Genomic DNA, 144,179 nt, shown 5'->3' with positions numbered 1-144,179 from the left:
CATGTCCGCCGGGACCCAAGCGAAAACATCCACATTCTTTTGTAAAAAATTAATGAGCTGTGTCCGTACCTCTTCTCCTAGGTTAGAGCCGATCTTCACCACATGCTCCTCATTCCCATCGTTCAAAGGAATTGAGACAAGGTCTTCAATTGGCTCACCCTGTTCTTCAGCAAGGTCGTTGCGAGTGTCCAATCCATCAATCGAATAGGGGTCGGACTGTCCCTTTCTCTGAAGGGCTATGTTGTAGCAGTGCCTTGCCAGGGCTTGATCTCCTCTAACCTCTCTGACTCCTTGGCTAGTAGAAAATTTTAGCTTCAAGTGGTAGGTCGACACCACAGCTCGGAGGGCGTTGAGGCCAGGTCGGTCGAGTATTGCGTTGTAGGCAGACGGCATCCTTACCACCAGAAAATCCACTTGCACTTTCGATTGCTTTAGGTACCGACCAGCAATCATGGTTAAAGTTATTACCCCTTCCACTGGCACAGCATTACCAGTGAACCCTAGCAACGGGGAGTTTACCGACCCCAATCGACCATCCGGAATGGACATTTTCGAGAACGCATCGTAAAATAGAATGTCGGCTGAGCTCCACTATCAATAAGAATGCAGCGTACATCATAGTCAGCAATATTTAAAAAAACTACAACTGCATCATTATGTGGGAACTGAATCTCCCAGGCATCTTCTTCAGTGAAGGTTATAGACTCTTCCATCCTCTGTCGCTTGGGTGGTACGACCGGTCCACTGGCTGCTCCCCGTCAGGGTCCTCCAGAGATGGTGCTGACGATCTCGATTGGAGGCCGATCTTTAGGCTATTCCTCCCTCCTTGGTGGCTCTGGCCGTGGTAGGGCCCTCAGCCAATCCTCCCTACCTTCAGGTCGGCATTGGATGAATCTATCGAGCCGACCTCGTCTGATGAGCTCCTCGATCTGCCGGTTCATTTCTTGGGATCTTCGATCTAGGAGGCCCTCTCGACTGCGAGTCTCGAGGGTCTTCTGGAAGAACGAAGGTAGAGACCCTCCGGGGGTGGAATAATGATCGGACGGAGGGCTCTCCACCATCTGCTTCCCCTTTTCGAGGAAGATGGGGTGACTTGCCTAAGTGGCCTGCCCGATCGTCGGATTCTGAAACTCCGACGATGCTCTTCCTAGCCGCACTGATGCCTGCATCTGCTGCGGCTGCTGCTGCATGGCTGCACCGCTTTAGTGAGGCCCCTGACTTGCTAAACCAGCAAGTCAAACTGCTCCATCCCAACTGCCGTTGCCGGAGGAGGAGCTTGAAAAATTGAAGACGAGGCCGGAGCTTGCGGAGCCCACTGAGATCTGGCTGCGGAGGTCGTGGATCGCCTGGTGGATGCCTTTCGGGAGGCATCAGGTGGAGATCTGGCAGGAGAAAGAGAAGTAGATGTCAGAGAAGGTGACCAGAGACAGTCCCGTTGAGCACTCCTTTAAGAATAAGGGTACTGCAAAGACACAAACCCTTCCTCTAGTGCTAATTCTGTTGGTGCAGAATTCTACTGACACCGGAGAAGTTGGAGTTGAGATGACCGCGTCCGCCGCTGGGACCTACAAGGGAAGTCTAAATCGGAGTTGGGGGTGCTCCGGCAAGACCCTCCGACGCTCAAGTCAGTACTCTGCTTCAACATAAATGAAGTGCTCGAGTGAGAATTTTAGTAGAGTTTTGAGATAGAGTTTTTAGCTTAGAGAAGAACGTATCTGGGATCCCTTTTTATAGACGGAGGGCATAACTGATTGGTAGCAATGTCTGTAACCGCCTGGTAGTGGGCCGTTCAGGGCCATGTGGAGTTTGTTACGGAGAGTGGAGTGGTGTCCGTTGTCGCGACTTGCCAGAGAGTGGTGGAGCCACATGGAATCCATTACTGAGAGTGGAGTAGGGTAGTGGCCATTGTTGTGACTTGCCAGAGAGTTTGGATCTGTCGACTGAAGCTCAACTGGGATATCTGATGGAGCGGAATGACTCTCTGTCTCATCAATCCTAAGAGAAGCTCGGATGTTTTCGAGGTTGCTGATGGGTCTACTGTTGTTGGGTGCCTAGAGCATTGATGTTGCAGGCGGGAGTCATCTGTTGTAGAAGCTCGGATGGGGACTTTCTATTGGGGAAGTTCGATTTCATGAAGAATCTAGCAGAGGGTTGGCCGGTGGTGGACTTCGAGGGGCGTTGGGGAGGTTCGTCCGCTGGAGGAGTCTGGAGGATCCTGTGGAAGTCCGAGGGTGTTGTTGAAGTCTGACTGACGCTATTGAAGGTTGATGGCTGGAGAGGTTCGACAGACATCAGAGGTGGTCGGCTGTTGTGGAAATCCAGCTGCTGGAGCCTGTCTATTATAGAAGTTCGTTTGAGATCCATCCACTATGGAAGTTCAGACGGAGTTCAGTTCTTGTAGAAGGCCGAAAGGAGGCCGCTTATTGTAGAAGCTCGATTGAAGATCGGTTGTTGTGGAAGCTTGGAGTAGTGTTCTGGCTGGTGGAGCCTGTCCCATTGTAGAAGCTCGTCTGAGATCTGGCTACGAAGAAGCTCGACTGAAGTCTACCTGTAATAGAAGTTTGGAAGAAATTTATTTACAGTAGAGGCTCGAATGGAATTCACTTACAGTAGATATTCGGAGTAGACCGCCTGCAGTAGGAGTTCGGCTCTCGCAGGAGCTCGGGTGGAATCCGAAAGGCGATCGACCATCATAGAAACTTGGATGGAGTCTGGTTACCGTAGAAATCTCATTGTCGGAGAAGTTCGGATGTTGACGAAGTTTGGAAGAAGTTCGGAGTAGAGTCGTCCGTGGTCGGAAGAAGTCTGGAAGGGATTCGGAGAATAGTTGATCACTGTAGAAAATCGACTGATAGTAAAACCTAGAGAGCATTTGGAGTGGCCTGGTAGATGAATGGAGAAGCTCATTGTCGGAGAAGTTCGGATGGTATTATGGAAGTTCGGACGGTCGAGGAAGTTCAGAAAGACGTCACACAAGATCGAAAGCTGAAAAAGCCCTAGAAGGGTCGGCCTTTTGCAAACTTTGGCTGGGGATATTTTATACCCAACATATATATAAATTTTTCATGTCATAGATCTTTAATGATAGTTTAGATCTAATCTAAGGCATGTTAAAAAAATTAAAATATTTAATCTTTTATTATTTCATTATAAAATTTTAAAAATACATGCTTTGAACTACCCATTTTTCTTTCATGTCCTACAAAGAGTAATTTGGCTATTTTTTTTTTGAAGATAAAATTCACAAGCTAGATATGACTCTGATTAAGAGAGCCAAGGATCCTTTTTTTTTAATTTATTTATCCTATCCTCTCCAATATGGCCTAGTCTTTGGTGCCACAAGTACTTTTGGTTAATTTCATCTCTGGATCTCTTTTGGCCTATGACACTCACTATTTGCTCATTTAGATTCACATTCACATCAACATGTAAGTGATAAAAATTATCAATTAAAAGACCTCGTACAATCAATTTATTTTGTAAATAAATGGAACCAAAATCTTTATTGAAACTAATTTCAAAACCTTTCTGTGCTAGCACAGACACGAAAATCAAATTCTGACTAGCTATGGGAACATAATAACAGTCCTTTAAATCTAATCTAACACCAGATGGTAATCGAAGAGGGTAAGCACCAACAACCTTTGCAGTAACCTTTGCTCCATTGTCGATCCGAAGGATCATGTCAACTTCTCTCAATCTCCTACTTTCTATCAGACCCTGTATTGAGGTACATATATAACACTAGAGCCAGAGTCTAATACCCAACTAGAAGTAAAAAAAATCATAAGGTTAGATTCAATTATGAGCATACCTTTGGAAGATTTATCACTCTTTTTGATTTTTAGGCTCTTCAGATATTTTAGATAGTTTCTCCTCTAGTGGCCTTCAGCATGATAGTCGAAATACTTTCCCCTTGCCTCAGTTGTCTTTGGACTATCCTTCTTCGGCTTGCTCTCTTTCTTCTACTTCTTCACAGATTTAACCTTCTTCTTTTCAGTAAACTTTCTTTTGGAAGAAGCAGTCCGCTCCACAGCGAGAACAGTGCCCCTTGAACTCTTCAAGGTACCCTCCGAGGTGACCAATATGTTGACAAGTTCGAGAATAGTGCAATCAAGTTTGTTCATATAAAAATTCATAATGAATTGACTATATGAACTAGTAAGGGATTGAAGGATCAGATCCATCTGCAATTTCTTTTGCATATCTAGCCCGAGCTTTACAAGCTCCTTAATATCTTTGATCACTGTCATATAGTGCTCATGGACAGACTGCCCTTTGCGCATCTTCAAATTGAAGAGTCTTTTACACACTTTGAAGTGTATAGTATGGCTTTGCTCACCATATAACTCTTGTAGATGAGTGATCATGGCCCGGATAGTAGGCATATGCTCGTGCTGGCTTTGTAACTCATTTGACATGGACGCCAGCACATAGCACTTGACCCGACTATCTTCATTCGTCCACTTCTCAAAAGCAGCTCTTTGTTTAGCAGTAGGATGGTTTGGTAGCACTACGGGATCCTGGTCGAGAACATGGCTTAATTTTTCTGAGATCAGGATAATCCTGAGATTTTTGAGCCAGTCTTTGTAATTGATACTGGTCAAATGATTGGTTTCAAGGATGCGGGCTAGAGGGTTTGAGGCTGACATTGTGGTTTAACTATGAGAGTAGAGATTCAAGTTAGACTTTTATACTTAATATTTAATTTGCTTCTAGAGACTTTAAGATGCAAATAATGACTCCCACTAATTTTTTGAATCCCTCCACTCCTCGAGAAGAAAATGAAAACCCTAATGCTATAAAGGATTCCTAGTAGATGCTGCGGTCCCACCGATGTCATGCACCTCACCTAACAGCTATTGGTAACATGCACACTGATGCGTAGGCAACTCTTTGCCCAGATACTTCTCTAAGCATGTTGCAGCGACTGGTCTCTAAGTTATGTGGACTCACCTAACAGTTATTGTCCACACTTCTTAGTTAAGCCCGACCCACCATTCACAAACAGGTGCAAGATCGTCATTGAGTCCCTCACCTAATAGTTATTAGGCTCAACCCCATCCTTACCCTGGAGCAACTCTTTGCTAATAGAATGGTTACGTATTTTTGATGCAACTGAACCAGTGTAACCTACCAAGAACAATCAACGTCAATAGCACGCCCACACATCTACAATGGTGGAAGACCTATGGACTTAATATTTATGAAAAAATTTTAGATTTAGGTCTCATCTAATTAGTCATCACATGATTGATCTAACTGGCATGGGTTAAACCAAGCCGCTAAGCAACCTAATTCAAGATCCAATCTTCCAAATTGGTCAGGTAAGTGGAGATTTGTGGGGATCCCCCTGTTGCCTTCCTAAGATATCAATAAATTGGTCAGATCGGCTAACAAAATTAATTAAATAACCACATCTTATTAACTTACCTTAGATACCAATAGATCGATTGATCAGAATTGGTTAGCTCAAGTGAATCGGGCTCAAACTAACAAGCCAAATTAGATCCTTAGGTTAATCGATTTTATATATAGGATTCAATCGATTTGATCAACAATAATTGTATGATTATTAACTTAATTGATCTGATCCTAATCAGTACTTGGTTTGATCAATTACTTAATCGAATTAGATCCATATGACTCAAATTAAAAATCTTAAATGTAAACTTATTATATGACCTAATTAATGATTTTTTCATGACCAAAACTCTCATGCACAAATATAAATTTTAGATTCTAAAATCATATTTCAGATCAAAATTCATTGCATAAAAATAAATTTTAAAATATAAAAATAATTTTCAGATTTTAACACACAAATATATATCATATATATGCATGTAAAATCAAATCTAAATAAAATTTCAGATCTCAGCATGATATCATATATCTCATATACTAATCATGGATCAGATTAAAAATAAATTTATAATCTAAATATATAATCATATATTATATATAAATCAAAAATTAGATCATGTAAAAATTTTAGATTTTATGCATGCATGTATGTATCACATGAACATGAACATGAACATGAACTAGAACTCTTTCTAGATGAAAATTCAGATCTATGCATGCAATTACATAGCAACTATATATTCTAAAATTAAATTTAAAATCAAATTTTAAATTAGAAGATCTATTTATACATCTCATGTATTAAAGAAAAATCTAATTTTGAAACTTTTTCAAAAATATGTACATCAAAATTCAGCATATAAAAATCCATGGCTCTGGTACCACTGTTGAAATTTAAAATTTGATGCATGCATATGTTGCTCCTAGATTGATTTTGATGATTACAAAGCAGATTGAAGGGATACAAATAATTTTAAAATAAAAAAGTCCTTATGCTCTTCAAGGGCAAAATCATAATTTCACTAAAATCCTGATTTGATAGTATCATTTGGTAGAACAAATGATTTGTAAACTATTGATGAAAATTTCATTGTATTTGGACTTATATTTTTGAAGTTATGAAGGTTTGAAGTGCATGAGTCGACTCATGAGTCAACTCATGGCACTATGAGCTGAATGGCACGCAAAAAAAATTCCCATGGCACGCTGGATTTTTGACTTGGCACGACCTGTGAGTCGACTCATGAGTCGACCCACAAGGCATGAGTCGACTCATGAGTCGACCTCTGCTGATTTGAGCCGAAAAATCCAGAAATCAGACCTTCTGATTTGTGCAACAGAAGTCGACTCATGAGTCGACTCCTGATGCATGAGTCGACTCATGAGTCGACCCCTGCGATGGAAAATGTCAGCAACGACTATTTTTTTGCCCATTTTAATTGCCATTTATGCTACCTAAAATTGCTCTAACGGCTCTTTATCTACCTAAATTGTTTTCTCTTGCTTCTAATGCTACAAAATGCTTAAAATGGTGAAAGAAATTGCAGATTAAATAGCGGATCAAACATGAAATCAAAAAGAGAGAAGAACAGAAGAGAGGATCCAAAATCTGCATGAAAAAGCCTGAGATCAACGAAAAATCCAAAAAGAAAAAGAGAGAGGATCCACAATATACCAGAGAGATTGTGAAAGAGAAAAGCAAGATCTTTCAAGGAGAGAATCTTTCAAGCTTATTGTTTCAACCTTGATCTAGAGATCGTTCAAAGCTTTCAAGAGATCTTCAATCAACAATCAACCTCTTCTCAAGCATTCAAGCATTCATCCACTTTGAGAAAATCCGAAAAAGGGGTTCTTCATTTGAGTAAAGCTTTTATTGTTATATTCGCTCATTTAAGGAGCTGTTACTGTATTAATTTGTGCTCTAAATTTTCTTACTCTTTGTGAGTTTTTGTTCTTATTTTTGGAGGATTTCCAAAACAAGGAAAGGTTGATCCGAACCTGAAATCGGAGTATTTTGGGTTTACTTGTACCCAAAAAATAAGTGATCTAGCTTGGGATAGCTAGTGTCGGAGTTTCCGACGTTTTGTATTCGGGTTGAATACAAAGGATAGTGGATTGAAATTTCCAAGTAGGATCTTGGGGAGTGGATGTAGGTGCAAGGTTAGCACCGAACCACTATAAATCCTTGTGTTTGTGGTGTGCTTTATCTCTTCACTTTATTTCTTTATTATATTCTTGCATTCCTGCCTTAGGGAATTAATATTGAATTAAAGTCTTTGTTTTGTTCTTCATAAGTAATCTGTTGGGCTTAAAATTTTTTAGAAACCCAATTCACCCCCCCTCTTGGGTTGCATAGCTGGGCAACAAGTGGTATCAGAGCCGGTGCTCTAGCCCTTCTTTGATCTAATAATCAAAGAGCCAAAGATCTATGGCAACCCATGTTGGTACTTCTCTAGCCGAGGGGCAATCAACAAACCGACCTCCACTTTTCAATGGGTCTAATTACACCTATTGGAAAGCTCGGATGAAGATTTTCATACAAGCACTCGACTATGATATGTGGAGTATCATAGTGAATGGTCCTCACACACCCACCAAGATTATAAATGGTGTGGAGTCAACCAAACCCGAGAAAGAATGGGATGAGGTTGACAAGAAATTGGCACAATTAAATGCCAAAGCCATGAATGTTCTTTATTGTGCACTAGATGCTAGTGAATTCAATCGCATTTCTACTTGTGCATCTGCTAAAGAAATATGGGATAGGTTAGAAGTCACCCATGAGGGAACAAATCAAGTAAAAGAGTCTAAAATAAACATGCTTGTACATAAATATGAATTGTTCAAAATAGAGCATGATGAGTCCATAACTGCTATGTTTACTCATTTTACTGATATAATCAATGGTTTAAAGAGTCTTGGCAAATCTTATACTAACAGTAAACTTGTAAGGAAGATTCTCAGGTCACTGCCAAGAACTTGGGAAGCCAAGGTGACTGCCATCCAAGAAGCAAAGGACTTGAACACTCTACCTCTAGAAGAGCTTCTTGGATCCTTGATGACTCATGAACTTAGCATGAAGCAACATCAAGAGGATGAAGTCAAAAAGAAAAGAACCATTGCCCTCAAATCCACAACTTCGCCTGATTATGAAATGGATGAATCTGAAGATGAAGAATAGGATGAAGAGATGGCTCTCATCACCCGAAAATTTAAGAAGTTTTTAAGAAAAAGAAAACAGGAGATGAGAAAGAAATTCACAAAAGAGGATCAAAGCAAAGAAAAGGAGAAAGATCAACCCCCTATATGCTACGAGTGCAAGAAGCCAGGATATTTCAGATCCGAATGTCTACATTTGAAGAAAGGTCCAAAGAAGTTCAAAAAGAAGGCAATGATGGCGACCTGGAGTGCGAGTGATAACTCAAGCTCCGACGAGGAAACCTCAACAGAACAAGCCAACCTGTGCCTGATGGCACACGAAAATGAGGTAACTTCTGAATCCACTAATGAATTTACTTTTGAAGAATTGCATGAAGCATTCTATGATTCAATTGATGAATTAAAGAAACTAGGGAAGAAAAACAAAGAGCTGAAATTGAAAAATCAGTCCTTAGTGAAACAAGCTAAAAATCTTTCAATTGAAAAATTCACCTTGATTCAAGAAAATCAAAACTTAAAGGATGAAATGAACAAGCTAAAATCTATAGTAGATAAGTTCACCTTAAGTTCAAACAAACTAAATATGATCCTTGAAAATCAGAAAGCTATATATGATAAGGCTGGACTTGGTTATAAACCCCTGAAGAAACAAAAATTTCTGAAGGATATTTATGTAAATTATTCAAGTAACAAGTCTACAAATATTACTTATTTTAAATGTGGAAGAATAGGACATAAATCATACACATGTCTTATTAACAAATATGCAAACACAAAGAAAATATGGGTTCCAAAAGGAACCATTCTGACTAACCTGAAAGGACCCAAGAAAGCTTGGGTACCTAAGACAGAAAAGTGACCTTTGCTTGCAGGTGTGTCTAGCATCCCAAGAAGGAAACAGAAAATGGTATCTTGACAGCGGATGCTCGAGACACATGACTGGTGATGAATCACAATTCATCACGCTTGATGCTAAGGATGGAGGGATGGTCACCTTTGGAGATAATGACAAAGGAAAGATCATCGGGATAGGTAACATTGGTATCACTCCCTCCAAATACATTGAGAATGTTTTATTAGTTAAAGGTTTAAAGCATAACTTACTTAGCATTAGTCAATTCTGTGATAAAGGGTATAAAGTAAGTTTTGAATCATCTGTTTGCATTGCGACGAGTCCTATTAACGATGGCATTAAATTTATAGGACATAGGCATGGCAATGTTTATATGGTAGACTTGAATGATTTAACTAAATTAGACATGCAATGCCTAGTTTCCTTAAATGCTAAAATAAATGAGACTAGTTGGCTGTGGCATCGTAGACTTGCACACATTAGCATGCATTCTCTCTCAAAATTAATTAAAAAGGATTTAGTTCTCGGTTTGCCAAAACTGAATTTTGAAAAGGATAGAATTTGTGATGCATGCCAATTAGGTAAACAAACTAGAGTATCATTTAAACCCAAAAATACTGTTTCAACTTCTAGACCTTTAGAGCTCTTACATATGGATTTATTTGGACCAACTAGAACCACAAGTCTAGGAGGAAAACGATATGGATTTGTAATAATAGATGATTTCTCTCGTTTTACTTGGGTTTTCTTTTTGGCACACAAAAATGTAACTCTACATACTTTCACTAAATTTCATCGAAAAGTCTCTAATGAAAAAGGGTTTTCAATTCAAAATATTAGAAGTGATCATGGAACTGAATTTGAAAATCAAGATTTTAAAAATTTTTGTGATGAAAATGGAATTGGCCATAACTTCTCTGCTCCTAGGACACCCCAACAAAATGGGGTAGTTGAAAAGAAAAACAGAACCTTAGAAAAAATGGCCCGTACCATGCTTTGTGAAAGCAACCTTCCAAGATATTTTTGGGCGGAAGCTATTAACACAGCATGTTAAATCGTGCTTTAATTAGACAATTTTTAAAGAAAACCCCCTATGAACTTTGGAAAGGAAGAAAATCAAATATTGAATATTTTCATATTTTTGGTTGCCGATGTTTTGTATTAAATAATGACAAAGAAAAACTTGGTAAATTTGATGCAAAATCAGATGAAGCAATCTTTCTAGGCTACTCCTCCACTAGTAAAGCATTTAGAGTTTTCAACAAAAGAACTTTAGTAGTTGAGGAGTCCATACATGTTATTTTTGATGAATCTAACGATCTTCCTTCAAGAAAGAATGAGGGTGTTGATGATGCAGATCCACTAATAGAAGGTATGAAGGAGATCACTCTGAAAGACTCAGCAACTCCAGAAGACAAGGATCAAAAAGACAAACAAAATGAGAAAGGTGAAGAAATTCAAGAACAACCTCAAGGTATAAATGACTTACCCAAGGAATGGAGGTATGTTCACAACCACCCTAAGGAGTTAATTATCGGTGATCCTATGCATGGGGTAAAAACCTGTTCTTCACTTAGAGATGTACTTAATCATTGTGCTTTTGTATCTCAACTTGAACCTAAAACTTTTGAAGAGGCTGAAAATGATCATAACTGGATTAATGCTATGCAAGAGGAACTTAATCAATTTGAAAGAAATAATGTTTGGATCTTAGTATCAAGACCTAAAGATTATTCAATAATTGGAACAAAATGGGTCTTTAGAAACAAATTAGATGAGCATGGAAATGTAATTAGAAATAAAGCAAGACTGGTTGCTAAGGGATATAATCAAGAAGAAGGAATTGATTTTGATGAAACCTTTGCACCTGTTGCTAGATTAGAAGCCATTAGACTTCTACTTGCTTATGCTTGCTTTATGAATTTCAAGTTATTTCAAATGGATGTTAAAAGTGCATTTTTAAATGGATATATCTCTGAAGAAGTATATGTAGAACAACCCCCTGGATTTGAAAATCATGCATTTCTTAATCATGTCTTTAGATTAAATAAAGCATTATATGGATTAAAACAAGCACCTAGAGCATGGTATGAAAGGCTAAGCAAATTTCTAATGAATAATGGTTTTTCAAGAGGTAATGTAGATACAACCCTATTTATTAAAAGAAATCAAAATGATATGCTAATTATACAAATTTATGTTGATGACATAATTTTTGGGTCTACTAATGAATCCCTTTGTCAAGACTTCGCTAAGCTTATGCAGGGAGAGTTCGAGATGAGCATGATGGGAGAACTCACCTTCTTCCTCGGACTCCAAATTAAACAATCAAAAGAGGGAATCTCCATCACCCAAAGCAAGTACACCAAGGAACTACTCAAAAGATTTGGAATGGAGAACTGCAAACCAATTGGCACACCAATGAGTCCCTCAAGTAAGCTTGACAAGGATGATGAAGGTAAAAGCGTAGACTTAAAATACTACAGAGGTATAATTGGCTCATTATTATATTTAACTGCAAGTAGGCCTGATATCATGTTTAGTGTTTGCTTATGTGCAAGATATCAATCTAATCCTAAGGAATCTCATTTGAATGCTGTTAAAAGAATCCTTAGATACTTAAATGGTACTCAAACTATAGGGTTATGGTACTCTAAGGACTCACAAATTAATTTATTAGGATATTCAGATGCTGATTTTGCTAGATGTAAATTAGATAGAAAAAGCACAAGTGAAACTTGCCAATTTCTTGGAGTAAACCTAATCTCATGGTTTAGCAAGAAACAAAATTCGGTGGCACTGTCTACGGCTGAGGCCGAATACATTGCAGCCGGAAGTTGTTGTGCTCAAATCTTGTGGATTAAGCAACAACTCGAAGATTTTGAAATCAAACTTAATGAAACACCAATAAGATGTGACAACACAAGTACCATAAATCTATCTAAAAATCCAATTCAACACTCAAGATCTAAACATATTGAAATAAGACATCATTTTATAAGAGAACATGTTCAAAACAAAAATATAATTCTTGAATATATTTGCACTAAAAATCAATTAGCTGATATCTTTACAAAGGCCCTTAGTGAGGATAGATTCTGTGAAATTAGGAGAAATCTAGGAATTCTAGATCCATTTGCCTAAAATTTCTCAATTTCCAAAGAATTGATTAGAGCTCAAGTTTCAACATCTATCCTGGTCCCAAAAGCTCAAGTTTATCATTCTAAAAAGTTATCATTGAGCAAAATTCCTTCACTCAAAATTTCAATTTTTTTTGGAATTTATTCATATTTTTCCTGATTTTCTGAACTTCATGAGTCGACCCCCATGAGTCGACTCAATGGCAAACTTGTAAATCCCACCAACTTTCAACGGGTTCATTGTTTTTATAAGGGTTACTGTTTGTGAGACGACTCATCTTCCCATCATTCTTCTTCCAAAAGCCGTCTTCTCCAACTCTTCTTGCTCCAAATCCAAGGATTAATTTTGAAGCAATTCTCCCTCCTCCTCTCCACCAAAAATCGCCTCCTTCAAAAGGATTTTCTGTGCTTTCTCGCTTTGCTTGGCGCGGTTGGAACGTGCCCTAGCACTTCACCGAACTTCCAAAATCCACTTCTTTTCTCCACTAAAATTTCTCTTTACTCTCTTGTGATTCCTCCTCCTCTCAATTCAAGTCTTCTTGTCTGCTACTTTATTGGATATGGCTCCAAAGATAAAACTTCCCCAAAAAAGGAAATCAATCCGTGAGCCTGAGGAATTTGTTCGAAAGAAATGGCATGCTCAGTCTTCCAGTGTTCCCACTCCAGTTTTAGTACCTGCTCAAGGTCCCTCTCAATCCTCCATAAGCCCCAGTGTGAATCCTCTTTCTGATAGAAAAGTAGAAACTGGGAAAAACATAGATTTTCGGTTCTTTGAGAAAGAAGGCTTTACTTTTGCTACCAAGATCAAAAATCAAGGATGGGAACTCTACTGCTCCCTTAAGGAAGTCATCTATGTTGATCTAGTTAGAGAGTTCTACCAGAACCTAAATTATGGAAATGGGTCAGTGACTTCAACTGTAAAGGGGATTGACATATGCTTGGATTCTAGGATATTGGGAGAAATACTTCAGTTGCCTAGTGAAGGATACTCATATATGGAACTCCCAATTAAAGAAGAAGGGATCAGAATTATCTTAGGAGAAGCTTTTTCAGGAAATTTAAACAAATTGGAAGCAAAGCTATTATCCTTTGAGATGAGGGTCCTGCATCAGATTGTAACAAAACTCTTCTTTCCTAGGAGTGGTAGGCATGATCTACTATCTGGCAGAGATGTATGTGTCATGTTTCATATCATCACTCAGACCCCCCTTAAACCTCCCTGCACTTATGATAGAGGCCATGAGAGAAACTTTGAACAGATCCAAGGCACACTTGCCTTATGGTATGGCCCTTACTAGAGTATTTAGGAGGTTTGGAGTTAGCTGTGAGGGGGAGGCACCTACCAAGCTCTCACATGTGGACACTTTCAACCAACACAGCCTGCACCGAATGGGAATTACAAAGACTGTTGGTGGTTGGATCAAGGGCTCTGAAGAAAGAACTGAGGATAGAGCTGAAACAAGAGCTGAAGACAGAACTGAAGGCAGAGTAGAAGAAGAAGGTCCATCTTCTCCTGTACATGACTTCAGGGCAGCTTCACCAGATACCCAGTTCATTCCTGATACTGACGCTGGCCCTTCTGAGTTTACTAGGATGCCCACACCAGTGTATCAGCCAGAGAGCAGAGCACCTCATTTAGAGTTCAGACTGGCTGATGATCAGATCGAGCATATTTCTCAGCGTGTGGCTTCTTTGCTGTCTAGCCAGTGGGGTAGTACTTCTTTTGCACCTGGAGCTACCTCTTCTGATCAGACCATTACTCCCCACATCTCCACTGTGTTTCAGATGATATCAGATCAGTCGGTCAGGATACAGCAGCTTGAGGACACAGTCTGGAGACTGACTGGCAGAGTTCTTGACTTGCAGGGGCAAGTCCTTGCATTGGCCCATCCCCAGCCACATGAGTCTACTATTGAGGTCACAGACCTCACTGCAGAGGCTGGCAGGCTCAGAGGAGCACTAGAAGGTGGATATGAATTACTGAGGAAAGAGATCCGAGGATCGAGTGAGCATGCTACCACCCAGTTCACTGCTCTACTTCAATCTGTTTCCAGAGCACTGAACGTGCTTGATTCTATTAGACTCACCCTTTCTGTTCAGTCCCTAGCATCTCAGCGTTCTCAGCCTCCCAGTTCATCTCGTTCTCCTGCTCGTGCCAGAGGCAGACGGGATAGAGGACGCACTTCTGATCCATCATCTCCTCACCCTATATCTGATGACTCCGATCATTGACTTATCTTGATCTTTACTAGATCCTAGGTACTAGTGTCTTGTTCTAGGATCTATACCTTGGGGCCATGTATTGACAATTAGCTGATTGAATTTTATTTTTAAGAACTATGTATTGAAACAATTATGATATTAATGGAATCATCTTTTACCTATATTTCTACCTCTTTGTAATGATCATATTTTGGTTATATATTTTCTTCTTGTTGAAATATTGTCTTCTCCTTGTTGTTGTTTGCTGTTGATAATTGCTATATTAAGGGGGAGCAAACATCTGTGAAAAACTCTAAAGAGGAAGAAATTAAAGAATATTTCAGAAAAAGAAAAGGAAGAGTTAACTATGTTTGATGATGTCAAAAAGGGGGAGAAATTAAACAAAAACAAAAATTGAAATTAGACAAAAAGTAAAACCCTAAATTATGAGAAAAAGGGGGAGAAATTAAACAAAAATAAAGATTGGAAGATTAAAACAAATATTGGAGAAATTAAACAAAAACAAGGATTAAAAGATTAAACAAAACTTTGAGAAATTTGGTATCGAAATTTGGTATCAGACAGAACTTAAACAAAAAGTCATCCATCAAAAGCAAAATCATAAGTACAATGCAAATAAGTATTTTTTTTTATATGCTCTGATATATTTCAAAATTCAAACTTGCTCTGATACATCTTTTGAAATTTTATTCACCTTGATACATCTTAAGAAATTTGTTTTACTCTGATACACCCTACAATTTCTTTTAACTTGCTCTGATACATGATAAAATTTAATCCGATACAGTGTGAAGGTTTCTCTGATAAATTATAACATTTGCTCTGATACAGTGTGAAATTTTCTCTGACATTTGCTCTAATACAGTGTGAAATTTTCTCTGATATATTATAAAATTTTCTTGCTCTGATACATGATAAAATTTAATCCGATATAGTGTGAAGGTTTCTCTGATAAATTATAACATTTGCTCTGATACAGTGTGAAATTTTCTCTGACATTTGCTCAAATACAGTGTGAAATTTTTTTGATATATTATAAAATTTTCTTGCTCTGATACATTGTAAAATCTTTTCTGATAACATTGTAAAAAAAAAAAAAAATTATTTTTCTTGCTCTGATACATTGCAAAATTTATTTCTCTTCTCTTGCTCTGATATATCTTGAACTCAAAATGATCTAATACCCTTTTCAAATCTTTAAGAAAATAGACAAACTATTTTTGCATTTATATTACATGCCAAAAGAATCATACTCTTTTCAAGCATATACACCTATAATGGATTCTTTTGAAATTAATGCATTAACATAAATATTTTTGTTCAAATATTTTGTCATCATCAAAAAGGGGGAGATTGTTGCTCCTAGATTGATTTTGATGATTACAAAGCAGATTGAAGGGATACAAATAATTTTAAAATGAAAAAGTCCTTATGCTCTTCAAGGGCAAAATTGTAATTTCACTAAAATCCTGATTTGATAGTACCATTTGGTAGAACAAATGATTTGTAAACTATTGGTGAAAATTTCATTGTATTTGGACTTATATTTTTGAAGTTATGAAGGTTTGAAGTGCATGAGTCGACTTATGAGTCAACTCATGGCACTATGAGCTGAATGGCACGCAAAAAAAATTCCCATGGCATGCTGGATTTTTGACTTGGCACGACCTGTGAGTCGACTCATGAGTCAACCCACAAGGCATGAGTCGACTCATGAGTCGACCTCTGCTGATTTGAGCCGAAAAATCCAGAAATCAGACCTTCTGGTCTGTGCAACAGAAGTCGACTCATGAGTCGACTCCTGATGCATGAGTCGACTCATGAGTCGACCCCTGCGATGGAAAATGTCAGCAACGGCTATTTTTTTGCCCATTTTAATTACCTAAAATTGCTCTAACGGCTCTTTATCTACCTAAATTGTTTTCTCTTGCTTCTAATGCTACAAAATGCTTAAAATGGTGAAAGAAATTGCAGATTAAATAGCGGATCAAACATGAAATCAAAAAGAGAGAAGAACAGAAGAGAGGATCCAAAATCTGCACGAAAAAGTCTGAGATCAACGAAAAATCCAGAAAGAAAAAGAGAGAGGATCCACAATATACCAGAGAGATTGTGAAAGAGAAAAGCAAGATCTTTCAAGGAGAGAATCTTTCAAGCTTATTGTTTCAACCTTGATCTAGAGATCGTTCAAAGCTTTCAAGAGATCTTCAATCAACAATCAACCTCTTCTCAAGCATTCAAGCGTTCATCCACTTTGAGAAAATCCAAAAAAGGGGTTCTTCATTTGAGTAAAGCTTTTATTGTTATATTCGCTCATTTAAGGAGCTGTTACTGTATTAATTTGTGCTCTAAATTTTCTTACTCTTTGTGAGTTTTTGTTCTTATTTTTGGAGGATTTCCAAAACAAGGAAAGGTTGATCCGAACCTGAAATTGGAGTATTTTGGGTTTACTTGTACCCGGAAAATAAGTGATCTAGCTTGGGATAGCTAGTGTCGGAGTTTCCGACATTTTGTATTCGGGTTGAATACAAAGATAGTGGATTGAAATTCCCAAGTAAGATCTTGGGGAGTGGATGTAGGTGCAAGGTTAGCACCGAACCACTATAAATCCTTATGTTTGTGGTGTGCTTTATCTCTTCACTTTATTTCTTTATTATATTCTTGCATTCCTGCCTTAGGGAATTAATATTGAATTAAAGTCTTTGTTTTGTTCTTCATAAGTAATCTGTTGGGCTTAAAATTTTTTAGAAACCCAATTCACCCCCCCCTCTTGGGTTGCATAGCTGGGCAACAGCATATATAATTCAAAATATTATTTTTTAAACATCACAGTGGAAAATAAGATTAAAATACTTTTAATCTGAATTATGCATGCATGAAAATATAAAACCACATGGATCTATCTCATATGTTGAAATTGATATATGTTGAAATTTAGATTGTGATAAAATCACATACCTGTTTCACAATCTTTTTCTTCAAATCTGAATCTGAAAGAGAAAAAATTTTTTCTTAACCGCACAAGTATCCAATCTCTATGAGTATCCACTCAGGATCAGCTTGGAACATCCCTTTTTAATCTGAATTTTTGTTCTCCAAAATTTAGCTTGCTGAATCTGAACGAAGCCTGGATCGCAATCAACACTTGATTTCTTTTCTTGATCTTCTTCTTCTCTTCTTCTCTAAAATTTCTCTCCTTACTATGTACTACTACTAGATGTTAGAAACTAGCAAGAAAGAGGCTCCCAATAGCCTTTGGGTGTGGGACTCCTTGGGATGCACGTCCCAAGAGAAAGGGGGTGTGGGACGCCCAAGGGAAGATAAAGGAAGAGGAAGAGAGGGCGTGGGACTTCTCTTTTGGCATGTAGGGTTGCTAGTTTGGATACTCTAAGGACCTTAGGGGAGGTCCCTTTAAATAGGCACAAGGATTGAATCCTATTCAATTACATAATACAAGTCCTACTTGCATTGAGTTTCCTATTAACTTATGTTATCCAACTTACTTTAGGCGATCCTTTAGGTGCCAACAATTAGAGCCCTTATGTCCAGAATTAGATACCCCAAAATATACCCAAGAGATGCCCCATAAGAGAACTAAAAGCCCTCTAATCAATGGATACACCCAACTTGATCAAATCAAGGTGGCACCCAAGAATAATTATCAAGAATTAATTAGGAACTTGCACCCTTAATTTATATGATCGATAACTTTAGATACCCAACAATTGGAGTCTCATGAATCTTATTCATATACGTTATTAGTAGGTAATTAAGTTAGAATTATCTTATCAAATACATAATCTTAACAGAAAGAGGAATTAGATCCAACAATGTGCTAGTAAGGTTATCATGAACCCAATGGGTTTCTCTAAATCCAATTGATACTTCATAAGCTCAATTGCTTATTTCAGACCTAATCCCTTTGTTGTGTAATCTCATAGATTCAATTCTATCTGATAGTGAGACATACAATAATCTCTATCAAAGTATCATTGAAACTCTTTTCAATGGGTTGGAATAATTTCACTCTAACTCAGCAAGGATTATCGATCCAGAACAATCTTAGTGAGCTCTCACAATCCACTAGTGACACCTAACAGTATGTAGTGGCAATTCAGTAGAACTGAAATAAATCTCTAGATGTAGTTAACGTGTGATTCAGTCCCTCTATCATGAGTCCCAACTAGATGGTAGGTCATGGATAAATCATCAAACCTTATCATCAGTCTTATGATAGATTCGATTAACTCAAGTTCAGTTGTGACTTCTATGAAAACTTTTTTTCATCAATTATACTGCTGTGGTCACAGACTCTTGGACTTAATCTCTCAAATCTTATAAGACTACTCTTCTCTATCAAGATCGATAGATCGTATCTTGATGCACATCCTACCCCTGTAGTGGATCAACTGTCGCCAACATTCACTACAAAAGCTTATTGAAACTCATATTTAAGTATCAGTCAAATTCCAGCAGCCTCACTGCAAGTGGCAGTACCATCTCAAGTCAAAGGACTAGTCACACAACTACAGCATCGAGACAATCATTGACGATCAAATAGAAATCTAAGTGATCTCTTGTATGATTATGCTCAGTACTAGTTGTTCTCTAACAACTACCCGCATCCGTCGCTCTGTATCTCTACACAGTAGATCAGAGATTCATTTATCCCAAAGAAAGTGATTTATGCGTCAGTCTATCCAGATCGATCACCATCCTCATGATGATCTTATGATCGAGAGTATTTAGGAATTAAATACATGTCTCTAATTCTCAATACCTTGAGAATATGTATTGAAACTAATTTGGTGGATGATTCGAGGACACATCACACTTGAATGAAAAAAAAATTATCTTTTTGTTGATCATATCAATATATTAAGTACAAAATTATATCCTAGAATTATTACAATATATCAGCCATATTGACTTCTAGGACATACATCTAATAGTGTATGCATGTGTTTCAAAACTTTATTTTCTAAACACCATAGTGGAGAACAAGATTAAAATACTTTTAATCTGAACTATGCATGCATGAAAATATAAAACCACATGAATTTATTTCATATGCTGAAATTGATGTATGCTGAAATTCAGATTGTGATCAAATCACATACCTGTTTTGTAATTCTTTTCTTCAAATCTGGATCTGAAAGAGAAGAGGTTCTCTCTTAGACACACAAGTGTTCAACCTTTATGAGTATCCACTCGGAATTAGCCTGGAATAGCCCTCTTTAATCTAAATTTTCTTCTCAAAAAATTCAGCTTGCTGAATCTGAACAAAGCCTGGATCGCGATCAATACTTGATCTCTTTCCTTGATCTTCTTCTTTTTCTCTTCTTTAGAGTTTCTCCTTGCTATGTATTGCTACCAGATGCTAAAAATCAGCAAAGAAGAGGCACCCAACAGTCCTTGGGCATGGAACACCTTGGGACGTGCATCCCAAGAGAAGGGGCATGTAGAACGCCCAAGAGAGAAGAGAAAAGGGGAGGAAAAGAGGGTGTGGAGACCTTCTATGGGTGTGGGGGCTGCTGGTTTGGATGCTTTAAGGACCTTAGAGGAGGTCCCTTTAAATAGGCATGAGGATTAAACCTTATTCAAGCTTATAATACAAGTCCTACTTGCATTGGATTTCCTAATAACTTAAGTTATCCCACTTACTTTAGGAGACCCTTTAGGTGCCAACAATTGGGGCCTTGCACCTATAATTAGATACCCCCAAAACACACACAAGAGATGCCCCATAGGAGAACTAAAGGCCCTTAAATCAATGGACACATTCAACTTGATCAAATCAAGGTGGTACCCAAGAATAACTATCAAGAAAATTAATTAGGGACTTGCACTCTTATTTTATGTGATCCATAATCTTAGACACCCAATAATTGGAGTCTCATGAATCTTATTCATATAAATTATTAGCAGGTAATTAAGTTAAAATTATCTTATCAAATAAATAATCTCAATGGAAAAAAAAATTGGGTCCAACCATGTGCTAGCAAGATTATCATGAACCCAATAGGTTTCTCTAAATCCAATTGACACTTCATAAGCTCAATTACTTATTCCAGACCTAATCCTGTTATTGTGTGACCTCATAGATTTAATTCTATCTAGTAGTGAGACACAATGATCTCTATCAAAATATCATTAAAATACTTTTCAATGGGTCGGAATAATTTTACTCTAACTCAGCAAGGATTGTTGATCCAGAATATTTCTAGTGAGTTCTCACAATCCATCAGTGATACCTAGCAGTATGTAGTAACAACCCAGTAAAACTAAATAAACCTTTAGGTGTAGTTAATGTATGATTTAGTCTCTCTATCATGAGTTTCGACTAGATGGCAGGTCATAGATAAATTGTGAAACCTCAGCATCAGTCATATGATAGATTCGATTAGCTCAAGCCCAGTTGTGACTTCTATGAAAAATTTTTTCCATCAATCATACTGTTGTGGCTACAGACTCTTGGACTTAGCCTCTCAAATTCTATAGGACTACTCTCTATCAAGATCGATAGATCCTATCTTGATTCACACCCCACTCTTATGGTGGATCAACTGTCGCCAACATCCACTATAAGGGCTCATTAAGATCCATATTTATGTGTCAGTCAAACTCCAATAGCTTCACTGTGAGTAGCAGTACCATCTCAAGTCAAAGGACCAGTCATGCAACTACAGCATCGAGACAATCACTGACGATTGAATAGAAATCCAAATGATCTCTCATATGGTCATGCTTAGTACTAGTTGTTCTCTAACAACTACCCACACTCGTCGTCCTGTGTCTCTACATAGTAGATCAGAGACTCATCTATCTCGAAGAAAGTAATTTGTGCATCAATCTATCTGAATTTATCACCATCCTCATGATGAACCTATGATCGGGAGTATTTAGAAATTAAATACATATCTCTAATTCTTAACCTTTTGAGAATATGTATCAAAATTAATTTTATGGATGATTCAAGGATACATTACACTTGAATGAAAAAGAACTTATCATTTTATTGATCATATCAATATATTAAGTACAAAATTATACCTTAGATTTATTACAATGTGTCAGCCATATTGGCTTCTAGGACATACATCTAACAATCTCCCACTTAGATTAAAGTCAATTGGCCATAAATCTAAGTCTCATATTCTCTAGGTGGACTTTCATTTTTGGTTGGCACAACTGCTTAGTCAGCAGGTCTGCCACATTATCCGTGGATTCTACTCTTCGCACCTTGTTATATTTTTTTTCGAGATAGTTGCATATGATATGAAACCACCGCTCAATGTGCTTAGATTTTTGATGAGACCTCGACTCCTTAGCAAGTGCTATAGCTCCATTGTTGTCGCAGTACAGTGGTATGGCATTCGATGTCATAACCCTAAATTTCGTAATGAACTTCTTGAACAAGAAGCTTTCCTTTGCAGCATTCGAAGCAGCGACATAGTTAGCCTCTATGGTTGAATCCACTATGATGGATTGCTTGAAACTCTTCCAGCTAACTATGCCACCATTACAAACGAATACGTATCCTGTCGTAGACTTTCTATCATCAAGATCAGACATGAAGTCTGAGTCAGTATAGCCCTCGACTACAACTCAGAATCTCCTCCAAAAATCAAGAACAAATCCTCAATCCTTCTCAAGTACTTAAAGATATTCTTCACAGCTATCTAGTGTTCCTTATTTGGATTCGACTGATACCTGCTCGTGACACTCATAGCAAGGGCAGTATCAAGTCGACTACATAGCATGGCATACATGAGGCTCTCTATGATCGAGACATAAGGAATCCTACTTATGCAATGAATCTTCTCAGATGTGGTCGGATACATCATCTTAAAAAGATTAATACCATGCCTAAGAGGTAAAAGATCTCTCTTGAAGTTTTCCATGCTGAACCTCTTCAGCACTTTCTCTATGTACAGCTTTTGTGATAGGCCTAGCATCCATTTAGGTCTATTCTTATAAATCTTTATTCTAAGAATATAGGACACTTCTCCTAGGTCTTTGATAAAGAATTCTTTGGACAACCATCTTTTGACCGTAATCAGTATGAGAATATCATTCTCAATGAAGAGAATATCATCCACGTACAATATGAGGAAGGTGATCACACTCTCACCGACTCTCTTGTATACACAATGTTCCTCTTCATTTTTGATGAAATCAAACGATTTGATTGTCTCATCAAAATGATGGTTCCAACTCCAAGAAACTTGCTTTAATCCTTATTTAGACCTTTGCAGCTTGCAGACTCTATGATCACCATCACTGGATGTGAAACCCATAGACTGCTCCATATAGATATCTTCCTTAAGATATCCATTCAGAAAAGTAGTTTTCACATCCATCTGTCAGAATTCATAATCATAATAGGCTGCAATAGCAAGCAAAGTGCAGATGGATTTCAGCATGGCTACAGGCGAGAAGGTTTCTTGATAGTTAATGCCCTTGCACCTACTGTAGCCTTCAGTCATAAGTCTAGTTTTATAGGTCTCTACCTTACCATCGGCACCTATCTTTCTTTTGTAGATTCATTTACACCCAATGGGTACAATACCCTTAGGTGGATCCACTAAGATTCAAACTTGGTTCGGATACATAGAGTCAATTTCTGACTTCATCGCATCTAATCATTTCTCAAAATCGATGTCAAACATCACCTCGTCAAAGGTGGTAGGATCATCACTATGACCCTATCTCCCATAAGGAATATTTTTTTTACTTCTTCTGTAAGCATACCCATGTACCTTTCAGGAGGTCGGGAGATCCTGCTAGATCTACGAAATGGTAGAGAAATATCAACTACTGGCTCATGGACTATGGGTTCCTGAGGATCTATAGCTCTTGGCTCTTTAGAGACTTTCTCTTCGAGCTTCACTAACCTCCCACTGCCGCCATCCTGGATAAATTATTTTTTTAGGAATACGATATTTTGATTCACAATCACATTATGGTCTTATGAAAAGTAGAAGTAATATCCTATGGATTCCTTTGGATATCCTTTAAAGTGAGCTATAATAGATCTATCCTCTAACTTATCCACTATCTGTCTCTTGATATAGGTCGAGCATCTTCAAGTCTTGAGATAACCCAGACTCGACTTCTTACCGAATCATATTTCATACGGTGTGGTAGGAACAGACTTTGATGGAACCCTATTCAACAGATGAATTGTGGTTAACAAGGCATGTCTCCAAAGAAATAAGGATAGATCAGTGAAGCTCATCATGGACCTAACCATATCCAATAGGATCTTGTTCCTCCTTTCGGATATCCCATTGAGCTAAGGTGTTCCAGGAGGCATCTATTGAGAGACTATACCATTATCCTTAAGATAATCTAAAAATTTTTGATTAAGATATTTACCTCCTCAATCAGATCGAAAAAACTTAACGAATTTACCTGTTTGCTTTTCTACTTCATGTCTGAATTTCTTGAACTTTTTAAAGGCCTCAGATTTGTGTTTCATTAGATACATATATCTGTACCTAGACAAGTCATTGGTAAAGGTAATAAAGTAGGTATAACCATCTCTAACCTGCACATCAAATAGCCCACACACATCGGTATGTATCAGGACAAGTAACTCAGTGGCCCTCTCCCCATGTCCTACAAAGGATAACTTGATCATTTTTTTTCGAAGGTAGGATTTGCAAGCTGGATACGACTCTGGGTTAAGAGAACCAAGGATCCCATCCTTCTTCAGTTTGTTTATCCTGTCCTCTCCAATATGGCCTAGTCTATTGTGCCACAAGTACTTCTGATTAATTTTATCTCTAGGTCTCTTTTGGCTTACAATACTTACTATTTGGTCATTTAGGTTCACATTTGCATCAATATGTAAGTGATAAAAACTATCAATTAAAAGATCTCATGCAATCAATTTATTTCATAAATAAATGAAATAAATATTTTTATTGAAACAAATTTCAAAACCTTTCTATGCTAGCACAAACACGAAAATCAAATTTTGACTAGCTACAAGAACATAATAACAGTCCTTTAAAACTAATTTAATACCAGACGGTAATCGAAAAAGGTAAGTGCTAATAGCCTCTACAGTAACCTTTGCTCCATTGCTGACCCGAAGGATCATATCACCTTCCTTCAATCTCTTACTTTCTATCAGATCCTGCATTGAGGTATATATATATGAGCACTCGAGCCAGAGTCTAATACCCACCTAGAAGTATAAAAAATCATATGGTTAGATTCTATTATGAGCATACCTTCGAAAGGTTTATCACTCTTTTTGATCTTTAGGCTCTCCAGGTATTTAGAACAGTTCCTCCTCTAGTGGCCTTCAGCATGACAGTACTTTCCCATTGCCTCAGCTGCCTTTGGTCCATCCTTCTTCAGCTTGCTCTCTTTCTTCTACTTTTTCATGGATTTAACCTTTTTCTTTCCAGTAGACTTTCTCTTAAAAAAAAAAGTCCACTCCACAGCAAGAACAGTGCTTTTTGAACTCTTCAAGGTACCCTCCATGGTGACCAACATGTTGATGAGTTCGAAAATAGTGCAGTCAAATTTATTCAAATGAAAATTCATAATGAATTGACTATATAAACTGGTAAGGGATTGAAGGATCAGATCCATCTATAATTCTTTTTACATATCTAGCCCGAGCTTTCCAAGCTCTTCAATATCCTTGATCACTGTCATAAAGTGCTCATGGATAGACTGCCCCTCATGCATCTTCAGATTGAAGAGTCTCTTGGATACTTCGAAGCGCGCAATATAGCTCTGTTCACCATACAACTCTTGTAGGTGAGTGATCATGGCCCGGGCAGTGGGCATATGCTCGTGCTAGCTTTGCAACTCCTGTGACATGGATGCTAGCTCATAGCACTTGACCCGACTGTCTTCATCCGTCTACTTCTCAAAAGCAGCTCTTTGCTCAGTAGTAGGATGGTTTGGTAGCACTACGGGATCCTAATCGAGAATATGGCTTAACTTTTTTGAGGTTAGGATAATCTTGAGATTTCTGAGCCAGTCTTTAAAATTATTACCAGTCAAATGATTGATTTCAAGGATGCGGGCTAGAGGGTTTGGGGCTAACATGATGGTTTAACTGCGAGAGTAGAGATTCAAGTTAGACTTTTGTACTTAGTATTTATATTTGCTTATAGGAACTTTAAGATATAAATAATGACTCCCACTAATTTATCAGATCCCTCCACTCTCTGAGAAGAAAATGAAAATCCTAACGCGATAAAGGATTCCTAGTCGGTGCTGCGGTCCCACCGATGACATGCACCTCACCTCACAGTTATTGGTAACATGCACACCAATGCATAGGCAACTCTTTGCCCAGATACTTCTCTAAGCATGTTGCAGTGACTTGGTCTCTAAGTCATGTGGACTCACCTAATAGTTATTGTCCACACTTCTTAGTTAAGTCCGACCCACCATTCACAAGCAGGTGCAAGGCCGTCAATAAATTTCTCATCTAACAGTTATTGGGCCCTACTCCATCCTTATCCTGAAGTAACTCTTTGTTAATAGAGTGGTTGCATGTTCCTGATGTAACTGAATCAGTGTAATCAGCCGAGAACAATCAATGCTGGTAGCACGCCCGCACATCTACAATGGTGGAAGACCTATGGACTTAATATTTATGGAGAATTTTAAGTTTAGGTCTCATCTAATCAGTCATCATATGACCGATCTAACTGGCATGGGCTAAATCAAATCGCTAAGCAACCTAATTCAAGACTCAATCTTTCAAGTTGGCTAGGTAAGTGGAGATCGATGGGGGTCCCCCCATTACCTTCCTTAGACATCAATAAATTGGCCAGATCGGCTAACAAAACTAATTAAATAATCATATTTTATTAACTGATCTTAGACACTAATAGATCGATTGATCAGAATTGGTTAGCTCAAGCGAATCGAGCTCAAACCAACGAGCCAAATTAGGTCGTTAGGTTAATCGATTCTATATGAGATTCAATCGATTTGGTCAATAATAATTGTCTGATCATTAACTTGATTGATCTGATCCTAATCAATACTTGATTTGGTTTGATCAATTACTTAATCATATTAGACCTATATAACTCAAATCAAAAACCTTAAATGCAATTCTATTACATGACCTAATTAATGGTTTTCCCATGACCAAAATTCTCATGCACAAACATAAATTTTAGATTCTAAAATCATATTTTAGATCTAAATTCTTTGCATGAAAGTAAATTTTAAAATATAAAAATAATTTTTAGATTTTAATACACAAATATATATCACATATATGCATGTAAAATCAGATCTAAACAAAATTTCAGATCTAAGTATGATATCATATATCTCATATACTAATCATGGATCAGATTAAAAGTAAATTTATGATCTAAATATGTAAACATATATCATATGTATGAATCAAAATTTAGGTCATATAAAAATTTTAGATTTTATGCATGCATCTATGTATCAGATGAATATGAACTAAAACTCTTTCTAGATCAAAATTCAGATCTATGCATGCAATAACATATCAACTATATGTTTTGAAATTAAATCTAAAATTAAACTTCAAATTTAAAGATCCATCTATGCATCTCATGTATTGAAAAAAATTTTAATTTTAAAATATTTTCAAAATATGTATATCAAAATTCAGCATATGAAAATCTGTAGCTCTGATACCACTTTTGGAATTCAGAGTTTGGTGCGTGCATATGTATTTTAAAATTTTATTTTTGAAACATCACAATAGAGAACAATATTAAAATACTTTTAATCTAAATTATACAGGCATAAAAATATAAAATCACTTGGATCTATTTCATATGTTGAACTTGGTGTACGCTGAAATTCAGATTGTGATCAAATCACATACCTGTTTCGCAATCTTTTTCTTCAAATTTAGATCTGAAAGAGAAGAGATTCTCTCTTAGCCACATAAATATCCAATCTCTATGAGTATTCACTTAGGATCAGTTTGAAATAGCCCTCTTTAATCTAAATTTTTTTTTCCAAAAATTCAGCCTGTTGAATCTGAACGAAGCCTGGATCGCGATCAACACTTGATCTCTTTCCTTGATCTTCTTCTTCTCCTCTTCTTTAGAGTTTCTTCTTGCTATGTGCTACTACCAGATGCTAGAAACCAGCAAGAAAGAGGCACCCAACAGTCCTTGGGCGTGGAACACCTTGGGATGCGCATCCCAAGAGAAGGGGCGTGTAGAGCGACCAAGAGAGAAGAGAAAAGGAGAGGAAGAGAGGGTGTGGAGATCTTCTATGGATGTGGGGGCTAGTGGTTTGGATGCTCTAGGGACCTTAGGGGAGAATCCTTTAAATAGGCATGAGGATTGAATCCTATTCAATCTCATAATACAAGTTCTACTTGCATTGAGTTTCCTAATAACTTAAGTTATCCAACTTATTTAGGAGACCTTTTAGGTGCCAACAATTGAGGCCTTTGAACCCATAATAAGATACCCCAAAACACACCCAAGAGATGCCCCATAGGAGAACTAAAGGCCTTCTAATCAATGGACATGCCCAACTTGATCAAATCAAGGTGGCACCCAAGAATAACTATCAAAAAAATTAATTAGGGACTTGCACCCTTAATTTATATGATCCATAACCTTAGACATCCAACAATTGAAATCTCATGAATTTTATTCATATAGGTTATTAGCAGATAATTAAGTTAGAGTTATCTTATCAAATAAGTAATCCCAATGAAAATAGGAATTGGGTCTAACCATGTGCTATCAAGGTTATCATGAACTCAATAGATTTCTCTAAACCCAATTGACACTTCATAAGCTCAATTGCTTATTTCAGACCTAATCCCTTTATTGTGTGACCCCATAGATTCAATTCTATCTAGTAGTGAGACATACAATGATCTTTATCAAAGTATCATTGAAACTCTTTTCAATGGGTCGGAACAATTCTATTCTAACTCAGCAAGGATTATCGATCCAAAACAATCCTAGTGAGTTATCACAATCCACCAATGACACCTAATAGTATATAGTGATAATCCAGTAGAACTGAAATAAACTTTTAGGTGTAGTTAACGTGTGATTCAGTCCCTCTATCGTGAGTCCCGACTAGATGGCAGGTCATGGATAAATCATCAAACCTTAGCATTAGTCATATGATAGATTCAATTAGCTCAAGCCCAGTTGTGACTTCTATGAAAACTTTTTTTCATCAATCACACTATTGTTGCCACTGACTCTTGGACTTAGCCTCTCAAATCTCATAGGACTACTCTTCTCTATCAAGGTCGATAGATCCTATCTTAATGCGCACCCCACTCCTACAGTGGACCAACTATTATCAACATCCATTACAAAGACTCATTGAGACCCATATTTATATGTTAATCATACTCTAGCAGCCTTACTGTGAGTAGCAGTACCATCTCAAGTCAAAGAATCTGTCACACAACTACAGCATCGAGATAATCACTGACGATCGAATAGAAATTCAAGTGATCTCTTGTATGGTCACACTCAGTATTAGTTGTTCTTTAACAACTATCTACACTTGTCACCCTGTATCTCTACACAGTAGATCAGAGACTCATCTATCCCAAAAGAAGTAATTTGTGTGTCAGTCTATCCGGATCTATCACCATCTTCATGATGATCCTATGATCGGGAGTATTTAGGAATTAAATACATGTCTCTAATTCTCAACCCTTTGAGAATATGTATTGAAACTAATTTTATGGATGATTCAAAGACACATTACACTTGAATGAAAAAGAACTTACTCTTTTATTGATCATATTAATATATTAAGTATAAAATTATATCTTAGATTTATTACAATGTGTCAGCCATATTGACTTCTAGGATATACATCTAACAGAAGGAAGGCCCCTAGTAGTGTTTTCAACATTAAGGTTTTTTAATTTCAAGATCGTTTAACCAAATTGGTCAGATAAGTAGGTGGAGATCCCTCTGTTGCTTTACTTAGACACCAATAAATTGGCCAGATCAGTCAACAAAACCAATTAAAGAACCATCTTTAGCACTTTTCTAAATACCAATTGATCTATTGATCAAGAATTGGTTAACTCATAGTTGCTAATCACTACCACTTAATATAATTTTTATGAGGGCTTCTTTGATCTCATGCATGTTTTAATTTTATAATACTAATGCACACTAATATATATCATCATTAAATATTTTATATATGCTAGTGTAACGTATGAATATTCATCATCCTAGGATAATCTTGCAGCATAACCCCATTATGCTAGGACAATCTTATTTCAGAATGATGAAGTGATGGATCAGATATGCATCAATTCATATCATTATATGAAACCATAATTCATAGCATAATTAATTTTGTAGCATGAATCATAATATGCATCACATGAAGAACATTGTCTATATATATGATTGAACCAAACAAGACCGGCTCTGATACCACTGTAGGATTTCAAGGAGAACATGCACAGCGGACGCATAATGGATTTTAAAAATTTAAACTAAAAAATTTTAAATATTAAACTCTTAAACCAGTACCTCCTTGATGATTAACAATCATATAAAATATTTTCATAATAAAATTCAAGGTATAGAATAATACCTGCAATGCTTATTTCAAAACTCTGACGGAACTTTCACCAGGTGCTCAAGTGTTTGTTTTCCAACGGTGATCCATACCGGGCTAAGATCAGGATACCAACTCCTTAGGATGATTTCTCCTTCAAAATTCTCACTCTGAGAATTTTCTTGGGTAGCAAAATGTCAAGGCCTTCTTCCTCTCTTCTTAGCCTTCTTATCTCTACATTTCTTGACTCTTTATCTTCCTTATATCTCTTCCTAGGCCCTTATCCTAAAATCAGACTTGTCCTTACTATTTTAAGACTTGTCTTAACAAGAAAAGAAATAGACTAATTGGACAATAGGGAAAAGGATGTAAGAAAGAAGAGATAGGATTAGAAATTTGAATGAATAAATCTCCAACGTAGGATCTCTTTTATAGTTAGCGACGGGATGTGTTCAGCTTCAACTCGCACCCTCTCCATGTGACATCTCATGCCCATCCAGATATTCTCATACCCCAAGCCAATTTTCTACACCCATTTGGAAGCAAATGACACATGGCAAACATCAGAGAAGGAATCTGAGAGTTGCTTCATGCAGAAAGACTCTTCGGAGAAATTTTTTTGATGTTTCTCTAATGCGTCGCTAGGCTTCATTGGGCGGCATTTCTCTCCACCATTGATCAGTGCATTTTGGCCATCCAAGAGATCACAAATGAGGCACTAATCAAAAGATGGTGTGGAGAAAAATTCAAGATTAAAGGTGGCGTGAAACATTTTTAAGAGTCCTAAAGAGATTGGACTCTAGGTGGTGCATAGATTGATTTGGCTAGGTTTTCAAACTTTATCAAATTTTCACAATTAAAACATAAAGTGATTTAGCCATAGAAGGACTCCTTTGCACCTAAAATCAGATCATAATTCTTTGAGAATTATTTTCAATGTGGAACAAAGAGATAAGGATGAGAAAGGGGTGTCCTATCTCATGGGATGCCAACTTGTCTTTTGCACACAAAACAAATCCCACACGCAAGAAAAAAATTTTTGGTGCATGGAGAGCTAATTTCATGGTATCTAATCCCTAGTTCATCTAGCCAAGAGTTGACCCAACTTAAATCCAAAATTGATTTGAATTAACTTGGATTTAATTAGCCCAATCTGGAATCAAATTCGAACCCGATTCGAAATAAAGAGCTAGGATTTGCAACATGTGCTAGCATGTCTATCTTGCAAACATGATCTAATCTAATTAGACTCCTGATCAATTCTCTTTGTGTGTGACCCATTGGGTTTCACATCTAGCTAGCAGTGGGTCTGAGTATAAGTTGATATGATTTGATTAGAATTTAATCTAACCGATCTAGGTCCAATCGAGCTAATCCGATCTCAGCAATTAGAACCCTTTTTAATTGGCGATCGAATTAAACTTTTTAATTAAATCAAATCCATAAGATAAGATTGATGTCTAGTAATGTATCATGTCTACCTAGAAGATATAAAATTTTGATAAAAATATCAAAAATATCCTTTAGTGGAAAGTTACCGTGCAATTCAATCCTGCGATCAACTTGCATCTTGAATATGACTCTGGATATAGAATAATGTCAAATCCAATATCATATTCATATTTTTCTTAATATTTAATGATGATTCGATTAATAAAATATTAGAAATTCTTTCTAATTTTTATCTTACTTTGATCAAAGACTTTCTAAACCATCAATCGATCAAAGTAAGTAAAATACGATCTTCTCTTATCAAGAGTGATCGTTTTCATGTTGACCTACTCACAATCTCCATATGTATTTTACCATATTCAGATCACCCCGTACATGACTAAGTCATGAATGAGTATGAACTAAAATACGGATTCATATATGCAAAGTTTTATGGTAGTCTTAGGTCAAAGGATTACATGCACAGCTCCCATTATAAGAAAATATCTTTTGATGGATAAGTAGATTCCATAAGATGTTTCTTAATTGGATCAATTTAGTGAACTCATTCTCTAATGAGCACCCACATTCTTGTATTAGTATTTCACATAAGTGGCTTATGGGATCAGCCACCCTCTCCTTCGAGCATACATAGGAAGTGCCAGTCTATCTAGAACATTGATTTCCTAATCAATGCTCCTATGGCTAGAAATATTCTAAATTAAAATTTTTAAAATTTTAGATCTCAATAGATATGATCTCATAATAACCCTAAAGCCATTGTCCTAATTTATGGAGTTCATCATAATCATTACAAAAGTAAGATGCAGCCTATGATGAAATATAAATACCTTATATTTATAAAGTATCAATTACACGAGTCTAGAAGATTACAAAGAAAATTCATCAAAATACAAATTTCGATTGGCTTGTAGGGCATATTCCTTTCAGCTTGAAATTCAAATCTGATTTGGATAATTGAACTCAATTAGTATTAAATTAAATTAAGCTTGATTAAATTAAATCTAATTTAAATTAATTAAGACTTGATCCATAATTTAATCAGTCTCAAAATAAATTACAATACTTACAATGAAGTCCCTATGCCAATAATTAGCAGCCGCCAAAACTGTAACACTTATAAATTAGTGATTTTTAAAATTCAAACTATCAATCCGATTGATAATTCAAATATGATCCAATTAATTGATCAGGTCATGCTCTTTTTGTATGTGACCTCTCAAATTCTATTCTGTCTGATAGTGAGATGTACCATGATCTCCATTACTGTATCATCGAAACTCTTTTTGATGGACTGAAATGATTCTGACTTGCCTCAATAAGGATCATTGATCTGAAAATGATCCTAGTAAGTTTTCATGATCCACCAGTGACGTCTAGCAGTATATAGTAGCAATCCAGCAGAACAAAAAAGATGAACCCTTAGGTGCAGTTATCGTGTGATACAATCTCTCTATCATGAGTTCTGACTAGATGGAGGTCATGGAGAACTCACCAAACCCCATCGTTAGTCATATATTAGATTGGCTCGACTTAAGTTCATCTGTGAATCCTGTGGAAACTCTTTTTCAGTATTCACTCTTGCTCTAGTCAAAAATTTTCTAAACTCAGTCTTGCAAATCACATAGGACTACTTTTTTTCTACCAAGGTCGATAGATTCCACTAGGTATATCCTGCTCCAAACAGCAAACCTAAACCTACAATAGCCAATATACATAGCAAGGATTCAAATGGCTAGGGACTAAAAAAATATACAGTCAAACTAAGTAGCCTCACTATGAATAGCTAATACACCATAGGTCAAAGAACCAGTCATACTACTGCAGCATCGAGAAAATCACTGACGAGTGAGTAGACATCGAAGTGATTTTTTATGTTGGTCACGCTCAGTACAAGTTGTTCTCTAGCAACCACCTATACTCTCACCCTAATATCTCCACACCGCAAACTTGAGACTCATCTATCTAAAAGGGAGGTGATCTGTGCATCGATCTTGAATGGATCGATCACTATTTTTCTGTGATGATCCTTCGATTGGGAGCATTTAGAAATTAACCACTAATGATGTATGTCTCAAATTCTCAATACCTTGAGAATATATAAAATCATCTTTGTTAATTTCTAAGACAAATCATAGACATATATGACATGATTGGTTATCAAGACTATCCGTCAAGTATAAAGTATCTCCTAGATAAAGGTATGTGTCAGCCAAGATTGGCTTCCAAGGCACACATCTAACAAACTCTCACTTGCACTAAAGCCAATCTGTCATATAACTGAGCCCCATCTTCTGAAGATAGGCTTTGGTATTTAGCTGGCTAAGTGATTCGGGCCCACCACATCCTATGTGGAGTCTACTCTCTGCACTTTCATGTATTTCTACTCGAGGTAATCACGTATATCCCTGCTCTATGTGCATGGACTTTTGCTGAAATCTTGGCTCCTTAGCGAGGGCTATGGACTATTATCTTTGCAGTATAATGTCATAGCATCTAATGATATGACATCTAGTTCCACAACTATCATAATAACTAGAACGCATCCTGCACATCTATAGTATATTTAGCTTATATTGGTTGATTGTCTAGAACCCTTCTAACATACCGAACCAATATAACTCAAGAATACATGCTGATGTAGATATTCTACTATCAGCATCAGTGTATCCTCTCACTCTTAGCTCTAATCTTTCTTCAAAGATAAGGAATAATCTCTTAGTGCTTCTCAAGTACTTAGAGATATTTTTCACAACAATCCAATACTCCTAGTCTGGATTCGACTAATATCTGCTCATGACTCTGACAGTAAAATATACCAAGTCGAGTATATAGCATGACATACACCTATATTCAAGACGATAATGGATCCCTCTTGGAGGTTTCAATACTGAATCCTTTCAACACCTCTTTTATGTTCTTGTTTGTGAAAACCAAACATCCTTTTAGGATCATCTCTATAGACTTTTATTTTTAGAATACAAGGTGTTTAATCTAGATTTTTGATACAAAAATTCTATATGCAACCATATCATAACCGATGTCAGCATGAGACCCATCTACTGATCTTCATGTAACTACATGATTCCTTCTTATTTTTGATGAAATCAAATAATTTAATCACATCATTAAAATAACTATTCCAACTCTGAGATTTTAGCTTAAATCCATAAATGGATTTTCACAGTGTGATCTTTATCACTGAAAGTGAAATCCATAGGCCACTGTAAATAGATACCTTTCAAAGATATCCATTTAGTAGGGCTATCTACACATCTATTTCTCGGGATCGATGTACAACATTGCCTCATTGTAAGTTTTGAGATCATCCTTATGTTCCCAATCTCCCTCGAAAAATACTTTCTCTGAATCCTTTATCAGAATATCAAGTACCTTTTTAAATGATGAGAGATCCTACCAGATCTACGAGATGGAGAAGCTACTACATATACTGGCTCATCTTAAATAGGTTGTACAGATCCTGTGACTCATTATTCTTTAGAGACTCTCTCTTTGAGTTCATCCTTTCATTGTTTTTAAGAAAATAGTATGATTGCTCACAATCACATTGTGAACCACTGAGAAGACAAAGTGACATCTCAAATCCTTTTGGGATACCCCATAAATGAGCTCTCACAAACCTATCCTCTAACCTGTCCATCATATCATATCTCATATGGTGTGATGAAATCAACTTCAGAGGGAACCTAATTTAAATTTCAAAAATTAAACCTTGTTCTTAAAGAAATAATAATTAAATTAGTGATGTTCATGATGGATCAGACCATATCTCAAGCAGTGCCATTGCTCCTCACAGATATCTCGTTGAGCTGAGGTGTACAAGAAGAATTTCATCATGAAATTATGCCATTCTTTTTAGATAATCGATAAATTCTCTATTTGGTATTGCATCCTCGATCTGATCGAAGTACCTTTAGGATTTTTTCGATTTACTTTTCTACTTCACATCTGAATTCTTTAAATCTTTCAATTTTTAGATTTATATCTCATACACATACCTATACTATGACTGATCATCAGTAAAGATGATGAAGTAGAGATAACCTTTCAGTCTAGCTCATTAAATGGGCCATGCACATCGTATGTGTACTAAGGTAAGTATTTTATGAAAGTACCAGATCTAGGGTTTCAGGGTTAGATCTTGAAACTTTTTCAAGATCAGGCAGCGGAAGACTAAAATAAATCAAAATTTATCTTATAAAATTAGAGAATCCCTAGATCTAAGATCTTATTATATGATTATTAAATGGTATTAAATCAGAAATTAAAATATAAAGAGCAAGAACTACATGTTGATCATATCAATATATTTCAATACTACATCTAATGTATGTAAAATATAATAGATCAGATCTATTATCTTGCAAGTTAGACATTTTAACTTTGTTGATCCAGGCTTGAGGATGATGTTGTGAGCCGCACACATGTCCGGCCTCTAGGAGTCGTCCACACGAGCCCATGAATCACAATCAGAAGTCCTGGTCCAGAAAATCAGCACAGTATGCTAGTACTGTGCTGATCCTTCTTCGATGGTCGATCAGATGCCTCTTTCTTCTTGATTTAGACTCTTCCAAAGATGAGAAGTAGGAGAAGGAGTTTTAGATATGAGACACTCTCAGAAAACTCACAGATGGAGGAAGGGAAGAGGTGAACTCAGCAATCCTAGAAGAAGACCCTCTTCTTCTTCTCTTTGCTCTAACCCAGATACTTAGTTTTGTGTCTATTATATATCTCCACACCCCAACACTCTTTCTCCTTTATTTTTATTAGATGTGTGCCCTAGATGCCAGATTGCCTGACACATTCGTGTACAAATGTAAGGGCAAATTTATAATTTTGACTATAAATGAATAAAAGGGTTATTCTACTATCACATTGTGTACATTATGTCTGTGATACATCTTTTGAGTTAGTAGGAATGTTAATTCATATTTTTAAGAGTTGAAAATTGAAGGTATGAATTTATATAACTAACTCATAAACAGCTCCTGACCATAGGATCATCATGAGGATGGTGATCGATTCGGAAGGTTGGTGTACGATCGCTTTCTCAAGGTAGATATGTCTTGAGTTTACGATGTGAAAACACCAGAGTGAGAGTATAGGTATTCATTGAGAATGAGAGTACTGAGCATGACCACCTCGAGCAGTCATAAGGAAGTCTACCTTCTCATCGATGACTAGCTCGATGCTACAGCTGTGTGTCTAGTTCTTTGACCTGAGGTATTCGATAGTTCACCTTGAGTGTGTTATAGTTTGACTATACCATAACTTGATCTCCTAGCCATTCAAAACTCTGAGGTGTATGTTGGCTGTAGCATATTCATTGTAGGAATCAGATCGCACCAAGATAGGATCTATCAACCTCGATAGATGAGAGGAGTAGTCCTATGGTGATCGAAAGATCGAGTCCTTAAACCCATGGCCATGGCAGAGTGAAATAATGAAAAAATTTTTCATTAAGGTTTCATATTGGACTCGGATCAATCGATTGATTCATATGACTGATGTTGGGTTTGACGAGTTCACCTTAACCCTAATTCAATCGAGACTCATGATAGAGGAACTCAATCACACAGGTAGCTACACCAAGAGGTTTATCTTCATTTTTGATGGGTTGCCACCATATACTACTAGGTGTCACTGGTGAATTTTGGAAGCAATTAGAATGATCTTGATGATCGATCATTCTAATTATCTGAATCAGAAGAGTTCTGGTCCATCGAAAGGAGTTTCGATGATGTCGATGATGAGATCATGACATGTCTCATTACCATATAAAAATAAACCTAACTGGATCACATAAATAAGAGTTAGAGTCTGGATGTCATCAATTGAGCTAGTCCAGTTCGATTGATTTGGATTAGATACAATTAGATTCAAGAAAATCGTGCTAGCACACGATTGAGCCTAACTTTTTTCTCGTGTAATCTTTTCTATCTCGACTGAGCCAAATGTGATTTGACTCATCCAGAGAATCTTGAGAAAGTTTTTCATAGTTTGACTTGAGCCAATCCAACTCAAAAAAGATTTATCTTAATTCATGAGATGAATTTAAGACAACACCTGCTAATTCCTGTCACCTGCCATTTTCGTTTTAGGATATTGGTCAAACGTTGACCCATGGACCTTGGACTGAAGGCCACTTGGCAAGAGGTCATTGGAGATTTTTTGTGGAGTGTCCACCTGCTAAATTAGGCCTCAAAGTGGGTGCCATATTCAGATTGGGCATGCGCCCCAAGTGGATAAGGATAGAGTCCCATGAGACGAGGACTCTGATCCCTTGATCAACTTGGAATATGGGGCGTAAATCTCACTGTGCTTATCCAGTGTTGGCACCAACAGTAGGAGGAATTATGGGAATTCTTATCTGATATGTTTAGATGATATTACTCCACCAATCAAAATTTTTTTAGAATTAATTAAAATTTTTTGATTGGTCGAATGATGTGGCACTGCATGGCACAGCAGGGTCTATTTAATCCCTGTCTGTGCCTAGGGTTTAGAGACTCTGCTCAATACCCAGCAAAAGCCTGAATCCTCTCCACTTCTCCATGCCCCCTTTGCTTCTTTCCCTCCCCTCTTCATATCCAAGAGGTTGGGCATCCATCTGGTGCTTGTCCAAGGCGTGGTGGCTTCCTGATTAGAAGGCTGCAGAGATTTATCGAGAAGCTACTGCTCCAGCTTCAGAAGATCTTTTGAAGATCTTCTAGATTAGATCCAGATCTGATTTTTAGAGTAAAGATTCATGAGGAGAAGATGATCCAGATCCTACTCAAGTGGATATCGGTAGAGGCCAGACGACTGCATGGCTATTTTAGAACCTTGGGCATTGCTGCGATCATCTACAGGGTAATCTAGTTACCCTAGAGGTATTTCTTTATTTCTCATATTTTTAGATTTAATTTTAGATTTAATATCAGATAATAGGAATTAGATCTAATAGATCTTAGATCTGAAATATCATAGGATATTTTTTTTTTAAATATTCTGCCCTAGATCTCATTAGATCTGGTAGATCCTATAAGAAAAAAGCCAATTTTTTCCTTCAATTTTTACATGCCCCAAAGGTCACTCAATGCTCTATGATCCATAAAAATTTCAAGAATAAATTCATCTTAAATCCAGAGATATAAAGAATCTTTTTCTAGGTCAAATACCTAGTCAAGAAAAATCTAAACAGGGCAAGACAAGGGGTTCCCAACTCTTGGGTGCCCCCTCCTTTTTCTACCATGGACTACCAGCAAAGGGTGCACAATATGTGTCATAAAACTTATAAAAATTTTAAAAAAAATTTGGATAAAATCAGTGCCATAAGGAAAGAGTTTTGGTTTCCTAAAATTCTATTTCATAGAATTTGAAATCTAAACTAATTCCTACTTTGACTTGGTCCACAATCACATTCCATGTAAGAGAGAAAGAGTGAAAAGCTTTGGGCATGCATGAAGGCCTGGGAGAGAAGATTTTGTTGCACAAAATAAGAGAGAGTGGACGTGGGGGGCTAAGGTGGCGCAAGGTGGAATCCTAGTTTTACTAGGGTTCAATCTATGACTTGTTCAAATTTGATTTCTCAAACCAAATCAAACCAAAATCAAATCAATCCAATTAAAATAGGTCTTAATCAAATTAAAAACTTAATTTAATTAGATTAAATTAAATTTAAATTAGATTTAATTTTTTAATTAAATTAAAAATTAGATTGACCCAAGTCCTAATTGAACTAGGACTAGTTTTTTCTTGTACTTGGTTTATCCAATAAATCAATTGAACTTGATCCAATCAAGCCCAAACCAAATCTAATTAAATCATATTCAATTAAACTTAATCTTAGCTCATTGGCTTAATCAAATTAAGTCAATTAATAATCAAATTGCTAATCGATCCTCCTGCAACACTTGCACTAGGTTAAATGTCAATCGTATTGATCATTTAACCCTAGAATGATTCTTAATCATTGATCAACCATCCGATCGGATCATGAACTCTAATATGTGTTACCTCATAGGTCCGAACCTAAGTCAGTAGTATGAAAATAAATTTTTGTACCAATCAAAGTGACCATCTAGCAATGGTACCTAACGGTCGGATAGGTCGAATGTATAGAACAACATCCTTAGAACCCATGTGGATATAGTTTCCATATAATTTATCCCCTTGACCAAAATGCTCATAGGACACCTCAGAGTTCAATTATCAACTCTGATCAGGTTGTCCATATTGTATTTTAAAATATCAAATCCATCTAATGGATTATCCTAGCCAAGGTTTTGCTAAATTGAAATACAGCGACTCATTCTTCTCCAACTCTTGAAGTGATCAATCCCATCTTGATCACACTTTGACTTTGCAAGTACTTGACTGTGCCCAGAAGCATTCCATCACTGAATTAGAAATTCAAGACCTATCCAGACCAGGTGGAAGCGGTGCAAAATGTGCTTCGTCCGCTGGTGTGCTTTGGGTTCCTTTGCCTGAGTAATGGCACCAGTGCTGTTGCAGTAGAGCAGGACTGGACCATCGAGGGAGGGTGCTACTTTGAGTTCGGTGATGAATTTTCTCAGCCACACAGCTTCCTTCGCGGCATCTGATGCTGTGATGTACTCCACCTCACAAACAGAGTTTGCCACAGTATGCTGCTTGAAACTCTTCCAGCAGATGGCTCCATCATTCAGAGTAAAGATATAACCCGACACGCTTCTACTATCATCATGGTCAGATTGAAAGCTGGAGTCTATGAACCCCACAAGTTTCAGATCTAACTCGCCATAAACCAACCATTGGCCTTAATATTTCTTAAATACTTAAGGATGGTTTAACCACTTTCCAGTTGTTTTCTCTAGGATCAGATTGGTATCTATTCACTACTCCTAGTGAGTATGCCACATCTAGCCTTGTACATGTCATGACGTACATGATAGATCCCACGGTCGAAGCATATGGGATTCTACTCATACGCTCTCTCTCTTCAGGAGTTGTCGGGCAATCCTTCATAGAGAGAGAAATTTCATGGCCTATTGGTAGATAGTCCTTCTTAAAATTCTTCATGCTGAACCTCTTCAGCACAATGTCTATGTACGTGGACTGGGATAACCCCAGCATCTTTTTAGATCTATCTCTATAGATCTTTATCCCTAGGATGTAGGATGCTTCACCCAAGTCCTTCATGGAGAACTGTGATGACAACCAGACTTTTATTCCCTGTAGTGCGGGGATGTCATTCTCAATTAAGAGAATGTCATCCATGTACAAGATAAGGAATACCACAACTGAACCATTTGCCCATTTATAGATGCAGGACTCTTCTCCATTCTTAACGAAGCCTTACATTTTGATCACCTTATCAAAATGCATGTTCTAACTCCGAGAAGCTTGCTTCAATCTATAAATGGATCTCTGAAGCTTGCACACCTTAGACTCATCTGTGGATGTAAACCCCTCAGGTTGTATCATATACATCTCTTCGGTCAGCTCTCCATTCAGGAAAGCTATCTTTACATCCATCTGCCAGATCTCAGAATTCAGATGGGCAGCTATTGCAAGCATTATCCGAATGGATTTGACCATTGCCACAGGGGAGAATATCTCGTTATAGTCAATATCATAATGTTGATGATACCCCTTGGCAACCAAATGGGCTTTATAGATCTCCACCTTTCCATTTGTGCCCCTCTTCCTTTTGAAGACCCATTTACACCCAATGGGTTTAACCCCTTCAGGTGGGTCAACCAATGTCCATACATTATTGACCTTCATGGACTCCATTTCGAATTTTATGGCTTCAAGCCATTTCTCAAAATTAGGTCTCTGCATTGCATCCATATAAGTTATCGGATCCTCATCATTCTCATCAAGTTCGATGGGATCACCATCCTGGATCAAAAAATAATAGTATCTATCCGACTGATGTGGTACTCTACCAGATCGCCTTAATGGTGCAGGTATATTGGGCTTTGGATCTGATCTAATCAAATCTGACTCAGGTTCAGCTATTGGTGTCGGTCCTTCTACCTGTTGAACTTCATCAAGTTCAACTTTAGAGGCAATGGTTCCTTCACCAAGGAATTTCTTTTCTAAAAAAATTGCCTTAAGGCTGACGAACACCTTTTGTTCATCAGCATGGTAGAAAAAAATATCCTTTGGTCTCTTTAGGGTACCCTATGAATGTGCATTTGTCAGACCTAAATCCAAGTTTATCTGTAACTAATCGTTTGACATAGGTCGGGCACCCCCAAACCCTAAGGTGTGAAAGTGCTGGCTTACGTCCTGTCCATATCTCATATGGAGTCTTAATTACAGACTTACTTGAAACCCGATTTAATAGATAATAGGCCGATTCGAGTGCATATCCCCAGAAGGATATTAGCAAGCTGGCAAAATCCATCATGGATCGGACCATGTCTAACAGAGTCCAATTTCTCCTTTCAGACACACCATTATGCTGTGGTGTTCCTAGAGGAGTCCATTAGGAGAGAATCCCATTCTCTCCTAGATATGTAAGAAACTCACCAGAAAGATATTCCCCTCCTTGGTTAGACCGAAGAGTTTTAATACTCTTCTCAGTTTATTTTTCTACTTCACTTCAGAATCGTTTGAACATTTCAAATGAATCCGACTTATGTTTCATCAGATAGACATATCCATATCTGGATAGATCATCCGTGAAAGTGATGAAGTAGAAATATCTACATTTAGAACTTGTGCTCATGGGCCGCATACATCAGTATGTACTAGGCCCAAGAGCTCAGTAGCTCTCTCACCTTTTTTCAGTAAAAGGTGACTTGGTCATTTTGCTAAGAAGACAGGACTCACAGGTTGGAAGTGATTCACAATCACTGACTTCAAAGATTTCCTCTTGAGTCAATCTGTTTATCCTGTTCTTGTTTATATGATCTAGCCTATAGTGCCATAAGTAGATATCTGATACACTATCTAATCTAGGGTGCTTGCCAGTAGAATAGACTACGTTAACTGATTGTGATAACATATACACACCATTATTCAAATGTCCATAAAAAATAGTAACACCATTCATAATGATATTACAAACTTATTTCTTTATTGAAATTTTATAATCATTTTTGGCCAGAAGGCCTACAAAAATAATATTTAATAAGAAACTGGGACAGAAATGACAATCATTAAGAACAACAGTATGGAACTCAAATACAAGTTTCAAGATTTCTAATGCTAGAACTGAAACTGATCTTCCATCTCCAACGTTCAGGAACCTCTTGCCTTGCTTGAATCTCCTACCGACCTGCAACCCCTGCAATGAATTGCAAATATAGTAAAGGCTATCGGTATCCAATATCCAGTCAGTTATATCATAAATAGAGAAATTGCAAGGAGTTATCATATAAATACTTTGTCCAGCAACAGCTTGCTTCTTTCTCTGTCTGTTCGGATCCAAGGAGGCAATGTACTGAGGACAGTTCCTCTTCCAGTGCCCCCACTTCTTGCAAAAGAAGCATTCAGTTTGACTCTTATCAGGCTTGATCTTTCTGGTCTGGCCCTGCACTGATGTCTCAGCCTAAACTTGCACCTTCTTCACTTTCTTCTTCTTGTTCTTTTTTTTTTCTTAAAGGGTCGAGAATCAGAAGACGAACCTCCCACTAAGTTCATCGACTCCTTGTGGAGTTGGTGATCCTTCTCAAAGTTCTGAAGCAACCGCAGTAACCCGTGGTAGTTTACTTCAGGCTTTGTCATTCTATAATGAGTGAGGAATGGGAGATAAGACTTGGGCAGCAAGTTCAATGTTGCATCTATCCCAAGCTGTTCATACAAGAAAAAGCCGAGCTTGCTTAAATGCTCCATCAGCTCGATCATGTACAATACATAATCAGTGACAGAGGCACCATCCCGCATTTTGGCATTGAAGATGGCACAACTAGTCTTGTGCCTCCATGTCATCGGATGTTGTAAAGGCATCCTCCAACACTTGAAGTATGTCCTTTGGCTGAGCCATCTCAAATCTACGATTGAACTCGTTGCTCATGACAGTCAGCATGATGCAGCGCACCGTGATCCGATCACTGAGCCACTTCTGATAAATGTCTCTGACCGTTCACATGCATTGGCAGCTGGCTTCTCAAGTGCAGGATCTGTTATCACATATAGGATCCGTTCATGCTCCAGGACTATCTTCAACTTTCGATACCAATTACCGAAGTTGGGTCCCACCAACTTATCATTGTCCAATAATGATCGGAGCGATAGGAAAGTGGTCATATTTGCACAAAAAAAAATCTTAACCTAATTAGTAATTGATTCATTAAATCTAAAGATTTGGACTTTAATCAAAAGGTTTCTCTCACTATTTTATTCGAATTGGTAGCCTCTACCTCCAATTCGAGAAATTATCCTAATTTCTTAGTGGGTACTAGAATCCACATAGACTGCACATAAGCCCAACTTTGGTTGGCCAATCTTTGTACATCTAAGGGTAGGTTCATAACCAATTGTTTCTCTAAATAATTTTTAGTAATTTTAATTTTTCCCCAATCCCTAATCAATAGGCTTTGACCTTCACTGAAAAGGTCTGGTTAGGTCCAACCAACCATTAATATGACCATAGTTGGCCCATTTAGCCAATGAATGATTAGGCCCAACTTTGGTTGGCTAACCTAACCACCATTTAGAAAGATGCAGTCAAGAAATCATATTATGAATGACAATTCCATCAGCCGATAAGCATCAGGCCTTTGGGCCTCCAATGATTATCCAACTGATGGACCCATTATCATCCACTTAATGGAAGGCTATGATCTAGTTATCACCATAACTATTTCATTTTAAGGACCTAATAATTTTAGAAGATTTAATTGATTTAGAAGAGGAGGTCAGATGAATTAGCTTATCATGATCCTTCCACTAGCTTCACCAAGTCAGCTTAAGGGAGACCATTAAAAGGGCTGGTCTAGGAGCACCTAAATCAGTCACACTGATTTACCTAGCTGACATGGGTCAGCTCGAATAGTCAAGTGATCCGATCAAAATATAATTTCACCAAGAGGCTAGGTAAGTTCGATCGTTGGGAGGGTCTGCCAAAGCTTGCCTTAGACACCATTAGAAATGGCCAGATAAGCGGGCTGCCAATTAAAAACCATCTATCTGGTTTATCTTAGACACCAACTGGTTTAATTAATTTCGATTAGATCAACTTAACAGTTCGTGCTAGACCGCTTAGCCAAGAATCAAGTCCATTTGGTTCTCGTTAAAGATGCGGACTTGACCAACTACAACTATTGTAATTGATCTAGAGAATCCTTGATCTAATCTAAGATAATAATTGATTAGATTTAGTCAATTCTTTAATTAAATCCATCTTTAATCTAACCTTAAGTCTAACCCAATTAATGGACCTAATTCTCACTAACCCATTAACCCAATGTGTTATGGTTTGTGTCTTAGGTTCTTCAATTCACAATCCTAGAACCTAATCAAACAACTTCTTAATTCTCAATTAAGTTTTGGGTTGAGGATTGGGGTTTGGCTTTTTGAAAATAATTTTTATGTTTGTAAAATATTTTTACAACATGGTTCTGAAGTGAATTTTAGTGCAGGGGTAAAACGATAATTTTAAAACTTTTTCAAAATTACTATTTTATAGTAAAAATTATTAATTAATCTAATTAATTAATATGTATAAACCCTACACAAGGATCTAAATATGATATATACATAGCATGCATTTAAATTTGAAATTCAAACTTCTACGGTAAACATTTTACTGTTGTGTTCAGAACACATTACCTTTGTGTGGATAGTCTATCGCCGTAATCTGATCACCATCGAGAGGATTTAATCATCACAACGTAGCCACATAGTGTGTCTGGCCTCTGTGGATCATCCACATGAAGCTCTCGATCTGATCGGCTCCTCACGAATGCTAGTTCGTGGTTGAACCCTTTTGATGGATGATGTTGATCAAACTCCTTCGATCTTGATTTGCTGACTCCTTGGATACTCTGGATCATCAACAAATATACTTGAGAGGTTGATGATGCTCTCTCTGAAGTTTGGTGGGCTCACGACACTCGTAGCTCACGTTCTCACTTTTCGAACCCTAAGCCAAAACCCTAGGGTACACTCCGAAGAAACTTGCACCCACTTGTTTCTTTCTTTTCTCTCCTTTTCTTTTCTTTTTTTCATGCAGGAAAGCTCTTTCAGATGTTATGTGTGCACGCCCTATCTTATCTCCTTTTTAAAATGATGCAAGATCGCATCTTTGCAGCATTTTTATCGTGTGAGAGGATAAAGATAAGTGGTTGCTCATTTGAATTCAAATCGAATTTGAATTCAAATGCCAACCAACTCATTCCTATCCACTCTATGTGTGAGAAGAGAGGGGCTTGAGCTCTCTTGTGCATGAAGAGTTTACATGAGAAACTCTTTCTCATGTAAAGCAAATGGCGCACAAAAGAGGATAAGGCAAGTTGGCACATCGAGTTGGTTTCCCCATTCAAATTCAAACTTCATTTGAATTTGAATGGCGAACCAACCATTAAAATTCATGAGAAGTTGTTTCTCGTGAATTCAAATGGGTGCATGAGAAGTGAGGTGGCACAGGGAGATTAGTTAAGGTGGTTTGAACCTAATTGAGCCAACCTAATCAAAATAGGTTAGGCACAATTAGACTAAGTTAAACCCAACACAATTAGGTTTAATTAGGCTTAATAAAATTCTAATCAAATCAGGAATTGACTAAGCCCAACCCCTGATCAAATCAGTGACCAAAACACCATAGCGATTAGGTCAACACTTAACCTAATCGGGTCAAACCCAACTGAATCCAATTCAATTGGACTTGATCCAAAAATAATTACTCAATCAAATTGAGTTAATTAGTGATCAAATCACTAATTAAATCTCTCATAAATACTGAGTCCAAATTTGATGGGCAATTGGGCATCAGAGTCCATCGATATGAAACCCTGATCAAAAAAGTTCCAAACCAGTGGGACTCTTGAGCCCGGTACCCAAAATGTGTGGTACTCATGATCAGAGAATCTTGATTCTCAATCACAGAGTCCCAGACATGTAGGACTCTTAATTAGCCATCAGATCAGATAGGAACCCCTAATGTGTGTGACCCCGCAGGTTCGAACCTAAGCCGATAGCGCAGGAACCAATTTTTGTACTAATCGAAGTGACCATCTAGCAATGGTACCCGACATCCGGATAGATCGAATAGTTACAATCGCAACATTCAGAACCTACGTGAATATGGTTACTGTATAATTCATCCCTTTTGACTCCTATGTTTAGGACGACTCAGGGTTACATTGTCAACCCTGATTAGATCATCCGAATCGTGCTCAACTCAAACAGTCCGGTGACTCCTCACTAGGACTACCCTGGCCAAGATTTTGCTAAATTGAAATACGACTGTACATAGCTCCTGAACTGGAGTGGTCAATCCCATCGTGACACACGCACCGACAAGTCAAGTACTTGACTACACCCAGCATCCTTCCATCACTGAATTAGAAATTCAGGTAGTCCAGTGCCTAAGTGCAGTGAGTTGCTTGCAAGTCACCGTGGTGGTCTCAGGTCGGAGAGACAGTTATACCCATATCCCATCGGAGCAAATCTTGACAGCAGAAATAGCTCCAGAGTCGGTCACGTTCAATGCAGATGTACCCTTACATCTCATTTGTATGCCATACCGGTGTCTCCACACTCCTTGGTTAAGAGGACAACCAACCCATATGGCACACAACGACTTATGCTTGATAATTGTTGTTGTCCTTGGTTACAACGTATCATTTGGTCGCGAACAGGTTTAAGGACTAAATGACAAATCCTCCTTTGTCGAGTCTAAATAGTCCTAAGGACTTCACCACAACACAGGAGTTCATTAGAAGATGAAATAATTTATGATGAAAAATACCAAAATAATTTTTTTATTTATTTATAATTGATATACTAATACAAGAATGAGCACAACCATCAACAGGCTGACGATTGGCTTTGGGACACTATTCCCAACAATCTCCCACTTGGCCTAAAGCCAATCAGTGCAGTATCTAATACCCATCTTTGACTTGAAGTCGTCGAACTCCTTCACCGCAATGGCTTTAGTGAATGGGTCAGCTAGGTTCTCCTTTCCGTCGATCTTCTGAAGGTCGACGTCACCTCGATCCATGATTTCTCGAATGAGATGGTAGCGGTGCAGAATATGCTTCATCTGCTGGTATGCCTTCAGTTCCTTCGCCTGAGCAATGGCTCCAGAGTTGTCACAGTAGAGCAGAATTGGACCAACAAGGGAGGGTGCTACTCCGAGCTCGATGATGAATTTCTTTAGCCACACTGCTTCTTTGGCAGCATCTGATGCAGCGACATACTCTGCCTCACAAACTGAATCAGTCACAGTGTGCTGCTTGGAACTGTTCCAGCAGACAGCCCCTCTATGAAGGGTAAAAATAAATCCCGACACACTCTTGCTGTCATCATGATCAGACTGAAAACTAGAGTCTGTAAATCCTATAAGTCTCAAGTCTGATTCACCATAAACAAGCCACTGGTCCTTAGTATTTCTTAAATACTTCAGGATGGTTTTAACAACCTTCCAGTGATTCTCTCCTGGATCAGATTGGTATCTACTCACTATCCCTATTGAGTATGCCACATCTGGTCGTGTACATATCATGGCGTACATGATAGATCCCACTGTCGAAGCATATAAAATTTTACTCATACACTCTCTCTCTTGAGGTGTTGTCGGACAATTCCTCTTCGAGAGAGAAATTCCATGGCCTATCGGTAGATAGCCTTTTTTGAAATTCTCCATGCTGAACCTCTTCAGCATAGTATCAATGTACGTGGACTGGGATAAGCCAAGCAACCTTTTAGATCTATCCCTATAGATCCTCATCCCTAGGATGTAGGAAGCTTCTCCTAGATCCTTCATGGAGAACTGTGATGACAGCCAAATCTTTATTCTCTATAATGCAGGGACATCATTCTCGATTAAGAGAATGTCATCCACATACAATACAAGAAATACCACTACTGGACCATTAGCCCACTTATAAATGTAAGGCTCTTCTCCATTCTTAACGAAGCCATACGTCTTGATTGTCCTATCAAAATGTATGTTCCAACTCCGGGATGCCTACTTAAGTCCATAAATGGACTTCTGTAGCCTGCACACCTTAGACTCATCTGTGGATGTGAACCCTTCAGGTTGTATCATATACACCTCTTCGTCCAGCTCTCCGTTTAGGAAAACTATCTTCACATCCATTTGCCAAATTTCATAGTCCAGATGGACAGCTATCTCAAGCATAATCCGAATGGATTTGAGCATTGCCACAGGAGAAAATATCTCGTCATAGTCTATACCATAATGTTGACGATATCCCTTAACAACCAGATGGACTTTATAGGTTTTCACCTTTCCGTCTGCGCCCCTCTTCCTCTTGAAGACCCACTTACACTCTATGGGTTTTAATCCTTCGGGTGGGTCAACCAATGTCCACACATCATTGACCTTCATGGACTCTATTTCGGATTTCATGGCCTCTAGCCATTTCTCAGAGTCAGGTCTCTGCATTGCATCCATGTACGTGATCGGATCCTCATCATTTTCATCAAGTTCAACAGGATCGCCGTTCTAGACCAAGAAACCATAGTATCTGTTCGGTTGATGTGGTACTCTACCAGATCGCCTTAAGGGTGCAGGAACAATGGGCTCCGAATTTGATCTAACCAAATCTGGTTCAGGTTCAGCTTCTTGTATTGATTTTTTCACCTGTCGAACTTCTTCAAGTTTGACCTTAGAGGCAACAGTCCCTTCACCAAGGAACTCCTTTTTCAAAAAGATTGCCTTAAGGCTGACAAACACCTTTTGCTCATCAGCTAGGTATAAATAATACCCTTTGGTCTCTTTTGGATACCCTATGAAATAACACTTATTAGACCTAGGTCGAAGCTTGTCCGTAATTAAACGTTTAACATAAGTCGGACACCCCCAAACCCTAAGGTGTGAGAGTACTGGCTTACATCCTATCCATATCTCATATGGCATTTTGGTTACAGACTTACTCAAAACCCTATTTAGAAGGTAACAAGTCGATTCGAGTGCATATCCCCAGAGGAAGATTGGCAGACAAGCAAACTCCATCATGGATCGAACCATGTCCAACAAGGTCCGATTCCTCCTTTCAGACACACCATTATGCTGTGGTGTTCCAGGAGGAGTCCATTGAGAGAGAATCTCATTCTCCCCAAGATATATCAAAAACTCATTGAAAAGGTATTCACCTCCTCGATCAGATTGAAGAGTTTTAATACACTTCTTAGTTTATTTTTCTACCTCATTTCAGAATAGTTTGAATATTTCAAAAGACTCCGACTTATGCTTCATTAAGTAGACATACCCATACCTCGATAGGTCATCTGTGAAGGTTATGAAGTAGAAATATCCACCTCTTGCACTTGAGCTCATGGGTCCACATACATAAGAATGTACCAGACCCAAGAGTTCACTGGCTCGCTCACCTTTTTCAGTAAAAGGTGACTTGGTCATCTTCCTAAGAAGACAGGACTCACAAGTTGGTAGTGATTCACAATCATTGATTTCAAGAATTTCTTCTTGAGCCAACCTGTTTATCCTGTTCTTATTGATATGACCTAGCCTACAGTGCCAAAGGTAGACTTCTGACACATTATCTATTCTAGGGCGGTTACCGGAGGTTTGAACCACATAAACAGGCTGTGATAGTAAGTATATTCCATTATTTAGTTGTCCAACAAATATTATAACACCATTCAAAATGATATTGCAAACGTTTTCTTTTATTAAAAATTCATAACCATACATGGCCAAAAGGCCTACAAAAATAATATTTAATAAAAAGCTTGGATAATAGTGACATTCACTAAGAATTACATTACGAGAGTTGATTACAAGGTTTATGATTTCTAAAGCTAGAACTAGAACTTTGCTTCCATCTCCAACGTTCAGGAACCTCTCGCCTTCATCAAATCTCCTACTGACCTACAGACCCTGCATCAAATTACAAATATGATAAGGACTTCCGGTATCCAATACCCAGGTAGTAGTCTCACAAATAGAAAAGTTGCAAGGTGTTATCATATAATTACCTTGCTTCTTCTTCGGCCTGTTCGGATCCAGGGAGGCAATGTATAGAGGACAGTTTCTCTTCCAGTGCCCCTGCTTCTTACAAAAGAAGCACTCCGCCTGGCTCTGGTCGGGCTTGTGCTTCTTGGTCTGACTCTGTGCAGACGTCCCAGCATGCGGCTGCACCTTCTTATTCTTCTTCTTCTTGTTCTTCTTCCCTTTCTTAAAGGGTCGATGACCAGAAGAAGACCCTCCTACAACATTCACCGACTCCTTTTCTAGCTGGTGGTCCTCAAAGTTCTGCAGCAACCCCAACAAGTCGTGGTAGTTCACTGCAGGCTTTGTCATTCGAAAATGATTAAGGAAGGGGAGGAAGGATTTGGGCAAAGAATTAAGGATCACATCCTTACCGAGCTGCTTGTGCAAGGGAAAGCCCAGTTTACTTAGGCGCTCAATCATTTCAATCATGTACAGTACATGATCAGTGACTGAGGCCCCATCCCTCATCCAAGTATTGAAAATGGCACAACTAGTTTTGTGCCTTTCAACGTCATCAGGCATGCCAAAAGAGTCGTTCAACATGTGAAGCATCTCCTTTGGCTGGGCATTCTCGAACCTGTGACTGAACTCATCATTCATTGCCGCCAGCATTATGCACTGAACGGTGGTGCGATCGTTGAGCCACTTCTGGTAAGTATTTCGGACCACCCCTCTAGCGTTCGGGGCTGGCTCCTCAGGTGCCGGATCTGTTACTGCATAAAGGATCGCTCATGCTCAAGGATGATTTTTAATTTTCAATACTAGCTATCAAAATTAGGTCCCATGAGCTTGTCATTATCTAATAATGACCAGAGCGACAGGGTAGTGGCCATAGCTGCATAAAGAAAAATCAGACCTCTATTAGTATATAAATTATTAATACTAAAGACTTGGACTTAAGTCTAAAGTTTCTCTCAGTATTTTTACGAACCGGTAGCCTCAACCTCCAATTCGAGGAATTACTCTAATTCTTTAGTGGGTACTAGAATCCACACAGACTACACATGAGCCAAACTTTAGTTGGTCAACTCATGTGCATCTATAGGTAGGTTTATAACCAGTTGTTTCTCTAAACAACTTCTAGTAATTAATTTTGCCCCAGAACCTAATCAGTAGGCTTTGGCCTCCACTGAAAAGATCTGGTTAAGTCCAACCATTAACATGATTTGATTTGGTGAATCGAACCAATAAATGATCAGGTCCGACTTTGGCCGGTCAACCTGACCACCATCAGAAAGACTCAACCAAATTATCATACTATGAATGATAATTCTATTAGTCAATAAGCACCAAGCCTTTGGACCTCCAATGATTATTAAACTAATGGACTCATTATCACTCACTTAATGGGAGACAATGACTTAGTTATCACTATAACTTAATCATTTTTAGGGACCTAATAATTTTTGAAGATTTTATTAAAGGATAGAAGAGAAGAAATTAACCAGTCAATTTCAATCCTCCCATTGACTTCACCAAGTCAGATTAAAAAGGATTTAATTAAAGGCGGCATTAGGAGCACCTAAATCAGTCACACTGATTTATCTAATGACATGGGTGAGCCCTAATCACCAAGTGATCTAATCAAAATCTAACTCACCAGGTTGGCCAGATAAGTGAGATCAGTGGTGGGGATATGCATTAACTCGTCAGAGATCGAATCAATGCGAGTAGCTCCCACTTAAGAACCACTGATCAAACTGCCGAACTTACCTGAGACACCAACCGGTTCATTAGTTTTAATTTGATCAACTTAGTAAATAGGGTTCCATCGTGTAGCCATGAATTAAGTCCATCTTGGTCTAGTTAAAGACATGGACCCATTCAACTACAACTATTGGAGTTGAGTCTAGAGTGTCCTTGACCTAATCTAATTCAACTTTTGATAAGATTTGACCAATTACTCTAATTTAGTCCATTTCTTTAATCTAACCTTAGGTCTAACCCAATTGTGGACCTAATCCATCTAACCCATTGACCCACAAGTTTATTAAATTATCTTAGGTTTTAATTCACAATTCTAGACCAACTAGACAACACTTAATTCTTTTAATTAAGTATTTAGGCTGATGGGTCAGGGTTTGGCATTTCAAAAATAATTTTCAAATTTGAAAGATTTTATTTTCTATTCACCAAATATGTTGACTCATTTCACAAACAGATCAGCACATTTCAAAAATAGCAATCCTATTGCTAATTAAATAACAGAAAATAACTCAATCAAAATAAATCATGAATATTCCTTTAGATCTAATCTAACACATTCATGATAAATTTTACAATTGAACCTTTACAATTAAGTCTTTTCGCTGCTTCATCTGCATGGGATATAATTACAGCGGCACCCCTACCGCCATAGGAGAACCCCATCGAATGGAAGGAGAGAACCTTTAAACCCTACTTTTCTCCTATGACCGGACGATCATGGCAACCAACCCAATTAGATTACTTGCTACTTGGATCAAGTATATCTAAATATACCAGTTTCAAAATTTAAATTTCAAATTTCAAATTTTAAATTTTGAATTTTAAATTTTAAATAAATTTCAAAATTTTGAATTTCAAATTTTGAATTTTAAATTTTGAATTTTAAATTTGAAATTTCAAATAAATTTTAAATTTCAAATTTCAAATTTTGAATTTCAAATTTTTAAATTTTAAATTTCAAATTTCAAATTTCAAAATTCAAAATTCAAATTTTGAATTTTAAAATTTTGAATTTTGAATTTTGAATAACTTTCAAAATTCAAATTTTAAATTTTGAATTTTAAATTTTAAATTTAAACTTTTAGATTACAACTTAATCTATGCATGCAAATATATATCATATTTTAGAACCCGCTCTGATACCATTTGAAGTGAATTTTAGTACAAGGGTAAAATGATAATTTTAATTTTTTTTTAAAATTATTATTTTACAATAAAAATTATTAATTAATCTAATTAATTAATATATATAAATCCTACATAAGGATCTAAATATGATATATACATAGCATGCATTTAAATTTGAAATTCAAACTTCTACAGTAAATATTTTACTGTTATGTGTTCAGAACACATTACCTTTATGTGGGTAGTCGATCGCCACAATTTGATCACCATCGAAAGGGTCTGATCATCACAATATAGCCACACAGTGTGTCTAGCCTCTGCGGATCATCCACACGAAGCTCTCGATCTGATCGGCTCCTCACGAATGCTAGTTCGTGGTTGAACTCTTTTGATGGTCGATGTTGATTGAACTCCTTTGATCTTGATCTGCTGACTCCTTGGATGCTCTGGTTTATCAGCAGATGCACTTGAGAGGTTGATGATGCTCTCCCTGAAGTTTGGTGGGCTCACAACACTCATAGCTCACGTTCTCACTTCCCGAACCCTAAGCCAAAACCCTAGGATACACTCCGAAGAAACTTGCGCCCACTTGTTTCTTTCTTTTCTCTCCTTTTCTTTTCTTTTTTTCATGCAGAAAAGCTCTCTCAGATGTTATGTGCACATGCCCTATCTTATCTCCTTTTTAAAATGATGCAAGACCGCATCTTTGCAGCATTTTTACCGTGTGAGAGGATAAAGATAAGTGGTTGCTCATTTGAATTCAAATCGAATTTGAATTCAAATGCCAACCAACTCATTCCTATCTACTCTATGCATGAGAAGAGAGGGGCATGAGCTCTCTTGTGTGTGGAGAGTTTACATGAGAAACTCTTTCTTGTGTAAAGCAAATGGCGCACAAAAGAGGATAAGGCAAGTTGGCGCATCGAGTTGGTTGCCCCATTCAAATTCAAACTTCATTTGAATTTGAATGGCCAACCAACCATTTTTATCTAGATAAATGGCACACAAATGGAGAGGCATGGGATGGCTTCTACATGGGAGAAAATTCATGAGAAGTTGTTTCTCATGAATTCAAATGGGTGCATGAGAAGTGAGGTGGCGTAGGGAGATTAGTTAAGGTGGTTTGAACCTAATTGAGCCAACCTAATCAAAATTGGTTAGGCACAATTAGACTAAGTTAGACCCAACATAATTAGGCTTAATTAGACTCAATAAAATCTTAATCAAATTAGGAATTGACTAAGCCCAACCCCTGTCAAATTAGTGACCAAAATACCTTAGCGATTAGGTCAACACTTAACCTAATCGGGTCAAACCCAACTGAATCCAATTCAATTGGACTTGATCCAAAATTAATTACTCAATAAAATTGAGTTAATTAGTGATCAAATTATTAATTAAATCTCTCATAAATACTGAGTCCAAATCTGATGGGCAATCAGGCATCAGAGTTCATCGATATGAAACCCTGATCAAAAAAATTCCAAACCAGTGGGACTCTTGACCCCGATACCCAAAATGTGTGGTACTCATGATCAGAGAATCTTGATTCTAGATCACAGGGTCCCAGACATGTAGGACTCTTCATCAGCCAATAGATCAGATAGGAATCTCTAATGTGTGTGACCCCGCAGGTTCGAACCTAAGCCGGTAGCACAGGAACCAATTTCTGTACTAATCGAAGTGACCATCTAGCAATGGTACCCGACATCCAGATAGATCGAATAGTCACAATCACAATATTCAGAACCTACATGAATATGGTTACTGTATAATTCATCCCTTTTGACCCCTGTGTTTAGGATGACTCAGGGTTAAACTGTCAACCCTGATTAGATCATTCGAATCATGCTCAACTCAAACAGTCTTATGACTCCTCACTAGGACTATCCTGGCCAAAGTTTTGTTAAATTGAAACACGACTGTATACAGCTCCTGAACTGGAGTGGTCAATCCCATCTTGACACATGCACCGACAAGTCAAGTACTTGACTACACCCAGCATCCTTCCGTCACTGAATTAGAAATTCAGATAGTCCAGTGCCTAAGTGCAGTGAGTTATTTGCAAGTCACCGTGATAGTCTCAGGTCAGAGGGACAGTTATACCCATATCCTATCGGAGCAAATCTTGACAGCAGAAATAGCTCCGGAGTCGGTCACGTTCAGTGCAGATGTACCCTTACATCTCATTTGTATGCCATACCAGTGTCTCCACACTCCTTGGTTAAGAGGACAATCAACCCATATGGCACACAACGACCTATGCTTGATAAACGTTGTTGTCTTTGGTTACAACGTATCATTTGATCACGAACAGATTTAAGGACTAAACGACAAATCCTCCTTTGTTGAGTCTAAATAGTCCTAAGAACTTCACCACAACACAGGAGTTCATTAGAAGATGAAACAATTTATGATGAAAAATACCAAAATAACTTTTTTATTTATTTATAATTTATATACTAATACAAGAATGAGCACAACCGTCAACAGGCTGACGATTGGCTTTGGGACACTATTCCCAACAAGTTCTACCAACCAAGTTGCATGTTTGATTCATAATCAAAATGTAAGTGAAATAAGTATGAAACTACTTTAGATCTAATCTAAACCGGTTTATGTAATTGAAACAATTTCAACTTTAAACTGCGCAAATTTTCAAGATAAATATATAATGGTTGAGCTGGCTCTTCATTGAAGTCGAGCTGGCTCGACGACATTTCGCCCGAGTATCAGTTCTATCTGTCTGAGAGAGTCGGCTTGAATCAGCACCGAGTCGGCTTGATTAATCCCCGAGCCGGCTCAGCTGTGTGCCCGAGCCGGCCTAGCTGGTTTCAGCAGAACTGCCAATGGTTCTTTGCATGGGAATTATTAACAAAAAGATTTTATTTTAGATTTAAACATCTTTTAAATCTAATAAATCATAAATTTAATTCAGATTACATCTAATAAATTTATGATTAAAGATAGATCTACATGAACTAGGACAACCTTTGCACTGTGAGGGGTAAACCTTACAGCAGGACAACCTACAGTTCGTGATTGATCTAAAACTTTTAATTTTAGATTTAACAATCAGATTATAAATTAGATCTAATTTAAGAAATAATCTAAGCATGTATAAATAATCATGTAATAAACAACCTAGGCTTTGATACCAATTGAAGGTACCAGATCTAGGGTTTCAGAATTAGATCTTGAAACTTTTTCAAGATCAGGCACTGGAAGACTAAAATAAATCAAAATTTATGTTATAAAATTAGAAAATCTCTAGATCTAAGATCCTATTACATGATTATTACATGGTATTAAATCAAAAATTAAAATATAAAGAGCAAGAACTACATGTTGATCATATCAACATGTTTCAATACTATATCTAATGTATGTAAAATATAATAGATCAGATCTATTACCTTGCAAGTTAGATGTTCTAACTTTGCTGATCTGAGCTTGAGGATGATGTTGCGAGCCGCACATGCATCCGACCTCTAGGAGTTATCCACACGAGCCCACGAATCATGATTAGAAGTTCTGGTCTAGAAAATTAGCACAGTATGCTAATATTGTGCTGATCCTTCTTCGATGGTCGATCAGATGCCTCCTTCTTGATTTGGACTCTTCCAAAGATGAGAAGTAGAAGAAGGAGTTTTAGATATGAGATACTCTCAGAAAACTCACAGATGGAGGAAGGAAAGAGGTGAACTCAGCAACCCTAGAAGAAGACCCTCTTCTTCTTCTCTTTGCTCTAACCCAGACACTTAGTTTTGTGTCTATTATATCTCCACACCCCAATACTCTTTCTCCCTTATTTTCATATGACCCAAAGGTTTCTCAATTATCTATGATCCACAAAAATTTTAAGAATAAATTCATCTTAAATCCAGAGATATAAAGAATCCTTATCTAGGTCAAATACCTAGTCAAGGAAAATCCAAACAGGGTAAGACAAGGGGTGCCCAACTCTTGGGTGCCCCCTCTTCATTTTTTTGTCATGGACCACCAGCAAAAGGTGCACAATATGTGCCATAAAACTAATAAAAATTCTAAAAATAATCTAGATAAAATCAATGCCATAAGGAAAGAGTTTTGGTTTCCTAAAATTCTATCTCATAGAATTTGAAATCCAAACTAATTCCTACTTTGACTTGATCCACGACCACATTCCATGTAAGAGAGAAAGAGTGGAAAGCTTTGGGCATGCATGAAGGCCTGGGAGAGAATGTTTTGTTGCACAAAATAAGAGAAAGTGGATGTGGGGGGCTAAGGTGGCACAAGGTGGAATCCTAGTCTTATTAGGGTTCAATCTATGACTTGTTCAAATTTGATTTCTCAAACCAAATCAAATCAAAATTAAATTAACCCAATTAAAATAGATTTTAATCTAATTAAAAATTTAATTTAATCAAATTAAATTAGATTTAAATCTGATTTAATTTTTTAATCAAATTAGAAATTAGGTTGACCCAAGTCCTAATTGAACTAGGACTAATTTTTTCTTGCACTTGGCTTATCCAATAAACCAATTGAACTTGATCCAATCAAGCCCAAACCAAATCTAATTAAATTATATTTAACTAAACTTAATCTCAGCTCATTGGCTTAATCAAATTAAGCTAATTAGCAATTGAATTACTAATCAATCCTCTTGCGACACTTGCACTAGGTTAAATGTTAATCGTATTGATCGTTTAATCCTAGAACGATTCTTAATTGTTGATCAATCATCCGATCGGATCATGAACTCTAATGTGTGTGACCTCATAGGTCTAAATCTAAGTTAGTAGCATAAAAATAAATTTTTATACCAATCGAAGTGACCATCTAGCAATGGTACCCGACGGTCGGATAGGTCGAATGTGTAGAACAACATCCTTAGAACCCATACGGATATAGTTTTCATATAATTCATCCCCTTGACCAAAATGCTCATAGGATACCTTAGAGTTCAACTGTTAACTCTGATCAGGTTGTCTACATTGTATTTCAAAATATCAAATCCATCTGATGGATTACCTTGGCTAAGGTTTTGCTAAATTGAAATACAGTGACTCATTCTTCTCCAAGTCTTGGAGTGGTCAATCCCATCTTGATCACACTCTGACTTTGCAAGTACTTGACTATACCTAGAAGCCTTCCATCACTAAATTAAAAATTCAGTTAGTCCAGTACCAAAGCACAGTGAGTTGCTTGCAAGTCACTGAGGTGATCTCAGGTCTCAGGGACACTTATACCTATATCCCATCAGAGACATTCTCGATAGCAGAATACTTTGGAGTTGGTCATGTTCAATGATAATGTATTCTTACATCTTACCTGTATATCATACTAGTATCTTCACACTTTTTGTTTAAGAGGACAACCAATCCATATGGCCTACAATGATCTATGCTCGATAGAAGCTGTCGTCCTTATTAACAGCCTATCATTTGATCGTGAACAGTTTTAAGGACTAATCAATAAATTTTTCTTTATCGAACCTAAATAGTCCTAAGAATTTCATCACAACAATGGAGTTCATTAGAAGATGAAAACTTATGATGAAAATATCAAAAATATATTTTATTTATTAACAAATCAATTACAATACAAGGTTGCTCAACTGTCAACAGGCTGACGATTGACTTTTGGGATATATTTTCTAATATTTCAGCAGTTCTATCCCTTTATCCCATAAAAGATAGCTTGATTATTAATCCTCAAAGAGATGATTCATAAACTAGATATGACTTAATAGTTAATAAGCCTAAAGGTTCATTGTTCTTCAGTTGGCGTATTATTTCTTCTCATACATGACCTAGGCAAAACAACCATCTATATACTTTAGGTTATTTGGTTCTGGATCTCTCAAACCCAATGGCATTCACTATTTACTTAAATAAGTTCACAAATGCATCACCATGTAAATGATAAAGAACTAAATCCAAACGGTAATCACCGAGGTGAGGTGCCCATGGCCACAGTGTAACTTTTACGCCATTATCGACTCAAAGAGTCACTTCACCTTGCCTCAGCCCTCTTTTTTTTTAGATCCTATATTAAAGTGCGTAATATGCACTAAAGTCTAGTAAAAAAAAAAAAACTATAAGATCAGATTTGAGCAATTCGACCAAAAGTGTGTTAATATTTTTTTAGGTTCTTCAAGTATGTACCTCTAAACTTTTCAAAGTCCTTTAGTTATCAGCATATTGAGCAATTCAGTTAAGGTGCTATAATATTTATTCATATAATTATTTCATAAGCTATCCATATGAATCAGAGATTACAGGATCAAATTTATTAGTAATTTCTTATGCATAGTCACGTCGAGCTTCTCAAGCTCTTCAATATCCTTGATCATTGTCAAACAACGATCATGAACAAACTGCTCATCATGCATCTCATACACTGTGCGACTCTGATTATCTCACAATTGTTACAAATGAATCAGTATATTGTTGGCAGTCTATATATCCCTATGCATACATTAGAGTTCATCAACCATGGACTCCAATTTATAGCACTTAACCTAATTGTCAATGTCCAATCATTTGTCAAGTATAGCTCGTTGACTATGGATTGGATAAGCTAATGTCATTGGGTTAACCTGATCAAGAATATGGCTTAAATTCTAATGACCAAAAACTATTCTTAGGTGTCTGAGCTAGAATATGTAATTGATTTCAGTTAAGTGGTTGATATCTAGGATTTAAACTAGAAGGTTGGAAGCTGATAGAATGAACTGCAGAGCGTAACAATTTAATTAGATGATTGTATTTGTAATAATTTATTCTAGAGACTTTAAAAACAAACAAGGACTTCCACTAATTTTTTCAAGTCTCTCACACTCCTTGGGTGGAGAAACGAAAACTTATATGCGATAATTGGGCTTCTAGTGGGTGCTGCGGTCCTATTAATGTACAGCACCTCACCTAACAGTTATTGGTTATATGTACACCAATACTTGAATAACTCTTTATCCAGATGCTTCTCGAAGCATGTTGTAGCAACTTGATCTCTAAGTCTTGTGGCCTCATTTAACAGTTATTGGCATATTTTTTAGTTAAGTCCGACTCACTATTCACTAGCGAGTGCAAAGCCGTCATTGGATCCTTCACCTAATAGTTATTGGGCCCAACCCCATCTTTACCCTAAAGCATCTAATGCCAATAGAGTGGTTGTGCCTTCCCGATGTAACTGAATCACTGTAATCAGCTGAGAATAATCAACGTCGAAAAAGGCACCTACATTTCTACAATGGTGGAAGATCGGTAGACTTAATATTTAGTGAGAAAATTTTGGTTCAAGTCTCTAATAGTCACATACATCTGATATAGATGACTGTTCTGGTTCAGGTCAGCATATCTCATGTCTGACCAATCTAATCGATATGGGTGAACTTGAGTCAACAGGTAACTTAATACAAAATATAATCTCCCAAAATGACTAGATAAGTAAAGATGAGTGGGGGTCCCCCATTGCTTTCCTTAGACACCAACAAATTGGTCAAATTAGACTGTGGAACCAATTAAAGAACCACCATCTAAGACTTGTCATAGATACCAAATTGGTTGATTAAAATCAATCAGGTTAACCTATAGATCCGGGCTCGAACCACTGAGCTAAATTCGATCTTGATTTAATCAATTCATATCATATGTGAATCAATTTGATCAACTACAACTAAATTCAATTTTGAGTCCCTTTGACCTAATCCCAATCAACTTTTGATTAGGTTTGATCAACTGCTCAAAATCGAAAAGGATTTTAACCTGATCTAATTAATGATCCTAGTTGTAGTTTAGTCTCTAAACCTAATTTGTTTAACCCATATCTAAAGCCCATATTTTATGCATTGAAATTTAGATCTTAAATTCATAATTTTAGATTTTATAATTTCAAATCTTAATTCTTAATTAAGTACATTATGTTCATGGGTTTAAGTTTAGATCTCAAAATAATTTTTGATCTAAACTATTTATATTGTATCTCATACAATTTTGTTATTTGTAGAATCGAGTCAACTCACCCTAGTATACAAATCAACTTGTCACAGTGAGTCAACACAACACTGGGATAAACAAAAAACTATAGACCTAGCCTGTGTTATTGAGTCGGCTTATCAGCAAATAAGTCGACTTGTCAGGGTCTCAAGTTGACTCCAACAAAAATAAGTTGACTCACCAAGCACTCGAGTCGACCCAATCGAGAATTGAGTCGACTCCATAGGCATGCCAGTCATAGTTTCATGATTTCATGCAAATAGAACCTAGGGTTTTGGATCTAGAATTTTGTAGAAATTAAGTTTTACATTATGTGTCAAAATAATATATCACATATAATACTTAGTGATTTAAAACACATAAAAATTCATGCATAATCTGATTTAAATCTAAAATATGTATCACATATAATTTTTTATTCACTATTTATTTTCATAGAAAATATCACAATCAGTACCCCTATACGTCATAAGAGAAATCCATTGAATGGGCAAGAGAGAGACTTTAATCCCTTCTTCTTCTTATGACCAGATGGCCATGGTGATTATCCCAATTTAATTACAAGCTACTAAGAGATTAATTTAACATAACATATATATAATCAATTAAAAATTAGATCTAATTATCTTTCACATGTCAGACATATGAACAATAATTTTGAATCTATACGTGTATGAAATAATTTTAGCAATCATTCTAGATCCAAATTAAACTTTAATTATTGTATTCAGATCTAAAAACTAATTTTAGATCTGAATTACTTATGATTTATTTCAAATTTAAAATAATTTTAGATTTGAAACAATCCTGTAATCACATTACAGTATGTAGAAAATTCAAATTTATCATTAATTAATGTTCTACATCGTTCTAGAATAATTTTTCTGCATAACAGGGTTATGCTAGGGCAACATTATTTCAGAACGATGTCTATCATGTAACTAATCTTCAGATCTAATTTTTATAAATCAAATTTTAGATTTGAGAGATTTTCATGCTCGTATCAGAATTCAAGCTCTGATACCACTATTAGAAAGTGTTGTGATTTCGTACGTGTAATTTAAAATTTTATAAATACTTTGTACAGTGAAAGTAAATAAATTAAAATTTTTTAATTTAATATATGTACCAGATCAAATCTAAAAATTACACTTAAGATCTTGACATAAACATGTGATCTTGATCTAAAATCTGAAAAAAAAAATGAAAGGCATCAGAAGAAAAATGGAGATCTGATCTCTATACCTTCGGATCTGGCTGATGTCTGAAGTTTCAATCGTAGTCGCCTATGCATCCGACCTCTACTGATATCTACATAGAGATATTTGATCAGAGCATCTAGATCATTGGTGTGCTAGCACCTTGCAGATCTCGCTCCTCAACCTTAGATCTGAACTCTCTTCCTGCACTCGAAGAAGATGAAGGCTGCGTGAACTCTTTCGTGCAGATTTGATAGGATCTGAATTAGATCATCAAGAAGAAAAAAGAACCTTTCTTCCTCTCTCTCTTTTTGTCTCCTTAGATCTGATCACATCAGATTTTGGGTGTTGGGGTGAAGGGAGAAGGAAGAGTGGGTGTTAAGGACCACACCCACAGCAAGAAAGGAATGCTTGATTTCTCTTACACGCACAGCCTCTCCCTCATGTTTTAATTTGTCACACAAAACAATAATCCCATGCCCAACCACTCCCTAACACCCTAATAGATCTAATCTCATTTGATCTTAGGCGTTCATATAAAAAAGATGGGATAAGATGCATTGAGATAGGAGAAGAAAGAAGTTATCTCATGCACAACACCAAGCGCATACCCCCTTTTCTCAAAATTTTTGTCGCACAAAAATGATATCCCACACCCAAAAATTGATCCTCATCAAATTTATTTCCTCTTTTAAATCATATTCAAAAGGAAGGATGAGTCAAAGGAGAGAGAGAATCCTAGATAAGGTGGGGCACCAACTATTGGCGCCCCCTTATCTTTCACGCGTGCAAGAAGAAAAAGGGGGGTGCATCTCCACATGCGCCCTCTCTCTTTCTATATAAGATTTGAAAAGAGAGTCTTAGAGAACCTAGACTCTATGATTCATAGTTTATTTAGTTCAAATTGAATCTCAATTGGGTTCAAATCGAGTCTGAATCAAATCGAATTTGAAAGGCTATCAAACCTGATCCTATCAAGCTTGAATCCAAATCTAATTTAGATAATTGAACCTAATTAGTATTAAATTAAATCAAATTTGATTAAATTAAATTTAATTTAAATTAATTAAGACTTTATTTATAATTTAATCAGCTCCAAAATAAATTACAATACTTACAATTAAGTCCCTGCGCTAACAATTAGTAGCTGTCAAAACTATAACACTTACAAACTAGTAGTTTCTAAAATTCAAACTATCAATTCGATTGATAATTCAAATATGATCTAATCAATTGATTAGCTTATGCTCTTTTTGTGTGTGACCCCTTAGGTTCTATTATGTTTGGTAGTGAGACATACCATGATCTCCATCATAGTATCATCGAAACTCCTTTCGATGGGCTGGAATGATTCTGACTTATCTCAACAAGGATTGTTGATCCAAAAATAATTCTAGTGAGTTCTCATGATTCACCAGTGATACCTAACAGCATGTAGTGGCAACCCAGTAGAACGAAAAAGATGAACTCCTAGGTGCAGTTGTTGTGTGATACAATCTCTCTATCATGAGTTCTTATGGAGAACTTGTCAAACTCAATCATCAGTCATATACCAGATTGACTCGACTCAAGTTCATCTGTGAATCTTGTAAAAACTTTTTTTTAGTATTCACTCTTGCTCTGGCCAGAGACTTCCTGAACTCAGTCTTGCAAATCACATAGGACTACTCTTTTTCTACCAAAATCGATAGATTCCATCTAGATGTATCCTACTCCAAATAGCGAACCTGAACCTACAATAGCTAACATACACAGCAAGGATCCGAAGATTAGGGACTAAGAGAATATGCAGTCAAACTAAGTAGTCTCATTGTAAATAGCCGACACACCACAGGTGTTGAAAATTATGTCCTAAAGCCAATCATTTGACGATTGTGCTAATTATAAATGTATATGAATTGATAAATAATAAAAGTATTTTATATTTTTCATCACAATGATACATCTTTTAACAAACTCCTATGTTGTGATGAAGTCTTTAGGACTATTTTGATCTATAAAGAAGGATTTATCGCATAGTCCTTAAATTAGTTCGCGACCAAATGATATGCTATTACTAGGACGATAGTGATATCAAGTGTAGATCATTGTGTGCCATATGTGTTGGTTGTCCTCATAACCAAATGGTATAGAGATACTGATATGGCATGTAGATGAGATGTAGGAGTACATCGTCACAGAACATGATCAACTGTGGAGCACTCTGCTGTCAAGGGTGGCTTGCGAAGGGTATGGGTATAAGTGTCCCTCTAATCTGAGATCACCACGATGACTTACAAACAACTCACTGTACTTTGATGTCAGACTAACTAAGTTTTTAATTCAGTGATGAAAGATTTTTGGATATAGTCAAGTACTTGCCAAGTCGGTGCATGAGTCAAGATGGGATTGACCCCTCTGAATTAGTAAGAGATATGCATAAGTGTATTTCAATTTAGCAAAATCTGGACCAGGATAATTCATGTTATGGATTTAAAAAAGATTGAAATATAATGTGGATGACTTATCTAGGATTGATAGTTAAATTCTAGATTATCCTCGAGCATTAGAGTCAAAGAGATGAATAACACGGTAACCATACGCCAATAGGTTCTTGAATGTTGCTTTGCCTTCATTTAACCTATCCGGATGTTGGGTCACCATTGCTAGATGGTTACATCGATTAGTTCAAGAAGATATTTCTATGCTACCAACTTAGGTTCGAACCTATGGAGTCACACTCACAAGAAGTTTCTGATTGATCATGTGGCTGATCAACGATTGAGAATCATTTAAGAGCTTAATCGTCAATTTGATTGATGGTTAACCTTATGCAAAAGTTACAATAAATTAATTCACCAAGTATTAATAAATTAATAAAAAATTAATTAGTAATTAAATTATTAATTAGCTCAATTTGATTGAGTAAAGAGGATTAAATAAAATCTAATTGAATTAGATTCAATTAGGTTTGACTTGATTAGATTATGAGATGACCTAATCGCTATGGGGGAGTTATCCCTGATTTGATCAGGACTTTGGTTCAATCAATTTTTAATTTGATTAAAATTTGATTAAAAATTTATGAACCTAATTATATTAGATTTTATATATTTAATTTGGACTAAATCAGATGTGATTTAGTTTGGATTCAAATAAGAAAATCAAGAGTCTTTATTGGAATAGGACTCTTTTCCCTGCGTCAACCCAGATTGTATGTCATATATCTCCACACAAAAAATTGTTTTGTGTGAAATTTTTTCACACCAAAGAGTCCTCTTCCTTATCTATCTCACTTCTAAATCTAATTTAGTTTTGATAAAAGTAAGATTCTAAAATTAAATTTTAAAATATTCCTTATCAGGAGAATCTATTCTCATCTAGATCAATCTCTCCATGCCAATAAATTTTTTTTCCTTATATGTATGATATTTTAAGGAGATATTTTATGAGATATTAGTTAAAGAATTGATTTATTATAAAAAAATATGGTAAGGGGTGTCTCATATTTTTTTGACATATTTTCGGACATAAAATTATGAAAAGAGGCAGAATCCTATAAGAGTCTAGGATCACTAGGACTCTTCACGCCACCTCTTTACATGCCTATAAAAGGGGATTTTATAGTTTCTTTTATATGTAAAAGATACCAAAAGAGAGCTCTTCATGTGGTAGAAGTTTGGGCATGGTTCATGGTGTGAAAGATAGAGAGGAGGGTCCTCTTTCTTGGGGTGTGCGCAAAAATCTGAATTTCAGATTTTTGGTTCTAAGGGTTTGGAAGGAGGAAATAAATTAGAAAAAAATTATTTTTTTTTATCTTTCTTTTACCTCTTCATCTCCTCTAGAAGTTCATCTTTAACCTCTAAAAATATTTTAAAGATTTGAGAAAAGGATCCAGATTAGCCAAGAAGAATGTCTTCGTGCAAGCTAACTCTTCCGAGAAGACCGATCAGATCGGGGCTTCGAGTGGATTTTCTGTAGAGGCCGGACGTATGTATGGCTGCGAGCAACCAGCAAAGATCCTCTCCACCATGTCTATTAGAAGCAAAGATCATCTACCCATGATCAAGTGTGGAGTTCTAAACTCAGATTAGAAGTAGATGTGATCTACTGCTCATATGCATGTATGCTGATTTTATCTTCGGATTATTTTAGATTTTATATTAAACATAACATATCATAGATCTTAGAGTAAGTTGATTTGATGATTAGATTATATGCATGTTAGATTAATTTGATTAATCTAGTTATCTTTCGCTGTAATTTTTTAAAAAATTTCGAAGTACATGCATAAAATCACCTATGCATCCCAACAGTGGTATCAGAGCCTAGGTTCATTATGATATGATCTATGTGCGTATTAAATATAAATTTTAATTTTATTTAGATCTGATATATGATATTTTGATCTAAATTTAATTAATGATTGATCACACAAACTGACATAAAGTTATCTTGCTGTAGGGTTTACCCCTTACAGTGAAAAAATTATCCTAGTTTGTGCTGATCCTTGATAAAATCTGATTTTATATCATACATGTGATATTTATGATCTGATTTAGATATGATCTAAAATTATAATCAAATCTAATATAATTTAGATTAGATCTAAATTCATGCATATATGATACATGATTAGATTAGATGATCCGATTAGTAAGTACTTAGATTGGATTGATTACTAGGCCATCCGGTCATAGGAGCAAGAAAGGTTTAAAGGCCCTCTCTTCTCATTTCATGAGGTGCTCTTATGGTGTATAGAGGTTTCATGTGATTAGATCCCATGAAGAAGAAAGCAAAAGAAGAAAACTTACTTTCTTACAAAATCCTAGATCTTGAAACCCTAGGTGTTGTTGTATGTGGTGCAAGTTGTGAAGAAGTTAGTTATATCTAATTTGTTTAATCAAAATTATTTTGATTTAAAATTATAAAAGATTTAGATTTTATTTAAAAGATTTTATGATTTACATGTGAAAATGATTGTCAAAACCTTAACCATGTTGATGTGAAACTTAATTGAGAATTAAGTATAGAATCGATTAGATCTAGAATTATGATTTAAGATCTAAAGACATTCGCATAAAACATGGAGGCATGGGTTGGCTTAGATCAGGTCCTCTTAATTGGGTTAGACCTAAGGTTAGAATCAAAGAGTGAGTGGACTAACTAGAGAAATTGATTAAATCTAGCCAAATGTTAAATTAAATTAAAATCAAGATTTCTCTAGAACCTGTACAATAGTTGTAGATGGTCAAGTTCATATCTTTGATTAGACCCAATAGATCTTGATTATGGCTTAGTGGTTGAATCTGAATCATTAGGTTGGTCAAATCAAAACTAATTAACCAATTGGTGTCTAAGGTAAGTTCGGCATTCTGACCGGTGGTTTTTAATTAGGGGCGACTTATCTGGCCATTTTGATGGTGTCTAAGGCAAGCTTAGCAGACCCTCCCATCGATCTCACTTATCTGGCCAATTTGATGGATTATATCTTGATTAGACTGCTAAATTTTTGAGTTGACCCATGTCATCAAGGTTGATCCATGTGACTGATCTAGGTGCTTGTTCGACCAGCATGACCCTAATCCAATTCAATGACTTGGTGAAGTCAGTGGGAGGATTGTAGTTTACTGGTTAAACTCTTCTCATCTCTTCTCTAAATTGATTAAAATCTTCTAAATTATTAGGTTCTTAAAATGAGCTAGTTATGGGGATAATTAAATCATAGCCTCCTATTAAGGTGAATGATAATAGGTCCATTATTTCTGATTATAGGCACCATCTGTCTGGTGTTCTCTTTGAATGATGGAATTATCATTCATCATATGATGACTCTATTATACTATCTGATGATAGTTGGGTTGATCGAGCCATCCTTGGGTCTGATCATTCATTAGTTAGAAACACTAAATAGGTTCATGTTAATGGTTTGACCTAATCAAAACTTTCAGTGGAGGCCCATTGCCTACTGAAATAAAATCTGAGATAAAATTAATTATTAAAAATTATTTAAAAAAATAATTGATTGAAAATCTACCCATAGATACATATGGGTTGATGGAGCCATCCTTGAGCTTGTATGCAGTCTGTGTGGATTCCAATACCCGCTAAAAAATTAAGATAATTCCTCAAATTAGAAGTAGAGGCTACTAATTCGTATAAAACAGTGGAAGAATCTTTAGACTAAAGTCTAAGTCTTTAGGCTTAATCAATTCATAAACATAGAGGTCATATTTTTCTTTCAATTATGACTAGATGTACGTTGCTCCATTCACTGTTTGATAGTGACTGACTTATAGGATCCAACTTCGATAATTGGTATCAAAAGTTGCAAATAATTTTAGAGTACGAATGGATCTTAAATATGATTATGGATCTAGCACCTGATGTTTTCACGTCCAACACATATGATGCGATCAAAGATACTTATTAGAAGTGGCCAAATGATCATATCACCGTGTGGTGTTATTGAGAGTAGAAAAGAATATAATTTAGTTGTAAATTCGATAATGCTCAGTGAGAGAAAATTCTTCAAATTTTGAAGGAGTTCTTTCGCACCTCTGAAGATGTTTCTTTAGTGTGGCAATAATTCTTTGAAAAAGAAAAAGAAAAATAAGGTTCAAAGAGTTGTGCTTGGGCTAATGAGTCCGAACTAACAAAAGAGTCTAAGGTTAATCTAGTTTGGCAGAGTTTCTTGACCCGAATAGGCAAAGAAAGAAAAATCAGCAAAAAGAGTTGCTGGATAAGGTACTTATATGATAACATCTTGTGATTTCTCTATCTGTAATACTACTATCTAGATAATGGATATCGAAAGTCTATGCAAATTATTGTAATGATTTCAGGTTAGTAGAAAGATTGAAAATCATAAGAAATTTCTGAACATTGAAGATGGAAGTTATATTCCAATCCTGATTTTAGGAATCATCGAGTTTATTTTCAATTTTAATAATATCATTTTAGTCATTATCACTATTGTCTAATAATTTTATGATATTACTATGAATAATGTCAAAATCATGTAGAAAATTGAAAAATAATATTTATAAATAGTCATAGCCTATTAGTGTATTGTACACAATCAAACAAACTCCCTAAAGTAGATAATGTCATGAAAACCTACCTTTGGTAATTTAGGCTCGATCATATAAATAAGAATAAGATCAATAGGTGATAATTTTTGAGGTCCATAATTATGAATTATTGTCAACCTATCAATCCTATCTCCTTAGTAAGATGACCAAGTCACTTTTTATTGAAAAAAGTGAACGAGCCAATGATGTTCTGAATCTGATACATACTGATGTATTGGATCTACGAACATATTTGTCATAAATTTAGATTATTTGAAATATTCAAATAAGTCCATAATATGGTAGAGAAATAAATTTGGAAGAGCATTAAAATTCTTCGATCAGACTGAAGAGGAAAATACATTTCAAGTAAGTTTTGACATATCTAGAAGAGAATAGGATTCTCTCTTGTTGAAATCGACTTTATTAGACAGTTCGATCTATGACGGGGTTTACAAGTCTATCATCTCTATTTAAGGTTATGCTCTTAAGAGTACTTGTTATGTTCTGAACTGGATTTCAAACTAATCAATCGCAAAGACTCCATATTAGATATGGATTAGGCATAAGCCGATACTTTCTTACCTTAGGGTTTGGGAGTGTTTAGCTTATATCAAGCATTTGTAGATCGATTAGCTTGGATCCTAATCCTATATATATATTATTTTATAGGATAACCCCAAAGGATCTAGGGGATATAACTTCTACCATGCTAAAGAACAAGAATTGTTCGGCATTCTTTTCAGAAAAAAGTATCTTGATGAAGGTACTGATGCCTTTAATGTGAAACTTATGAAGTTTGATAGGTAGAAAAACCGACACAATCTAGTGAACCCATAGAACTAGATTTGATTAGATCAAATCTGGAATCCATTGTAAAGACACTATTAAGGAGATTTGATAGAGTACCGCATCCGTCAAATAGATACTTCGGTATGTAGGTCCGGGATGTGAACTTATTGAACTTGATGAGAACAACAAGGATCTGATCACCTACATGGATGCTATGCAGAGGTCCAACTCTGATTAATAGCTTGGAGCCATAGAGTCCGAAATGAAGTCCATAAAGATCAATAGTGTATAGACATTCGTTGATTCACTCAAAGGATAAAGCCCATAGAGAGTAAGTGGATCTTAAATAGGATCAAAGTAGTGCAGATGAGAAGGTAGAGACCTATAAAGCTCGTTTGGTTGCCTAAAGATATTGTGAACTAATACATGTCGTAGCACACCAAAATTAACCCTACTCACTACTATGTGGATAGGATGAGTCGGGATCGTATCTGCAGGGATCTTAATTGATTATTTAAAAAATATAAAAGAAAATAATAAATTATAAAAAAAACTAAGAAAGAAGCATGAAAAATAAAATTACTTTTCATTAATCTAATAAAGCATACATAAAGAAAAGGAATAAAATTACGATACAAGACAACTAAACCAAGTTGATCTTCTTGCTGCGCCCGATGGTGGATGTGTCTCCTTGAATCCTTCGTCTTCCTCCGTGCAGACAGCGACAAGATGGCTAGAAGGCTTGGTACAGGAACTCCAAGGAAGAAAAGTTGATGGAAGTTGATATGTAATAGAGAAAGGGTAGCAGCACTAGGATTAGAACCTCTCTTAGATTTGATGGGATGTGAAAAAAGAATCTATGGAGGAATATGTTGTGCTAGGGTTAGTTCCTCCCTTAGACTTATGAAGAAGAGGAAGAGGGAGAGAGAAAGAGAGAAGCTTGAAGAGAGCTTAGGCATTGGCTTCCTTGAAAAGGAGGGAGGCCTTGGGGTTCTATTTATAGAGTGAGGAGGCTAGGGTTTCATGAAAAGAGAGATGGGAGTGTGAATAAAGATCCTTGGATCTTCATATTGATTCTCCTCCATTGATCAATAAGTCGTGTTCACACTTAGTTCTATTTATCTTTTAATCTGGGCCTTTGATTGAAGATGTTGCTTCTTGACCCTTGATCTTTAAGTTGCGTTCACACTGAAATAAGAGCTAATTGCTTGGTTCACTCAAATCTGAACCAATTTGAGTCCAAATTGAATCGTATGAACCCAAACTCTCAATTACCTGCAAAATAGACTAGATAGCATTAAATTCTTAATAAAATAACATTAATGATTATAATATTTAGTGCCTCTAGCATCCTAAATTAAGTATTCATCACACCCCCCAATTTAAACTTTACTCGTCCTCGAGTAAAATAGATACATTAGCATTGTACACCAAATTATCCTTGAATTGAAAGTTATCCTAGACATTCCTAACTATAGTTGATATCCGGCTAGATCATTAAAGAGGTACTTCATTGGATTATCAATTCGACCCAATTAATGGTTGAGTATTAGCCATAAAATTTTTAGAGATTTTCTTTCACCGACTTCCCACTCTACTCTTTAAGTCCTCAAACTTGATGTGAGCAGGGTTTATTGTCTTCTTACAATTTAGTCCCCTTATTCTTCTTTTCTTTTTTGATGAAAATTTACATGTATAGTCAGTGCAATATCCTAACCCCTTAAGCTTTCTAATTGACTCTTATAGCGAGCTTTAGGCCAATGACTCCTAAACTAGTTGGCTTTAGGGCATTAGGTATAAGGCACCCCTCAGGCTTACTAACTTATATCAAAAAGGCTACGAGTTAAAACTGACTATACAAGAGGTTTATTCACATTCTCACCTTTTGACGCGAACAACAACGCTTACTTAGACGAAGGGGCCTGGTTACTCTCTTTTTCTTTTTTAAATAATAATTTTTTTTTTCCATATCTCGACCATTCCACCCATACCCCCATAAAGTAGATTCTTCATTGAGATGATGGAAAAAGGGTTCTAGAATCACTTTAAAATTTAATCTAGTCTAAATTCTTTCATTAATTGGGTGTCTTTAATAATTTTTTTCTCGATATCTCTAAAATTATCTAGATCGTTAATCATTTATTGATTAGAGTGCCTAGTTAACTTCAAATTGAGATAAAATTTAGATGCACCAAACTAATTATTTCTGACCATATTCGAGGACTTAATTAGTTATTCTCCCACCCAACTTAATTTTCATTGTCCCCAATGGAAGAAGAGAATCATAACAAAGCAAAAATAGAGTGTAACAAAGAAGGACACCACCTGAGTTCGATGTGTGTAATGTTGATTAAGATGTCATTCATTGCTGGGCTAGTATGTTCTTGACTCTATTGATCATGGTGCTCCCTCCAACTTGGCTAATTATCTTTTTAAAAAAATTTTATAAAATAAAAAAAAATTGGATAGCCAAAAAATAAAATATTAGGTTGCCTCCCAACAAGTGCTAAGTTTAAGGTCTTCAGCCAGACCAAGCTAAAGTTCCATTGTAAACTGGATCCTATAATTCAATTAAGTCAACTTGCTCGCCATCTCTAATTTCATCCACATAATGTTTCAATCGTTGGCCATTTACTTTGAAGGTGTTTTTCTGTTTAGGATCTTTGATTTTAATTGCTCCATGAGGGAACACCTGAGTTACGACATATGGTCTATCCCAATGTGAACGGAGTTTTTCAAGAAATAATCGCAACCTCGAATTATAAAGCCACACTTTTTGATTAGGTTCGAATATTTTTCATGAAATTTATTTATCATGATAATCCTTAGTTCAAGCCTTATAAATTCGTGAACTCTCATATGCTTCATTGCGTAGCTCTTCTAATTCGTTCAATTGTAGTCTCCTATTACTACTCGTATTTTTCATGTCAAAATTGAATTGCTTTATGGCCCAAAATGCACGATGTTCTAGCTCTACTGGCAGATGATAGGGTTTTCCAAAAATGAGTCGGTAAGGAGACATTCCTATCGGGGTCCTGTATACAGTACGGTAGGCCCATAATGCATCGTCTAATCGTCCAGACCAATTTTTTTGATCAGGCCTAACCATCTTCTCAAGAATTCGTTTGATCTCCCTGTTGGAGACTTTCACTTGGCCACTAGTTTGGGGGTGATATGGTGTGGCAACTTTGTGAGTGATTCCATATTTCTTTATTAAACTTTCAAAGTACTTATTCGTGAAGTGTGTAACTCCATTACTAATAATGGCTCTTGGGCAACCAAATTGACTTAAGATATTCTATTGGATGAATTTGATTACCACCTTGTGATTATTCATTCTGGTTGCCATAGCCTCAACCCGTTTAGATACGTAATCTACCGCAACAAAAATATATTCATATCCATAGGATGGAGGAAAGGGGCCCATAAAATCGATTCTCCAAATATTAAAAATTTCCATGACTAAGATGGGAGATAGGGGCATCATGTTTTTTCTAGAAATATTTTTCATTTGCTGACAGTGCAAGCACTTAAGGCAAAATTTATGTGCATCCTTAAATAATATCGGCCAGTAAAACCCACTTTGTAACACTTTTGCGGTCATTTTCTTCCCACTGAAATATCCCCCGCATGCATGAGAGTGACAAAAGGTAAGTATACTTTGATACTCACCCTCAGGGACACAGCATCGAATTACTTAATCAGAGCAATGTTTGAACAATTCGGATTCCTCCCAATAATAATGTTTGACCTGTGAGAAGAATCGATCCTTCTCCTATTTTGTCTAATAGAGAGAAACTTGCCCTATTGCCAAGTAGTTAATGATGTGGGCAAACCATGAGATTTGATCAGAGGATGTTGCAAAAAATTGTTCATCAGAAAATTTTTCCTTGACTTCATCTATACCCATCATATGATCAACTAAGATTCTAGAAATATGATCAGCGATCATATTTTTGGAACCCTTCTTATCTCAAATGTTTAGATCAAATTTTTGAAGCAGAAGGATCCATCTGATCAATCATGGTTTAGTATCTTTCTTTGAGAGCAGATGTTTCAAAACCGCGTGATCAGAATACACTAGAATCTTAGACCCTAACAGATATGAACAAAATTTATCAAGGGCAAATACCACCGCTAGTAGCTCTTTTTCTGTTATAGTGTAGTTCAATTGAGTATCGGATAGAGCTTTGCTAGCATAATAGATCACATGTGGCTCTTTATTAATTCTTTGACCTAAGATGGCCCCTATTGCAAAATCGGAAGCATCACATATGATTTCAAATGGGAAGGACCAATCAGGAGGTTTTATTATGGGTGCTGTTGTCAGGACTGTTCGTAACATGTAGAAGGCTTGTAGACATTCTTTATTAAAGATAAATGGTGTATCCTTGGCCAGCAGATTGCACAAGGATCTCAATATTTTGTTAAAATTTTTAATGAAGTATTTGTAAAATCCAGCGTGACCTAAGAAAGATCATATTTTTTGAACCGAAGTGGGGGGTGGTAGTTTTGCGATGACTTCAATTTTTGCTTTATCTACCTCAATCCTCCTTTCAGAAATAATATATCTCAATATGATTCCTTCCCAAACCATGAAATGGCTCTTTTTCTAACTTAAAACCAAATTTATCTTCGTGCAGTGCTTAAGGACTTTGGAGAGGTTATGAAGACAATCCTTAAAAGTGGTTCCAAATATGAAGAAATCATCCATAAATACTTTGAGATATTTATCCACCATATCCAAAAAAATGGCTAAAATGTATCGTTGAAATGTAGCGGGTGTATTGCAGACTTTGAACGGCATACGTCGAAAAGCGAAAGTGCCGTAGGGGCAGGTGAAGGTGGTCTTCTCTTGGTTATCCAAAAATATAGGTATCTGATTGTACCCCGAATAACCATCTAGAAAATAAAAAAAATGTTGACCTGCTAGCCATTCTAGGATTTGATTGACGAAGGATAATGAAAAATGATCCTTTCTAGTAACGGCAATGAGTTTCCTATAGTCAATGCACACTCACCAACCAGATGGTGTGCGAGTGGGAAGCAATTCACCTTCTTCATTCTTCATCACAGTAATACCTATTTTTTTAGGTACTACTTGAGTAGGGCTGACCCATTTATTATCGGATATGGGGTAGATGATTCCAGTGTCTAACCATTTTACCACCTCTTTCTTCACTACTTTTTGCATATTTGGGTTCAGTCTCCTCTGCATATTTTGATGGGGTTTGGCATCTGCCTCACAATGAATATAGTGCATACAGATGAAGGGGTCAATTCCTTTTAGATCGGCAATGGACCAGCCGATAGCCTCTTTATTTTTCTTCAGAACACCAACCAATTGTGCTTCTTGATCCGAGGTCAAGTCTGATGCAATGATCATCGGAAGGGTGTCATTAGGTCCTAGGAATGCATACTTGAGTGTGGCCGGAAGTGGCTTTAATTCTAGTGCAGGTGGTGATTTTAATGATGGGGCTGTGGGTGTATTGGCTAATGCAGGCAATGGCTCATACTTGATTATCCAATGGGGAGTAGTTTCATTACTTGATGTATCAACTAGAATATTTACTTCTTCACTACCTCCCTCCATATCACAGTCGTCCATTCCAAAGTACGTCAAATGGGTGTCTCGAAAATCATGTGCAAAAATCATTGATGTTGCTTCCTCTATAATATCCTTGAATGTATCTATCTCAAAGCAACTATCCATTGATGGTCCCTAAGATGCACTAAACACATTTAATCTTAGTTTCTTATTCTCAAATGATACGTTCATGACTCCTGTCCTACAATTGATGCACGCATTTATCGTAGCTAGGAAGGGTTTACCTAAGATAATGGGAATTTGCCTTGGATTGCCACTCAGTTCCATGTCAAGGACTAAAAAATCAACTAAAAAATAAAACTCATCTACCTTGACCAAAACATCCTCGATCATCCCACATGATGTCTTAATTGATCTATCAGCTAACTGTAGAGTGACCGATGTGAGTTTCAATTCTCTGAATCCAAAAAGTTCATAAATCGAGCTAGGTAAAAGGTTCACACTCACCCCTAGATCTAGGAGAGCTTGTTCGATGTGAAGGTCTCCTATAATGCAAGAAATGGTAGGGGTACCTAGATTTTTAAGCTTTGGAGGGATAGCATGCTGGAATACAGAGCTAGCTTGTTCGGTGAGGCATACTTTCTTCGAGAGTTGTGATTGAGATTTATATTTTTGGATGCATAATTTCTTCAAAAATTTTGCGTAAGCTGGGACCTGTTTGATTGCATCTAGAAGGAGGAGATTAATTTGGACTTGCTTAAATAATTCCAACATCTCATCAAGTCTTCCTCTTTTCTTATCCACAAGAGTGGGGGCTTTTAGGGTACTCAAAAATGGGGCTTTAGGCAAGTAAGATGATTTCAGTGCAGTTGGTCCCTTTTCTACTTTTGTATCCTCCTTGCTCTTAGGTGATTTGGGCTTAGTCAGAGGTTTAGGGTCGGTCTCATTGATTTTACTCGTGTATTCAATGACCTTCTCACTTTTGAGAGTCATGATTGATTTGGCGTATTCTGAAAAGGTATCTAGAGTATTGAAGCTCTCAACCATGAATTATCTTCTCGGATTGCACTCAGATTGGCTAGGTAATTTTCTTCCTTCTCTCCTACTAGCTGTGGTTGCTAGTCGACCTATTTGGGTCTCTAGCTTAGCAATAGATTGTGTGTGGGAGTTAAGGGTCTGGGTGTTGACTTTTAATCATTCTAGCGCTTTTAGAATCTTATCCTCAAAAGTTGAGCTGTGATCAGTGATAGATGGTTGAGGAGTATTTTGAAACTGGTGGTACGGTCTTTGCCTATATATCGGATCCTGATAATTTGGTCTAGGTACAGCAGGGCCAACCACTGGCTGTGATCTCCAGAAAAAATTTGGATGGTTTTTCCAGTCGGAGTTATAAGTATTTGAATATGGATTATTTCTTGATCTACGAGCTTGTTGGGCTTGAGCTTGCTGGACCTACTCATGCACAAATTCAGAAAATTGAGGTGCGGTTGGACATTCACTAACAAAATGAGTCGGGCTTGCACACAATGCACAAACATCTTACACTGGATTAGGGTAGAATTGAAGAGTGTCCGGTATTCAGAAGACGATCTAATTTTTGGGATAACTCATCTACCTTACTATGGATATCCATAACATTTCTAATCTGATAGATTCCACCTCTTTTCTGTTGAGACAAGAGTTATTCTCTAGAGGTGGTAGACATGTGATGTAGGGAGTTCTCACTAAGTATTTCAAAGAGCTACCAAGCCTCGTCCTCACTCTTTAGCATGAATGTCCCACCACATGATGCATCGATCATTTGTCAGTGTTTCTCCGATAGACCATCGTAGAAACACTGAACAAGTTGCCATTTGGGGACAGCGTGGTGGGGGCATTTACGAATAATATCTCTTAACCTTTCCTATGTCTCATGAAAAAGTTCACCATCCAATTGGAAAAAACTAGTGATGGCTTTTCTAATTTGATTCATTTTTCTAATTGGAAAGTATTTCTTGAGGAATTCTCTCTGAAGATGGTCCCAAGTTGAAATGATTATGGAATCTAGGAAATTTAACCGATGCTTGGTTTTATCCTTAAGTGAAAAAGAGAACAGTTTCAACCTGAGGGCATCATCGGAGAAGTTTTGGATTTTTACTGTGAAGCATATCTCAAGAAATTTGTCTAAGTGTTTATACGGATCCTCATTCGTCAGTCCATAGAATGATGGAAGCATTTGAATAATGCTGGACTTGATTTTGTATTGTGCCGCCTCCACAGGAGGAGGCTGGATATATGACGAGTAAGTGTAAGATGAGGGAGTAAAATACTCTCTCAATTATCGTGGTAGATCAGTCTCTTATTTTGGATCTATGATTTTGATTTGGTTTATTCAAATCATTTTTTCTAGCTCTAAGTCTAATGGGTGTAAATCAGATTGTAATGATCGGCATCCTAGCATGCACCCAAAAGATCTCACCGAGTTTTAATTTCAACAAGTTTTTTTTTTTTGAATGAGAAGAGGAGAGTAGGAGGAGAGAAAAGAATTCTAAAGAAGAGAACCTAAGGAGTTCTAATACTGAGAAGATAGAGAAGAATTAATTAGATTTGATATTTTTAGTCAACAATCAAGTGGTTCAATCAATCCTATCTATGGATTATCTTAGATCTAGATAGCTCCTAACTGCCAAGGTCACCTTCAAACACTCCAAGTAGTAGACTAGCCGCTCAACTGGCCAGGTAAGTGTAAGGTTGGTGGGGGTCCCCTCATTGCTTTCCTTAGACACCAACTGTGTTAGCCAGGTTAGCGAACGGAACCAATTAATGAACCACCTTCCTTTAGGACATAATCTCTGAACCACTTTTCTAGACACCAGTTAAATTGACTAACCTGAATCTGGTCTAACTTTTAGGGTTTCTTATCCTACTGAGCTCGAGGATCCTTAAGGGTCAACATCTAATTGATTTTAAATTAGAAGTTTAGGTCAATGTAATTGCAAGGTGATGATTTGTGGGCTAAGAAAGGGTGATGAAATCTCCACCTTATGTTGATTAGGGTTTTACCCTTAAGATTTTTTTTTATGAAAATATGCAATGCAAAAGGAAAAGATGTCCAAACATGTTAAGTGGATTTTAAAATTTAATTGATTTATTTATATTAGTCAAGTGTTATGTATTATTGTTGTATTCTTTTTATATTATGTTATCTTTTAGCAAGAAGAAATAAAAAGTAAGTTTTAAATTAGGTTAATTAGATATTAGAAGATCAAGTGAATCTAATTAAATGAAAAATAAATCATACTAAGATTAAAAGGCAAGTAGGTATTCTACAAATAAAGTAATAAATCAAATCTATTTTTAGGATAATAAATTATTCTAAGCTATAGAAAGTAGTAAATCACTAAGAATAATACGCAATAATAAATAAGGTAACTACTTAACTATGCAAATAAGGTAATCTCACAGTTAAGAATAAAAGGTAACTACGTAATCCAAATAAAAAGCTAAGAATCTAATCTACTTATGAAGTAGAAAATCACTAATTATATAAAATAGTAAATTATTCTAATCTATAGAAAGCAGTAAATTACTAGGTTATAGGAAGTAGAAAATATTTCTATGTATGCAAATAAAGAAATCTAAATATAAAATAGTAAATCTACCATATACGAAGAGTAATATGAGGCAGAAATTTTGAAAAAGAATGCATAAAAGGCAATCAAGTAATCTAAAGTAAGAAATAAAAATCTAGAAAGTAATAAAAAAAATATATTTTTTTATAGATTTTTTTTTGATTTTAAATTTTTTTTTTCAAAACAATCATGCCAAAATCTTCGACAATGGTGCCAAAATTTGATGCGTGTCGTAGCATACCAAAATTAACCCTATTCACTACTATGTAGATAGGGTGAGTCAAGATTGTATCCGCAGGGATCTTAGTTGATTGTTTTGAAAATGCAAAAAAAAATAATAAATTATAAAAGAACTAAGAAAGAAGCATGAAAAATAAAATTACTTTTCATTAATCTAATAAAAAAGCATACATAAAGAAAAAATAAAATTATGATACAAGACAACTAAACCAAGTTGATCTTCTTGCTGCGCCCGATGGTGGATGTTTTTCCTTGAATCCTTAGTCTTCCTCCGTGCAGACAGCGACAGGATGGCTGGAAGGCTTGGTACAGGAACTCTAAGGAAGAAAGATTGATAAAAGCAGATATGTAACAGAGAAAGGGTAGTGGCACTAGAATTAGAACTCTCTTAGATTTGATGGAATGTAGAAAAGGGATCTATGAAGGAATATGTTGTGCTAGGGTTAGTACCTCCCCTAGACTTATGAAGAAGAGGAAGAGGGAGAGAGAAAGAGAGAAGCTTGAAGAGAACTTAGGCGTTGGCTTCCTTGAAAAAGAGGGAGGCCTTGGGGTTCTATTTATAGAGTGAGGAGGCTAGGGTTTCATAAAAAGAGAGATCGGAGTGTGAATAAGGACCCTTGGATCTTCATATTGATTCTCCTCCGTTGATCAATAAGTTGTGTTCACACTTAGTTCCATTTATCTTTTAATCTGGGCCTTTGATTGAAGAGGTTGCTTCTTGACCCTTGATCTTTAAGTTACGTTCATACTGAAATAAGAGCTAATTGCTTGGTTCACTCAAATCTGAACCAATTTGAGTCCAAATTGAATCGTATGAACCCAAACCCTCAATTACCTGCAAAATAGACTAGATAGCATTAAATTTTTAATAAAATAATATTAATGATTATAATATTTAGTGCCTCTAGCATCCTAAATTAAGTATTCATCATGAATGTTATGGTATTGACCATAATGAGATATTTTCTCTTATGGTAATGCTAAATATTTTTGAGTTGGAACGTACATTTTGATAAGTGATCAAAACGTATGACTTCATTAAGAATGAAAAAAAATCTTATAAATATAAATGGGTTAATAGTTCTGTGAGTGTATTTCTTGTTTTGTGTGTGAATAAAATTTTTTTAGTCAAAAATAACATTCCTTATATTACAGAGAATAAAGGTTTCACTATTATCATAGTTCTCCATAAAGGACTTAGAAAAAGCATCTCTCATCCTAGAGATGAAGATCTATAGAGATAGATCTAAGGGGTTGCTTAAGTTTTTCAATCCAACATACATAAAGTATTTATAAGTAGAATTTGTTCTATCATTACATCATGTATGAGATCAGATATGGTATACTCACTAGGGTAGTGAGTGATACTTATAAGATCTAGGTGAGAATCACTAGAAGGTCATCCTTAAGTATTTAAGAAATACTAAAGATTGGTGACTCGATTATGGAGAGTCTGACTTAAAACTTATGGAGTATGACTCTAGTTTTTAGTTGGACATAATAATAGTAAGAATGTGTCAGAATACATCTTTATCTTAAATAATGAATCAATCTACTGGAAAGATTTCAAGCAGAAAAATATAACCAAATTCAAATTGCGATGCAAGATGCATTGCAACATTTGATGCTTGCAAGGAAGCTATGTGATTGTACAGGTTTACTGGCAAGCTAGGAGTAGCATCCTCCGATGATGGTCCTACTGTATTGTACAGCATCAGAGCCATAGCTCATGCTAAGGAGCCAAAGTCCCATTAGGTTACCAGGCATTCTGCATTGCTATCACTTTATTTAGAAAAATCTGTTAAGGTGATGTCAATTTTTAGAAGATCGACAGAAAGGAGAACGTGACTGATCCATTTTACTAAAGCCTCGATATCTAAGAGTTCTGAGATGATAAATCGAAGATGGGTGTGCGATACTATACTGATTGGCTTTAGTCCAAGTGAGAGTTGTTGGAAATTATGTCCTAAAGGCAATCATTTGATGATTGTGCTAATTATAAATGTATATGAATTGATAAATAATAAAAGTTATTTGATATTTTTTATCACAAAGATACATCTTCTAATGAACTCCTATATTATGATCAAGTCCTTAGGACTACTTTGATCGATAAAGGAAGATTTATCGCGTAGTCCTTAAATTAGTTCGCAACCAAATAATACGCTATTACTAGGATGATAGCGATATCAAGTGTAGGTCGTTGTGTGCCATATGCATTGGTTGTCCTCATAACCAAATAGTATGGAGATACTGGTATGGCATGCAAGTAAGATATAGGAGTACATCGTCATTGAACGTGACCAACTACGGAGCACTCTGCTATCAAAGGTAGTTCGCGAAAGGTATGGGTATAAGTGTCCCTCCGACCTGAGATCACCATGGTGACTTACAAGCAACTCACTGTACTTTGGTGCTGGACTAACTAAATTTTTAATTTAGTGATAGAAAATTTTTGGGTATAGTCAAGTACTTGCCAAGTCGGTGTGTGAGTCAAGATGGAATTAACCCCTCTGAATTAATAGGAGATATGCATCAATGTATTTTAATTTAGCAAAACCTGGGTCTGGATAATCCATGTTATCGATTTGAAAAAGATTAAAATATAATATGGATGACTTATCTAGGATTGACAGTTAAATTTTAGATCATCCTCGAGTATTAGGGTCAAAGGGATGAATTATACGGTAACCATACGCCAATAGGTTCTTTAATGTTGCTTCGCCTTCATTTGACCTATCCAGACGTCGGGTCATCATTGCTAGATGGTTACATCGATTAATTTAGGAAGGTGTTCCTATACTATCAACTTAGGTTCGAAGCCATGGAGTCACACTCATAAGAAGTTTCTGACTGATCATGTGGCTTATCAACGATTGAGAGTCATTTAAGGGCTTAATCGTCAATTTGATTGATGGTTAATCTTATGTAAAAGTTGCAATAAATTAATTCATCAAGTGTTAGTAAATTAATAAAGAATTAATTAATAATTAAATTACTAATTAGCTCAATTTGATTGTGTAAAGAGGATTAAATAAAATCTAATTGAATTGGATTCAATTAGGTTTGACTCGATTAGATTATGAACCTAATCGCTAAGGGAGAATAATCCCTGATTTGATCAGAACTTTGGTTTAATCAATTTTTAATTTGATTAAAATTTGATTAAAAATTTATGAATTTAATTAGATTGGGTTTCATATATTTTATTTGGGCTAAATCAGATGTGATTTAGTTTGGATTCAAATAAGAAAATTAAGAGTCCTTATTGGAATAGGACTCTTTTCCCTGTGCCAACCCAGATTGCACACCATATATCTCCACACACAAAATTATTTTGTGTAAAATTTTTTTACACCAAAGAGTTCTCTTCCTTATCTATCTCACATCTAAATTTTATTTAGTTTTGGTAAAAGAAAGATTCTAAAATTAGATTTCAAAATATTCCTTATCAAGAGAATCTGTTCTCATCCAGATCAACCTCTCCATGCCAATAAATTTCTTTCTCCTTATATGTGTGACATTTTGAAGATATTTTTTGTGGGAGATCAGTTGGAGAACTCTGTAAAAAAATATGGAAAGGGGTGTCCCATATTTTTTTGGCATATTTTGGGATGTGAAATTGTAAAGAGAGGCGGAATCTTGTAAGAGTCCAGGATCATTAGGACTCTTCACCCCACCTCCTTAATGCCTATAAAAGGAGCTTTTGTGGTTTCTTTTGTGTGTGCATGATACCAGAAAAGAGCTCTTCTTGTGGTAGAAGTTTGGGCATGGTTCATGGTGTGAAAGATAGAGAGGAGGGTCCTCTCTCTTGGGGTGTGCGCAAAAATCTAAATTTTAGATTTTTGGTTCTAAAGGCTTGGGAGGAGGAAATAAATTGGAAAAAAATATTTTCTTCTCTATCTTTCTTTTACCACTTCATATCCTCCAAAAGATTATTTTTAATTTCTAGAAAGATTTTAAAGATTTGAAGAAAGGATCTAGATTAGCCAAGAAGAAGATCTTCGTACGAGCTAGCACTCTCGAGAAGATCGATCAGATCGGGGCTTCGAGTGAATTTTCTATAGAGGCTGGACGTGTGTGTGGCTACTAGCAACCAGCAACTTAAAAGTGAAGATCGTCGACCTGTGATTAGATATGGAGTTTTGAACTCAGATTAGAAGTAGATGTGATCTACTGCTCATATGCATGCATGCTGATTTTATCTTCAGATTATTTCAGATTTTATATGCAACATAACATGTCATAGATCCTAGAGTAGGTTGATTTGATGATTATATCATATGCATGTTAGATTAATTTGATTAATCTAGTTATCTTCTACTATAATTTTTCAAAAAGATTTCGAAATACATGCATGAAATCGCCTACGCATCCCAACAACAGGTTAAAGGATCAGTCATACTACTGCAGCATCGAGAAAATCACTGACGAGTGAGTAAACATCTAAGTAATTTTGGTTACACTCAGTGTAAGTTGTTCTTTAGCAACCACCGACACTCTCAACCCAATGTCTCCACACCACAAACTCGAGACTCATCTATCTGAAAGGAAGGTGATCCATGCACCGATCTTGAGTGGATTGATCACTATCCTCTGTGACAATCCTTCGATTGAGAGTATTTAAAAATTAACCACTAATGATGTATGTCTCAAATTCTCAACACCTTGAGAATATACAAAATTATCTTTATTAATTTTTAGGATAAATCATAGACACATATGACATGATTGGTTATCAAGACTATCCATGAAGTACAAAGTATCCCCTAGATAAAGGTATGTGTCAGTCAAGATTGACTTCTAAGGCAGACATCTAGCAGAGTTTCAGTCCACCATAAGCTAATATACCTGTAACACATTAAGAACCAAAAAGATAAAATCAATATTTAAGACTAAATATCGATGTTATATATATATATAGGGACCATAATTACTCACCATAAGAAAAAAGAAATAGGAAACTTCTCATGTATCACTCATCCACTGATTGGATCCCCTTTGTAGCAAATGTTGAAAGCAGAACATAAAAACATAGTTAAGGTATTCATTGTATAAGCTGAAAATGAAAATCAAAGTTTAAATTTAGTTACCAGCTTCTAATTCTTCAAATTTCGTAATGAGATGTGCCAATTCTGCAATTGTAATTGGGGAAGACCGCAGCTAATTTTGAGCACATATAAGAGCCTCCACCATTATAGGAGATAAAGAACTCCTGTATGTATCAAGAACATGCCCTCCTGTGCTAAATGTTGACTCAGAAGCAATAGTTGAAATCGGTATGGCCAATAAATCTTGAAGCACCAAAGAGAGGATTGGATATTTTTCCATATTCAACTTCCACCAAGCTAACACATCAAATGAGCTGTTATTTGGTGGCTTACATTTATTAGATAAGTACCTCTCTACCTTTGTCTTGCTCTCAACACTACCTTCCTCTATGAGATGCTTCACAAAAGAAGATGTCCACAACTGACACATATCTAACTCCATGTTATCACTTGTAGAATTAAGTTCCTGCAACTTTTTCTTTGAACTAGAACTTACAGTAGCTGATTTGTTGCCATCAAATTAGAATAACAATCATGCAAACTTTTCCAAGCATCTGTCACCTTCTTAAGCTGGGCTTTGACAAGAAAACTATTTACACCATATAATTGGTCAAAGCAAAACTTTACATATCGCACCTTGTATCGAGGATCTAATATAACAGCCACATAAAGTAATAAATTGATACTATCAAAATTTCTCTAATATTTGTTAAATTTTTCCAACATGTTACTAGCCCTAGCATGTAATGAGACATCTCCATTTTTCCTCAAGCTATCTAACATTGATTGCATTGAAATAATTTCATGAAAAAATTGATTAGAAGAGACATGCAAAGTGCTTGAGATCCTCAAAGTTACATTATAAAATACCTTCAAGAATTTGACATAGACCCCAGCTTTCTCCCAATCTAGAAAATTAGGTGGCCCAATATTCTTTTTCTTCTTTGGCTTCTCCTTTCGTTTATCCTTCCCCTTTTCTTTCTCCTAACCATTCTCATTCTCCCCATTACCCTCATTCTCATCATTAGCCTCTTCATGTTCATCAAAGTAAGCTAGATATCTTAGGTCATCCTCCTCCAATCAATCAAAAACCTTCTCAAATTTCTGAGTAGCCTCTAGCATTGAATAGGTGGAATTCCATCTAATTGGAACATTTAAGCTAACAAGACATTTTGTCTTAATTTTCTACTTCTCCACACATTTTTTAAAAGCAACAAGCCTAGTAGGAGAGGACCTCACAAACCTCACAGCATTATGAATCTTGATAATTGAATCATTGTGCTCCTTCAATCCCTCGGTGACAATAAGATTTACTATATGAGCAGTACACATGCAAAAACTGATTATCCAATACCTTCTTCTTCCAATGTTTAGTTCTTCTTTTCAAGTACTTGATAACATTATCATTAGAGGAAGTATTATTAATAGTCAAGCAAAGAATTTTATCTACACCCTAATCAAGCAAATAACTCTCCACAATCTTCCCTATAGTCAACCTCTTATGATCTGAAACTTGACAAAAGTTTAATATCATCTTATGGATGTTTCAATCATTATCTATCCAATGAGCAGTCAAGCACAAGTAGTTAATATTTTGGATAGATGTCCAAGTATCTGTAGTTAAAGAAAGCCATTGATTCTTGATAGCTTGTTTCAACTTTTCGTTCTCCTCAAAGTACAGGTTCAAAATTTCATTCGCGACAGTAATGCAACCAGGAACCTTAAATTTAGGTTGCATGGCCATGCAAAATTTCTTAAATCCATCCTCTTTCACAAACCTAAAAAGTAACTCATCTATTATAAACATACTTGCAAGGGCTTTTCTATACTCTTCTTGACTGTAGCTTATTGCATTCACCATATAATTCCCCCCACTATTTTTTTGTCCCATCTAACTTCTCTTTTTTAAGCTCCATATAAAGAGCTTTTTGTCTTTTATCCTCTTCTCTAAATGGTCCATCCTAATACTTAGCTAAATGATTCTACAAATTACAAGTCCTTAACTTTTTTGAGTCACATGCATAATCCATTCCACAGCAATTGCAATATGCCCTTGATGTCTTTGTATCTTTTCTAAAATGATCCCATACAATGGAACCTTTTCTAGAACCAACATCCCTCTTCCTCTTATCTATCTCAGAGGAAGGTGTAGTTCCAATCACTTGAGCTTCGATTGTGTTTATGGTTGGTTGACCCTCCATAGTTGTTGGTTTATCATTGGTTGCAGCCATCTACAAAAAATAATAATAATAAAAAACATAAATAATGAATTACAACTACCACTTGAAAAAAAATAAGGACAGAAAATAGAAATGCTAACTAATGTTTAAAATACTTGAATTTGTTTTAAGTGTTGAATGACTAACTAATTTATCATTTACAATACTAACTGAAATCACTAGTTAAATATATATGCAAGTCAACAATCACCTAAATAGAGATTTTTTTTACTTACTTTGGTGGAACTTTATGTAATAACAGCAAATAGATTATAGAAAAATGACAAGTTCCTATGTTTTATTAACTTACAACTATAATCCATTATCTTTTAGTTTTTTGTCAATTTTAGATGGGTAGAGAAAGAAAATTGTGCACACAGATTACAAAGAAAGGAAAGAAATCAAGAATACAATAAGTAGAAAGAGTTTAGATTAACAAAAATAAAATAAAATCCAATAAAATATGACTCCATTGAAAAGTACTCCAAAATTCTAGATTATTAGAAATATGATTCAAGCAAGAGATTTGAGGTTAAAAAAAATCAAAATCAATAATCTATTCAGAAATAAGAAATATCTTAAAAAGTACCACAAATATGTAGAATATGGTTCTTTTTTAATTTTTTTGAAAAGAGAATATGTAGAATATGGTTAATAGTAAACTAAAACCACTGGTTGCAAAGAAACTTAATTAAAGAAGCATGTTTACCTGAACACTGGGAGACAAGCAACGTCAGTGGCCTATGAAAAATTGGCAAGAGGGATAGAGGGAGAATTTGATAAGTCAAAATGTCCTTGGGAGAAGAAGGGTCATGAGTGGGATAATGAAAGTGGGAGACTTAGGGTATTCTAAATGTTGTATAGAAAAGTAGCAACCCAAAAGGAGGAGTGGGGGGGGTGAATTGGATTCTTTTAAAAAAAATTTAACTAAATTAAATTTTAAGCAAATATGTGCTTCTAATGAGATTAATTTTAGTGATTGCATTGTGTATGATATATGCAATAGCAGAATTAAAAATTAAGTGAAGCTATGTAAGAATTAAAGTAGTGCTAAGCAAATAGGTAAAGTAAGTAAAATGAACAAAATAAGGCACAACACAAACACAATAAATTTATAGTGGATCGGTGCAACCCCACACCTACGTCTACTCTCCAAGCTTCTCTTGAAAATTTTACGATAATCCCCTAGATTATAGTGTGTTTGTTTTACCCAAGCTCACAAATAAATCCAGTTGGTTTTTCGATATCACCAACCACAACTTTACGCTGATAGTTTTTCGAACTCACTATCAATCTAGTTGATTTTTTGGGCATACCAATCAAAACCTACAATGTTCAATTTTAGACTTAGACAGATCTAATCCCCAAGTTTCTTACCCTCAAAGAAACTTGTAGAGAAACAAAATACAATATATGAAATTTTGGCATAAAGAAAAACAAAAATGAAACTCTTTTGAGCATGGAGAAGAAGTTGGTGATTTGCTCTTTAATGCTTGATTTCTTCTTTAAATGAAGCTTTAGAGGATGTGGAAGAAGGTGGTGATGATTCCTCTTAGAAAGCTCTTGAAACTATGCACTCAATCCTCTCTTTTCTTTTCTTTTAAATGGTTTTCAATGAAGCTCACTCAATTTGAATGTTTTCTCTTTAATCTCTCTTTCTCTTGCTTCCAAATTACTTTTCTAGCCTTACATACTCTTGAGGATGGTTGGAGAGTGAGTTTTAGCCATTAGAAGCCTTGGACTAGCCATTGGAGTGGAGAAATAACTATTGGAGATGTGTAGAAAAACTAACCATTATAGCCTGTTCCGTGTCACAAGTTGACTCAATTTTTTTTGAAGTCGGCTCAATTTTATTTCGAGTCGACTTGATTTTAGATATGTAAAATTTAGCTTTCTATCTTGCAAATGGAGTTGGCTCAAATTTTTCTTGAATTGGCTCGAATTCGTGCCAGTTTTCTTTTAATGTACTAGAGTCGATTCTTTTTCATCAAGAGTTGACTCCTCTTGGCCAAATATGAGAAAATATATTCTTTGAAGTGCTTTGGCTTGCCAACTCGAGGGGATCTTTTTTATGGATGAATTTTTTAATTTAAGCACCTGAAAACTCCTACATTTATCTTTGAAACACATGATTAGTATCAATTATACTCAATATTTTGGAATCATAAAAATCAACTATAAGGTTAACAATCTCTCCCTTTTTGATGATGACAAAAATTTGAGTACATGCATAAATAAAATATATAATGTATTTCAATATATTTTGCCAATATATATCATGAAGTAATGAGATTAAATACATGAATGCACACTTTATGAATATTCTCAATTAATCTTTTGGTTCATTGCATATATTTCTGAAAGAAGAGTGCCCTATAAGCCAATCACAAGTGTATTGTGATGGGACTTTTTTTATAATTTTCAACTCATGTAATGACATTTATTATTTGAGGTATTGATTCATTATATTAGTTGCATCTTATTATGTCTAAGATTATGATGAACCCCAAAGATTAGGATAATAATTTTAGGAGACATGAATGGGTCATGCTAGTGAGACCTAAAATCCTAAAACTTTAATCTTAAATATTCTTGGTTGTAGGAATATTGAGTCAGAGATCAATATTTCAGATAGACTGGCACATCCTATGAATGCTCGATAGAGAGGGTGGCAGATCTCACTAGCCACTTGTGTGGGATATTAATACAAGGATGTGAATGCTCATTTAAAAAATGAGTCCATTGAATTAACTCGATGAAAGAGAACATCTTATGGAACCCTTACTTGCATGTCAAAGATGGTTGTCTAAGTGGGAGTTGTGCAAGTGATCCTTAGACCTGAGACCACCATAGAAATCTTGTGCACATGAACCCATATTTTGGTTCATACCCAGGCATGGCATTAAGACATGTATGGGGTGTTCTGAATATGGTGGAGTGTATATGAAGATTGTGAGTAGGTCAATATGGAATCGATCGCTCTTAGTAAGAGGAGATCGCTCCTGTGTATTCTCATTCATAGATGACTCAGAAAAAATCTTTTGGCCAAAAGTAGAAAGGAGATTAGAAAGAATTTCTAATACTTCTTCATTGGAGTCATTATTGGTTAATTGAGAATCAATATGAATATGTTTGAGTTTGACATGATTCCATAGTCATAAACATATTCAGGGTGCTGGGATGATCGAAGGATTGTATTATATGGTAACTTGCCATTGAAGGGTATATTTGATATTTTTATTAAATTTTTATATCTTCTAGGTAGTCATGATATGTTGCTAGATATCAATCTTGACTTGTAAATTTTTGATCGAATTAAAGAGTTTAATTCAAATGCCAATTAGAAGAGTTCTAATTACTGAAATCAGATTAGCTCGATTGGACCTAAATTGGTTAGATTAAATTCTAATCAAATTAGGTTAACTTACACCCAGACCTACTACTAGCTAGATGTAGAACCCAATGGATCACACACAAATAAAAATTGGTCAAGGACCCTTTTTAAAAAGGTTGTTTGGAATTTTGGATTCAATCGAGGTTCCGGTAAGCATGCTAGCACATGTGGAATCCCTAGCTCTTTTAGAGATCAATTTGGTCTCATGCCTTGCTCATTTGCTAGCCTAATTTGGTGATCATTTTGGTCAGGTCAAGCCACCTAGAAGCAGCCAAAAAGAGGCACCATATCTGGTGTACATGCCAAATAACTAAGAGTCCAACTTAAGAAGGACTCTTGGCACTAATATGCAGAATGCATGTGCACTTTATTTGTGGCATGGAGAAGGACTAAGAATCCTTCTATTTTGGGCCTCTATTTTTTATGGCAAGTAGATTAGATAATGATCCACCTAAATAATTTTGAAGTATGAAAAATCTATTAGATTGTGCATGAAAAAATTTCTTGAAGCTTTATTGCGCGTGTGATAGTTTTTTTTGGATGCATGAAGGGACGTGAAGACTCCTTCTGTTTAGGGAGTCTTAAGTGACTTTCTATCTGATAATTTTTGTGATAAGGATCAGTTTTAAGTGCTGATCACGTGGTAATAATCTAAAAAATTATTAGATTAAGAATGGTTGCTTTTCACACCCTTTTCTGGGCATGCGCGCGTGCGACAGGGAGAAGGTGCTCGCGCATCTCTTCGGTGAAGAGTCCTTCTCACATATGAACTCTTATCCAAATAATATGTCATTTGGTGATAGCATTCATATTTGAATAAATATTTATGTAGAAAAATTTTACACTAATCTAATGTGTGAAGAGATGCAAAAAGCATCTCATTCTGGGCATCCATACGTGAGAAGGCAGGAATTGATGTATCACCCCATGAAGAGTCCTTCTGTTTAAGGACTCTCAGATAAGTGATACGAGGACTTGATATACCTTTCCAAATGAGGCATACCTTCTCTATTAGCACCCCATCTAGTGCTATAAATAGGGGATGACAGATGGGGTGATCATTCAATTCTTACATCCCCTATCCACTCCCTCTCTTACAACTCTAGGTTTTAGGACAAGGCTTGTTCTTTTAAGACAAGCCTAATCCTAATTGCTCTAAGGATTTAAGAGGTTTAAAAAAAGGTGGTCAAGTCTAGTGGATGGTTCAGAAAGGTTCAGACTCAGGTCTGAAGGAAGATCTGATTGATTGGTGGTTGGTTGAGTTCTAGGGGCTAGAACTCTTGAAGTAAGGTGAAGGAGCGTTGTCTTTGGTTCAATTTTCATGTCGATCACCATTGGAGGGCAGACACTTGAACACCTTATGAAAATTGGATTAGCGTTATAGGTATTCTTCTGATTCAAATTTATTTTATTGTATTTTGATTGATATAGTCAAGAGTTTCTAGACATTAGGGTTTTCAGTGCATCGGGTGTTTTTAATAAAAATTTTAAACACCTAATCCTTTCACTGTACCATCGAAACCCAATAGTGGTATCAGAGCCTATCTTGATCTATATAATCAAAGATTAAAATATCATCTTGATTGTGATCAAAAATGAAATTTTGGTTTGGTTCAAGTCGGCTCAAGGGTTGAATCTGATTGAACATCCAAATCCTAGTATGTCTTAGAGATATGTTTTAAATATAAAATGCATGATATATGTGTAGAATTTTCTTAGTAGCTTAGTACTCTAATTGAGGTTCATCACTAGATCATCCAGTCATAAGAATAAGTAAGATTTAGAGACCCTCTCTTCCTATTCAATAGGGTACTCTTATGGCACGTAGGGGTGCCATTATGATGTCCTAAGAAGAAGAACCGTGAAAAGAATATTTTATATTCATACATGTTATTAGAACTTTATGCATATGTGATATGCTTGAGATGCTTAGTTATAATCATATTGAATGATTATGATTTCATATCTTAGAGATATAAATAGATACCATGATTAGTTGTTATGATTATTAAGATATAACTATAATAGTGCATCATTGTGATTGAATTTGGATATGCTTGAGACCATTAAAGCCCTCATAAAAATTATATTAAGTCACAGTGTTATGAATCAGTAGCTGACCTATTTTTTGAATCGATTAATCAATTGGTGCTTAAGGAGTATTTCAAGTGTAGTGATTATTTAATTGGTTCCGTTGCTGGCCTGACCAATTTTATTGGTGTCTAAGAAAAGCAATGGGAGGACCCCCCACCAATCTTAACACTTTTCTGACTAATTGGATTAGTTCAAAACTTGAATGAAGGTAGTTTAATATTTAAAACACTACATATGCCTTCCTTCATGCCAAGTCAATATCCTGTCAAAAATCATAGTAGAATTGTTATGATATCTACAAGGCTTGCTATGGGGATTGATGTGGGTTTGTCTTAGTGTATGTTGGGTATAAAATACCCACAGCCGAAATCCTCAGCGGAACCGACTACGAACAGGACAGCTCCGCCCGGACTCCTACGGGAGCCGGGCTCCGCCGCCGACATCAACTGCAGGACAGCTCCGCCCGGACTCCTACGGGAGCCGGGCTCCGCCGCCAACATCGACTACATGACAGCTCCGCCCGGACTCCTACGGGAGCCGGGCTCCGTCACCGACAACTCCAACAGTTACGAGCAGGCTCCGCCCAGACTCCTACGGGAGCCGGGCTCCACCGCCGACATCGACTACAGGGCAGCTCTGCTCGGACTCCTACGGGAGCCGGGCTCCGTCCTCAGCATCGACCGCTGGTAAGTCTCGTCCGGACTCCTACGGGAGCCGGACTTCGCCTTTGGCGTTAATTGCAGGAAGGCTCCGCCCGGACTCCTATGGGAGCCGGGCTCCACCGCCGACATCGACTACATGACAGCTCCACCCGGACTCCTACGGGAGCCGGGCTCCGTCACCGACAACTCCAACAGTTACGAGCAGACTCCGCCCGGACTCCTACAGGAGCCGGACTCTGCCAACAACGTCAACTGCAAGCGGACTCCTATGGGAGCCGGACCTCTCCTTCGACTCTAATCACGGGGGGACTTTGTCCGGGCTCCTACGAGAGCCAGACTCCGTCTTCAACTTCGACGGCCACAGACAGACTATGTCCGGACTCCGTCCGGACCCCCACGGGAGCTGGGCTCCACCCACGACCCCGATCGCAAGGAGGACTCCGCCCGGATCCATACAAGGGCCGAACTCCAATCGCTGCCGAGCTTCGGCCAGCAGATCTGCACTCCCAGGCCACAATCACGGCCACGATCCTGCTTCACTTCCTGTGGCGGACTCCGCGCAGCTCCATCACTCCCTGACAGGCCGCAGTAACGGTCGCAACACTGCTCCACTCTCTGCGGCGGATCCCGCGCCCACGTGGCTCCATTAATGCCTGACAGGCCACGATAAACGGCCGTGATCCTGCTCCACCTCCTGCAGCAGATATCGCATGATTCTTCCATCCACTGGCAAGACGTCGCAGCATCTGCATCCCACTTCCCACGGCAGATTCCACGTGGCACGCCCCAGTGATGGCCACGGCTCCGCTCCACTACTCTTCGCAGTAGATTTTTCCTTACTAAGGGCGGCCCACTACCTGGCGGTTACAAACGTCGCCATCAATCCGTTATCTCCCCCGCCTATAAAAGGGGACCCAGATACGTTATTCTCTAAGCTCATTTCTTATCTCAAAACTCTGCTAAATCCTCCGTTCGAGCACTCCATTCTTGTTGAGGCAGAGAACTGACTTGAGCGTCGGAGGGTCTTTCCGGAGCAACCCCACCTCTGGTTTAGACTTCCTTTGCAGGTCCCAGCGGCGACCGCGGCTTCCCCGACTCCAGCTTCTTCGGCGCAAGCAGATTTTTGCACCAACAGGATTGGCGCTAGAGGAAGGGCTGTGTCTTCGCAGCACCCTTGTTCTTAAAGGAGTGTTCAACGGAGCCGTCTCCGACCGTCTCTCCGTCACCCACTCCTAATCTTCCCCTACGAGATCGACACTCGATGCCTCCACGCAAGGCATCCACCCGACGGTCCATGGCCTCCGCGGCCAGATCTCAGGCTCCGGCCTCCCCTCCAGTTTCTCAGCCTCCTCCTCCTCCCCCTCCGGCGGCGGCGGTCGGCGTGGAGCAATTTGACTTGCTGGCACAGCAGGTCAAAGGTCTCATCGAAGCCGTACAAGCAATGCAGCAGCAGCAACCACAGGCGTCGGCGCATCCGGAAGGGGCATCTCCGGACTGCCAGAACCCGACGGTGGGGTGGGCCACCTGGGCCAGCCGCCCCGTACTTCTCGGGAAAACAAATCCGAGGGTAGAGAGCCCTCAATCGGATCACGACTCCACCCCTGGAAGATCCCTGCCCCCATTCTATCAAAGGACCCTCAAGACTCGAAGTCGAGAGGATTTTCTGGACCGGAGGCTCCAGGAGATGAACCGACGGATTGAAGAACTCCGCCACGCGCCTCCCGCTTATGGTGAGGATATTTGCACTGACCCTCCCTTCTCTCAAATGATCATGCAGGAACCGATCCCGCCAAACTTCAAGCTTCTCCAGTTCGAAAGCTACGACGGGACTTCGGACTCGGTTGATCATCTGGAGGCCTTCCGGACGATGATGCTGCTTCACGGCACTCCTGATGCCATCTTATGCCGGGCTTTCCCGTCTACTTTGAAGGGAGCAGCGAGGAACTGGTACTCAGCTTTGAAGCCGGGTACCATCTTTTCCTTCGATCAAATGAGCCACCAATTTGTGGCCCATTTTGTCAGCAGCCGACGTCCCCGAAAGGGTTCGGAGTCCCTCATCAACATCAAGCAGAGGGAAGGGGAGTCCATACGGGCCTACGTCAACCGCTTTAACATCACAGCGTTGGAGGTCCGAAACTTGGACCAGTCAGTTGCCATGGCCGCCCTGAAAGGTGGCCTTCAGAAGAATGATCTTTTATACTCCCTGGAGAAGAAGTACCCCAGGGATTTTGCCGATTTACTGGCTCGGGCTGAAGGATACGCCCGAGCGGAAGAAGCCTTCAAAATGAAGGACGAAGAGACAGCAAGGGAGCGTCAAGTGGGAGATTCGAGTAAGCCCGCAGTTGAGAAAAGGCCAAAGGAAGCCCGGCCGCGTTCCCGATCCCCTCCTGGACATAAGCGCGCCCATACTCCACCCCGGGCATGCAGGCAGAGAAGCCCGGACCGCGGGGTTTGGCGGGGCTCCCCACCAGGGAGATTTCGCAACTACGCCCCCCTCAACGCCTCGAAGGCCCAGGTATTAATGGAGGTCAGGGAGCAGCTCCCTAGGCTGGAGAAGATGCGCACACATCTCGGGAAGCGCAACCCCAACAAGTTCTGCCTCTAGCACCGTGACCACGACCACGACATCGAAGAAGCATCCAGCTCCAGGACGAGATCGAGGAGCTCATTCGGCGATGTCGACTCGACAGATTCATCCGTCGTAGGCCTGAGGATAGAGGAGACCGGCCAAGAGCCCTCCCACAGCCTGAACCGCAGAAAAGGGAGGAGCAACCCGGGGACCGGCCTCCCATCGGGACCATCGACTCCATCACCAGAGGGCCTCAAGGAGGAGCAGGAAAACTGTAAATGTATCACTTACGATTTCGCCTTGAATCTTATTTTCTTTCTACCTAACATGCTCTTCCCACCTGGTATGGATTTGTTACGACTGGATACGACCCCTCCAAAAAACCACAGCCATGTCAGGAACAGGAGGAGAACCTCGTCCTGACATGAGCAAAGTCAAAGGCACGGTTCTTTTAGACCGGATGGGGGGAGAGGCCTTACAACGCCCAAATGTGCCCCCACAGCCCTGTTAGGGACAGGAGGAGAACCTCGCCCTAACTTGAGCAAAGTCAAAGGCCCGGTTCTTTTAGACCGGATGGGGGGAGAGGCCTTACAACGTCCTAATGTGCCCCCACAGCCCTGTTAGGGACAGGAGGAAAACCTCGCCCTAACTTGAGCAAAGTCAAAGGCCCGGTTCTTTTAGACCGGATGGGGGGAGAGGCCTTACAATGCCCTAATGTGCCCCCGCAGCCATGTCAGAAACAGGAGGAGAACCTCGTCCTGACATGAGCAAAGTCGAAGGCCCGGTTCTTTTAGACCGGATGGGGGGAGAGGCCTTGCAGCGCCCTAACGTGCCCCCATAACCAGGCTGGTAACGAGAGGAGAACCTCACACCGACTCGAGCAAAATGGAAGGCCCGGACCCCTACGGGAGCCGGGTTCCACCTACAAGGAAGACTCCACCCGGACTCCTATGGGAGCCGGGTTCCACCTACAAGGAAGACTTCACCCGGACTCCTACGGGAGCTGGGTTCCACTTACAAGGAAGACATCACCCGGACTCCTACGGGAGCCGGGTTCCGCCTACAAGGAAGACTTCACCCAGACTCCTACGGGAGCCGGGTTCCACCTATAAGGAAGACTCCACCCGGACTCCTACGGGAGCCGGGTTCCGCCTACAAGGAAGACTCCACCCAGACTCCTACGGGAGTCGGGTTCCGCCTACAAGGAAGACTCCACCCGGACTCCTACGAGAGCCGGGTTTCACCTACAAGGAAGACTCCACCCGGACTCCTACGGGAGCCGGGTTCCGCCTACAAGGAAGACTCCACCCGGACTCCTACGGGAGCCGGGTTCCACCTACAAGGAAGACTCCACCCGGGCTCCTACGGGAGCCGGGTTTCGCCTACAAGGAAGACTCCACCCGGGCTCCTACGGGAGCCGGGTTCCGCCTACAAGGAAGACTCCACCCGGACTCCTACGGGAGCCGGGTTCCGCCTACAAGGAAGACTCCACCCGGACTTTTACGGGAGCCAGGTTCCGCCTACAAAGAAGACTCCACCCGGACTCCTACGGGAGTCGGGTTCCACCTACAAGGAAGACTTCACCCGGACTCCTACGGGAGCTGGGTTCCACCTACAAGGAAGACTTCACCCGGGCTCCCACGGGAGCCGGGTTCTGCCTACAAGGAAGACTCCACCCGGACTCCTACGGGAGCCGGGTTCCACCTACAAGGAAGACTCTACCCGGACTCCTACGGGAGCCGGGTTCTGCCTACAAGGAAGACTTCGCCCGGACTCCTACGGGAGCCGGGCTCCATCTACAACTTCTGCAGCGGGGGTTAATGGTGGCGAAATTCGGCCGCCTAACAAGATCGGATGAAGAAAAAAAAAAGCCCCGCCCCCCGACGACGTCTACATCAAACAAGTCAAACGACAAGAAAGGTTCAGCAGACAACAATATCAGTGCGATGCGTAGATGAGGTAACACAAAACACGCTTTTTTCTATTTCCGATATACACACTACAAGGCCAGGATGGCCAAGGAAAGAAGGGCAAAACGACAAAAAGGAAATAACTACATGATGAGACAGAAAGACAAAAGAACTCTAAGGAAGCCCTGCTCCCTCCGGCCTAGAGTTATCTGTTCCGTCCCTTAACCAGGACTACCTCAGGTTCTCTATTGCTTCTTCTAGTTCTTCCCTCTTCCGCAGCGCGTCCTGGAGCGCCCGACGAAGTTGCTGGCTCTCAGCCTCCGCTTCTCGATGCCTCTTCTGCAAAACTTCGGACTCCGCCTCCGCGTCTGCGACGGCCTGCCGCTCAAGTGCCAGTTGGATCTTCACTTGTTGCAGCTCGACTGTCTTCTCCCCGAGGGAGATAGAAATCCCTTCAACAGTGCCTCTCAGGGCTTGGAGCTCTTCGGAATCTTGGGTGGAAGTAAGCTGCGCCCTATTAGCCAGCTGCCTCTGGAGACGAACGACTTCGTCAGCCGTCGTCCGGAATCTCCCTTTGTACTCTTCCACTTGCCGACGCCAGCTGGCCCGCTGCACGTCGTGGCTCATCTCGGCGTCTTGAAGCTGCTTCTGAAGGTCGGAGACCTTCTGCGACCACTTCTGTCCATCATCAACCCGGGCCAAGAGCCGGGATGAGTTTCCTTCCAGCTGGCCGACCTTCCTCTTCGTAGCTGATAGTTCCACCTTAAGGGCGCTGATCCTGGTTCTTGAGCCCAAATTCGGTCGCTGGTGCTCTTCTTGCATTCCTCGAGCTCCTTTGTGAAGTTCGCCTTCCTCCGGCTGTAATCCATGATCGCCTTCACATGGAGACTCCGAAAGTGGGCGGCCTCGGCGGCGGCTTCAGAATGGCCTTCTCTTGATTTGCGGAGCTCGCCTTCCGTCTTCTTTAACTTCTTCGTCAGGTGAAGGACCTCCTTTTTCAACCGCTGGATTGTCGATTTCAGCGGGACCCCCAGGGGCAAGGGGAGTGCTTCAGCAGGGCACTGCCATCGGAAGGTGCAAGCATCAAAGATCGGCTCATTGCAAGGAGAAAAGCAGAAAGAAGGAGGAGGGGGAAGGAGAAGCCGTCCACAACAAGCAATTCGACTTTATTGATTGAAGAAATTTGAAGACAAACAGAAAGGAAATATGGCGGCAAAATAAGGGCACAAGATCAGAGGTCTCAGACCTCAGGGGCAGGAGGTGGAGAACTCGGTGCGGGGGGTGCGACCGCGGTGGCGGCGGACGAAGGGCCGGCCTCGTCTTCAGACTCCTCGAGAAAGCCGAGGTCGAGTTCGGGGAATTTGCTGGCCACCTTCTCTTGGCAGAGCTCGAACCCCTTGGTGAACGCCTCCTGGCCGAACTGGACATTCAGGTCCCTCATCTCCGCGGAGGCCTTGAATTCTTCCACCGCAAGGGCCCTGGCCTCCGAGACCAGAACCAGAGTTTGCTCGACCAAATGAGCGACCTCGACCTCCGCCTTCCTCGCCGACTCCTCCAAGATCCGTCTCTCCTCTTCCCGAGCTTGTCTTTCCTCTTCCCGAGCTTGCCTCTCTCTTTCCAGGGCCTCCTGGAGGGCGACTACTTCGGCCATCTTCGCTTGGAGGCGAGCAACCTCGGCTTGGTAGCGTTCCCCCGCCTGAAGGAGGTCCCTCCTCATGCGGCTCGTCGCCTCGACATAGGCGAAGAGCTGGTGCCCAATCTGCAAAGACGGATAGAGAATTACGATAAAGGTCGAGTGACCGTGTAAATAAATATCCGCTTACCTCGAGGAAGGACCCCAAAGAGTCCCAAGCCCGCTGCTCAGGATCGACGCGATCGATCCTCTCCACGACGTCGGACAGGATGCAACCGTCGAGCAGCCGCCTGATCAAGTCCCTATCGTTGAAGGGATTCTCCGATCCCTCCTCGGAGTAGACGGACTCGTCTACAGCAGCTCTGTGGCTACTCGCCCTGCGAGCCACCGATTTTCTCCTCCTCCCTGCGGCGGGCGCCTCCGTGGAGCGAACCCCCGGAGCGGGGGCCCCAGTCGACGGGCTCCTCGAGGAGGCCTGGGGAGCCACTGGCTCGGCATCTGAAGGAATGTCGATGGCCGGGGCTGCCTGGACGGGCGCAGCCAAGCTCGTCTCCTCCGCCCTGGCCCTCTTCGTCGATCCGGAGGCCGCCGCGCCCTTTCTCTTCTGAGCTCTCATGCCCCTGGCGAGCATCCGCGTTGCTTCGACGTCCATTGCTAAAAAAAAAAAAAAAAAATAAGAAAAGAAAAATAGAGAAGAAAGAAGAAAAAAGGGGAAAAAGAAGCGACACCGATCAGTCAAGAGTCAAAAAAAAAAAAAAAAAGAGAGAGAGAGAAGAAAGAAAGAAAAAGAAGAGAGTGGGAAGGAAAAAGAAATAAAGAGAAGAAGAAAAGGAAGGCAAGAAAAGAAAAGATAAGACAAATACTCGCTGGATCCTGGGGGCTCAGGCCGATGTTGAAAAGAAGCTGCTCCCTCAGAAGATTAGGAAGGGAAGGAGCGGGATAAGTTAGAAGCTTCTGGGCGGCTTGGAGGTCGTCCTCCCCCAGGCTGGGAGCCCGACGGACGGAATCCCTCAGAGAACCCCAAGGGGGCAGGCCCAGTTCCAAGGTCGGGCAGTGGACGAAGAGGTATTTTCCCTTCCAATTGTGAATCGAAGAAGGGGCACCCTTCAGCAACCCCTTCTTACCAAACTGGGGGGAGAAGTACCACCAGTCCTTCGCTGAAGGATGGTGTTTGAAGGTATAAAAATGCCTGAATAAGGAGAGGGACGGCTGAACCTCGACTATGTGGCAGAGGGAGAGAAACCCTATCAAAAACCTAAAAGAATTCGGGGCCACAGAAGTGAGAGAAATGTCCAAGAAGCGGAAGAAGGCAGCGACAAAGGCAGGAAGTGGAAGCCGTAGTCCGGCACGGAATGCTTCCTGATACAAACAGAAGCGACCGGGAGGAGGAGTGCAGGCCCGGTCAGAGGGACCAGGTAGCTCCAGATCGTACTCCGGAGGAATCCCATACCGAACCCTTATCAGAAGGAGTTCCTCCGAAGTCGACGAACATGGAATAACGCCCGGTGCGAAAATCGGGCGAGGCCCAGCCCCGGACGCGGGTTCATCCACAGAGACAGGGACCTGGGGGTTTGAAGCAGAAGAACTCTCGGAACTGCCGGGAGCAGAAGAACCAGAGGACATTGTGAGAAGTTTCGAAGGGAGGATCTAAAGGACCCTAAAAAGACGGACCAAAAGGGGAACGGGAGGCCGAAAGCCAACTCGGAGGGATGCACAAAAGTAATGATGAGAGGAGAAGCCCCTAGGCGGTGAGAGGAAGGTTGGCACTAACCTATATTACTCTGAGGGACCTGGGGGACGAGAAATGGGAGGTGCCTACGGCTCGAGAAGACGATCACTAAAGGAAATATGGCGGCAAAATAAGGGCACAAGATCAGAGGTCTCAGACCTCAGGGGCAGGAGGTGGAGAACTCGGTGCGGGGGGTGCGACCGCGGTGGCGGCGGACGAAGGGCCGGCCTCGTCTTCAGACTCCTCGAGAAAGCCGAGGTCGAGTTCGGAGAATTTGCTGGCCACCTTCTCTTGGCAGAGCTCGAACCCCTTGGTGAACGCCTCCTGGCCGAACTGGACATTCAGGTCCCTCATCTCCGCGGAGGCCTTGAATTCTTCCACCGCAAGGGCCCTGGCCTCCGAGACCAGAACCAGAGTTTGCTCGACCAAATGAGCGACCTCGACCTCCGCCTTCCTCGCCGACTCCTCCAAGAACCGTCTCTCCTCTTCCCGAGCTTGTCTTTCCTCTTCCCGGGCTTGCCTCTCTCTTTCCAGGGCCTCCTGGAGGGCGACTACTTCGGCCATCTTCGCTTGGAGGCGAGCAACCTCGGCTTGGTAGCGTTCCTCCGCCTGAAGGAGGTCCCTCCTCATGCGGCTCGTCGCCTCGACATAGACGAAGAGCTGGTGCCCAATCTGCAAAGACGGATAGAGAATTACGATAAAGGCTGAGTGACCGTGTAAATAAATATCCGCTTACCTCGAGGAAGGACCCCAAAGAGTCCCAAGCCCGCTGCTCAGGATCGACGCGATCGATCCTCTCCACGACGTCGGACAGGATGCAACCGTCGAGCAGCCGCCTGATCAAGTCCCTATCGTTGAAGGGATTCTCCGATCCCTCCTCGGAGTAGACGGACTCGTCTACAGCAGCTCTGTGGCTACTCGCCCTGCGAGCCACCAATTTTCTCCTCCTCCCCACGGCGGGCGCCTCCGTGGAGCGAACCCCCAGAGCGGGGGCCCCAGTCGACGGGCTCCTCGAGGAGGCCCGGGGAGCCACTGGCTCGGCATCTGAAGAAATGTCGATGGTCGGGGCCGCCTGGACGGGCGCAGCCAAGCTCGTCTCCTCCGCCCTGGCCCTCTTCGTCGATCCGGAGGCCGCCGCGCCCTTTCTCTTCTGAGCTCTCATGCCCCTGGCGAGCATCCACGTTGCTTCGACGTCCATTGCTAAAAAAAAAAAAAAAATAAGAAAAGAAAAAAGGAGAAGAAAGAAGAAAAAAGGGGAAAAAGAAGCGACACCGATCAGTCAAGAGTCAAAAAAAAAAAAAAAAAAGAGAGAGAGAGAAGAAAGAAAGAAAAAGAAGAGAGTGGGAAGGAAAAAGAAATAAAGAGAAGAAGAAAAGGAAGGCAAGAAAAGAAAAGATAAGACAAATACTCGCTGGATCCTGGGGGCTCAGGCCGATGTTGAAAAGAAGCTGCTCCCTCAGAAGATTAGGAAGGGAAGGAGCGGGATAAGTTAGAAGCTTCTGGGCGGCTTGGAGGTCGTCCTCCCCCAGGCTGGGAGCCCGACGGACGGAATCCCTCAGAGAACCCCAAGGGGGCAGGCCCAGTTCCAAGGTCGGGCAGTGGACGAAGAGGTATTTTCCCTTCCAATTGTGAATCGAAGAAGGGGCACCCTTCAGCAACCCCTTCTTACCAAACTGGGGGGAGAAGTACCACCAGTCCTTCGCCGAAGGATGGTGTTTGAAGGTATAAAAATGTCTGAATAAGGAGAGGGACGGCTGAACCTCGACTATGTGGCAGAGGGAGAGAAACCCTATCAAAAACCTAAAAGAATTGGGGCCACGGAAGTGAGAGAAATGTCCAAGAAGCGGAAGAAGGCAGCGACAAAGGCAGGAAGCGGAAGCCGTAGTCCGGCACGGAATGCTTCCTGATACAAACAGAAGCGACCGGGAGGAGGAGTGCAGGCCCGGTCAGAGGGACCAGGTAGCTCCAGATCGTACTCCGGAGGAATCCCATACCGAACCCTTATCAGAAGGAGTTCCTCCGAAGTCGACGAACATGGAATAACGCCCGGTGCGAAAATCGGGCGAGGCCCAGCCCCGGACGCGGGTTCATCCACAGAGACAGGGACCTGGGGGTTTGAAGCAGAAGAACTCTCGGAACTGCCGGGAGCAGAAGAACCAGAGGACATTGTGAGAAGTTTCGAAGGGAGGATCTAAAGGACCCTAAAAAGACGGACCAAAAGGGGAACGGGAGGTCGAAAGCCAACTCGGAGGGATGCACAAAAGTAATGATGAGAGGAGAAGCCCCTAGGCGGTGAGAGGAAGGTTGGCACTAACCTATATTACTCTGAGGGACCTGGGGGACGAGAAATGGAAGGTGCCTTCGGCTCGAGAAGACGATCACTAAAGCAGGGCTCTCGAAGAGAAGACAGACACCAGCGAAAACTCAGAATGGAGTAGGACGCCTAAAGGAGGGAGGACGGGTTTAAATAGACCCTGGGATCCGGCACCATAATGATCGCGAATCCCCTGGGCCAGTCCGCATCCGACACGTGTCCCTCTCCCCTTGGCAGACGGCTAAAAGCGGCTGACGGTTGGCAGGATCATAATTGCACCGTACCTAGGCCAGAGTACCTACGGGATTTTCGAAGCATCCCCTCGTACTGTTCCAATTCGAAAAGACTCCGGCACGTGCACATTTAATGCTAAAATATCCGGAGGCGGCAGTGCCCAGGATTCGAAGGGACGGTTTCGGCTGTGCCCATCTCTCTCTCTGTACTTCCTTCGTTTGAAAGTCAAACTCGGAAGTAGGGGGACTGGTGTTGGGTATAAAATACCCACAGCCGAAATCCTCAGCGGAACCGACTACGAACAGGACAGCTCCGCCCGGACTCCTACGGGAGCCGGGCTCCGCCGCCGACATCAACTGCAGGACAGCTCCGCCCGGACTCCTACGGGAGCCGAGCTCCGCTGCCAACATCGACTACATGACAGCTCCGCCCGGACTCCTACGGGAGTCGGGCTCCGTCACTGACAACTCCAACAGTTACGAGCAGGCTCCGCCCGGACTCCTACGGGAGCCGGGCTCCGCCGCCGACATCGACTACAGGGCAGCTCCGCTCGGACTCCTATGAGAGCCGGGCTCCGTCCTCAGCATCGACCGCTGGTAAGTCTCGTCCGGACTCCTACGGGAGTCGGACTTCGCCTTTGGCGTTAATTGCAGGAAGGCTCCGCCCGGACTCCTACGGGAGCCGGGCTCCGCCGCCGACATCGACTACATGACAGCTCTGCCCGGACTCCTACGGGAGCCGGGCTCCATCACCGACAACTCCAACAGTTACGAGCAGGCTCCACCCGGACTCCTACGGGAGCCGGGCTCCGTCGCCGACATCGACTACAGGGTAGCTCTGCTCGGACTCCTACGGGAGTCGGGCTCCGTCCTCAGCATCGACCGCTGGTAAGTCTCGTCCGGACTCCTACGGGAGCCGGACTTTGCCTTTGGCTTTAATTGCAGGAAGGCTCCGCCCGGACTCCTACGGGAGCCAGGCTCCACCACCGACAACGACTACATGACAGCTCCGCCCGGACTCCTACGGGAGCCGGACTCCATCACCGACAACTCCAATAGTTACGAGCAGGCTCCGCCCGGACTCCTACGAGAGCCGGGCTCCACCGCCGACATCGACTACAGGGCAGCTCCACTCGGACTCCTACGGGAGCCGGGCTCCGTCCTCAGCATCGACCGCTGGTAAGTCTCGTCCGGACTCCTACGGGAGCCGGACTTCGCCTTTGGCTTTAATTGCAGGAAGACTCCGCCCGGACTCCTACGGGAGCCAGGCTCCGTCCTCAGCTCCGACAGCTGCCAGTAGCCTCCGTCCGGACTCCTATAGGAGCCGGACTCTGCTAACAACGTCAACTGCAAGCGGACTCCTACGGGAGCCGGACCTCTCCTTCGACTCTAATCACGGGGGGACTTCATCCGTGCTCCTACGAGAGCCGGACTCCGTCTTCAACTTCGACGGCCACAGACAGACTATGTCCGGACTCCGTCCGGACCCCCACGGGAGTCGGGCTCCACCCATGACCCCGATCGCAAGGAGGACTCCTCCCGGATCCATACAAGGGCCGAACTCCGATCACTGCCGAGCTTCAGCCAGCAGATCTGCACTCCCAGGCCACAATCACAGCCACGATCCTGCTCCACTTCCTGTGACTGACTCCGCGCAGCTCCATCACTCCCTGACAGGCCGCAGTAACGGTCGCAATACTGCTCCACTCTCTGCGGTGGATCCCGTGCCCACGCGGCTCCATTACTGCCTGACAGGCCACGATAAACGATCGCGATCCTGCTCCACCTCCTGCAGCAGATATCGCACGATTCTCCCATCCACTGGCAAGACGCCGCAGCATCTGCATCCCACTTTCCACGGCAGATTCCATGTGGCACGCCCCAGTGATGGCCACGGCTCCGCTCCACTACTCTTCGCAGTAGATTCCTCCTGACTAAGGGCGGCCCACTACCTGGCGGTTACAAACATCGCCATCAATCCGTTACCTCCCCCGCCTATAAAAGGGGACCCAGATACGTTATTCTCTAAGCTCATTTCTTATCTCAAAACTCTGTTAAATCCTCCGTTCGAGCACTCCATTCTTGTTGAGGCAGAGAACTGACTTGAGCATCGAAGGGTCTTGCCGGAGCAACCCCACCTCCGGTTTAGACTTCCTTTGCAGGTCCCGGTGGCGATCGTGGCTTCCCCGACTCCAGCTTCTCCGATGCAAGCAGATTTTTGCACCAACAGTGTATATTATATGCTTTACGATATATTTGGATATATTGCTTTGTTGTGATATCCACAAGGATAATATTTTTTAGATATGACTGTATAGAAATGAAGGGTCTGACTTAACTAAAAATACTATAGTTTGTTGTGATATCCACAAGGCTATGAGTATTTTTAGAGGCAGATTATGTTGAGAGTTACATGAGATGCAATTGGATAGATTTTCCTACTTTGAAATCATTAAGATTTGTTGTGATATCCACAAGGCTTCGTTGAGAGATTAGGGTCTCAACTCCATTAAGAAATCAGATTAGGATTTTTCGTTTATTATAGGAGCAGGCTATGGTATCCAATAAAATAGTGGGAGACATAACTAGTTTAAAAGTCCTCATCTAGTTATGCATGTCAAATATGAGTGGTCTGCTTATACTATTATTTTTTATTTATACAGATTTAAGTTTGTATTATGGCTTCTTTATTTTTACTACATAACATCATAAATAAAAATATGTTGACCGATTCCAACTATGTAGATGGGTTGAGGAACTTGCAAGTTAGGTTCATATCGGAGAAGAACTCCAATGTTTTAGATATTTCTGACCTTGGGATGGTCAGTAATAATGAGAAGGCAAAAGATGTCCATATGGATATTAGCTATTTATTTTGTGATAAGTTTGGATATTGGGAGTATAATTGCAAGAATAATCTTCTAAGTTTGAAGCAGGGTGCAAGTATAGTACCAAAAGGTGTGTATATGATACAAATCTATTTTTTATTGAGTGGCTCGGACTCTGATACTTAGAGATTAGATACCACCTATGGATCGTATATTTATAATTTATTACAGTGATTACAGAATTCAAAGGTCTGAAAAGAGGTAACCTCAAGCTATATAGCGCAAGTGGAGAGTCCATTAGCACAGAGACTGTGGGAACCTGTATGCTTGATTTATCTTTAGACGAAACTTTAGTATTAAAAGACTGTTATTACATGCCAAAGGTCATTAAAAATATTATTTTTATACCTTTGTTATTAAAACAAGGTTATGAAATAAGACTAATGGGAAATGGATGCTAAATTTTCTTTTCTAATGATTTTTATGGTTGTAGTTATATTGATAATAATCTTTTAATTCTTACACTCAATGAAAATATTTTTCATATTGAAAGAAATATGAAAAGAAAGAGAGAAGATGTGAATATCACATATCTCTGACATTGCCATCTTGGTCATATTTGTGAGTCAAGGATAAACAAGTTATACAAAAAAAAATTCTTTGACCCGTATGATTATGAATCATTTGAAATTTGTGAATCTTATCTCAAGGGTAAGATGACCAAGACTCCATTTTTTGGACATGGAGAGAGGGCAAGTGAGTTGTTAGCCCTAGTACATATGGATGTATGTGGACCAATGACAACTCAGGCTAGAGGTGGATACTCCTATTTTATTATCTTTATAGATGATTTATCAAGGTTCGGGTATACGTATCTTATGAAATATAAATCCGAAGCCTTTGAAAGTTCAAGGAGTATCAATGCATGGTTGAGAAATAAATTAGAAAAAGTATCAAAGTTCTTCGATCTGATCGAGGAGGAGAATACTTATCCAGTGAATTTCTTGATCATCTTAAAAGTAAAGGTATTTTCTTTGAATGGATCCCTCCTTATACACCTTAGTTAAATGGTGTAGCAGAAAGGAGGAATCACACTTTAATGGATATGGTGCAGTCCATGATGTGCTTCACTGATCTCCTAATATCTTTTTGAGGATATACCTTAAAGACTGTCGCATACATATTAAACAGAGGACCTTCAAAGTCTGTTGCAAGCACACCATATGAGATATGGAAGGGAAGGAAGCCTAATCTTAAAAATCTTAAGACTTGGGGCTGTCCTGATTGTGTCAGAAATATTTTTGGATATAAGCTTAGTGCTAGATCAGATAAGTGTATGTTTGTAGGATATCCTAAGAAAATTAATGGATACTACTTTTACCATCCTACTGAACAAAAGGTATTTGTTAGTAGGCACGTCACTTTCTTGAAAAATAAACTCATCTAAGAAGGAGGCAGTAGGAGGAATATTAAACTTACTGAAGTTCATGATCTATAAATCGATCCAGAAATACCAGTGCTTGGACCATAAGAAGATCTTTAGTTAGAAGTATCTAAAGATGAGGTACATCCACAATACATACCTCCTCTCCGAAGGTCAGATAGAGTGCATCATGCACCTATGAGATTTGATGATAATTCGATCAATATCATTCAAAATGATGATCCACTAATCTATTCAGAAACTGTCACGAGTAGAGACTCAGACAGATGGCTGGAAGCCATAAAATTTGAGATGGACTCAATGTACACCAACCAAGTATGGACCTTGGTTGATGCAGTTTTGGGTGTGACCCCAATAGGGTGCAAGTGGGTCTTCAAAAAGAAGATCAGAGCAGATGGCCAAGTAGAAACCTACAAAGTTAGGTTGGTGGCGAAAGGTTTCAGACAAAAGCAAGGAATTGACTATGATGAATCCTTCTCACCAGTGGTTATGCTCAAATCCATTAGGATTTTGCTTGTTATAGCAGCATACTACGATTATGAGATCTGACAGATGGATGTCAAGACTACATTCCTCAATGGTAATCTAGAGGAAGAAGTCTATATGACTCAGCTAGAGGGATTTATCTCAAATGGGAGGGCAAATTAAGTATGTAAGCTAAAAAGATTCATCTATGGATTAAAACAGGCTTCGAAGAGCTGGAACATCCAATTTGATATGACCGTCAAAGAGTTTGGCTTTATCAAAAATAAGGATGAACCATGTGTGTATAAGAAGACAAGTGGGAGTGTTGTTCTCTTCTTGGTTTTGTATGTCGATGACATACTACTCATTGAGAATGATATCTCAATAATCCAATCAGTCAAGACTTAGCTATCGAATAAGTTTTTCATGAAAGACTTGGGTGAAGCATCCTATATACTGAGCATAAAGATCTATAGAGATAGATCTAAAAGGATGTTAGGCTTATCCCAATCACGGTACATAGATCTCATATTAAAGAGGTTTAATATAGAGGCTAGTAAGAGAGGTTATCTGCCTGCAAGTCATGGTATACGTCTCTCTAAGAAAATGTATCCTAAGACACCAGAAGAGAGAAAGAGGATGAGTGAAATTCCTTATGCTTCGACTGTGGGAGCAATTATGTATGCCATGCTATGTACCAGGCCTGATGTAGCATATGCTTTGGGTGTAGCTAGCAGATTTTAGGCTGATCCAAAGGAGGATCATTGAAAAGTGAATGATAGCAAGTCGATATCAGGGTATGTGTTTACCCTAAATAATGCGGCAGTGAGTTGGAAGAGCTCCAAGCAGCAGATAGTATTTGGCTCAATTACTGAGGTAGAGTACATCGCTGCTAGTGAAGTCATTAAGGAAGCTGTCTGGATGAAGAAATTCATCATGGATTTAGGAGTCATTCCTAAGAATGAAGGACCAGTGTCACTCTATTATGATAACACTGGGGGCATTATTCAAGCAAAGAAATCTAGATCTCATTATAGATCCAAGCACATCCTCAGACACTTCCATCTCATTAAAGACAAGATACTGTCCTTGAATGAGTAAACAAAAAGAATAATATAGCAAATCCATTCACTAAGGCCATACCACAGCAGCTAAATGATCGCCATCTTGATTGTATGAGATACAAAGGTGATTGACTTTAGTGCAAGTGGGAGATTGAAAGAAGAGTGCCCTATAAGCCAATCGCAAGTGTGTTGTGATGGAACTTTTCTTTATAATTTTTCAACTCATGTAATGATATTTATTATTTGAGACATTGATTCATCATATTAGCTGCATCTTATTATGTCTAAGATTATGATGAACCCCAAAGATTAGGGTAATAATTTTAGGAGACATGAATGGGCCATGCTAGTGAGACCTAAAATTCTAAAACCTTAATCTTAAATATTCTTGGTCGTAGGAATATTGAGTCAGAAATCAATATTTTGGATAGACTGGCACATCCTATGTATGCTCAATAGAGAGGGTGGTAGATCTCACTAGCCACTTATGTGGGACACTAATACAAGAATGTGGGTGCTCATTTGAAAAATGAGTCCACTGAATTGACTCAATGAAAGAGAACATCTTATGGAAGCCTTACTTGCATGTTAAAGATGGTTCTCTAAGTGAGAGTTGTGCAAGTGATCCTTAGACCTGAGACCACCATAGAATCTTATGCACATGAACCCATATTTTGGTTCATACCTAGGCATGGCATTAAGGTATGTACGGGGTGTTCTAGATATGATGGAGTGTATATGAAGGTTGTGAGTAGGTCAACATGGAATCAATCGCTCCTAGTAAGAGGATATCGTATCCTATGTATTCTCATTCGTAGATGACTCAGAAAAAATTTTTTGGCCGAAAGTAGGAAAGAGATTAGAAAGAGTTTCTAATGCTTCTTCATTAGAGTCATCATTGGTTAATTAAAAATTGATATGAATGTGTGTTTGAGTTTGATATAATTCCATACTCATGAACATATTCAGAGTGCTGGGATGATCGAAGGATTGTATTGCACGGTAACTTACCACTGAAGGGCATATTTGATATTTTTATCAAATTTTTATATCTTCTGGGTAGTCATGATATGTTGCTAGACGTCAATCTTGACTTGTAGATTTTTGATCGAATTAAAAAGTTTAATTCGAATGTCAATTAGAAAGAGTTCTAATTACTGAAATCGGATTAGCTCGATTGGACCTTAATTGGTTAGATTAAATTATAATCAAATTAGGTCAACTTATACCTAGACTTATTACTATCTATATGTGGAACCCAATGGATCATACACATATAAAAATTGGCCAAGGGCCCTTTTTAAAAAGGTTGATTGAAATTTTGGATTCAATCGGGGTTCCGGTAAGCATGCTAGAACGTGTGGAATCTCTAGCTCTTTTAGAGATCAATTTGGTCTCATGGCTTGCTCATTTGCTAGCCCAATTTGATAAGCATTTGGATTAGGTCAAGCCACCTAGAAGCAGCCAAAAAGAGGCACCATATCTGGTGTACACGCCAAATAACTAAGAGTCCAACTTAAGAAGGACTCTTGGCACTAATATGCAGAATGCATGCACATTTTATTTGTGGCATGGAGAAGGACTAAGAATCCTTCTATTTTGGGCCTCTATTTTTTATGAAAAGTAGATTATATGATGAGCCACCTAGCACACCTTTTGAAGTATAAAAAATCTATTAGATTGTGCATGAAAAAATTGCTTGAATCTTTGCTATGTGCGTGATAGTTTTTTCTTGATGCGCGAAGGGATGCGAAGACTCCTTCTTGTTAGGGAGCCTTAAGTGACTTTCTATCTAATAATTTTTGTGATAAGGATTAGTTTTAAGGGCTGATCATGTGGTAAAAATCTAAGAAATTATCAGATTAAGAGAGGTTGCTTGTCACACCATTTTCTGGGCGTGTGCGCGCGCAACAGGGAGAAGGTGCTCACACATCTCTTTGGTGAAGAGTCCTTCTCACATATGAACTCTTATCCAAATAATGTGTCATTTGGTGATGGAATTCATATTTGAATAAAAGTTTATATAGCAAAATTTCATACTAATCTGATGTGTGAAGAGATGCAAAAAGCATCTCATTCTGGGCATCCATGAGTGAGAAGGCAAGAATCAACGTATCACCCCCTGAAGAGTCCTTCTATTTAAGGACTCTCAGATAAGTGATACGAAGACTTGATATACCTTTCCAGATGAGGTGTGCCTTTTCTGTTAGCATCCCATCTAGTACTATAAATAGGAGATGACAGATGGGGTGATCATTCAATTCTTACATCCCCTATCCACTCCCTCTCTCCCTCTCTTACAACTCTAGGTTTTAGGACAAGGCTTGTTCTTTTAAGACAAGCCTAATCCTAATAGCTCTAAGGGTTTAAGAGGTCTAAAAAAAGGTGGTCAAATCCAGTGGATGATTCAGAAAGATTCAGACTCAGGTCTGGAGGAAGATCTGATCGATTGGTGGCTGGTTGAGTTCTAGGAGCTAGAACTCTTGAAGCAAGGTGAAGAAGGAGCACTGTCTTTGGTTCAATTTTCGTGTGGATCACCGTTGGAGGGCAGATACTTAGATGCCTTATAAAAATTGGATTAGCATTATAGGTATTCTTTTGATTCAAATTTATTTTATTATACTTTGATTGATATAGTCAAGAGTTTCTGGGCATTAGGGTTTTTGGTGCATCAAGTGTTTTTAATGAAAATTTTAAACACCTAATCCTTCTGCTGTGCCATCGGAACCTAACAATTTCATATACTCATATCAAAATAATGTTTCAATTCAAATCAATGAGTATTAAAATTTTATTTTAAGCATCAATTCATTGAGTTTCTTAAGTATTAATCCTTTAAGTATATACTCAATATCACTCTCTCTCTTTTTGATAGTATCAAAAAGTTCACGGGAAAGATCAAGAAAAATCATCAAAACCAATAAGATGTAAGAATGTATCAAATTCAAAAAGCATCAAATTAAAAAAATATATATATCAAAATTTATCTCTTTGTCCAAAGTATGTTCAAAATATTGCTTTCTTTTCATAAATCAACTTGAATTCAAATATCAATAGCTCTCTCCCTTTATGAATAAATATGACTCTTTAATCAAATTTTTAAATAAGTACATTAAGCTTTAAGAGGAATAAAGCTTTTCAAAGGATTTGAATATGAAATCAAGCACCATATTTAATTCAATATTTATTCTTTCTTTTTTTAGTAAATTTTAGTTAATTAAGTTTGGAAAAGTTGTGTCTCAAAAATATATCGAGCAAGTTAAAAATAGTATCAAAGCAAATGAAAGTCACTTTTTCCAATTCATTTCTTGAGTATAAATTGCTTCAATATAAATAATTTATAAGAATTTTTTAATGCACATCAAAAATTTAGTATCATATTTGAATTTATAAATATATTTCAAAATTAGATTTAAAAATTTATTTCTTAGAGTAGGAATATGTTTCAAATTCATTATAACTCCAACTAATTGTCTAAAAATAAGATAGAGCAATCAAATCATGTGTTGCCACTGAAATCTGGGTCACGATCGAAGTTGGCTCTAATAGAGATCCTTCGACGCTCAACTTAGATCACAGAAAAATAGATGAGGAGTATTGATGAGACTATGGTTGCATACCTTGGGAGATCTCCTGTAGATTCTTTTGTAGGTTAGAGTCATGTAATTGTCAAGAGAGATCATAGAACAATTCAGGTGTGGCATGGCAAGATTTTCAGTCGAGATCGATGGGGTGGTTATCGCACCTTCCTTTTTTATTCCACAATCAACTAAAAGTTAGGGGTGATATTGAATTTTGAATTAAAGTATAGGTGAGATCGGTCCTACCTCTTCAGTCGAGAGTTCGACATAATTTGATGGAAGCGGATGTCGAGGGAAGGAAATGGTTGAGTTGGATCTCACCAAGCAAGATGAGGATCAGTGTGTGCTTATGACCGAAGTCAGAACTCAGTATGTCCAAATATCCCATTATTTGTAGTTGTCTGTATTGAAAGTCAGTCACTATAGAGATAGAAGAAAATATGATGATGAAGCCAACAGAGGTCGATCCTTGAATTTTGCTTAGGACGGCAGTTTAGGTTCAAAGATCATTATGGGTTGAAGTTGGGATCGGACCATCTTACCACGTTCATCAACCCATAACTAACCACTTGCCTTTGTCTTCGGCCTAAGGAGGAAATATCCTCCAATACATGCTCCCCTACTCCCAAGTTCAATTTGAGCGAAGGGAGTACCAAAATTTTGATTGGCTTCACATAAAAGTGATGCATATGCTTCTTTGATGAATCATGGAGCCACTTCAAACTACAATCATGATAGGGGGCAATTGGCAGAATCAAGAGAATGGCATGCCTCGTTTCCTGCACATATCATTAATTGGCCAATTGATGCCTCTTGGCTATCTATAGATTGCGCTATGTGTCAATCATCGGGCAGTTGGACAGGATTCAGTATTCAGATGGTTTTGATTTTTCATATTTAAAAAGGAGATGGCTCTCGACTTTTTTCATACATTCTCAGACTTTCTTCCTTCTCTTCTTGCCTCTCTTCATGAGGGCTTTTCAATTCGTTAGTAGTTTTCTTCAAGCAATCATCTTCATCTCTCAAAGAATCGCCATCTTCTCTCTTCTTATTGCACTGCAGTAGGTTGGTTTCCTTTCTCTCCTCTTTCTGCTTCTTTTTCATCTTCTTGGTTTAGTTGTCCCCTATGTCTTTAATGATAGATTCTAATGAAAATTATTCTTTTGAATCACCTCCTTCTTCTTCTAGGGGTATTCCTGTTAGTGGAGGCGACGAACAGGATGCCATATCTTTTGCCCTAGACCAAATTGAGTCTAAGTTGAATGTGAAGGAGTTGAATCGCATTTGCATTCATTATAGAATTTCTTCTACCTTTTAATTAGAGTCTCTCGGTCTCAGTGGTAGAGTAAGCAATCCTCTTCTTGGTAGGAAAAGTTTGTATGAGGAAGCTTTTAAAGCCAGACTTAGGCTCCCTATTCATCCTTTTGTTATCGAGATTTTTTGCTTCTTCAATCTTCCTTTGTGCTCTATTATTCGAAACTCCTTTTATTTTATCATCAATTTTTTGGTTCTTTGCTCTAGAGTCAAAGTCCAAGCTTTTCTATCTCTTTTTCGATCCTTCTATATCATGAAGAGGTATACCAGAGATTGATGGTACGTCTATCCACTGAGAGGAGTCTCTACATTGATAAAGGGGGCTCCATCTTCGATGCACAATTGGAAGGTTCAGTTCCTTTTTATTTTTGATTCTTCTGTAGAGAAGTGGGAATGTCCACACTAGAGTCGGCTGAGGGATTTTAATTTTTGAGTCCCGAAGTTGGGAGATAAAGATCAAAAGTGCTCTGAAACTTTGAGGGGATATAAAGTTCTTTTGCTAAAGGAGTTGCTATCAGAGCAGTCTCTCTTTAATGCTGATGTTAGTCTAGCTGATCCTAGAGGTGAGGAGATATCTGTTCCTCCTCCTGATGCTTCTTTTGTAGCCTTTCACTGACGTTGAACCTTTTCACAGTGATGATGAAGCCCAAAGAGATAAAGAAGTTGCTGAGGAGATTATCGAAAAGGGTGGTACCTTCTTCATCTGTAGGAGTTTCGAAGAAACCTAAAGCTTCAGACAAAGGTAGAAAGGAGAAGGCTCCTCTGACTTCAACTCGAGAGGGAGCCACTTCGACTCTTCCCTCTCGAAGCCAGCTTTCAAAACTTGCTATGCTCCCTACACCCCAAGTTGGTTCGACATTGGCGGAGTTGGACTCTATTGGAGAACTAATGAATCAAGAACAAAGTCATGGTTCATCTACTGCTAAGGAGGTTTTTGATAGTTGGAAGAACTCCAACCATAGTTTCAAGGGTATGCTCCTCAATGATGGTCTGGAGGAGATCGAGAAAGAAGATAGTCTGAGGCAGCAAAGGCAGACGGTCTCTGCTTTTGTGAAGGTGAATCTGCTTCTATTTTTTTTTTGCTCATTTTTTATTTTATAAATGTAGGTGGGACACTTTACGGCAACTATTATCACCAAAATGAATGATGCTGAAAAGGAGCTAGCTGAAGCAGATAAGAAATGCAAGTCAGTTGAAGCTGCAGAGGCCAAAGCCAAATCGAGGGCAAAAGCTATAGAAGCTGCTGAAGCTGAGATGGCCCAGTTGAAGAATAAATGGAATGAAATTGAAGTCGCATTGGCTTTGAAGAAAAAAGAGAGGTTGGAAGCACAGGCTAAGGCCATTGACATTGAAAGGGAAGCCCAAGAACAAGCTGCTGAAGCAGGACGTGTATGTTGGATGTATGCCCTGAAAATCAATCTTGACTGATGCATAGTATATTTTTAGGACATGATTTGGTACTTAATGTGTATTTATATTATCATTTATATTTTATGTGTCTATGAATCATCCAAAGGATTAACAAGATGATGACATATATTCTCAAAGAGTTAAAAATTTTAGGCATAGGTCATTGATGGTTAATTCCTAAATTGCTCTTGGTCATAGAATCATCATGGAGATGGTGATTGATCTAGATAGATCGATGCATGAATTACTTACTTCAGACAGATGAGTCTCGAGTCGGTGGTGTAGTAACACTGGAGTGAGAGTACAGGTGGTTGTTAGAGAATAACTAGCACTGAGCATGACCAACATGAAAAGTCACATGGATGTCTGCTCACTCATTAGTGACTTTCTCAATATTGCAGTAGTGTGAATGATCCTTTGACCTACAGTGCCATAGCTGCTCGTAGTGAGGCTGCTGAAGTTTGACTATACATAAACATTGACTCAATGAGTCCTTATAGTGGATATTGGCGGTAGTTGGTCCACTATAGGAGTAGGGTACATACCTAGATGGAATCTATCAATTCTAACAGAGGAGAGTAGTCCTGTGAGATTTAAGGAGCTGAGTCTTTAAGTCTATGGCCATAGCAATGTGATTGATAGAAAAAAATTTTCATGAGAATCACACATGGACTCGAGCTAATTGAATCTATCATATGATTGATGTTGAGATTTGATGATTTATCTATGACTTGCCATCTGATCAAAACTCATGATAAAGAGATTGTATTATACATTAACTATACTTAGAGATTTATTATTTTTTATTTTACTAGCTTGCTACTACATACTGCTAGGTGTTACTGATGGATTATGAGAACCACAAGCATCATCTCGATGATTGATGATCTTTGATGGGTAGAGTTAGAATGGTTCCAATCCATTGAAAGAAGTTTTAATGATATTATGATAGAGATCATATTATATTTCACTACCAAACAGAATAGAACCTATGAGGTCACACACAAAGAGGCTTTTGACTGATCAGATGTTTGAATTATGATTATGAATCACGATAGGATTTAATTATCAATATAATTGATGATTAATCCAATGCAAAAATTATAATTAAGTAATTCACTAAAGATTTAGTAAGTTATAGGAGAATTAATTAATAATTGGATTGCTAATTGGCTTAATTTGATTGAGCAATAGGGCTTGCATCAAGTCTAATTGAATTAGGTTCAGTTTAACTCGATATGGGTTTGATTTGATCAAGCCTAATTCGATTATGAGATAACCCAATTGCATAGGAGAACAATTTTTTATTTGATTAGGATTTGGTTTTGACCTAATTTCTAATTAGATTAGGATCTAACTAAGAGATTTTGGATTCCTACTTGGTCTAGGAATCCTCCTCTTATTGGGTGCAATTAAATCTTAATTAATTAAAAATTAATTTGATTTAAATCAGTCACCTAAAGAGGAGCCTCAATAGACTAGGACTCTTCCTATCTTCTTGCACCATAAGGAAGCCACACATATGAAAGGAATATGCCCTATAAGCCAATCAAAATGTATAAATAGATGGATATTTTTTTGTCTCCCGACAACTCATGTACTGATATTTTAAATAAATAAAGGCATTTAGTTCATCATATGCTGCATTTTTTTTTTTGATGAACCCCATAAATTAGGGTTATGGTTTTAAGGTTATGATGCGATCATACCAAGTGAGACCTAAAACCTTAAAACTCTAATTTTAAATATTCCTAGTCGATGGAACATTGAGTAGGGGATCAATATTTCCGGTAAGACTGGTACATCCTGTGTATGCTCGGCAGAGAGGGTAATTGATCTCACAATTACTTGTGTATGACACTAATATAAGGATGTAAGTGTTCATTAGAGAATGAATTCACTGAATTGATCCAGTTAAAAAATATCTGATGGAGTCTTATCTACATGTCAACAGATTTTTTCTTATAGTGGGAATTGTGCATGTAAATCTTTTGACCTGAGACTGCCATAGAACCTTATAAGCATGAATCCATATTTTGGATCATACTCATTCATGATTTAATCATATACGGGATGTTTTGGATATGATGGATTGCTTATGAAGGTTGTGAGTAGGTCAATATGAAAACGATCGCTCTTAGTAAGAGGAGATCGCATCCTATCTGCTTCAATCAAATAATGATTCAGGAAGACTTTGATCAAAGCATTATGAAAAAATTAGAAATGGTTTCTAATATTTTATAAATTGAATCATTATTATTTGATCAAGAGAAATATGAATATAAAATTGGGTTTGACATTTTTCCATACCCAAACTTATTTTCGGGATGCAGGATGATCGTAAGATCAAGTTGCACGGTAATTTTCACTGAAGGGTATTTTTGATATTTCTATCAAAATTTCATATCTACCAGGTAGACATGATACGTTGCTAGACATCAATCATGTCTTATGAATTTGATCGAATTAAAAAATTTAATTCGATCATTAATTAAAAGCTGTTCTGATTGATCAAAACGGTTTAGCTTGATTTGACCTAAATCGGCTAGATTGTGTTCTAACCAAATTTGTTTAAATTGTACTTGGACTCACTGCTGGCTAGATGTGGAACCCAATGGGTCACACAGAAAGGAAATTGATCATGGGTTTAATTTGATTAAACCATGTTTGCAAGTTGAACATGCTAGCACATGTTGCAAACCCTAACATTTAGATTTGAATCGAATTCGAATCGGGTTCCGATTTGGGCTAATTTAGAACCAATTTGAGCCAAATTGGATTTGGTCTTGAAGTGGGTTCGAAGTGTTTTAATTGGGCTTGCTGTTGGGTGCTAAAAACTAGGGAACCACATGCCTAAGAGTCTCTCTCTTGGCGTGTGGATTTAAATCCATGCGCATGAGCCACATGGCGCATGGATGGAGTTGGCGCCACCTTTAGATAAGGTCTATCCTATTTTTCTCCATAACCTTTATTCTATGAATGTATTTCAAATGTCTTAGAAGGTGCCTAAGTGTCCTTCTGAGTATTAAACTCATCGTAGAAGAATTAAGAAAAGGGATAAGGATTAAATCCATGCGCCACCTCTTGAAAGTGCCCCTTTTGAAATTTCAAATGGGGAGGTAAGTTTTAAATTATCCACGCCCATTAATCTCTTGCGCCATTCTTCAAGTTGGCACCATCTATCTTGGCCATTGGATGGGCTTCCTTCCAGATCCAAAGGCATGGGTTGATGGCGCCAATAAGAGAAGCTTCGTGACTTCTCATCTGAACACCGTAAGTTAAGATCGAAGAGTCTTTCTGAAATAAGGCATCTCTTCAACCCAATTTTGATGTACACATGGCATTTCTTAACTTATGGGGCATGAGAAATAGACAATAGGCATGAGATAAATTGTAAGAGGGCGTGAGATGTTTTGGATTGCACCTTTACGTGCAATATAAATAGGGGTGCACGCCGAGGAGTCTCGGGTATTCAGAAATCTTCTTTCTTTCTTACAAGAGGCTCTGCTTGTCCAATTTTCTTTATTCTTTCTCTCTAGCCTAGATAAGGTCCTGATAAAGGATAAAAAATCTTCCAAAAGGCTTAGAGAATTGGAATAAAAATTAAGGAGACAAGGAACAAGAAAGAAAGGGAAAAAAAGGTCCAACAGTGTGACAACAAAGCCAAGAAAGGAGGTTCTGCCCAAATTGCATTTAAATTCTGATAAATTAGAATTTAATTGCAGAATATTTTCTAATAAGTGCTAGAGAGTTGATCGAGTCCCCGTGTGGATCAACGTTGGAGGGTGAACACATGGGCACCTTGTGGAAACCCAAACAGATTGCTGCCGGAAACTAAGCACAAATCAGGGTTTAGTGATAAGAGGTATGTTTCTATATCTTTTATTTGATATTAATGCATATTATATGGTTTAATTTTTGATAAGGTGATCTTGGAGTTAAGTTTTATTTTTATGATTTCATAATAATTACTTTGAAATCCATACTTTCGCCATTGTATCAAAACCTTTCAGTGGTATCAGAGCCACCTTGATAGAATTAAATCATATGATGATATGTTAATGATTTAAAGGCAATATTATAAATATGATATGATCATTATTTATGTTTTAATATGATATTAATATGATGAGATCATATTCATTATTTCATAATTAAATCATGATGTATATAATTTTGGAATGTTGCTATGTAATATTGAATTGTGTTCACTATGATGCTATATGATGAGATCATATTCATTATTTTATAATTAAAATATGAAGTATATAATTATGGAATGTTGCATTGTCATATTGAATTGTGTTCACTATGATGCTATATGATGAGATCATATTCATTATTTCATAATTAAAATATGATGTATATAATTATGGAATGTTGCTTTGTCATATTGAATTGTGTTCACTATGATGCTATATGATGAGATCATATTCATTATTTCATAATTAAAATATGATGTATATAATTATAGAATGTTGCTTTATCATATTGAAGTGTGTTCACTATGATGCTAATTTCTTTTATTCATGTATTTATTATGATATAGAAATTAAATATACATTGAGACCTGAAAAACCCTTTGTAAAATGATATTAAGTTGTAGTGTAATTAACCAATAGCAGAACCAGTCGATGATGTCTAATTGATCAATCGGTGTCTAGGAAAGTGGTTCCTGATTGGTAAAGAGAATGTGGTTTCTAATTGGTTCCGTTGTCTGACCTGGCCAAAATTTATTGGTGTTTAAGGAAAGCAACGGGGGGACCCCCACCTCTCTTCCACTTACCTGGCTGATTAGATTAATTTAATTCTTGACTGGGATGCTCGGTGTTATATTCACTATATTATGGCCTTTCTTCATGCTATGACATTACTATGTCATGAACCATATTAGGTTTGTTGTGTAACCACAAGACCAATTATGGAAACTGACATAATATTGTTCTGGCACATTGATATGCTTACAGCAATTTTTGAGTATAATGCTTTGTTGTGTAACCACAAAAGCATTTATATTCTATTTTGACTGTATTAAAATGAAGGGTCCTACTTAACTAAAACATTATGGTCTGTTGTGTAAACACAAGGCTATTAATGTTTTAGAGGCCAGGGCTTATTATTGAGAATTGCATGAGATGCAATTGGAAAGAGTTTCCTACCTTTAAACTTATAAAAGGTTTGTTGTGCAACCACAAGATCTTTTATAAGGAATTAGGGTCTCAATCCCACTAAGAAAATCAATTAGGATTTTCTCAAACATCATACTAGAGGGTTATGATGTCTGATAAAAATAGTGAGAGACACAATAAAATTAAAGTCCTAATTTAATTATGTATATCATCTTGAGTTGTTCGCTTATGTAATATTCTTTATTATGTAGATTAATGGCTTCTTCACTTTCACTTCGCTTCATTTTGGATATAAATAAATTGACTGGTACAAACTATGTGGACTGGTTGAGAAATCTTAAAATAGTACTTAGTCAAGAGAAGCTTTCTTACATTCTCGATACCCCTGACATTGAGCCAGTTGGGGAGGATGCCACAGAGGAAGAAAAAACCACATATAGGATGTGGCAAAATGATTCTTTAACTGTCAAGTGTATCATACTTGCCTCTATGACAAATGAGTTACAGAGGCAGCATGATAGCATGGACACTCATTCCATATTGCTCAATTTAAAAGAGCTTTATGGAGAATAGAGTAGGACTGCAAGATATGAGATATCTAAGCAGTTATTCCGTGCCAGAATGACAGAGGGGTCATCTGTACAAAACCATATTTTGATGGTTATTGACCTGATCACTAGATTAGGTCAATTAGGTTTTGTTATGGATAGGGAGTTGAGTCAGGATCTAATCTTGCAATCACTTCCAGAATTATTTTCTCAGTTTGTCGTGAACTATCACATGAACAAACTGAATTCTTCCTTGCCTGAGCTGTTAAATATGCTCAAAACAACAGAGAGCCATATCAAGAAGGATAAGGCTCCTCTTCTTCTTGTGGATGGGATCTCCAAGAAGAAGGTAGGCAAAAAGGGTTCTAAAAGGAGGCTGAACCCTAAAGGTGGTATAAATAAGAGAAAGAAGGGAAAGAAGACCTCTGGACAGTCGACCTGCTTCCACTGCGGCAAGGCAGGTCATTGGAAAAGGAATTGCAAGGCTTATCTTGCAACAGTGAAGACTGGTGCAAATAATGCACCAAAAGGTATGTATGAGATACATACAATATTATCATTGAATTCTTCCATATCAAACTCATGGGTATTAGATACTGCCTGTGATTTTCATATCTGCAAATCATTGCAGGGGCTGCAGAAAATTAGAAGTTTGAGGAAGGGAGACTTCGAGCTCTATGGTGCTGGAGGAGATTCTATCCAAGCAGAAGCTGTAGGGACATATATCTTGAAGTTTCCTTCTGGAAAGATCTTAGAGCTAACAAATTGTTATTACATACCTAAGATCATTAGAAATATTGTATCTGTACCCTTGTTGATAAAACAAGGATATCAAATATCTGTAACGAGCAATGGTTGCTCGATTAATTTTTCTAATGAAATAATTTGTCATGGCATTTTTGACAATGGTTTGTTGACTCTATGCTTGAATGGTAATATTTTTCATGTTGATGAAAATAGCAAATGTAAGAGAGATAATGTAAATAATACCTTACTTTGGCATTGTCGACTTGGTCATATTAGTGAGACTAGGATTAACAAGTTGTACAAAGAAAAGTTCTTTGATTCTTATGATTGTGAATCATTAGGAACTTGTGAATCATGTCTCATGGGTAAAATAACCAAGACTTCATTTAGTGGACATGGAGATAGGACAAACGAGTTGTTAGGACTTGTACATACAGATGTATGTGGCCCTATGATAACTCATGCCAGAGGTGGATACTCATATTTTATTATATTTACAGATGATTTATCTAGGTTTGGATATGTGTATCTTATGAAACATAAATCCGAAGCCTTTGATAAATTCAAAGAGTATCAAAGCATGGTCGAAAAACAAACTGGAAAAAGTATAAAAATCCTTCGATCTGATCGAGGAGGAGAATACTTGTCCAATGAATTTTTAAACCATCTTAAAGCAAAGGGAATTATCTCTGAATGGACACCTCCTTATATGCCACAATTAAATGGTGTAGTCGAAAGGAGGAACCGTACCTTATTAGATATGGTACGCTCTATGATGTGCTTCACTGAATTGCCTACTTCCTTCTGGGGTTATGCTTTAGAGACCGTAATAATTATCTTGAATAGAGTACCTACTAAATCTGTATCTAGCACTCCATATGAAATATGGAGAGGTAAGAAGCCCAATCTTAAATATTTTAAGATATGGGGATGTTCAGCATATGTCAAAAAAAATTTTGGACATAAACTAGATACTAGAGCAGATAAATGTTTGTTTGTAGGATATCCTAAGGATAGTATAGGATATCTATTCTACCACCCTACTGAACAAAAGGTATTTGTAAGTAGGCATGCCACTTTCATGGAGAAAGAATTTATCCTAGAAAGAGACAGTGGGAGAAATATTGAAATTAATGAAGTTCAACAAAAACAAATAGATATTTCTGAACCAAATATTCACATAAATAAAGAAGAACTAGAACACATAACTCCTATCCATAGGTCAGAGAGGGTACGATATGTACCTATAAGATATGGGTTCATTATTGAGAATAATGAAGCCCAAGTCATTGAGAATGACGAACCTTTGACCTATACAGAAGCTGTCATGAGTAAGGACTCAGACAGATGGCAGGATGCTATGAAATCCGAGATGGACTCCATGTACACCAATAAAGTATGGACTTTGGTTGATGCACCAGAAGGGGTAAACCCTATTGGGTGCAAATGGGTCTATAAGAAAAAGATTGGAGCAGATGGTCAAATAGAAACCTATAAAGCTAGGTTGGTAGCTAAAGATTTCAGGCAAAAATAGGGTATTGATTATGATGAAACTTTTTCACCTGTTGCCATGCTCAAATCTATTTGGATAATGCTTGCAATAGCAACATACTATGATTATGAAATATGGCAAATGGATGTGAAGATCGCCTTCTTGAATGGTTTTCTAGAAGAGGAGATTTACATGTCACAGCCAGAGGGTTTTATCTCAAATGACAGACCAAATCTAGTATGCAGGCTTAAGAAATCCATTTATGGATTAAAGCAAGCCTCAAGGAGTTGGAACATCCGCTTTGATGTAACAATCAAAGAATTTGGCTTCATCAAAAATGTGGATGAACCTTGTGTGTATAAGAAGATTAGTGGGAGTGCCCTAGTTTTCTTGGTTCTGTATGTAGATGACATACTCCTTATTGGGAATGATATCCCAATGTTACAAACAGTCAAATTATGGCTATCAAATAAGTTTTCCATGAAAGACTTGGGGGAAGCATCCTATATACTTGGTATAAAGATCTATAGAGATAGATCTAAAAGGATGCTAGGCTTATCTCAGTCTAAGTACATTGACTTAATACTGAAAAGATTCAGTATGAATGAAAGTAAAAGAGGTTATTTACCCATGAGTCAAGGCATACATCTCTCTAAGAAGATGTCTCCTAAGACAACTGAAGAGAGAAATAGAATGAGTTCTATTCCTTATGCTTCGGCTGTAGGATCAATAATGTATGCTATGTTATGTACCAGGCCTGATGTAGCTTATGCCTTAGGCATAGCCAGTAGATTTCAGACTGATCTAGGAGAGGATCATTGGAAGACTGTGAAAAATATTCTAAAGTACTTAAGAAGGACTAAGGATATTTTTCTCATATATGGTGGATCTGATCTTAAACTAGAAGGATACTCTGATTCTAGTTTTCAATCAGATCCAGATGATAGCAAATCCATTTCAGGGTATGTCTTTACTTTGAATGGTGGAGCAGTGAGTTGGAAGAGTTCTAAGCAGCAAACAGTAGCTGACTCAACCACAGAGGCAGAATACATAGCTGCAAGTGAAGCCGCCAAGGAAGCTATCTGGATGAAGAAGTTCATCACTGAATTGGACGTTGTTCCTGAGATTGAGAACCCAGTACCACTTTATTGTGATAATACTGGAGCAGTTGCTCAAGCAAAGGAATCCAGGTCTCACCATAAATCCAAGCACATTTTGAGATGCTTCCATCTCGTTCGTGAAATAATTGAAAGATAAGATGTTATTATTGAACGAGTAGACATAAAGAATAACATAGCGGATCTATTCACTAAAGCTTTACCACAGTAGCAATTCGATCGCCATCTCGATTGTATGGGGTTGAAATATAAGGGAGATTGGCTTTAGTGCAAGTGGGAGATTGAAAGGAATATACCCTATAAGCCAATCAAAATGTATAAATAGATGGATATTTTTTTGTCTCCCGACAACTCATGTACTGATGTTTTAAATAAATAAAGGCATTTAGTTCATCATATGCTGTATTTTTTTTTTTTGATGAACCCCATAAATTAGGGCTATGGTTTTAGGGTTATGATGCGATCACACCAAGTGAGACCTAAAACCTTAAAACTCTAATTTTAAATATTCCTAGTCGACGGAACATTGAGTAGGAGATCAATGTTTCTGATAAGACTGGTACATCCTGTATATGCTCGACAGAGAGGATAATTGATCTCACAATTACTTGTGTATGATACTAATATAAGGATGTAAGTGTTCATTAGAGAATGAATTCACTGAATTGATCCAATTAAAGAATATCTGGTGGAGTCTTATCTACATGTCAACAGATTTTTTCTTATAGTGAGAATTGTGCATGTAAATCTTTTGACCTGAGACTGCCATAGAACCTTATAAGCATGAATCCATATTTTGGATCATACTCATTCATGATTTAATCATGTACGGGATGTTCTGGATATGATGGATTACTTATGAAGGTTGTGAGTAGGTCAATATGGAAACGATCGCTCCTAGTAAGAGGAGATCGCATCCTATCTGCTTCAATCAAATAATGATTCAGGAAGACTTTGATCAAAGTATTATGAAAAAATTAGAAATAATTTCTAATATTTTATAAATCGAATCATTATTATTTGATTAAGAGAAATATGAATATAAAATTGGGTTTGATATTTTTCCATACCCAAACTTATATTCGGGATGCAGGATGATCGTAAGATCAAGTTGCACGGTAATTTTCACTGAAGGATATTTTTGGTATTTCCATCAAAATTTCATATCTACCAGGTAGACATGATATGTTGCTAGACGTCAATCATGTCTTATGAGTTTGATCGAATTAAAGAGTTTAATTCGATCATTAATTAAAAGCTATTCTGATTGATCAAAACGGTTTAGCTTGATTTGACCTAAATCGGCTAGATTGTGCTCTAACCAAATTAGTTTAAATTGCACTTGGACTCACTGCTGGCTAGATGTGAAACCCAATGGGTCACACACAAAGAGAATTGATCATGGGTTTAATTTGATTAAACCATGTTTGCAAGTTGAACATGCTAGCACATGTTGCAAACCCTAGCATTTAGATTCGAATCGAATTCGAATCGGGTTCCGATTTGGGCTAATTTAGAACCAATTTGAGCTAAATTGGATTTGGTCTTGAAGTGGGTTCGAAGTGTTTTAATTGGGCTTGCTGTTGGGTGCTAAAAACCAGGGAACCACATGCCTAAGAGTCTCTCTCTTGGCGTGTGGATTTAAATCCATGCGCATGAGCCACATGGCGCATGGATGGAGTTGGCGCCACCTTTAGATAAGGTCTATCCTATTTTTCTCCATAACCTTTATTCTACGAATGTATTTCAGATGTCTTAGGAGGTGCCTAAGAGTCCTTCTGAGTATTAAACTCATCGTAGAAGAATTAAGAAAAGGGATAAGGATTAAATCCATGCGCCACCTCTTGAAAGCGCCCCTTTTGAAATTTCAAATGGGGAGATAAGTTTTAAATTATCCACGCCCATTAATCTCTTGCGCCATTCTTCAAGTTGGAACCATCTATCTTGGCCATTAGATGGGCTTCCTTCCAGATCCAAAGGCATGGGTTGATGGCGCCAATAAGAGAAGCTTCGTGACTTCTCATCTGAACACCGTAAGTTAAGATCGAAGAGTCTTTCTGAAATAAGGCATCTCTTCAACCCAATTTTGATGTACACATGGAATTTCTTAACTTATGGGGTGTGAGAAATAGACAAGAGGTGTGAGATAAATTGTAAGAGGGCGTGAGATGTTTTGGATTGCACCTTTACGTGCAATATAAATAGGGGTGCACGCCGAGGAGTCTTGGGTATTCAGAAATCTTCTTTCTTTCTTACAAGAGGCTCTGCTTGTCCAATTTTCTTTATTCTTTCTCTCTAGCCTAGATAAGGTCCTGATAAAGGACAAAAAATATTCCAAAAGGCTTAGAGAATTGGAATAAAAATTAAGGAGATAAGGAGCAAGAAAGAAAGGGAAGAAAAGGTCCAACAGTGTGACAACAAAGCCAAGAAAGGAGGTTCTGCCCAAATTGCATTTAAATTCTGATAAATCAAAATTTAATTGCAGAGTATTTTCTAATAAGTGCTAAGAGTTGATCGAGTCCCCGTGTGGATCAACATTGGAGGGTGAACACGTGGGCACCTTGTGGAAACCCAAACAGATTGCTGTCGGAAACTAAGCACAAATCAGGGTTTAGCGATAAGAGGTATGTTTCTATATCTTTTATTTGATATTAATGCATATTATATGGTTTAATTTCTGATAAGGTGATCTTGGAGTTAGGTTTTATTTTTATGATTTCATAATAATTGCTTTGAAATCCGTACTTCTGCCATTGTATCAAAACCTTTCAACATAGCTCCATGCCCACTTGATTTTTGCACTTATTTTTTCTCCATGATCATGAGATATTTCAGCATGAAAGGAGTTCATGCTAATTCTTTTTTCATGGGATATCTTGGCACAAAAAGGAGAAGGGTTGGGCGGCACATTCAAGAGTCCAAGGATATATGGACTCCTACCTAAAAACCCTAACTAATCCTATTTAAACAAGGGATAAGTGGGGCAGCATGAAACCTAATGTTGATCAAAATTTGGATGCCAAATATGAAGGGGGCATGCGTGAAAAATCTTGGAGAAGAGAGGCATAGCAACAAGGGGCTAGGTGTGAGGTTTGTTGGCCCTTATCTTTTCTTTTTTACAAACAATCAAAGGTTGGTTGTTAGAGTCTTCTCTCTCCTTTTGTCCAAGTTTTGGACACAAATTTTTTTCTCCCCTTTGTCCAAGAGTTGGACATATTTTCTTAGATCCCTAGTGTAGAGATTTTGTACATGGGTTTTTAGAAAAAAAGAGAAAAAAGTATTCTTCTCATGATCTCTAGCGTAGAGATCTTCATCCTCTTATTCTTTTCTTCTTCTCTAAGAGCATCTTAAGAGAAATGAAGAATTTTCAATCATCAAGATGCGATCTCTGCAAGGGAGCTAGCACTTCAATGAGATCAAAAAGCTTTTGATCAGATCGAGATCTCGTGTGAATATCTATAGAGGTCGGACGCTTGTGCGATTTCAAAGGACCTTCGGAAGACATCCACGATCATTGATTCGTGGTGTAGATCGACCCGCACCAAGATATGAAAATAAGATCTTCTCTATTTATTCTTCTTTATTTAATTTCTGTATCTGAATCCTATCTCACGTATGTAGATCTTATTTTATGATTTTAAGATTTGATCTTATGCACACTTAGATTAAATTAGATTTAATCTGAATTTTTTAACTTTCGTTGCGTACTTATTTTGAAAAATATTTACATAAATGAAACCATAAAATCTCAATAGTAGTATCAGAGCCATATTATATGTATGAGATTAAAATTTAGATTTAAAATCTATAGAGAAAAATTTTAGATCTAAAAGTTTTTGATACCGTTCGATATAAGATTGTCTTGGCATAACTTATTATGTTGTATGGTTATCCTAGAATGATATTAAAATTTTTAATTAAAATAAAATTTTAGATCTAATTTTTTTATCATATATGTGATATATATTTTATTGTTTAGATCTATAAAAAGTTTTGAAATCTATTTTGATTCGTATATATAATATATGAAAGTATGTTTAGATCTGAAATTAGTTTCTATGACCTGAATTTTATTCATGTATACGATATATGATTGTGTGTAAGATCTAAAAAATTATTTTGAGATCAGAACTTACTTTTCATGCAAAGAATTTAGATCTAAAAATTTAGATTTAAGATCTGAAATTAGTATTTGTGCATGAGGAATTGGTCATGGGTAGATCAAATTAGGTCATGTAATTGGATTACATCTAAGATTTTTGATTTGATCATAATGGATCAAAATCAATTTAGCAGTTTATCAAATTGAGTCAAGTGTTGATTAGAGTTAGATTAATAAAGTTTAAGATCATACAATTATTTTTGATTGAATCGATTGACACCCATATGTAGAATTGATTAACCTAAGGACCTAATTCAGCTCTATGACTCGTGCTTGATTCGCTTAAACTAACCTATCAGACTAATTGATCAATTGATGTCTAAGGTAAGTAATTGAAAGGTGGTTATTTAATTGGCTCCATTCATTGATCTGACCAATTTATTGATGTCTAAGAAAAGCAATGGAGGGACCCCCACCAATCTTTACTTATCTGGTCAATTTGAAAGATTGAGTCTCAAATGTGTGTTGCTTAGTAGTTTGGTTTAGCCCATGCCAATTAGATCAGTCATGTGATGACTGATTAGATGAGATCTAAATCTAAATCTCTCCATAAATATTAAGTCCAATATCTTCCACTACTGTAGATGTACAGACGTATTACCGATATTGATTGTTCACGACTGGTCACAGTGGTTCAGTTACATCGGGAACACACAATCACTCTATCAGCAAAGAGTTGCTCCGGGGTAAAGATAGGGTTGGGCCTAATAACTGTTAGGTGAGGGACCCAATGACGGCTTTACACCTACTTATGAATGGTGGGTTTGACTTAACTAAGAAATGTGGGTAATAACTGTTAGGTGAGTCTATATAACTTAGAGACCAAGTCGCTGAACATGCTTAGAGAAGCATTTGGACAAAGAGTTATCCACACATCGGTGTGCATGTTATCAATAACTGCTAGGTGAGATGCATGACATCAGTGGGACCACAGCATTCACTATAAATTCAGTTATCGCATTAGGATTTTCATTTCTCCACTTAGAGAGTGTGAAAGATCTGAAAAAATAGTGGAAGCCTTTTTGCATCTAAAAGTCTCTAAAGCAAATTATAAAATAATTACAAACATCTGACTAGAATCTTTACTCATTGCTATTTATTATGTCAGCTTCTAACTCTCTAGCTTGAATCTTAGATATCAACAGTTTGACTGAAACCAATTACATAGACTGACTCACAAACTTAAGAAGCATTCTTAATTTTAGAAAATTAATCTATGTCTCTACCAGGTTATTCTAACGTTAACAGCCTGTCCAACCCAAAGTCAAATGAGCTATACTTGATAAGTGGATGGACAATGACAATAAAGGTAGGTGCTATATGTTGAAGTCTATGTTATATAAACTCCAACGTATGCATGAGCACATATATATGAAGAAAAAAATGGATAGTTCAAAGCATGTATTTTTAAAATTTTACAGTGAAATAATAAAAGATTAAATATTTTAATCTTCTAAACATATCTTAGATCAGATTTAAACTACCATTAAGGATCTATAACATAAAAAAAAATATATAAAATCTAAAATAAAATAAAAAACTGCATCGATCACATCGATGCCCTAAATTTGATCAAACCTTTACATTATATCAGCAGAGTTCAGAACTCATTACTTTTTCATGGGTTGATGATCTCAATTGATGGTAAGTATGGTATAAAGCTCTCACTGATATCGAGTAGCCACACAAATGTCTGACCTCTACGGATGGTCCACACGAAGCCCCTCGAATCGATCAGCCCTCTGTGGGAGTGCTAGCTCGCGCAGTCGGCTTCTGATGGCAGATCTGACTTGATCTCCTTCTTTGATCATCTCAAACCTTTTCAATATTGAAGATGGATTAGAGAAGGATACTGGATGGTGGAGAAAATTTAGATGAAGACTCTTTTCTCTTTTATTTTTTCCTCACCCAAAAACCTAGAACAATTCTAGGTCTCTCACCCAAGAGGAGAACGGTCTCTCACCCAAGAGGAGAACGGTCTCCTTTTTTGTTCACACCTAGGAGGAAGAAAACCCACCCAATCCTCACATCTCAAAGAAGTATTTTTGATCTTATTTCTCTCTGGTATCTCATGGTGAAGAGCTCTCTTCTTTTGGCATATAAAGTTATAGCTTTTTTATGATTGTCGCACAAACCAGATAAAACAAGATAAGGGCTGGAGTTTGTTACAATTCAAACTCTTTTGAATTTCAATTCAACTCTAATTTTTTCTCACCCTTATCTAACTTAAAGAGGGACTTACCAAAGAAAATTAGGCATGAAAATCAGTTATAAAGACCTCCTTTTCTCGTACACAATAGACCCCTTCAAAAGCAGTCAATGTGTGGAAGGATATGGATCAGGTTTTAAGCTAAAATTCAAACTAATTTGAATTTAAATTAAAATCAATCAATTTCTATCCTTGATGGATGATAAAATAAAGATTATTTTTTAATTTTTTCACATACAAACTAATTTTGTGTGGTGAGAAAAGGCGTGAGATAATTTAGGCGGTGTAAGGGATAGAGTCCTACTCATTTGGGACTCTAGGATTTAACCAATTGGATTTCTTTCAAACTTAATACAATTAGACCCAAATAAAATATAGTGAACCTAATCTAATTAGATTCTTATAACTTTAATTAAATTTGATCAAATTAATAAATTAATTGAGCCATAGATCTGATCAAATCAGGATCATTTCTTCCTTACCAATTAGGTCATCTCATAACCTAATCAGACTTGACCTAATTGAATCAAATTCAATTAGACTTGATCCAGACTTTAATGCTCAATCAAATTGAGCTAATTAGTAATCTAATCACTAATTAATCTTTCATTAATGATAGAATCCAAATCTAGTGGGACTCTTCAGCAGAGTCCCCGTCAAGTGGGACTCTTCACCAAAGTCTCCGTTGACTGAAACTCTTCAGATTAGCCAAGTGATCAGAGAGAAACTTTTAATGTGTGTGATCCCATAGATTTGAACCTAAATCAATAGCACAAAAATTAATTTTTATACCAATCGGAGTAACCATCTAGCAATGGTAGCCGACGTTCGGATAGGCCGAATGTATGCTAAGCAACCCTCAAGAATCTATTTGAATATAGTTACCGTATAATTTATCCCTTTGATCCAAATACTCAATGTGACCTAGGGTTTAACTGCCAACTCTAATATAGTTATCCATATTATATTTTAATTTTTAAAATTTATCACATGGATTACCCCGACCAAGATTTTACTGAATTAAAACATATTGATACATTAACTCCTACTTATTCAGAGTGCTCAATTTCATCTTGACTCACACACCGACTTCACAAGTACTTGACTATGCCCAAAAATTTTTCATCACTGAATTAGAAATTCAGATAGTCCAGCACAAAAGCATAGTGAGTTTCTTGCAAGTCACCGTGATGATATCAGATCGGAGGGATACTTATACCTATATCCTTTCGGAGTGACTCTTGACAGTAGAGTACTTCGGAGTTAGTCACATTCAGTGAAATGTACTCCTATATTTTATCTGCATGCCATACCAGCATCTTCATGCTCCTTGGTTAAGAGGACAACTAATCTATATGGCACACAACGACCTACACTTGATATGTCTATCATCCTAGTAATAGCATATCATTTGGTCGCGAACTCATTTAAGGACTAAACGATATATCCTCCTATATCGAATCAAATAGTCCTAAGGACTTCATCACATAACAAAAGTTTAAAATGAGATGTACACAGTGAAAAAAAAATTAAATAATATTTATTAATTCAATAATTCATATATAATTATAATGATAAGCACAACCGTCAACAGGCTGACGATTAACTTTGGGACACAATTTCCAACAGTATACTGTCAATGATATATTGATTCATCTACAAGTATTATGAGGTGATCAGAGTTGCACAGCGCAGGAGATGTGCGATGGACAGTCAGTCGATGATCACTATTTGATAATAATCAAAGACATTAAGGAGCTTAAAAGGCTCGATATGACCATGCACAAGGAATTACTTGTGGATTTGATCATGCGATCTCTTTTTAGTTTGTTTAGGTGGTTTATGATAAACTACCATATAAATGACCATTATAGTATTTTATCTAAATTGGTCAAAATATTGATAACTAAGAGATCTTGAAAGGTTCAAAGGTACATACCTGGAGGGCTTTAAGAAATAGGGACACACTTTGAGTAGGCAAATCAAAATTGCTCAATACTATCCTTATGATTTTCTCTTCTCCTAGTTGAGTGTTAGACTCCAGTGCCTTTTATATAATTTAGTATAGAGTCTATAGGAAGGTAGAGGCTGAGGTAGTAACTCTTAAAGTTGGTAATAGAGCAAGAGTTGCTACTGTGAGCGTGGGTATCTATCTTTTGTGATTATCATTTAGATTTAGTTTTTAGATACGGTCTCTATCATTTGCATGGTGATACATCTGTGAACTTAATTGAGCAAGCAGTAATGCCATTGGATTTGAGAGATCCAGAGTTGAGATAAACCTGAAGTATACATGGCACCTTAGGCTAGGTCATATAGGAGAAGAAATGATTAACAGACTGGAGACACATGGGCTTTTGGGCTCATTAACTGCTGAGTCATTTCTAGTCTGTGCATCATCTCTTTGAAAAAAAATGATCAAGCTACTCTGGTAGGATAAGAGGAGAAGGAACATTGAGATACTTATCCTGGTACATAATTGATGTGTGCAGCTCATTTGATGTGCTAACCAAAAAACGTTGTCTCTACTTCGTTACCTTTACCGATGATCAGTCATGGTATGGGTAAGTATATGAGATATAAATCTAAAATTTTTAAAAGATTCAAAAATTCAGATATAAAGTAGAGAAGCAAACTAAAAAAAATTTTAAAGATACTTCGATCAGATCAAGGATGCAATATCAAAATAAGAAATTTCTCGATTATCTCATAAAATGACATAGTTTCATATTGGACCCCTCTTAGTATATCTCAGTTCAATGAGCTAATTAAAATGAGTCATGGTTCAATCCATGATGGATTTCACTGATTTATTTTTATTTCTTTAAGGACATACTTTATTTTTGAAATTTATCTATAAAATTAGATTTTCTTTAAATCTATTTCTACTATACTGTATGAGATATGGCATGATGAGAATTAAATCTTGATTATTTCAAGATGCAGGAATGTCCAGCCTATGTCAAGGGTAGCAGGCAGATATGTTAGAGATTAGGTCTATAAAATCTATTTCAAAGAATATCCTAAAAGAGTTTGGGATATTACTTTTTCTTCTGGAAGCATCACACTGTGATTATGACCCATCATGCTATCTTCTTGGAAAATAATTTATCCAAGATGTGTTAAGCCTTATGTATACTCCCAAGGCTCAGGGGACCAAGGCTAAGGCCAAGATCCAAAGTCCATGAGGTGGTCATGGGGTTTCTAGGGCTAGTTTGGGCCTTAGGATGAATGGCTGTCAGCCTTTTGGGTCTGGATTTTGGACCTTGAGGGGCTAACTTATATTTGGACTAGGATTGAGTTCAAGATTATGATATTGGATTGAGTCATGAGTGTACATAGGTTTGGGTGAGTGCAATCTTATATTTAGTTAGCCAGGAGAGTTTTTGGGTTGGGTCACATTGATCCTATATATAAAGATACATTGTATTCTGACTCGACAAAGTGAATGAATACTAAATTATTTTCTTCCTAATCTTCCCTCTCTTTTTTTTCTCTCTCTAGTCTTCTCCACATTCTAGCAGCAAAAAACCCTAGGGTTTCTTGGTCCCTAATCCCAAAAAGGAAAGAAAGGAGGTGCTAGGGTTTCTAGCACCCTCCTTTATGCAACCCCCTTTTTTGCGCTCCCTCTTGGTCGCCCAAGAGGTGTTCCACACCCTCATATTTTGCTTTTTGGAGGCCTCAGCAAGGGTGCTTCCAGATCCTACAAGATAGATTTCAGATCTGGCAGAGAAAGGATTTGAATCACAGAAAAAAATTCTGCCGACAGAATTTACAAGGCTGCTGAAATCTTAAAGGCTGTTTTTATGTTGCTGGCCTTCAAGGACCTCCATGATCTGATCCTAGTTATTTCTTGACATTCACAACCTGAGGAAGTTGCTCCAATAATTGGTATCAGAGCATGGGTTGTGTGGAGGAAGAAGGAGACTCCAAAAGTTAAAAATTTTCAAAGGCTGAAATTTCAGCAAGGATCCTATCAAGGTATTTCTCAAATCCCTTGGAGTTTTGTTGTGTTTTTGGTTTGGATCCAACCATGGGAAGCAACATGAAGGTTGATTTTGAGAATTTTGATGGGAAAGAAAACTTTTTCATGTGAAAAGTTCAGGTAGAAGATCTCCTGGTTCAAGCAGATCTGGATCTGGCGTTGGAGGAGAAGCCTGAAGGGATGACGGATCGTCAGTGGATGTCCCTGAAGAAGAAGGTTTGTTCTGTGATTAGAGGATGTTTGATGGATGCGGTGTTCTATTCGATGTTAGAGGAGAGGACCCCAAAGGTTTGTGGATAAAGTTGCACACCATATATGAAAAAACATATGTGCAACAAGCTGATGTTGAAGAAGAGACTGTACAACCTTTGGATGCGGAAAGGTGGAAATGTCTTGGGTTACATCCCAAAATTTAACCAGGTGTGCAATGAGTTGCTGAACATCAGGGTGAAGATAGAGGAGGAAGATAATTCATTGCTACTGGTATCCTCGCTGTCCTTTTCTTATGATTCATTGTGACGATGCTGCTCTACGACAAGGAGACCTTGGAGTACGAAGATATGGTCTCGATGCTATGGTCCAATAAATAGCAGGAGAAGTTGACCAAGGAGGTGCTCCTCAAGAAGGCTTGGCCATGGGGGAGAGATCAGGAAGAGGAAGAAAAAGAGGCAAGTCAATGGGATGGTCAAAGTCTCAAAAGAGCAGGAGCAGGAAGGAAGCCAGGTGCTACAAGTGCAACGAGATCATGCATCGTTGGGAATAGTGTCTCAAAGCCAATCGTCAGCCTGTTGATGGTTGTGCTCTTTCTTGTATTAGTATATGAATTATAAATTAATAAAAGTTATTTTGACATTTTTCATCACAAATGATTTCATCTTCTAATGAACTCCTGTGTTGTGGTGAAGTCCTTAGGACTATTTAGACTTGACAAAGGAGAATTTGTCATTTAGTCCTTAAACCTGTTCGCGACCAAATGATACATTGTTACTAAGGACGACAACGTTTATCAAGCATAGATCATTGTGTGCCATATGGGTTGGTTGTTCTCTTAACCAAAGAGTGTGGAGACACTGGTATGGCATACAAGTGAGATGTAAGGGTACATCTGCACTGAACATGACCGACTTCGGAGCCTTTTCTGCTGTCAAGATTTGCTCGATGGGATATGGGTATAACTGTCCCTCCAACCTGAGACTGCCATGGTGACTTGCAAGCAACTCACTGCACTTAGGCACTGGACTACCTGAATTTCTAATTCAGTGACGGAAGGCTGCTGGGTGTAGTCAAGTACTTGACTTGTCGGTGCGTGTGTCAAGATGGGATTGATCACTCCAGTTCAGGAGCTATGTACAGTCATGTTTCAATTTAGCAAAATCTTGGCCAGGGTAGTCCTAGTGAGGAGTCACAGGACTGTTTGAGTTGAACATAATTTGGATGATCTAATCAAGGTTGAAAGTTTAACTCTGAGTCGTCCTAAACACAGGGGTCAAAAGAGATGAATTATACAGTAACCATATTCACATAGATTCTGAATATTGCGATTGTGACTATTCGACCTATCCAGACATCGGGTACCATTGCTAGATGGTCACTTCGATTAGTACAGGAATTGGTTCCTGTGCTACCGACTTAGGTTCGAACCTGCGGGGTCACACACATTAGAGGTTCCTATCTGATCTGATGGCTGATGAAGAGTCCTAATGCTCATGGACTATGATTCCTACATATCTGGGACTCTATGATCGAGAATCAAGATTCTTTGATCATGAGTCCCACACATTTTGGGTACCGGGGTCAAGAGTCTCACTGGTTTGGGACCTTCGATCAAGGTTTCATATCGATGGACTTTGATACCCGATTGCCCATCGAATTTGAACTCAGTATTTATGAGAGGTTTAATTAATAATTTGATCATTAATTAACTCAATTTGATTGAATAATTATTTTTGGATCAAGTCCAATTGAATTGAATTTAGTTGGGTTTGACCCGATTAGGTTAAGTGTTGACCTAATCGTCAAAGTGGTTTGGTCCCTGATTTGATCAGGGGTTGGGCTTAGTCAATTTTTGATTTGATTAGGATTTTATTGAGCCTAATTAAGCCTAATTATGTTAGATTTAAATTAGTCTAATTGGACCTAACTTATTTTAATTAAGTTGGTTCAATTAGGTTGATTTAAAGTTAGAAACCACCTTGACATCAACTCCCTGCGCCACCTCACTTCTTCTGCGCCCATTTGAATTCTCGAGAAATAACTTCTCATGAATTTTCTCCCATGCAAAGGCCTTCCCACGCCCACACTTGTGCGCCAATTATTTGGATAAACATGATTTGTTAGCCATTCAAATTCAAAGGGTGTTTGAATTTAAATGGATAACTAATCCCATGCGCCATGTCCTTATCCTTTTGTGCACCATTTTCTTTACACGAGAAAGAGTTTCTCGTGTAAACTCTCCATGCACAAGAAAGCTCACGCCCCTCTCTTCTCACGCATAAAGTGGATAGGAATGAGTTGGTTGGCATTTGAATTCAAATTCGATTTGAATTCAAATGAGCAACCACTTATTCTTATCCTCTCACACGGTAAAAATGCTGCAAAGACACGGTCTTGCATCATTTTAAAAAGGAGATAAGAGAGGGCATGCATACGAGACATATAAAAAAAAAAAAGGGTGGTGTGAGAGAGATTTTTTGCGTGAGAAAAAAAAAGAAAAGGAGAGAAAAGAAAGAAACAAGTGGGCGCTAGTTTCTTCAGAGTGTACCCTAGGGTTTTGGCTTAGGGTTCGGGAAGTGAGAATGTGAGCTACGAGTGTCGTGAGCCCACCAAACTTTAGAGAGAGTATCATCAACCTCTCTACCATCTTTACTAATGATTTGGAGCATCTGAAGAGTTGACAGACATCGATCAAAGGAGTTTGATCAACATCGGCCATCAGAAAGGTGCAGTCACGAACTAGCATTCGTGAGGAGCCGATCAGACGGGAGCTTCATGTGGATGATCCCAGAGGCCAGACACACTATGTGGCTGCATTGCGATGATCAGACCCTTCTGATAGTGATCAGATTACGGCGATCAACTACTCACACAAAGGTAATATGTTCTGAACACATAACAATATATTGTTTACTGTAAAAATTTGAATTTCAAATTTAAATGCATACATGCATGCTATATATCATATTTAGATCCTAGTGTAGGGTAAATATATGTTAATTAATTAGATTAATTAATAATTTTTACCATAAAATAGTGATTTTGAAAAAAAATTAAAATTATCGTTTTACCCCTGCACTAAAATTCACTTCATGCACTTCAAATGAGAATGCCCGCAGTGGAAGAACTGAAGGGAAAGAAACTATTTCTCCCCGAAAAGCTCAGGTTGTATTTAAAATTTTTTTTATTCATCTACATGATTAAGGATCAAATATTTATCTGATTTACAGTGGAACCAGAGATCAAATCTTAAATTATCTGATATAAACCTTCACGGAGGCCTAGATGTGCATGCCCTCTACTTCGTATGGACGTCAGATGCTGTAGAAAAATAGGATGAACTCCAATCCAATTGCCTTCAAAAGCCAACCAAATAAGGAAGGAGCTGTACTGGTGTGACATCTCACACTAGTAGATGGGACACCCAATAAGGATCCACACCCAAGGAGAGGAGGTGGCAACAAAGAGAGAGATATAGGAGAAGATGAAGGACCTTTATCTTCACTCGCCTCCCTCTCTCTTTCTCTCTTCTCTCAATCTGATTTATTTTCTATGCATCCATAGATAGAGACCCTCTTTACTTATAGATAATTCTCATGACCCAATGAGAGTAGGACTCCTAACTCAAATTTGATTTGAATCAGTCCAATACTCATGAAAGAAGGATTCCTACATGAGATAGAATTGCCATCACTTATGACATCGACTTTGCACCCACTCCCACACACACTTAGGATGCCCCATACCAACATCAAATTAGGTGTTGGTTATCCTACTTGAGAGAAGAATCCTAATATAAATGAGAATACTCATATCTCATCAAAACGGATCCAATTCGAATCCAATTCGAAGCTGGTTCGAAATAATTTTGAAAGGCTGTCAATCCCAAACTCTTTAAGACTTTTGTATCAAGTCTAACTTGAATTTTTGACCCACTTAAGGCTAATTAATTTTGATCTAATCTAAAATTAATCAATGCTTAAATCTAATCTTTCATATGCTCTATGGATCATAGATTAGAAACTATTCATCCCCAGGATCGAACCTGAACCTCATGTGTAGTGCTAGCTAGACATAGTCAACTCTTCAATTCCGTTTGACCTATGACTTAATTCTCAATCAAGCTAGCTTATGTGTTAAATCAAGTCAAGTACTTTCAAATTAGGCACATAAACATAAGTCAATTCCTTCCTACTTTGTCTGACTTGTATGTGTGACTCCATAAGTTCAAATACTAAGTCGGTAGTGTTGGGTATAAAATACCCACAGTCGAAGTCCTCAGTGGAATCGACTACATGACAACTTCGCTCGGGCTCCTACGGGAGCCGGGCTCCTTCACCGAGAACTCCAACAACTTCAGCCGCAAGCAGACTCCGCCCGGACTCCTACGGGAGCCGGGCTCTGCCGCCGACATCGACTACAGGACAGCTCCGCCAGGACTCCTACGGGAGCCGGGCTCCGCCGCCGACATCGACTGCAGGACAGCTCCGCCCGGACTCCTACGGGAGCCGGGCTCCATCGCCGACATCGACTACAGGACAACTCCGCCCGGACTCCTACGAGAGCCGGGCTCCACCGCCGACATCGACTACAGGACAGCTCTGCCCGGACTCCTACGGGAGCCGGGCTCCGCCGCCGACATCGACTACAGGACAGCTCCGCCCGGACTCCTACGGGAGTTGGGCTCCGCCGCCGACATCGACTACAGGATAGCGCCGCCCGGACTCCTACGGGAGCCAGGCTCCGTCCTCAACGTCAACTGCTGGTAAGCCCCGCCCGGACTCCTACGGGAGTCGGACTTCGCCTTTAACCCTGACTGCAGGAAAACCTCGCCCGGACCCCTACGGGAGCCGAGCTTCGTCCTCAACTCCAACGGCTGCAAGGCAGACTGCGACCGGACTCCTACGGGAGCCGGACTCCACCGATAACTTCAGCAGCGAGCAGACTCCGCCCGGACTCCCACGGGAGCCGGACTTCGCCTTTAACCTTGACTGCAGGAAAACTTCGCCCGGACTCTGTGAGAGCCGGGCTCCATCCTCGATTCCAACGGCTGCAGACGGTCTTCGTCCGGACCTCTACGGTGGCCGGACTCTGACCACTGCTGAACTTCAGCCGACAGATCAGCACTCCCAGGCCACAATCACGACCACGATTCTGCTACATTTCCTGCGGCGGATTCCGCGCAGCCCCACCACTCCCTGACAGGCCACAGTAACGATCGCAGCACTGCTCCACTCCCTATGACAGATCCCGCGCGGCTCCATTACTACCTGACCAGCCACGATAAATGGCCACAATCCTGCTCCACCTCCTGCAACGGATACTGCATGATTCTCCCATCCACTGGCAAGTCACGACGACAAACGCCGCCCCACTTCGTGCGGCAGACTCCATGTGGCATGCCCCAGCGATAGCCACGGGTCCGTTCCACTACGCTTCACAGCAAACTCCGCCTGACCCTGGGCAGTCCACTGCCAGACGGTTACAAACGTCGCCATCAATCTGTTGCTTCCTCCGCCTATAAAAGGGGGACCCAGATACGTTATTCTATAAGCTCATTTCTTATCTCAAAACTCTGCTAAATTCTCCGTTCGAGCACTCCATTCTTGTTGAGGCAGAGAACTGACTTGAGCGTCGGAGGGTCTTGCCGGAGCAACCCCACCTCCGGTTTAGACTTCCTTTGCAGGTCCCGGCGTCGACCGCGGCTTCCCCAACTCCAACTTCTCTAGTGCAAGCAGATTTTTGCACCAACAGGATTGGCGCTAGAGGAAGGGCCTGAACCTCCGCAGTACCCTTGTTCTTAAAGGAGTGTTCAACGGAGCCACCTCCGATCATCTCTCCGACACCCACTCCTTATTTTCCCCCACGGGATCCACACTCGATGCCTCCACGCAAGGCGTCCACATGACGGTCCACGGCCTCCGCGGCCAGATCTCAGGCTCCGGCCTCCCCTCCTGTTTCTCAGCCTCCTCCTCCTCCAGCGGCGGCGGTCGGCGCGAAGCAATTTGACTCGCTGGCACAGCAGGTCAGAGGCCTCGTCGAAGCTGTACAAGCAATGCAGCAGCAGCAACCGCAGGTGTCGGCGCATCTGGAAGGGGCATCTCCGGAATGCCAGAACCCGACGGTGGGGCGGGCCACCTGGGCCAGCCGTCCCGTCCTTCTCGGGAAAATAAATCCGAGGGTAGAGAGCCCTCAATCGGACCACGACTCCACCCCTGGAAGATCCCTGCCCTCGTTCTGTCAAAGGACCCTCGAGACTCGAAGTCGAGAGGATTTCCTGGACCGGAGGCTCCAGGAGATGAACTGGTGGATTGAAGAACTCCGCCACGCGCCCCCCGCTTATGGTGAGGATATTTGCACTGACCCTCCCTTCTCCCAAATGATCATGCAGGAGCCGATCCCGCCAAACTTCAAGCTTCCCCAGTTCGAAAGCTACGACGGGACTTCGGATCCGGTTGATCATCTGGAGGCCTTCCGGACGATGATGCTGCTTCACGGTGCTCCTGACGCCATCTTATGCTGGGCCTTCCCGTCTACTTTGAAGGGAGCAGCGAGGAATTGGTACTCGACTTTGAAGCCAGGTACCATCTTTTCCTTCAATCAAATGAGCCACCAATTTGTGGCCCATTTTGTCAGCAGCCGGCACCCCCGGAAGGGTTCGGAGTCCCTCATCAACATCAAGCAGAGGGAAGGGGAGTCCATACGGGCCTACGTCAACCGCTTCAACATCGCGGCGTTGGAGGTCCGGAACTTGGACCAATCAGTTGCCATGGCCGCCCTGAAGGGAGGCCTTCAGAAGAATGATCTTTTGTTCTCCCTGGAGAAGAAGTACCCCAGGGATTTTGCCGATTTACTAGCTCGGGCTGAGGGGTACGCCCGAGCGGAAGAAGCCTTCAAAATGAAGGACGAAGAGACAGCAAGGGAGCGGCGAGCGGGAGATTCGAGTAAACCCGCAGTTGAGAAAAGGCCAAAGGAAGCTCGGCCGCGTTCTCGATCTCCTCCTAGACATAAGCGCGCCCATACTCCACCCCGGGCGCGCAGGCAGAGAAGCCCGGACTGTGGGGTTCGACGGGGTTCCCCACCAGGGAGATTCCGTAACTACACCCCCCTCAACGCCTCGAAGGCCCAGGTATTAATGGAGGTCAGGGAGCAGCTCCCTAGGCCGGAGAGGATGCACACACACCCCGGGAAGCGCAACCCTAACAAGTTCTGCCTCTACCACCGCGACCACGGCCACGACACAGAGGAATGCATCCAGCTCCAGGACGAGATCAAGGAGCTCATTCGGCGAGGTCGGCTCGACAGATTCATCCGCCGCAGGCCTGAGGGTAGAGGAGACCGGCCAAGAGCCCTCCCACAGCCTGAACCGTAGAGAAGGGAGGAACAGCCCGGGGACCGGCCCCCCATCGGGACCATCGACTCCATCACTGGAGGGCCTCAAGGAGGAGCGAGAAAACTGTAAATGTATCACTTACGATTCCACCTCGAATCTAATTTCCTTTCTACTTAACGTGCTCTTCCCACCTGGCGTGGATCTATTATGACTGGATATGATCCCTCCAAAAACACAGCCATGTCAGGAACAGGAGGAGAACCTCGTCCTGACATGAGCAAAGTCAAAGGCCCAGTTCTTTTAGACCGGATGGGGGGAGAGGCCTTACAACGCCCTAATGCGCCCCCACAGCCATGTCAGGAATAGGAGGAGAACCTCGTCCTGACATGAGCAAAGTCAAAGGCCCGGTTCTTTTAGACCGGATGGGGGAAGAGGCCTTACAACACCCTAATGCGCCCCCACAGCCATGTCAGGAACAGGAGGAGAACCTCGTCCTGACATGAGCAAAATCAAAGGCCCGGTTCTTTTAGACCGGATGGGGGGAGAGGCCTTACAATGCCCAAATGTGCCCCCACAGCCATGTCAGGAACAGGAGGAGAACCTCGTCCTGACATGAGCAAAGTCAAAGGCCCAGTTCTTTTAGACAGGATGGGGGGAGAGGCCTTAAAGTGCCCAAATGTGCCCCCACAGCCATGTCAGGAACAGGAGGAGAACCTCATCCTGACATGAGCAAAGTCGAAGGCCCGGTTCTTTTAGACCGGATGGGGGGAGAGGCCTCACAGTGCCCTAACGCGCCCCCGCAACCAGGCTGGTAACGAGAGGAGAACCTCACACCGACTCGAGCAAAATGGAAGGCCCAAACTACCACGGGAGCCGGGTTCCGCCTACGAGGAAGACTTCACCCGGACTTTTACGGGAGCCGGGTTCCACCTATAAGGAAGACTTCACCCGGACTCCTACGGGAGCCGGGTTCCGCCTACAAGGAAGACTTCACCCGGACTCCTACGGGAGCCGGGTTCCGCCTACAAGGAAGACTTCACCCGGACTCCTACGGGAGTCGGGTTCCACCTACAAGGAAGACTTCACCCGGACTCCTACGAGAGTCGGGTTCCGCCTACAAGGAAGACTTCACCCGGACTCCTACGGGAGCCAGGTTCCGCCTATAAGGAAGACTTCACCCGGA

The 144,179-nt window shown here is 38.8% G+C and overlaps 1 non-coding gene across 1 annotated transcript; it reads left to right on the top strand.

Annotated features, from left to right (window-relative positions):
* The first annotated feature begins 78,154 nt into the window (after nt 1-78,154).
* LOC114914262 (small nucleolar RNA R71) lies at nt 78,155-78,260 on the top strand. The gene has a single exon (XR_003801048.2). It is a non-coding gene; the product is annotated as a small nucleolar RNA R71 (small nucleolar RNA).
* The last annotated feature ends 65,919 nt before the right edge of the window (nt 78,261-144,179 follow it).

Source organism: Elaeis guineensis, chromosome 3, assembly GCF_000442705.2.
Source record: "Elaeis guineensis isolate ETL-2024a chromosome 3, EG11, whole genome shotgun sequence".
Classification (NCBI taxonomy): domain Eukaryota; kingdom Viridiplantae; phylum Streptophyta; class Magnoliopsida; order Arecales; family Arecaceae; genus Elaeis; species Elaeis guineensis.
The sequence above is the reverse complement of the archived record's forward strand: the minus strand, read 5'-3'. Positions and strand labels throughout refer to the sequence as shown.